The 136,977-nt window shown below is 38.2% G+C and overlaps 2 pseudogenes; both read right to left on the bottom strand.

Moving 5' to 3' along the window:
- Positions 1 to 15,386: 15,386 nt before the first annotated feature.
- Positions 15,387 to 15,865, bottom strand: LOC131924482 (tumor necrosis factor alpha-induced protein 8-like; annotated as a pseudogene).
- A 10,254-nt stretch (positions 15,866 to 26,119) lies between these two features.
- LOC131924566 (sentrin-specific protease 2-like) lies at positions 26,120 to 119,784 on the bottom strand (annotated as a pseudogene).
- Positions 119,785 to 136,977: the final 17,193 nt, after the last annotated feature.

Below are 136,977 nucleotides of genomic sequence, written 5' to 3'. Positions count from 1 at the left end.
GGGTGCTTCTCTCCCAACACACCTAAAAAAGACTTACTTAGCTTGGGTGAGAGTTTCTTCACCATGTTGACATAGATGGAGGGCCCCCTTCATCTTCCCTGGCCCATAAACTATCTCCCGTCCTCAAGACCACATGCAGCTGAGACATAGTTACAAATAACAAGTGGTAGGGAATGGCTGGATACTCAGATGATGGTCTTTTGCCCTTCACACCCCACTATGGGGATATATGTTTAAATGGTCAACAAACCTGGCTGGAAATGATTTTTGCAAGGGGGCATAGCTGAATGTCCCAAGATAGCAGCTGCTTGGCTTAGATGACAGGCCCCAATGGCATTCACTTTTAAAGCCAATATCTGAACTCTGACCCTGGCCTGAGTGTGATTTGAGAACTGATGTGAACTATGCTATCCCTGTGTTTGTAGTCTGGGCAGAATGTGAACGTCCTATACTCTTGAGAACCCATTTCTTCTCTCTGATACTTTCACTTAATCATGAATGGAAAAGGATAGTGATATTTCTTCTTGTGGATAGTCATCAAGTAAATAGGTTATTAGGTGGAACTTCTGAGAATTAAGAGATGCTTAACAGCCTTGAAATATTGCTAAAAGGCATTATTTTAAAATGTCTTTGTGACCTTTCTGGCTAAATTGGAAATGAAAACTAACAAATGAGCACATATTTTTTTATTCAACGGAAGTAGAAAACTCTCATTAACAAGCCAAGGGAATGAGCATCAATGAAAGAACAAAGCAGGGAAAAAATGGAAATGTAGACAAAGACCATGTCAATACTCAAGTTTTATTTCACTGGTTCTGTACACAAAATTTAGATACAGTTTTCTTTGTCTTGGAGGACTTTTTCTTAATTTCTGAGCTGCTTTCTGGGTTCTCTAATTTATAAGTCTTTCAAAATTAATTATCATTGGGAAAGAAATTTAAAGCATTTTGCCCTTCTCATTCTCCTTGGTAGTTTCCCAGATCAGCTAGTAAAAGTGGAAATCTGCAGAATTTGTCATGAGTCACAAATGAAAGTCCACTGGGTGAATGCTAGATGTCTCTTTCCTGATTTCTGGCTTTGAGGAAGGATGCCATCATTCTGTCTTCAAAATTCTCAGGGATTTGACTGAAGAGTTGTATGTGTGTGTATGAGTACACATGTTTATGTGGCACAGCCATGTCTGAATGGAATGGCAGAAGTCATAATGTCAGCACAGCTGCTTGACAAAGATCCAGCAGAGCTGAGCCACATGATGGCTGCCATGCCACCTTTGGTTTTCATCTCCACCTGTTGCATACTTGAGGGATATTGGATTGATGGAAAATTCCTTATGAATCATTTATGTCTTCTCCCAGGAATGCTGCTTCTAAGCTTCCCCAGGACAGTCCTGAACATACTATTTCCCCCTACTTTTAAGGAGATATCCTTCTCTACTTGAAGGTCTTCCTTACTTCTTAGAAGTTGTAACACATAAAGAAGCCACAAGTCTCTTCATGAGGCTATGAGACATTCTTGAAACATTGGTCCCTGTACTTAAACAGGAACAAGATATTTAAAACAAAGTAACTTTAAAAGGTCAACAAGATATGGTGGGCTAGAGGAGTTGACCACTGTTCAGATTATAAGCCTCTGCCCACTTACATTCAGGCAATTATGTGGCATACAACTCTGCCCTACATAGAGACATATTGGTGAGCAAAGTATGGAGTGGAAAGATGATAAAAGTATGAAGTGCCAGGACCTCCCCGTCTTAGAAAAGTTAACTCATGTAGAGCCACTGTAATGTCATACGACCAAGGAACAACAGAATGCCAGGATTAAACATATAGACAAATTCTTTAAAGATATAAATGTGAACATTGATTGTATTATGCCAGAATTTGAATAATAACTGCAGCAGCTTTGGCCTGAGGATTTTTCCTGGGCACTCTGACCACTAAGTGTTAATAATACACTGCTTGAGACATGTCAAAATGCCCAGGGTGGCTTGAAAATTTTGTTTTGGTCTAGTGTCCTTGAAGCAATCAAAGCTACCAGCTTGAGAATAGGCTGTCATATGCCTCTAAATTCTCAAAAATTGGGTTATAGGGTTAATGAGTAAGAGTGATAACTCTGTTTATTAATGATGTCAAAACTTGAGGGAAAATGATTGGAAATGATAACTCTGTTCTGTCTTAGTTTATTAATGATGACTAAAAGATGAGCAAAAGGAAGTGAAACACATGTCCAAAACAAAAACAATATTATCTATGTTTTGGAACATCATTAATTTATCCCTGCTTACTAAATTCTGTATAAATAAAGAAACATTCTGGCTGCTAGTAACAGTCAGGCTGCAAGATTCTCCCTACCACCATGGCCTGGTCACTTCCTTTCCCCTTCCAACTCCTTACCTCCTCTACTGAGACCTGTCCCACTGGGAATGACTCCCATATGCTTCCTCTCTGTCTATCTCTCCTAAAATGAAACTAAGAAGTATCCTGTGTCTGATTCCTCTGTTGCTGCTCTTGCATTCACCCATCTTCAGACCATGCCCTCATCTGGACCTGGACACTGGCATTTATGTATATAATATGTAAAAATATATGCATGTATATATGTGCATGTTCATATGTATCCTTAGGGAACTTTATATAGTTCCTCTCATAATAAAGTTGGGGGCTTCTTGGACACAGCAGCCATGTCATACTTTTAGTTATTAAAAATACATATTTGAAAATGCAGTGGTACAACTAAGCAAATTTAGCAATTATGACAGAAAGCAACTGTGGCTAGATTTGGTGAAGAGAAAAATGAATCACAAGGTGGTTTAGTAGGAGGCATACTGAAACCTAGCAAGGCAGTGTGGGCATGGGTGGCTGCCTCCTCTGGATCCTCCATGTGAGCAGTTGTCTTGGCTTTCCTGGTGAATAGGTAGAAACACTGATAAAACTGAATGACCTCCAGCCCCTGAAGAGGTTTTTAAAGAAACCGGTATGAATAAGTTTCTCTGGAAAATAGAAATTTCTCTGCTTAAGTGCAAGTTGATCAATACAATGGAGTGTATGGGGCCTATTCTTTCTGCAGGTACTGGAAATTTTGATTTATTCTCCCTTGTCATAATCTTATAGAGTACGCAGTTAGAGAAAAAGGAAAGAGGAAGGCACACCAAGAGAAAGTCCAGAAAGTCTCTCCCAAGTGACATAAAATAATCTGAAGTGCTATTTTTGGAATTCCCTCAAATAATTTTCTCTTTTCAACATAATATTTGTATTGATTATTCAAGAATTTCACATAGTACACCCCATCACAGTCTCAGTCTTCTGAGATCCACTCCAACCCTTATGACCCTCCAAAAAGAAGAAGAAGGAGAAGGAGAAGAAGAAAAGAAGAAGGAAGAGGAGAAGAAGAAAAGGAGGAGGAGGAAGAGAAGGAGAAGAAGGAGGAGGAGGAGGAGGAGGAGGAGGAGGAGGAGGAGAAGAAGAAGAAGAAGAGGAAGAAGAAGAAGAAGAAGAAGAAGAAGAAGAAGAAGAAGAAGAAGAAGAAGAAGAAGAAGAAGAAGAAGATACAAAGTCTAATTTTAGTTGCCCATACATTCACTGGAGCATGGTCAAAATTCTGGTGCCAGCCCCTTAAAGAAAACTGAGTCCTCCCCCACCCTTACCTATGCCAGAAGTCATCAACTATGGAGAAGAACTATACTTCAGTATCCCCATCACAATTTTTAAGCATTCTCTTCAATGGATTCATGTCTAGATATTTTTTTGAGGATGGATGTGGGGATCTTGGAGAGGTTGTCACAGAAGTGCTGAGCAATGGTAGGATGTCTGACATTGAGAATGGTTCATTTTCTGGATTGAACCTTCTTAAAGGCCTCAACAGGTAGTTCTGACCATTGTCTGTTGATGTCCATGGTCCATGCTGTGGCGTAGTGTCTTGTTCATGTCTATAGTCTGTACTGCCACTGGAGATCATGCTGAGATTCAGGGTCTGTGCTGAGGCCAGAGGCCATGTGGATGTCTGTGGTTCATGCTATCACCAGAAACCATGTGGAAGTCCATGATCTGTGCTGCTGGTGACTGTATAGGACAAGGAAGCTTCTTTTGTGGTGGTATCAATGACTACAGACTCACGTTGAGAATGAGAGACATGGAAGGTTTCTGTGACAACCCATCAAATAATTTTTATAAAAATACTGCATACCTTTTTTTGTTATCTATAAGTGCATCTGTCGAGAGTTACTCAAGTCCATGCTTGTAATGTTTATCTTTAGCTGAGTTTACCCCTATACTCAACTACTGCAAGAAAAACTGAGTGTTGTAGTTGATTGAGTATACCATATCTTTTTTCAAAAGTCAAGAACATTTATAACATTTCTTCAGAGAATTCTCTGTAAAAGTTAAGGATATCCCATCAATAATAGTCAGTGGAAATCAGGAAAAGGGAACATGAAAATACTACACATTTGTTCAGAAACAGAATGTTTTTCATTCTTGTCTATAAACCTGCCTGGCACTTTAAAGAGTGTCTTACACGTGGAAACGTTTTGCTATTATGTTGAGAAGTTACTCATGAAAGATGGCTTAAAGGTTTGGATATTTTCTGCCAAAGGGATGTACAGACCTTTTACTAAAGCTTTTAAATTTCACAACAAAATATTGATATGGAAAAAAGAAACAAGTGTGGGCTTTTTCAGCAGTTTTATATCTACTTGTGCTTTTTCCTGCTGAAAGTAAGATATGGTAGAAGCCATTTTAGAAGCCATCTCAAGGCGGGGCTACTCAGCATATTTCTCTTTTCAGCCTTGAACAAAGAAATGCAGTCAAGCTTTCATTTTGCTTCTGCCCTAAAGATGTAATTATAGCCCCATGGCCAGTACACACCCTTCAACTGCTTTTCAATCTACACAAAACATAAAATGCCTGCAGTGATACAAACCATACCAGATTGAGGGTAGAAAAATAAATGTATAGCCCAGTAGCAACTCCTCTAAAAGCAGTTATGAGATTTCTGGTGGAAAAAAACTAATTTAGTAAATCTCAGTTTATTTTGAAAATGAAGAAGTTGTAGATGATTTCCAAAATCATTCTTAGCTCTACCACAATGGAATCTATGGATCAAAAGAAAATAATGACAGGCTGTTTGTATGTCTCTTGGTATCTTCTGATATATTATTCTTGCTGGGGATTTGGACACTCAATATTCCTTTCCTTAGTTTTGTTTCCTAAATATTCATTATATTCACTTTAGGACAATTTCTTTGAGAGAGAGAGAGAGAGAGAGAGAGAGAGAGAAGAAGAAGAAGAAGAAGAAGAAGAAGAAGAAGAAGAAGAAGAAGAAGAGGAGGAGGAGGAGGAGGAGGAGGAGGAGGAGGAGGAGAGAGAGAGAGAGAGAGAGAGAGAGAGAGAGAGAGAGAGAGAGAGAGAGAGAGAGAGATATGGCACAGTACATAGTACTCAGGCCAAACAGACTGATTCTGGAGGAGGAGGAGGAGGAGGAGGAGGAGGAGGGAGAGAGAGAGAGAGAGAGAGAAGAAGAAGAAGAGGAGGAGGAGGAGGAGGAGGGAGAGAGAGAGAGAGAGAGAGAGAGAGAGAGAGAGAGAGAGAGAGAGAGAGAGAGAGAGAATATGGCATAGTACATAGTACTCAGGCCAAACAGACTGATTCTGGATGTTCCATCACAAACGTTGATTAGTTCTCCTCACTCTTCACAGAAAAATCAGTCAAACAAACCAACCAGCTGGATGATTTTCTAAGTTGTCTTTTCTCTTTAGTATTTGAAACAAGCAGGTAAATAAGGCATACAGATATTTGCTAGAGGAACATATAATACAGAGAGTGTAGCTCCATGACAGAGAGATAGGAAGTTCCTTTGAGTTGAGCAATGTAGTGAGTCTGAGATTGAAAGTCTGAGGGGATAAGGTTGGAAGGACACTAATACCTACACATACACACAAAGACATATAACATATGCAGCACAATAATACATAGTATGTATATTACATATGATAACATATATTTATGTTTATGTATTTGTAGGAATTTTTGTAAAGGTTCGTGTTTTTTACTCTCTGACAAAGAATGGCTGTGAATCTTATAATTTTAGCTTCTATATCAGTAACAGATTCTTGGGAGCAATGGTGGAGCCCTCCCTATAAAAAGACTTGTTTTTTTTTTTTTTTTTTTTTTTTGTTTTGTTTTGTTTTGTTTTGTTTTTCGAGACAGGGTTTCTCTGTGTAGCTTTGCGCCTTTCCTGGAACTCACTCTGTAGCCCAGGCTGGCCTCGAACTTGCAGAGATCCGCCTGCCTCTGCCTCCCGAGTGCTGAGATTAAAGGAGTGCTCCACCACCGCCTGGCTAAAAAGACTTGTTTTAATACTTACAGAAATCATAATGGCTTGGCCTAGCACTATGAAAGCAGAAGTAGTGAAGTCGCTACACCATCAGCATATGAGTTCTTATGTTTGAATGCGAAACATTTCCCTAAGTTCTTTTGTTTAAACACTTGGTCCCCAGCTGGCACTGTTTGGGAGGTTGCTGAAGCATTAGGATCCAGAGTCTTGCTGGGAAAAATGGGTCTCAGCAGGCAGACTAGGAGACTCTCCTAATCACGCTCTGATTCCTGACTACCAATGCCATGGGACTAGAGGCTCTCATTCACTCCACTATGCCTCCCCACCACGATGGGGTTGATGTCCACAATCTAAAGAGTGGGAAAAACCCAACCTCTCATCAGCTGCTTGTCATATATTTTGTCATAAGGAAAAATAGGGTCCATTTCCTGCTAAATGTCAATTCCTCAAGTACAGAAGAGCACACAAATTGAGTTTCTGTATAATTGTTGCACAAGGGAGGGCCAAAACATGGAACATCATGACAATAGCCTACTCTTTGTGCCCATTTGGATGGTTTCATTTTAATATGGTTCAGTCCATTTCTTTCTTATACAGGTAATAGCATTTTACCAAGTCAGTTGAAATCTATATTATAGAGGAACAGAACTTATAGAATGGACGGACACACACACACACACACACACACACACACACACAGGCACATACATATTTAAGGGGATTTATTAAAATGGCTTACAGGCTATGGTCTAGCTAGCACAACAATTTATGTCTACCAACAGAAGGTCCAAGAATACAGTAGTCATTCAATTCATGAGGCTTGATCTCTCAGGTGGTCTTCATTATATATCTGAATCTTGAAGAAATAGGCTCTAATTCCAGTGAAGGAATGGACTTGCTAGGGAGAGTGAAAGCAAGCAAGTGAAGAACAAACATGTTTCCTTTTTCCATGTCCTTTATAGAGGCTGCCAGCAGAAGGTCGAGCCCAGAATAAAGGTGGATCTCTCAAAAGATCTACATTGGAAGTGGGTCTTTCCACTTCAAATAATTTAATTGAAAAAAAAAAAAAAATCCCTCACCAGTGTGCCCAGCCACTTGAATTTAAGTTAATTCCAGATGCAGTGAAGTTGACAACTAAGAATAACCATCACAGAATCCATAAAATCAGACAACCCCACCCCCTGGAAAATGGAAATGTTTGACATAATAAAGGTGTGGTCAGGCTGATGTATTCGAGCATAAACAGGCAGTCTGAAATGGAAGAGAAAGTCCAGGTAAGTGGCTGATATAAAAAGGGGAAATGCATCCTCTCTGAGATTCAGAGTGAATCTTACCCATTAAATCTTGTATTACACTTTAGTACCCTTATCTACTTTGTGTGTTTTGGGGTACAAGCATATGTGGAGATTATCTCCTTCCACCTGTGAATTCTGGTCATCAAGCTTGGTGCCTGGCCAAACCATCTTCCCAGACCTCATTCTTATATTTTTCCTTCTTTCCTTTTGTTGCTCAAAGAGTATTTTAACTTACTTTTACTTTAGTTGGCAAAGGAAAAATGTTTCTTTTGATATGATTCTCTTTATCATCATAAAGAAAATTATGTGTAACAAATGCTGAGAAACTGAGCCTTAGTGTGTGTTGATATATATATGCATGCATATATATACATACATATATATTCTGTAAGAAAATATGTTTTTGGCAATGTCATGTTCTCTCAACATCAAAAATGGCTATTAATTAGAAAATTTGTATATTAATGAAGGATCAGGATGAACAAATCTCACAATATTGATTTAGGTTCAAGTTTTGTAACAACCATAAAAGTCAAAGAATGGAATAAAATGTCATTTAGTACCTCTTGCAAAAATACTATATTAATTTTGAAGCAATGCATATTTTTGAAGTACATTTAAATCAAATTTTTATTATGCAAATGTAGATACTTTCTAAAATTAATGTGGTCAATTACATCATTAGATGTCAGAAATGCAATTGAAAGGATGGGTTGGAAATAATTCTCTTGAATGTCACATAAATTTTCTTTGCAGCTAATCTCTGAAAAGAGGGAAATTTTTCTCTCTACTCAGGCATAGAATAGAAGCATTAACAATGGAAAGGTCAGCGCATAATGATGCAAGAGAGAAAAGGCCTAAAGTGCCACATTGATGAAATGAGATGGGGGAAGTTATACAGAAATATTAATCAATCAATCTGTAATTTAAGGCCTTAGGAAATGAGCTAAAGTCTTCTTTACTATTTAGTATCAAAGGAATGCTAACAATAAATTCTTTCTGTGAATAGAAAAAAAAACCATTAGATTCACTGTTTTTCTTTCCATTTAAATTCTGTATATTGAAGGTAGTAACTGAAAAACTTGAGTTAATCCAGCAGGTATTGAATAGCTATATTTTTCTCAATATAATTTCCCTGCATTATTTTAGAGCAGTGGTTCTCATCCCTTTTAGAGGAGTTGTATATCAGATATCCTGCATATCAGATATTTATAATTCATAAGAGTAGCAAAATTAGAGTTATGAAGTAGCAACAAAAATTATTTTATTGTTGGGGGTCACCACAACCTGAGAAGCTGTAGTGAAGGGTCACAGTCTTAGGACGTGTGAAAACTACTGGCTTAAAGGTTCAGAGTTGATCACACAAACCTCCACATAAGGAAATTGTGCTCATTAAAATTCATGTCTGGAAATTCATGCTGCAATGGCTATGGAGAAATTGCATTTAAACTTGTGGGTATATGAATTGTACTTTGAAAAAAAAAAAAGAACACATGAATCCATGTCCAAACCAGAAGAAAATATAAGAAAAGTTATCTTTGCTTGACAAAAAACATTTGTAAATAGCATATGTGTTTGCTTTGCAGAGTTCCAAGTGTGGTGGTATTTAGCATGAGCAATGATGTGACTGGAATCAGCAAGTGCTCTTGACCTCATGCATGCTATCTAATTTACTTGTTGCCTGCTCCACTTGCACATCTCATATATGTGGTAAAAAGGCCATTCGCAGCTAGAAGGGAAAGAAAAACTCAAGACACAGAAAAGGTTAAGTTACCATCATATAGGAGATCAGACTTTCAGAAGGATAGTTGGAAGAACATTACTTTCAAGTGCCTTTGAATCTGATTGTATTTACATGAAGGCTTCAAGGGACATAAAGGCAAAAGGAAGAAAGTTACATTGATCTGCTGATTCACTCACTATTCATTTATTCAACTAAGATCCATAAGCATGAAATAAATGACTTTCTCAGGGAGCCACTGATGCATAAGTTATTCCGCCTGTCTTCAGGGAACTCTTATGTGTTGGAAATAAATATGTGAATATTAGGATTGTGGGAAGTCAATGCCAGAGATCTATACCAGGCAAGTTGATAACTTGATGCCCAGAATCATCCAAACTGTGTAAGGGTGTTGTAGGTTTTAGTTAGGTCTTGAAGTGCTGTGGGAGTTCACCAAATAAAGGAAAAGTCTTTTCTGATTCAAGATTCAGCATGTGAAAAATCCCCAGCAGGGACCACTTAAGAGATTTAGAATTTCGCAGAAGGCTGTGGTGAAGTTGATAGATTCTATAAGATTAAAATGTACAGCAGAGCCCTTACATCTAAGGCTCAGTGAACATCACAGCAGAGGGAATGGTAAGATCATAAGAATAAGATGACCAGAAATTCTGCTACATGATAGTGTCCTCTACATGTGATAGGAAAGCTGCACACATGAAATCTTAACAATTTGGTCCCATAAATAGGACCTGCACAATGACAACATCAGTTGACATCCTACATGAATATGAAAAATACCACAGAACACCCCACCACTAGATGAAGAGCTTACAGACAATTAATGGCTGCTAAGAAAGGGGTAATCATATTTCTCTAATTAAAGAAAAAGATGTCCAGAAGTTGTGGGGGAGGCAGGATAGGAACTGGAAGAGGGAAAGAATGTGGGCATGATGTAAATACAGTACTCATGTATGAAATTCTAAAAATAAAATAAAATAAATGTTAAAGATGCACACTAAAAAATAAAAAATCATTAAAGGTTGAAACTAAATAAGCCTCTCCATACGATGCTGAGTCATTGGTGTTCACAGGTAGCCATGTGCCATTGAACATCTCAGAGCAGCATTCAGAGGACGTGCACTCTAAAATACCATGGTTAGCAAAATGGAGGTGTGTAGTTGTTTTGTTTTTCTCTTTGGGGACCCGCCACCCAGCTCCCAAATAAATACACAGAAACTTATTCTTACTTATGAATGCCCATCCTTAGCTTGGCTTATTTCTAGCCAGATTTTTTTTTTAATTTAAATTATCCCATCTATCCTTTGTCTCTGGGCTTTTGCCTTTCTCTATTCTCTATTCATTTCTTTCACTCTTACTCTGTGGCTGGTTGTGTGGCTGGGCGATTGGCTCCTGTTGTCCTCTCTCCTTATATTATCTCACCTCCCTTCTCATTTTATTGTCTCTGCCTGGCAGCCCCGCCTATCCCTCTCCTGCCTAGCTATTGCCATTTAGCTCTTTATTAGACCAATCAGGTATTTTAGACAGGCAAAGTAACACAGCTTTCTTTACAGAGTTAAACAAATGCAACGTAAAAGAATGCAACATGTCTTTGCATTATTGAACAAATATTCCACGGCATCAATGAATGTAACACATCTTAAACTAATATTCCACAACAGAAGCCAGATGGAGAAGGGCAGAAACAAGTCAGGAAATGCTGAGGAGGATCCCAATTCTGAAAGGACATAGTGAAGATCGGTGCCAATTAGAATAAAACAGAAGGGGAAAGGTATATCAGCAACAGAAAGAATAACTCAGAATATAAAGTGAGATAATTACTGCAACCTCTATGCCCATCACTGACTAGGTCAATGAGAGCGTATGCTATGGTATCATGCTGGTACTGCTTTTAGGACCCCATTTCCTCAACTGAAAGAAATAACAGGCAACATACAAAAGAACAACTTCCGGGACTGCCCTGGGCACAGGGTGCTACTTTGCCCAGTGTTATGCTCCTCTTAACTAAGAACAAATTGTATCCAGTGATTTTCAAGACATTACAGAGAAATGTACTCTTCTTGACTAAATCGAGAAAGATTGTGAAGCACAGTTCCAAAGGCAGGTCCAGCTGATAAGCAGTTTAGATTCCAACTGTGAATGTGTCTCAGTTCACCGCCTTCCTCTAGGCAGGCTTGCTGCCCTTACTTCCTCTCCAAAATAGATGCAGAGATTATTAGTCAGCTTCCTGCATATATTCATCTGAATCTCAGATCCTGTTTCCTAGAGACTCTGCCCAAGACAATTTATGGCAGAAGTGGCTGCAAAATTACATTGAGTACTAATGATTGGATCAGCACAGTTTCATTAACACTGAGAGCCCGGCATCATTAATGCAACATCATAGTAATGGGAATATTAAAACTTCTGGTAATAGTGAAGCAGTATAGGGAACAGGTGGAGGAGACCTACTGGAGGTGCAGTAACTTGAACATTCAAGAAGTGGAATAGCAAGACTTTCAAGGATGAAGAGAACTGATAATTGTTATTTTTAGGACTACTAAGTAGGGGATACATATAGCAAAGGAGTTAGGATGATTTATTTCCAGTTCAACTTAAAGTATGAAAAATCCAAGGGTCACTTTAATAGCCTATTAAGAGATTATTGTCTTTGGCAGGCTAAGGATAGGACAAAACTGAGGATTAGGTTTAAAATAAGGGTATGTTGTATAACAACTTCACATTGAAACATTCTGTCCATGAAGGACAATCATTAAGATTCACAATCATTAAGATTCAGGAAGAAAACAACTCAAATCTCAGGAAGTCACTGAAATTTCCCAGGTTTACAAGGCCCTTCTCTCTCTATGAATACAAAGTTAGTTACTATTCCTCTGGAGAAGAGACTCTCTGGCTTAGGGAGCTGCCTAGAAGTTTTGAGGAGAGCTCCAGGGTTCTAGCTTTCACGTGTTCTCACATATTCTGCGTTGGAATTTTGGTGATGCAGCTGGCTTTGAGTTGTCCATGCTCCTGCAAGTAAGTAATTTTTCAATTAGACTCCTGCAAGTGATCAAAATAAGCTCATTGGTTCAGCAAGTTGGACTTTTATGACTTCATTACTTTGATCTGTCAATGGTTTCCTGAGATGAATTAGTGTTTGTTCAGAGATCTACAGCAGGTAGATTGGTAACACATTGGCTATAATATGGATCACTTGAAATAACTTGCTGAACTAATCCAGAGGGGAAAACATTGTATACAATGTGAGTTCATTGAATTTTATTTCCAAATCATGAAAGCTTATCTATAGTGACAAAAAGATGATTGCTCATTTCCTAAGGATAGAGAGGAAGAGGTAGTGGGAGGTTAAAGAGAGAGATTACGAAAAGACACATGAGATTTTTATGGGAAATAAATCTCTGTTATTGTGATAGCTTTACAGTTGTATATAAATGCCCAATTTACGAAATCATATATTGCATACATTCAGCATATAATTCATAGATGATAGGTAGATAGATGATAGATAGATGGTAGATAATAGACAAATAGATATCAGTTACACATAACTAAAACAATGAAAAAAGCTCCTTGTACACACATATACAAAATAACCCTTCTATGTCTTACAGATTTGTGGTCAGATCATACTTATTATCCTCACAGTAGACACCGCACCAATCAAACAGATAAAGTAATACTGTATCACATTTGCCACCAAATCCCTACTCTCTTTACAGAGTTCACAAATTCTTCCCTTTGATCCTTTTTGGACATCATTCCTATGTCTGAGAATGGAGACTTTGGGCCCCTGCCTCTGTCTCTTTTCCAAATAAGTAGGAACTAACTTCCTGTTGCCTGCAAGATGTAGCACTCTCAGGTCCAGCACCACATCTGCCTGCAGATGCCATGCTCCCCATTATGATGATAATGGATCGAACCTCTGAAACTGTAAGCTGCCACCCCAATTACATATTTTAACTTGTAAGAGTTACTATTGCCTCTTTGCAGAAATAGTAACCCTAACTAAGACACTGGCTAAATCCTTGAATGACCAGAATACCATTTCTCCAGGTCTTTAAATTTTGTTTATTTTTGATCAAATCTTTATTGTTTGAAATAGACCACATGTGCGGCACACATACATACTCTACTGAAAGGTTATGTTAGCTGTGTATATGCATGTTTTGTGGAGAATATGCTATGTTAGTATAGGTATGTACACACGTGTATGTGGGGCCTTTGTGTGTGAGTGGGTATGTGCACACAGAGGGTAAAGGTGAACTTTAGATGTCGTTCCTAGATAACTATTTGATTATTTTATTATTATTTGTTTTTGAGGTAGGTTCTCTCATTGAGCCTGAAGCTCATGGATTGGGTCAAGTTGGCTGGTCAGTGAGTTTCAGGGTCCCACCTATCTCTGCACCCTAGTACTGGGGTGACAGGTATATATCATCATGCCTGTCTTTTTATGTAGTTATTGGGATCTGAACATAGGTCTTCATTCCTGTGAGGCAGATTCCTTACCAACAGAGACATCTTACAGTACCTTAACTCGAGTTATTAACTGGTGAAAAATTAACGATAGGCAGGACCAGACATGACATAGAAGCCCTAGGTTTTGGTGCAATTTCTTTTGCTTTCGAGGTAACTTACTAGGCAGGTGGATCCTGAAATCAGATAAACTCTCTGGTATACACTCAATCTATCCTAGTAGACAAAACTAGTTTGTTTCAAATGCATAGACCTTTTTATATGTCCTATTCTTATGCTGGAAGAACTCAGAGCAACAAGCTCTCAACTTACATTTAAAAAAAATGAAAAAAACAGGAAGGCCCTGGTTATTTCAATATCATCAAACAGTATGATTTGCTATGCAGCCCTGGGATGTGTGTTCTAAATTTCTAGATGTTCTGGAACCTATTTATTCACTCTATCAAGTGTTTCTTCTTTAGGCAAAATGAAATATTTGAAAAAAGAAAACACAAATGGTGACACATAACAGGCAACCCCAAATAGATGACATGACCATTGGTTTTCTTTTTTTAAATAAAAAGTAATATCCTTTATTCATCAATCTCTATTAAACATTGAAATGCATCCATCTTTCTTACATTACTTAGCAACAGCCTTCCTATCCTTTCCTCCCTCACTCCCCTAAATTAGTATGATGAGTTCATCTTTAAACTCAAGACTGTTTTCCTTTTTTTTCATGCTACTTATATTTTATTGTTTCAATATCAAAGCTGATCTAGAATTTTTTTCTCCTATGTGTTAAATGGACATTAATACCAGAGACATTTGTCAACACATGTTCAAGATGACATCGCAGGCAGCCCTAAGCAAGTGTTTCAAGGCAATGACATGCCACTACAGTTTTGAGAATCTAATTATCATGATGGTACTAAAAAGCACAACTCAGTTTCAAAAGCACACTCTTACAATAGATGTATTACTCATTTCCACAGTCGTGATTTCAGATACTGGTTTTCTGCTTTCCTGAAGGTTCAATTCCATGGCCTCAGATTTAATTCCTGAATGTCAATGACAATCTGTAACAACAGAATCGAGTGGACCAGGAAGCAGAATTGTTTCAAAAGGATCAATGACACCAAAGAGAGGTCCTTGGCATTTACAGACATAGTAAAAGATAAAAGTGAGCCAAGATACACAGCTTTGTACATATTAGAAATATCCAATGGGCCACCAACACAATTTCCCTAAAACACAAAAAGTCCTAGCTATTGGAGCCATGCTCATCTGTCTTTGTGTCACTCTACATTTAAATTACCAACTGTCTATTTTTCCCACATCCTGACACTCATTAAGATGTTTTCAGCCAGAATTCTTGGCAATATTCTTTTTCTCCTCCCCAACTACAACAAGCCACACAAAAGTACTACCATTGATGTCCAATGGTTGTATCAGGCCAAGCCTTTCTGAATCACATGTGATCTTCAAAAGATTCTCCGTCTTCTCTTCATGAGTCAATAATGCTCTGTCTCCACATAAATCACTGCTGGCCATGTGCTTATATCATGAGTTCATACATTCTCTTCATTCAACCTTTTGTTGATCCCATTGCAAAGTTTCTATAAGTGAGGTTTAAATTTTCCAAAGGGATTATACAAGGCAGCCAAAAAAACCTGCAACAGCTCTTGACGCTCATTCAGCAGCTTGGACAGCAGGTTGTGGTCGAAGGTATATTCCACATGGTGGAAGCTGACCACCATCATGGCAAGCTGGTGAACCTTCTTCTTGAACTTCTCCATCAGCATCACCTTGTCTTGATTGAACTATTGTTCTTGATGACCATCTTGATGAGGTTCTTGATGACCCTCTCTGCCTCCTTCTTGTTTTGGGTGTACTCCTTGGTCACCTTGTAGAGCTCATCCAGCACCTTGCTGCTGCTGGTGTCATCAATCAGGGTGATGATGATGGATTTGAATACCATTTTACCCAGGATATTCTTTTGCACCTGAATGGCTAGGTTTTTGGAATTAAAGACATCTGTGGTCGCCTGAGGAAGGGCATGCAGCACCAGGAGGAGAGGAGAGTGGGGAAGTCCCACAATGCCGGTCTTTGACTGGACTACTCTTGGCTCCAGGACCCTTAACAACCCCCCATTGGTCCTTTTCTAAAGGCTTTCATCTGCTCATTGTAGGGTGTAGCTATAATTTTCCTGGTCCTGTCTGGCCCACAGTCAGGACAAATCTCTCTCACCCGCCAATCCCGCAGCCGCTCAGACCCAACCAAGTAAACACACAGAGACTTATATTATTTACAAACTGTATGGCCGCAGCCAGCTCCTTGCTAAATGTAATTATATCTTAAATTAACCCATTTCTATTAATCTATAAGTTGCCACATGGCTCTTGGCTTACCTGTATCTTAACATCTACTTCTCATCGTGGCGGCTGGCAATATCTCTCTCTTCTGCCTTCCTGTTCCCCCAATTCTCCTCTCTGCTAGTCCCATCTATACTTCCTGCCTGGCTACTGGCCAATCAGTGTTTTATTTATCAATCAATCATAGCAACATATATTTACAGCATACAGGACATCCCACAGCAGTAGGTCGTTCTGTTCTGTCACTCAGAGATTCTTTTACCTAGTTCCTACTCCTCATGAATGGTGTGTAGGCACATATGTGTAATATTTTGACATGATATATAGAGATGATTTTAGACTCTGTATGCAGTGATACCAAAGGCAAGCAAGAAATCAGAGACTAGATGTCAAGTCTAGAATGTGATTGCCAAGTGGTGCCCTTATGTTCAACTCATATTCCTACTGAATGAGTCTTTAAATATTAGATTAAACTATGTTAGATGTCCATATTATCTAAGAGTATGATCTGAAGTCAGTTTGAATTTGAGTCATGACAATGACAATTACCAGGCAACACCTTCAGAAAGTGTCACACAAACCAATTATGTACTCTAAAATGGGATCATGATATACTGTACAAAAAACCTGGTGTCTAAATCATGGTGCTGATTGCTCTTTCTTCTTTGTTCTTACATTACTGTCAAATACAATCTCTGATATTGCTCAAGTTTGTACCACTGTCTACTTTATATATACACACTCAGCAAATACACATATAGAAAGTATATATTTGTATATGGAATTGAAGCATATTTATAATATTTTTAGTGGAAGACAGCTTTGACAGAATTCTGATTCTATTGCCCAATAGCAGTGGTGAGATTTCCGAACCCCTTTGTTTCTGAATTTTTTTTTATCTCTAAAATAATTCTAATGTAAAACATCCAAAAGAGCTTATATGGGAATTAAATGCTGTCTGGCACTCAGTAAAATGATGTAAGTTGTAATTACTAAACTTTGTCATATGGTGATTCTGTAAATGAATAAAATAAAATAAAAACCCAATAACAACACAGTAAAAATTAAAGATGTCAGCAAATAGATGAACCTCTTTCACTTTAACCTAATTTTTGAAACAGATGCTCCAGTCTTAATCTCAACAGGAAACAGATTTCACAGCCCAGGAGCATAATTACAGAAAACACTGACTCCTGTGGTCACAAAGTTATTCTTGGGGTGCACTGAGTAGCTGCCAATTCAGACCTCAATGGGTGATAAGGGCATATGGTGATAAAGGATCAGTCAAGAGTATACCATAATGCTCGATAAATGCTAGCCTCTTTGCAAAATTAAAATAGAGGTCACCATGCTGCTCCATCAATAAGAAGCAACAAAATTCAATGCATAACCTGATAGACACATCTCAATTATTCTACCCTCTTTCTCATTTTTTTTTCTTTCATCTGTGGTACAAAGTTGAGTGTATATTGACTATCTGTCATGTACTAGGGGATGTGCTAGCTAGTGTGGATGAAATAATAACTGACAAAAATAAGTAATAGATAAATAAAGTAAAAACAGACATGTCCTTGGCCTTTGGAACACAAAACCCTGTGGGTCTTGACAGAGCTTGCTGCCATGTTAGTTGTCTTGTGAGCTGAATATTACTAGGACCTCATAGTCAATTACTGTTGTGTTTCATCATTTCTGTGGAAATGTGAACAAATGTCTACTCATCCCAAATAGCAAACCAATAACAGATACCAACCAATAACAGATACCAGTACAGATACCACTGAAGTTCATTTTGGTGAACTCATGAGTATTATTGGGGTTATTTACAGTAATATGGATGAAGGGTTGCTTAAAGGAACAGAAATGACTCAAAGACAGCTGAATCACCAAAAGCTACCCAGCCTGGATGACGTTTCTTAAAAGCTGAGTACTTGTAGCTCACTGCAGAACCTGCAGGCTGCTCCACAAGTTGCTGAGTATCCTCTCCTGGTGGTTCAGTTGGTCTGAGCCTCTTCCAGGCAGCTCAGCTGTTCTTTATTTTCTCTATCCAGCTTTCCTGGTCTCTGTTTCTTTCAGGCTACTTGGCTTTTCTGTAAGCAGATAGCTTGTCTGAAAGTGACTCTGCAGTCTTGACTCCTTATATACTCTTAGGGAGGGAAGGTCCCAGTGAATTTGGTCAGTTTCATGGACTTCCTGAAGGTATTCTGAGTTGTTTACTTCTTGAGCTTAAAGAACTTCCCTGCAAGATGAATTATTTCACTTTCCCTTAGAATATCCTGTTGCTTCACCTACCTATCAATATCCTGTGTCTTAATAAGTTCCCTCCTTAGGGCAGCCTCCATGAAAGCCTCCTGTCTTAAAATGTCATGTTGTTTCACCTCACTTTAAACATCCTGTGTCTTGAGAAGCTTCCTTCTGTGATGAAAGTTTTGATCTTGGAGGAAACTACTATACAAGAGCTCCTCAAAGAGAAATCTGTTCTTAATAACATGGCAACCATTTGTTCTCTGTACATTCAGATCTCTCAGTCTTGTGGCTGGGATATTCTACTCTGCAAAGATAGTGGTGTGATGAAAAAGACAATACCTCCCATCAGTTACATGACCTGTCTTCTGTTAAGGCTTGTATATGAATTACCAATGAAAGTGGGACTTGGGAGTTTACACATGGCAATGTTTCATTTTCTTTTTGTTTCTAGCCATATAGAATTGGCTGTGCAAATAAATCCCATAAAGGCCAATATATTTTTTTCTTAGGAAGAATTGACATTCATTGTTAATTCTGGCTAGGGCACTCAAGTTCCACTTGAAAAATGGTGCACAGCGTTAGGCTTCTTTTGTTTTTCATTTCTTTGTTTAAGAACAATCACTTAAAGTTCATCAATATATATCTAGTGGGATAGAGGGACTGCTATAAATGATTTGAAGTGCTGACTAGGGTAGGAGAAAATCACCAGCTCTTCAGTGCAATCTATTCCTGGATAATTTAGATATGAGTGAGAATTTTAAGAACACTCTGCATCAGTGTAGTGGGAGTCAGGTACAGTCCAGAACACCTCTGTGGTAGGTGAAATCCCCTTGGATGCTTTCCTGAGAAAGAGGCTAGGATACTCTCTGCAGTTACCTTGGGTTAACACTGAATTTGAATTCAAATGAGAGACAAACACTATGGGGAGATACTAGGAATAAAGTATGTAGCTTGCAGAGCATCCCTTGTAGGACTCTGACTTTCAACTTGCTGATCAAACTATGGCCTGCTGGGAATCAGAACACAGTTCCAGCTTGAATGATACCTACATACTTAGTTATATCTTATGCTCTAGCAGGAAGTACTGAGTTATACCACATATAACTTAAATTACAAGGGTTCTTCTGAAGAGGTGTGTGTGTGTGTGTCATCTAAAAGATTTTCTCAAAAGCACACAGAAGCAGAAAAACTGAAATGAATGAGGGAAGAAAATGGCTGAGATGATTTAATTTATTTAAATTTCTGTCTGCCAAATCCCTTTTCTTTCCCAGTTGGTATATATTGATAGATACATAAAGATAGACACCAACATATATGTGCATGTGCACACACACCAGACACACATATGATATATATATGTGTGTACACACGTACACACACATTTTTTTTATATATATATATATATATATATATATATATATATATATATATACACACACACACACACACACACACACACATATATATGGAGATGGCCCATATCTCCAGTTTCAGGGATTCTGATGCCCTTTTTAGGCACCTGCATGCTTATCACATGTGCGCTCACGCGCACACACATACACACACACACACACACATGCATGCACACTCATAAACAGGTTTTTTTTTTTTTTTAGGAAAACTAAAAAAAAAATCTTACACTTATGTAATCACTTAACCAATTTTACAGTGATGAGGCATTTTGAAAAGATATGTGTGTCTGTACTCTCTCTCTCTGTCTACATATAAGCAGTATATACACACTTTAAAAATTCTACTACTATAAATGAACTCAGTGAAGTGGTAACCAGGTGAAAGAAAATATTCAAATATTTCTTTGATGATGGATACAAGCGTTATTCTTGAGTGTCCAGATTCTTCTCTACAAACTAAACCCATTTTTGTCTTTGACTCTTATAGAGACAGTTAGAAATGTACATTGAAATATATGAAAAAGTTATCCCATTAAAATTCCTTTGTAGAGCTCATTTCAACTAGGTTAGGAAGTAAGGAAGATAGTACACTGAAGATTGTGTCCTTTAGCAACTTGACAGCTGGGAAGCAATCTATTATGGTTCCCCACAGGCACTGATGTTCACCTTGAGCAACACAAGGTGGATAATTCCTGAGGACACCAGACTCACTACCCACTGTGTGTCTTCAGAATGTGCCTAATTTTTAAAGTTCCAAGCATAAGTAGTATACAGGCAAAATCATTATCTTGGTAAGCAATTCTTGTAGTTTTCCATAAAACCACATCACATCCATACTTGGGTAATGTTACCTATCTCTCTCTCTCTCTCTCTCTCTCTCTCTCTCTCTCTCTCTCTCTCTTTTCTTAAATAAGTGACTATGTATTCTCTATGGTCTTTTCTGAGTAGGAAATGCTCAGGATGCAGAAATATGCATAATATATTTTATAAAATTTGCTTACCCCAAATACCTTTGGGAAAACATGACATATAGCATTTAAGAGGAATAGCCAATGTTTGTTAATCTCTTTACAAAGTTAAAAATAATACATTAAAGTATAAATAAAATAAAAATCTTGAGGAAAGAACTAGGTAACATTATTAATATTTTCAATGTATGTTGGAAAGGCATCTCCTTAAATAAAGTATGTCATAACCTCACTGAGCCTTGCTCTTCAAAATGTGAGCCATGAGGTTTCAGTGGCCTTGACATCACATAATAATTCACTTTCTAAACAGGTGATCTGCATTTTAATGGGATTCTTGAGGTGAATCATGAGCCCATTAAAGATTCAGTAGTGCTTCCCTAGGGGTCTTTGTAAATATATGTTTCCTATGGGGGCGTACTTATGTCAAAATCAATAACTATTATGGATAGGAACATGTCTTAGCTCTCATTAATATTAAAGTAGATGAAAGCATAAATGACATGTAGGATTCTACTAAGAGTATATGTAGACCAAGATGACCAGACAACTGGAATTATTTGAGCAACTGTAAGAACACTCACAACATGATGTCAAAGCATAGCTGAAATTTGACTAAGAAAAGGGAATAATCAAAAGACAATAAGGACAATGACAAAACTCAATATAAGATTTTGTATTCAGGTGTTGAACCTGTGGTTGCCTTTGAGTGAGAGGTAGAAAGATCAGCATCTTTCAAGTTAGGCACATGATAATAAAATCCTCTCATGAAGGCAGGACAAGTGAATGGTTTTGTCTCCAGGGAAAAGGCAGCGTCAATTTCTTTGCACTTGGAGAATAAAAGCCAGGCAGCTGACCTCGTAACTAGGTGCTTAGAGTAAATCCCATTGGTACCACTGGAACCTACTGGTTACTTCATTCTCAATAACTTTTATTACAAGTATCTATCTGTCTATCTAGCCACCCATCTATCTATCTATCTATCTATCTATCTATCTATCTATCTATCTATCTATCTATCTGTCTATCATCCATCTGTCTACTATCTATCATCTATCTATCTATCTATCTATCTATCTATCTATCTATCTATCTATCTATCTATCATCTATTCTTTATGTGAAGGAGCATGCATACAGAAGCTAGACAACTTGTAGGAGTCAATTCTCTCCTTACATCATGTGGGACTTGGACATGGAACCCAAATTATCAGGTTTTGTGGCCCTCACTGAGACATCTTTTATTCTCAATTGAAACAATTCTGAATTTAAACCAAATCTACCCAAACAGCAGGAAGAGACATGGGGCTTTCTTACACAAGATAGAGAACAGCCATGTAAATCTAACTAAGAGATCAGAAATCAAAAGAAGCTTGAATTTAAATGACCCACATGTCCTATTAACCAGATACCTGGCTGACAAGACAACTGGGGTGCTGGCTACAAACTGACAAGAAACACATTAAGTCATTCTCCTGCAACCCATTGTATAAGGGTGTTTAATGAAAACTTATGATGATATATTACAATTGTAAATATTTAAACATATGCTTTTTAAAAACAAGTTAGTAGAATGATCATATTTCAAAGATTTTAAAACAATTAATACTTGAATAGGAACTGAAATTAGTGTATTGATGGTAGTTGAGACATTAATTGAAAAGTTATGATCCAGGGATATGGAAAAACCTTATTCATAAAATGACTTGCCATGAAAACGTGATTGTGGTAGTTTAAAGGAAATGTCCCCCAAAGGGAGTAGCATGATAAGGTGTGGCCTTGTTGGAGTACGTGTGGTCTTGTTGGAAGAAGTGTGTCACTGTGGAGGTGAGCTTTGAGGTCTCATATATGTTCAAGCCACACCAGTGAGATAGACCACCTCCTGTTGCTTAAAAGTCGAGATGTATGACTCTCAGCTCTAGTACCATGTCTGCCTCCACACCACATGTCCCACCATGTGAACTGTAAGCAAGGCACCTCAATTAAATGTTTTCCTTTATAAGAGTTGCTGTGGTCATGTTGTCTCTTCACAGCAATAGAAACCCTAAATAAGACAATGATGATGGTCATCCAGTGCTTGCTGGCTAACTAGCCTAGCCCACTTGGTGAACTGCAAACCAGTGAGAGATATTCTTTCAAAAGCTTTAAGGTACATGGCACCACAGGAGTGACAGAAAGGTTATATTCTACCCCCCCCACATGTACATACACATGCTCACTTATTTTCCCCTTCAGAAACCCAACCTTTAAAAAAGAATTATGACCCAATTAAATAAACTGGTCAAAACTGAATAGTGGATATACGAAGTTGATGATTGATTAAATTACCCAGAATGAAGCAAGAAGGGAATGCAAAAAAGATGTTAAATAAACAATGAGGGAAAAGCAAGTCTCAACATATATTTAGAGAAGTTTCATCATAAAAGAATACAGAAAATTATTATAAGGCAGTATTCTGAGACTCTAGCTATACATTTCCAAGAATTGATATTTTAAAACTAAGTAGAATTAATACAAACAAGTCAAAAACCAGGTCCATTATGGTGAAATGAACCACAAAAGCCAGCAGTTAAAAAAAATGCAACTAAAGAGAAAAGACAGATACGTTACAGAAGAACGAGAATTAGATTGACAGTACACAAGAGGCCAGAAATTCACGGATATTATGTCTTCAAAAATGTTAACGAAAATACCAGTCAATCAAGAATTGAATGTATGAAGAAAGCATTATAGCGAAAAAGAAAAGGCGAAATGGATGTGTTGAAGACTATGATGGTATTCTGACAGAACTACAAAAGACTAACTTTCAGGAAAAAAGTAAATTGGTCCTGATGGAATAAATGTGTGCAATACCTCTATGGAAAAGAATCAGCGAATGGTACAAGTCAGTAAAGTTTTTAATATTGAAAAGAGCCATTACCATAATCATAATCCAGGTTATTAAAATTGGGTACAAAATAAAATAATGAAAAAAAAATAAGGCAAGACAGGTAGGACTGGTCAGAGGTAAAGTATTTTAGGGATATTTACTTTAGAAGAGGAAACCAGAATCATTTACTATTTTCGAAACCAGGGATCACGACAGTGGGTTAAGAATGCTCACAACACGTGAACCTATAAACTGTAACTGCTCAGTAGAAAGAACAAATAATAAAGAGAGAATAATTAGTCCAAAAGTAACCAAGGTGAAAGAGTAGCATGGTGCTTAGAGAGCAGTAGTCCAGCATGACCAAATCACCCCTAGGAGATCCACATCACATCATGATTTGGACTTTCTAATGGTTCCAAGACAAACTTTCTGATTAAATTCACTTGGATATATATTGTTTATTACAAATATACTAAAGGCTTGGCATGGTAGTGCTTGCCTTTGACTGAGCCCTGGAGAAGCAGATAGACAGATCTCTGTGAGTTCAAGGCCAACACGGTCAGTCTACATAATTCGTTCCAGGCTTGCCAGGACTTATCTATACAGAGTGAGACACTGTATCCAAAGGAAAACCCTAAAAGAAATTGTTTGCAAGGAGTCTGATGGAAGATCCACCTTGACTCCCTTCCCCACCTCTTTCCCTAAACCTGCCCCTTCAAAGCCCACCAAACACAGCTCCTCCCCAAATCTGCCCCTTCAAAGCCTGCCAAACACAGCTCCTCCCTCAGAGAGGCTCAAGAAGACTCTTCTTTGGGTCTCTTATCCTGTCTCCTCTCTGTGGGCCTGGGAATCGCCTGGGAGTGCTTTATCTGTTAAACCTGGGCTTTCCACTTTGGTCTGATTTGGTTTGTTGTGTTGGCAGAGAGGCCTTCACGAGGCCTAAAACTTATCACAAATGTACTTAAAACATGAATAATTGCTTACTTAAAAGAAACTGAGATATGTAAAATGTGTTTCAAACAAGTGCTAATAAAAAGTCATTGGGATACCAAACAAAAAAGAAGGAACTTGTTATAAAAGGAACTTCCCAGGAAAGAATTCTAAACTTTGATGCATGTAACTTCAAAATATAAGATTATACCATACAAAGCATAATTCAGATTTAAAAAAACTCAGCAACTGTAAATTTCATGTAGTTCATTGTATATAGAAACAAAACACTAACAGGATTTTCCCAATGGATGAATGTATACTAATAGACAGTTTAACAAACCACCTTACCTCACTCAAAATGCACTAACTGTGCAAGGCATAGTCTTGAACTTTCTTCCCAAGCAGTTGCAAAACTGGTGTGCTAAATTGATCATGTCATGAACTAAGGAAAAAAAGATTAAATAAACTTTAAGGACTCACATAACAGAGACCACAATTAACTAAAATTAAAAATCAAAGAGAAACGGGCTGGAGAGATGGATCAGTAGTTAAGAGTACTGGCTGATCTTCCAGAGGACTCCGGTTCAATCCCTAGCAACTGCTTGACAGCTCACAACTGTCTGTAACTCTGGTTCCAGGGATTCTGACACCCTCACAGAGACATAGATGCAAGCAAAACACCAGTGCACGTAATTTTTTTTAAATCAAAGAGAAAATAAGAATACCCCCTTTCACCACTTTCCCAAGTAGATTTGAAGAAATGTAAATACCTGTTTCAATTATTTGTGGACCAATGAAAAAATATAGTTGCGATGATCACTGAAGGATTAAAAGTGAAAGTTACACTGAAAAAGAACACACAGCCACTGCCCTGTTTGTTTTGTGAGATGCTGCTTATGTCTCCCTAGATATCATCCCACCTGCCTTGTTAGGAACTCTCAGTCTGAAGCATGCCAGTATAGCAGCCACTGGACACCATGCTTCTTATTCATTTGAGGTGTGTCTAGTGGGAACTGAATTGTGATGCTGCTGTCAATTACTCATTGGGTTTAGCAGGTTTTTATAGAATAAAATACATTTTCATTAACCATATTTTTCTATAACTAGCATACCCAAATGATAGTAGTTTAAAATTTATTATACTTAATAAAATATATTATCAGGATTATTTTCGCTTTTTTTTTTTTTTACTTTTTTTTGTTGTTTAAGTTTTGTGTCTTAACTGAAGAACTAGACACTGAATGCTGTGACAGGATTATAGATATTTTGCAAAGCATGGAACTTGGAAAAAGAAGGCACATGTTTGTTTCAAAACCTGAAGTATTATTAGCACTGAGTCAAAACTGTAACTGCTAGAGAAGGTAAGAAGTTTCCTTCACTTTACAACAGTGTTCATGAGATAGGAACTACTACAATCGGAAGGATCTCCCAAAAGAAAATAGATTTTTGCTTAATCGTGTCTACTGCCCTTGTTACCAGGGAGAACTCGGAGTCACCAGTCCAACGCTTAATTCACAGCATCAAGACTTTCTGTTCTCATGGAAGAGTCTGTTGTCCTCTGGAGTTCCTTCTTCTTCCTTACTGGGGTTTGCTCTTTGTCTTTCTTCCAGTCTGTGCTTTGTTTCAATTTCTGCATTAATTCTCTGATTTTTAAACTGAAAGTAACATTATTCCAAAGGTAGCTGGCTTCATAGCCATTTTTATCTTCCAACTTCTTTACTTCTTTCTTGATTGCAGGTAACTTCTTGGTATCTACAAGGACAATATTTCCCCGTCACATATTTCGCATACACTGTACCATCTCACTCCCCTTTAATTTTGCAAAATTTTATTAGGAGAAAAAAATCTCAATAATTCTGTGTTTCTTGCCTTTATAGGCAAATTTAGTGTAGAAGACAATATTTGTACTATTCTCCATGTTAAAGCAGTTAATACTTGCTTTTCCTCCCAATTCCACCCTGGGAATTGTCAAGGAGATATTTCATGGGCATTGGGAAATGTAAGAATGTCATTCATCTCCAGGCAGTGGTGGTGCACTCCTTTAATCCCAGCAGTCAGGAGGCAGCAGCAGGTGGGTCTGTGCGTTCCAGGCCAGCCTGGTCTACAGAGCAAGTTCCAGTTCCAGGACAACCAGAGCCATTACACATAGAAACCATGTCTCAGAAGAGAGAGAGAGAGAGAGAGAGAGAGAGAGAGAGAGAGAGAGAGAGAGAGAGAGAGAGAGAGAGAGAGAGAGAGAATGTCATTCATCATAGTTTAGGCATGAGGCACAGCCCTATCCTATGTCATGCACCCCATAATATCCCAAAGAATTTTGGTTTAGCCCAGATTTGCAAATGAAGTGTATCTTGGCAAAACACTCAGCATAGAAGGTTGAAATGGCTGGTATGGGAAATCCCAAATGGTTCATTGTTCTTAAATCCCAGGGAACAGGTCCTCCTGAAACTAGCTCTGCATGCTCTCTAGCACTGTGGTGCTTTGAATGAGAATGCCCCCATAGGCTAATATGTGGAATATGTTGAATGTTTGATGCCCATTTGGTGGAATTGTTTGAGAAGGATTGGGAGATGTAGCCTTGTTGGAGGAGATGTGTCACTGGGGTTAAGCCCAAGTCATTTCCATTTCAAGTTAGTTATCTTTCTGTCTTCCAAGTTCTCTCTCTCTCTCTCTCTCTCTCTCTCTCTCTCTCTCTGTCTCTCTGTCTCTCTCTCTCTCTGTCTCTCTCTCTCTCTGTCTCTCTCTCTCTTTCTCTCTCATTTGTGGACCTGGATGCAAGCAATGAGCTACTACTCTAGTACCATCCCTGCCTGCCTAATGCCATGCTCTCTGCTATGATAGCCATGGACTCTAGTCCTCTGGAACTGTAAGTAAGCCCCCAATTAAATGCTTTCTTTTTATAAGTTGGGTTTTTAATGGTGTCTTATCATAGCAATAGAAAAGAAACTAAGATAGAAGTTGATACCAAGGGGTGGGCTATTGCTGTAGCAGACCTGACCATGTGTCTTTTTTTGACGGCATGTGGAAGACTTTGGGACTTTGAACTAGAAAATCAGTTTGATGGTACAAGCAGAGTTAATGGGCCATCCTAGTAAGAGTTGGAAGACCGTGCTGAGAGCTATGTGGACTGTTGAGGTACAAATCAAAAGATGTCAAGGGAAAGAATAGTTAGGAGCCTATCTTGTGATATTTGGGCAAAGATTGTGGCTGTCTTTTGCCTTTAACATAGGTATTTGCCTGCGGCTAAATTTAAAAGTAGTGGACTAATTTCCTCAGTGGAGGAGATTTCAATGTAGCTTAATGTTGATTCTATCCTGTGGTTATTAGTCATGTTATATGGTTATCACTCTTATACAGGTCTATAGAAAAAAAAAAGAACAAGTTAGTAAAAAAGACATGCAAAATGTACAGTCAAAGGAAAAACAATACTACCGTGAACTTTAAGGTTGGAACCAAAGTTTGTGATAAAAGAGATGAGAACATTAAGGAGAGGCTTGATTGGAAATGGAATAAAGGGAGTAGATCAGGGCAAGATCCTGTCAAGTTAAGCTTCTAACTTGCAAAAATGAAATGCCTACAAAATTTCTGCTCCTAAAAAGCAACAACAAACAAATGTTGCTGCAAGTGTTGTGGGGTAGTCTCCACCCTAAGTGGGCAGGCGAACTTGGTAGTGCTGTCCACGTGGTTCTGGCTATCCAGTCATGAAGGAGACAGGAGTAAAGAGATTATGGAATCTTCATGCATGGCTAGGAAAGCCTCTGATGCTAGACATGTGGCAGGGGAGTCACTGACTAGAAGCCCTGAGAGGCAGTTGTGTGAAGCTGTGAAAGTGAAGCCTGGATTGCTTTGGAGACTGCAAGATATTAGAGGTGACAGGTGTTGGATATTTGCAAAGGAGAACAGCAGCCTGGGAGTGGAATGAGCCTAAGAGAGTTAAGTATGTTATGGACAACAAAGTGAGAAGGGTGGAGTTATCTAAGCCTTTTGACATCAGACAGTTTTGAGGTTTGAATTGCTAGAATGTGGTCTTGTTTTGTTCCAGTATTTCTGCATGATGTGCCATTATCCATTTTGGAATGGTAATATATATTCTATGCCATTGTATGTGGGGAATATGTAGTTTGCTCTTTAGTTTCTTTTTCTTTTTCTTTTTAAGAAAATTGCTTAATTATCAGAGGAGACTTTGGACTTTAAGACTGTAACATACTATGGTGACTTTTGAACTTGGACTAAATGTATTTTGCATTATGATATGGCCACAGGTCTATGGGAGCTAAGGAGTAGAATGTGGTAGTTTGAATGAGAAGAGCCTCTAGAGATTCATGTATTTGAACACTTGACTCCCAGTTAGTGGAACAGTTTGGTAAGGATTAGGGGGTTTTTCCTTGCTGGAGGAGATTGGGATAGGCTTCTGGGTTTTCATAGACTCGCTCCATTCTGAGTCATTCTCTCTCTCTTTCTCCTACTTGTGTATCAAGATGTAAGTTCTCAGTTGTCTCTCTTGCCATGCCTTTGCTCCACTATCACAGACTATAACACTGTAAAATTGTAAGCACAAATTAAACACTTTCTTATATATGTTGCGTTGATCATTATGTCTTATTCCAGCAATAGAAGTTACTGGGACACAAGGTTTTTCTGGTTTTGAACAATAGAGAAATTGAGTCATAGTATGCCTTTTGATATTTTTGTCTGGTTCCATTCACTCAATTTTTTTGTTTGTTTGTTTGAGACAGAGTTTCTCTGTTTAGCTTTGTGCCTTTCCTAGAACTCACTCTGTAGCCCAGGTTGGCCTCAAACTCACAGAGATCCACCTGCCTCTACCTCCCAAGTGCTGGGATTAAAGGCATGAACGACCACCACCTGGCCCATTCACTCAATTTTATATTCCTAAAATTCATCCATGTTTTGTGCAGTCATGGTTTGTTCAGTTTTAATGTATGAATATTGCACGTTATTCATTTAACTGTTGAAGCGTATTCATCTTTTAGTTTGAAGCTTTTCTAAGAAGTGATACTTATCCTCATACCTATAAATAAGTTTAGCTCTCTTCTGTCATTGAAAGAAGCTTTTGTTTGCAGCTGATAGAGACCATTACAGAAAACCATAACAGGTTAAGATGCATATTATATTTGTGTGTATGTGTGTATGTGTGTGTTGTCTGTACAATAACAATAATTAAGAAATGGTAATATATTTGTGAGGAAACAAGGCCATAGAAGGAGTTGGTAGGGGATGAAGGGGTGGAACTGATGTAAGTACAACTCATATATGAAACTCTCAAACAGATAAAACTAAATTACAAATGTGCGGACCTTGTGTCATCTTATAAAATATGAACACATTTGATGGAGGCTTTTTCTAGGTGTAGAATTACTAAACACAGAATGAGCAGACATCCAGCTTTAGTAGATACTGCCAAACCATTTCCAAAGTGTTTGTATTAAGTTATGTTCCTACTAACAATGTTTGAAACACACTAGATTTTTAAAGAGCCTGTGCAGGTAATGTATGCATGAAATATACATATACATCATATACATAGTTTGTGTGTGTGTGTGTGTGTGTGTGTGTGTGTGTGTGTGTGTGTGTGTGTGTGTGTGTATTGTGGAGCTTAAAGTCCACATCTTAAGCACCACTCTAGCCAGGAAGGAAAAAGAGCACAGGCTCTGTCTTACATCTTTTCCGTCGTTGGATTCAAAAATATGCTCTAATGAGTTACTGTGCTGATTTTGTGGCTCCTGAGGAAACAGTACTGGGAGCAGAGAATGTGTGCCAATAAACCATTTGAAAATAGCTTTTTGAAACTCTTAGTTTGTTCTCACTGCCTTCTTGCAGCCAATTTAGGCACATAAACCCAAGCACTGTAATCCCGTTGTGACAAAAATAACTGTAAGATTTTGATATGCTTGCTTTCTATAAATGTCATCTAATGCTGATGGTCTTCACACTACACTGGGCTCTGTCACTATACACAGTACTTTTTACTGCATATCTTTTGTTGCCTTATGTTGGAGTCCCTGTCTGTAATGAGAAAAATGCCTTGTAAATAAAAACATGTCTTGTGGATTCTTTAAATAAGACAACCCTGTGAATATAAAGATATTACTAGCATAATAGCCGTATTGATGCTATTTTGACTCCTTTGGAAAATAGCTGGCTATTCTTGATATCATATTCCTTTTGTTAAATATTTAACACTGGAAGCTTTCCCATTTCATGTAAATTAGCATTGCAATCTTATAAACATGTTTCTATTTGTTGAATCCTGGGTCAAAGTAATTATACAACAAAGAATAATGTTTTCATAGCAAACTGCAATGCATGCATGTAAATTTGGGCTCTTACCAAGGAGGCAATGAGTACAATCTCAAATTTCATGCAATGAATCTAAAAGTGTAAAAAAAAAACATAACAGAATTTTCATATTTTAGAAAGCAGCAGTCGAGGAATCTTCCTCTTCTACATTCATTTTAGATATGATATATTAAATTCCATAAAATAAAATTGTATGGGAAAACTCAAGGAGTCTTCTATGTGAAACAAAAGTAAATTTTCACTCTTCAAACTAATTTTAATAGTTTCATTTCATTAAACTCTGAAGATTCACATCTAATTTAATATTCTTAGAATGAAAACCATATCCAGGAGATTATATCATATTATTGGCAATGTCCTCAATCTATCTACCTGGTTCAGAGTTTACTTCTAAGACTCGATATCTAAGTGGCCCTCAGCAATGTACTAAACTTCTCAGAGCCCTAGTTGCCTATTTAGCAAAATGTGATACCTATTTCAAGGGCATGTGAAAATTAAAAGATATTGTTTGTCAAACTCAGTTAATTCAGCGTCTAGGACACAACAAGTTCTCCACAAATGGTGGCCTTTATAAGCTGACTATCAGTAATGCAAACAGAGAGATCACATGCATCCTTACCATTCCTTCTGAAATGGACTGCTGCAAATCTATAGTATCATCTATGGAACCAGGCTGAGGCACTTGAAGTTAATTTTGCCACTTTTAAGATCAGAATGTGTGGAAAACCGTGTGATATCCAGTCTTAGGAAACACTAAAGTAGAAAACTGAAGTGATAACTCTGGGGCCAAATTGTCTAGGTTGAATTATTCTGTTACTTCTTTGTACATGATCTGCAAAAATCATTCAATCTCTCTGGCTTTGGCAATAGCCCTTATCTCTCAGAATGTGTGTGTGTGTGTGTGTGTGTGTGTGTGTGTGTGTGTTTGGTGGTAGTGGTTGTATTTGTCATGATGTTGTCTACAGACTAAGTCAACATGTGGATCATGAGCTACGTAATAATAGTTATTAGGAGTTTGCTATTATAATTATTCCACTGACATTGGATTGGGTATTCTCTAGAAATGTCACTTGCTGACTGTATAGGAGAAAAACAGCAATCTCCGGAGAAATACAGAAGGAATTCACCAACTCAGTGCTGAGTTCCTATTCTCTAGCAAACTTCTTTAAGAGACTGACAATAAAGTGCTAATACATGTTGGACCTTGATATTGCATTTTGCAAATTCTTGTTCTCAGAATTCTTAAAAACACGGATAGTAGTGACATAATGTGTGGGGAAGGCAAGGAAGAAGAAACTACAAGCAGTTTTTTTTATGTTTTTGTAGAAGCTGGGATTTTGAAGTGAGTCACTACATGGACCTTTCAGCCCTGTAAATTGTTATCACAGGTGATAATTAGAGGAGGTATTTGAGAAGCTGCAACTACAATAATAAAGTATTTGGGGCTACCATGGGAAATGCAATCTATATAGCTAGAACAATAACATTTCTGTAAGCTATATTTTTCTGGGAAAAAAATGACAAAATTTTGTTTTTACACATGCAGCTTTGGATATCCACAAACTGCTATTTACTATGATCTACTGCCTATGTACAGCTTTTAGGGAAGGATCTCTACACTCTATGCATGTTCTCTTGAGACTATAGGGTGAAGAGGATATTTCTATATGGGAGTAGACCTTGCTATTGTCACTTACTCTGAGATGATAAAGCTTGAAACAGGAAACGAATCCTTAGTTTGGACTCAAGGAAGAGATGCCTTCACCTTCCTAGGACTGACTTGCCTGGGTCTTATTCCTGGTGAGTCTGTATTTACATTCAGAGATACTTGGGGAGAAAAACATGATCTTTCTTACAGGAAGAAGCAAAGAGACAACCTTTTATGTCCTTATAAACCTTATTTAAAAGTTGGTTTTAAGTTATGTATGTGTGTGAACTTGCATGAGTTTATATGCACCATGAGTGTACAAGAGCCCATGGAGGCCAAAAGAGGGCATTGAATCCCTTAGAACCCATATCACAGGAGGCTGTGGGTGTTAGGAATGAAACTCAGGTTCTCTGCAAGAGCTGAGCCATTTCTTCAGTCCCAATAGCTGACCTTTTTAAAATCTAGCATTTGATGGCCAGCAAGATCCAGATTTCTGAGCTTTTCAGCATACCCTACCCCAAACACACTGAAATGTTTGGTGAGTGAGGAAATTTTAGCTGTGTATCTATGGAATTTTAAGAGTTAAAATATTAGATGAACATTTTACATTTTTCTTTATTTTAACCCCATTTCTTTTTCCAATTATATGTTCACTTTGTATACTTACATTTAGTCCAGTTGAAGGGTGTCAGTTTTTAGAGACAAATGCTCTTCAGGAGAAATCTTCCTGAGTATTAGTCAGGGTTCTCTAGATTAATGGAATTTACAGATCTCTCTCTCTCTCTCTCTCTATATATATATATATATATATATATATGTGTGTGTGTGTGTGTGTGTGTAAATAAATGTGTGAAAGCCGTAGGACAAGTTCACAGAGCTGGTTCTCTCCTCCCACCTTGACATTGGCTCTGGAATGGAACTCAGGTCTTCAGGGTTGTGTAGTAAGCTGTTTGACCACTGAACATTTTGCTGGCCCTGGGTAGGTTTTTTTTTTTTTCTTCCATCAACTTCCTATTTTGTGCTCCTTTCACCCTCAATAAACAAGTAAGCAAACAAAACTCAGACACAGACACAAATGCATGCATTCATGCACTCGTGTTCTTAGCTGTATTCCTCCTGATTTCATGAGATTATTGTACTAAGGAAGAATAAAATACAAGATTTCTCCTTTTATTAATGCACTGGAGTCATAATTTTGGCCGTAAGGTAAAATATCATCTTGCTGATCAGAAAGAAATTTGGTGCCTCATGGAATTGCCTGACATGGGTTTTCCTATCTTTCCAGCTAAAGCTAAAACATTCCTAAATGTTATAAAATTGAAGAAAACAGTAACATGGAGGTGTATACTGAAAACAAGACTCCGTATATTTCACTCTGTGGTGAAAACAGAACTCTAACACCTGATAGAATTAGAGTGAGGGGCATTTGGTTTTCTAGAGAAGTTTGGGTTTTATATGCAGCTAATTAGCATGAAATCTTCAGTGGGTATGACTCATTTTTCAAATACAGCAAGTTTTATCACTTAATATTCGCAAGAGGCTGCTGCAGTATAGAAATAGAGTCTCTAGAGAGCAGCAGGAAAATTAAACCACAAATTGACGCAATGCAGGTTGCTCTGCAGTCAGTACCCTTCAGCATTCAGGATTCTGTGAGCATGGGAGCTTGTACCTTGAACTGCAGGAAATGATGGTCATTCTTGGGAGCAAATAGGTCAGGACTTCAGAGTGCCTCCTCTGAGACTAGCAACATCTTCATTCCAGGAATGTAACATTCCAAGGCTCCAGTCTAGCCTCGGGTCCTGACACCTCTTTCATCTGCAAGTTTCTTCAACAATAACCTTTTTTTTTTTTCACTTCCTTCTGTTTCCTAGCCCCTTTCTCTACAATTAGTGTATCTTTCTGGGGCATCAAACGGCCACTCTGATGCTAAAGCAAACAGACTTAATTAGATTTGATTACTTTTAAAAAATTCTGGAGGATTGGGAAAAGCACTTGGTAAAAGAAACACAAGCTATCGTTAGGACTGAATCTGGAGAATAGAACTGTATATCCACTCACATTTTTTTAAAGGATTCGGTCCCTGAAATACGGCTCAGCAGGTAAAGGGCCTCATTGCCCACCACGTATGAGGACTTGAATTCAAACCCTGGGAACCACATGGTGGAAAAAGAGAACTAACTTCCACAAGTGCTCCTCTGACCTCCACAGCCTCACTTTGTCATACATGACCCCACCCACACAAGATAAATAAAAGAATAATTGCATTTTAAAAAGATTTTTTAGTTTTCCTTTCTGATATATTAGAAACTGCCTTCCTTGGAAATCTGTTTCACACCACCTCCTCTATTCTAGCTTACTTCTCTTTTAGGCCAAAACAGTATATTCGACAATGCTGAGAAAGAGACAGGCTCTAGATTTTGCATTCAGTTACAATTACAAAGTAAATATGTGACTTATTTATGCTTTTTGCCTTGTGAACTCCCAGTGTGTGTCATTTCTTCAGCTATGAGGAGGAAGAGCACTGTGACAGTTCACAACTGAATAGACAAGAAAACGAAGGATGTAAAAGTCTCAAATGCTGGAAATCCTAGCCTGTACTATAAGCCTGAGAGGTTAGTTTTAAAGAACATTGATCATGCATGTGTTGCAAAGTTGGGCCTGAATTTTCCAAATATGAGAAGATGGGGATAAATAGAATTCTCCTCAACAGCAAATTTCTCCATATAAGCTTTGCTAATGAAAAGCAGAATTGTCTTTACTCGTCAAAGGAGTTAGACTGTCCAGTGTGGGTGGCCCATTTACTTCTGTGGCTTCTTCACTGTTCCTTTCACTTCAGCCAGGCTGGTGGTGCTGACGAAGTGTATGCCAGAGAGTTAACTTGTGTTCTGCAGAGTAACAAATCTAACACAGAAACATATACTTTCTTTAAATACTCTTTTGCCTGGCATGCAAGAAGTAAATCTGCCCAGGAATGCTCACTGAAGAGACCACAGCTTTCTAAATTTCAATATATCTTCTTGTCATCTTAAGTCAGCTAGCTCAAATATTCCAGGCTTGAAAGAAATTAGATCTATAGGGAAATCAAGCCTCTAGACCTCAGTGAGATGAAAGATTCAATACTCTGCCTTTCCCCCAACCCCTTAATATTTCTCTGAGACTCAGAAGAAATAGTATTAAAATCACTGCAGTGGTTTGAATTTTCAGTATTATTTATAGTCACCAAAGCAATATAATAAGCTAGAGATTGTATACAAAATAGCAATATTGGTTTTTATTCAGGTTATTGGACAAATAAATACCCACCCTTTGCCTAGATGTTCAAGAATTGTTGAAATATATGTACTTGGGACAGAACACATAGTACTCAGATATAAACTTCACTGTTGATAGAGATGATTTAGGAAAGGTAGGCTTAAAATATGATGACAACAGGGCCCGCATGTATATTACACTCAGAATAAATGACTCATCAAGTCACTGTCAGAACATTCAGCCTTCCACCTCTTCCCCTATCTTCCTCTCCAAGGAATTCCTGGTTTAATAATTCTCACACCTCTGCTGTATCTGAGTGTCTGAAGCTTCTTGAATCTCTAAATTGTGTTGCTTTTTTGGTATGCCTTATAGGTTTTTGATGAAAGCCACATGTCTTAGCCAGTGTTTTATTTCTGTGAAGAGACATTGTGACCACAGCAACTCTTATAAAGGAAAACGTTTAATTTGGGTTGACTTACAGGTTCAGAAGTTTAGTCCGTTATCATCATGGCAGGAAGCATGGCAGCACACAAGCAGACATGTGCTGGGGAAGGAGCCCAGAGTTCTACACCTGGATTGGTAAACAGCAGGAAGAGAGGAAGACACTGGGCCTGGATTGAGCAATTGAAATTTCCAAGCCCACCCCCAGTAGCACACTTCCTTCAACAAGCCACACGGATTCCAACAAGGCCACCTCTCCTAATAGCTCATTCCTTGGTGAACACATTTAAATCTGTGAGCCTTATGGGGGGTATTGTAACTAAAACCACCACACAACATGATGTACTAGATATATTCTGTGGTACAAAGACTTTTCATATTATGACATAAAAGTGTGCAAAGAGAGGTACATTCTACCTCCTGTGATTAGTTCCCAGCCTTTTGTGAAACCGTGTCCCCGGGTGCCAAGCTTCACCAGCACTTCCCAGTTCCACAGACCCTCATAAGGTAGTTCAAGGCATGAATATCTCTTTTCCTTTACAGGAAACGATGTCTATAAGTGGCAGTGGGAAGATGTGTGTATGTTGAGGTGGATATTTCCTTTCCATTGCAGGGATGGCTGGGTAGAGGTGGAAGTGGGTATTCCATGTCCTAGTTAAGTAGACTTTTGTTTTATTAAGCATTTATTTTATTATTACTGATAATTTCATACAGATATATGAAATTACATCATTTCTACCCACATTCTCCTCACTCCAGCTCCTCCTATATACTCTTACTCCCTTTCAATCTCATGAACTCTTCTTTATTATTATGTATATGCGTCTGTGGGATAGATTGATAGATAGATAGATAGATAGATAGATAGATAGATAGATAGATAGATAGATAATAAATACAACATACTGAGTCCATTTAGTTTTTCTGATATATACATCTGTTTAGGGCTATCTATTTGAGATTGACTACATATATCAGGGACCCTATCCCGGGGGAAGACTGATTCTCCCTCTCTCAGGCATTAATTACCAGTAGCTCTTCATCTAGGTATGGCACTTTAGTTCCCCCATCCACCTTGGGATGCCAACTATTATTATCATGTGCTGGTCTTGTTGAATCAAGCATATTTTTAATATTTCATGGATCCAATTCCCCATGCTTATATAGAAGACACTATCTTGTATCACATGTCCTTGCCTCTCTCTGGCTCTTACTATCTTTGAAACCTCTTTTCGATGTTCCTTAGGCCTTGAGTATAGAGGTGGTATTGTAGATGTATCTATTAGAGATGGGTGGGCAAAACTCAGTCAGTCCTTTTGTGCATTTGACCAATTATGGGTTTCTATGATGGTTTCTTTCTGCTGCATAAAGAAGCTTCTTTGATAATGTATGAGAGCTACATATATCTATGGATGTAAGAAAAAATATTTTGAGTATAGTTGGGAATTATGATGGTTTAAGAATATGACAGTAATATGTTCTTCCTAGAGTTTATGACCTCAAGAACACAAATAGTTGGCAAGGTCTACAGTAGAGTTTATGACATCACCAGTACATGTAGTTGGCTAGGTTTACAGTATAGACTCTGTCCCATTGAGTAAAGTCTGAAGTTCACATAGATGACTGTTTACCCCCCAGCAGGTCAGACTATCATAAGCCTGTTTCTCAAAGCAAAACAAAATTTCCTGGAACATTATTTTCCACCCTTGTCCTGCAAGCAAGTTTGTGTGTGTGTGTGTGTGTGTGTGTGTGTGTGTGTGTGTGTGTGTGTGTGTGTTTATTTTATATTTTACTTTATTTCTGCTAATTATTGTCAAAATCTAGGAAAGTTCTTGGATATAAAACTCAAAAGCTATGCCCCACCTCCCACAACTGGGTATCTGGGAATTTTTCTCACTTATTCTCAGAAATTATGAACTATTTTCCCTGATCCAAAACTAGTTCCTGAAGTGGGTTTCCACTAATGGGTTTTTGTTCTGGGAAGTAGTGCTTTTTTTTTAATCTACTTGTTTTTCTTGCCAATTTGGAGGGAGGCAGTTTGCCCTGTGATCTCATTTTTCTGATGAATGCCAGAAGAATTGTTTATTATTCAGTTTGTTTGGGATTTTACTTCTTCTTAGAATGAATTGGCAATGTCTAATATCCTTACATGCCAACTCTGGAACTGAAATTCACTATAGTTTTAATACTTAATGTCCCTGCTTGGATGACTTCAAGAACATCTGGTGTCATTCTAATGCTACTCCGATGGAGATTCAGAGATCTCAAACATGCTTTGGAAGAATTTTATCTAGCTTATATGTGAGGCAAAAAAGAAAAAGCACAATTATCTTCTATCTTTTTCCCCACACATTGAATCACCACAGAGGAAAGACTGGAGTAACTAGATTCACCCTGATGTGTTTGTAGTTAGGGTGGCAAGCAAACGAGGGGCATGTTGGTCTGAGACCCACATTGAAGACAATGTTTTAGTCGAATGGAAAGAAGGGCAGGTGGATTACAAACAAGGAATCTGCCATGTTTCTCAGGCAAGAGATTCTTTTGTCTCATCTTTATGACAGTGAAATTAAAACATGTAAGGAAGGGACTCTCCTTCAAAACCCTGCTTCCAAGACAGTACACATATTAGATACTCCCAGACCAACACGGTGGCTACATTGAACATGAGCTTATCTACTGAGCAGTGTTTAAGAACCATGTGTTGACAATAAGAACTATTGTTTATGGATAAACATTAAATTAGGTTAGTTCCGTGTTGGGAGTGAGACTGATTCCACAATATAAGATGCCATTTAATTTTCCTTTCAATCTTTTGTTCACAGAAGAACTTAATTATGACTTTTCTTATTACTTGGGGTGAATTATGGAAGGAAACACTGCAGGTTAGAAGAGAACAAGGGGCCTTGCTAATAAGAATATAGGCTAAAGATCAGATCCCACTTAGATCATGAAATAACTCAAACTTACCCTATCCATAAAACACAGGCCTCTTCTGGTTAAATGACTCCTATAGGACTCCTATGTTTGCCAAAGGTTTCTTTGGTTGACTATTTAGTCTATTTCAGGGATGGAGCACCAGCATACAAGTTTGATAATCACCCTACAGTACATTGTTCATTTGTCTATTTTATTTTTATTCTGTTTCAAACTTAGGCAGGAAAATGAAATTCACATTATGTATTGCCCTTTCCAACGTCATTAATAATATTCCTAAGTAGAAATATAATACATGATATAGTGGAAATAAATAATTCTGAGGTCTATACAATGAACAGTTATACTTCTTGCTTTCACTTTTAATCTGCTTTCCAAGAATAAACAACTATTTCTGGAATAGTTAAGAAATATTCTATGAATAAACAAGTGTGCACGTGTGTGAATATTCCATGTAAATTGTTTCTTAACTTTGCTCATTTTATTTGTTTATATACAAATAATCCATCAGTATAAGATATGTGTGGTCTATTTCATTTCTTAATTATATAACAAAAAAATCAACTTTTGACTGTACCAGCACATTTAACCAGTGCAGTATCAATTTTAATTCAAATTATCCCTGTTGTTGTGTTGCTGAGCTATTGTTTCACTAACATCCTCTATATACTTTTGTACATCCCTAGAAATGGATATGCCACATTAAAAGGTATATAGGATTGTATAGACTATATATCACTGTCAAACTGCTATCTACAGATTATATATCTATTAGCAGCATTTGATGATGCCAACTTGAACCTTTATCAATAATTCGTCATTTCAACACCTTGGTGTGTAAAAATACTTCCAAGGTGTGTATTTGATAATAGAAATAAATACCACCATGATATAGTATTTTAATTTTTTGACATAAAAATCAATGATACACATCAAAGCACAGTTTCCTTTAAGACTTAATGCAATAAGCGTAATGAAAAAGTTGTGTATGTGTGAAAATATTTGACTGACACTGTCATTCTTCATTGAAATTGGAACATACCTTTGGTTCTTTTAAAAAGCTCACTCTTAGATATCACATATGATTCTTATTTCTAGTTTGAGCAACCCCATTTGCAAAAAGCAGAAGTAACTACAGCGGGTATGTGATCCCATGGTGTCTAATATAAGTGGTCATATTTTGCTGGAAGAAAATGCCAATGAGGCATAGCTAAAGGTCAGGCATTCTAATGAACCAGTCTCTGACTCATGGTTCTACTTTTACTTTTCCCTTTGCCTTTTTGTAGGCTATGCTCTGATTAGCATAAAGATCGTCTAATACCTGTAGCATGTCAAGTTCAAGTGATTCTTTATTGGATGTATTTCTTTGTTCAGAATGAGAAGTAACTGCGTTCGTATAAGCTCCTAGAAAGAGACATGGAAGGTCAGGATGCTGCTCAGTGGAGAGTGATAGAGTCTATCATACATGAAAAACTCCATAAAATTGGGTGTGATGGTACAAGCAGGTGTATCACAAGTTCAAAGTCATCATTAGCTACCTTGTGAGTTTAAGGCTACACAGAAAAGTAGAAAGTGAAGGAAGGGAGGGAGAGAGACAGAGAGAGGGGGGCTTAAGATGTTTAAAAAGGAAGCTTGGGTCTATTCTGCTAGATGCTTTTGAGTTACCATCACTCAAAGAGACAAAGTTTGTTAAAGAAAAGGAAATGAACCCCATGTTTCAGAATTACTATGTAGTAGGTGCTTTCTCAGGCAACTGTACTTTGTCTCTCCTGGTTTACCAGATATGCTTCTGTGCTTCTGACTGTTAGTGACAGCACATGAACATCACTCAAGCAGCCTAAACAGAATTTGTCTCAACTGATGTTTGTCCTGGTCATCAGTCCCTGTTCCAATCATCACCTCTTCTCCTTCGCCATAATGTTGAGTACCATTGGATCTCTGCTATAGCGATTTTCAAAGATTCACTTAAGTCTTCTCATTATATGAAAATCACAAAAATTTGCAAGGTCTCTGTGTGGGGTTTCTTGAAGTGAGATAGAGGTGGATTTTTATTAGAGAGCAGTCTACACACTAATTTTATGTGCCATTTTAGGAGAGCATCTAAACTTTCCATGAGTGGGCATTATTTTTGTCTAGTTTGATATATCAGGGTACAAAATTATTGATAACAACGCTTTGGTAAGAACTTAATGATGAATATTTCTACCACATCATCTTGTCTAAGTGAATTGATGTTGATGGACTCATTGAGAAACTATAAATAAGGTGTCAGCAAGGTATTACTGAATTAGTAAGCAGTGATGATGTTTCATGTGATTTCACTTTCTTCTAATGTAGAGGAAATGGAAGTAGAAAAGAAATCAATTTAAAACTTAACAGATTTATAAAAAGGTATAGTAAATAATAGTGCCCATGTGCCACAACCTAGACTAAGAAGTCAAATATGTCACTATAATTAAAGCCCCACCCCACGCAGTGCAGATCTCCTTAGTAGCTCCATCTCTTTCCTTCATTCTCTTGCAGAGGCAAATTGTGTCTTAAGTTTTGTAGTTATCATTCCTATGTATGTCTCTAGTCTCCAAATACTATACAGTAATGTTGTTGTTCTTTAAAATCTGTATCCTCCTTCTTCATGTTTTGCCCAGCCATTTGGAGCTACCTCTTTATGTTCATACTTGTTCATGTTTTAGATTCACGTGTATAGATCAGTTTGCTGCTTGATTATTAAGCAAGAACTTCTAAAATGTTTTACTGACTTGTTGGTAATAGAAATAATTACTTGATTCTATAATCCAGGAGATGAATTTTACATTTTCTATATTAATTTAATTAAGGGTTATAATAAAAGAGGATATATACTATTATTTGATATTACTGTTAAAACTAGAAGAGTTTTTTACCTTCATAAAGTAATAGCTATTGAGTTGCAAGACTCCATCATGGGTTATTAAACTTTTAGTCTGCTCTTTTCCTATTACATTGCACTGCCTATTTGTCGGAGAACTCCAGAGTTGTCTCACATAATTCATTTTGAAAATCCAGGCTCCAAACTCCTGGCCGTGAGTAAGGCATAGCATAAGACACAGTACCTCATGTAAGGAGGAGCCACCTTTAGTAACACAGTCCCAGGAAAAACACCTACCCATTGCCTCTCATTACAAAGGCAATTACATCTGCTGTTCCTGTACTCTGTGGTGACATTTAGTATCACCCAGTGCACCTGTAGATGCTTTCTATGGGAAAGAAACAACTGCTACATGAATCCACATAACTCTTGCTAAAACCTAGGCCAAATCTCTATCTAATATGACTGAAAAGATGCTGTAGAAAAATATAACAGGGCTTCACAAACCAACTAATGGTCTAATTGTTAAGTAAAATTGCTGTGTCTCACAATAACTCCTATTACAAACTATCCATTAAAGAGCAGCCTCTGCCTCCCTCTTGACTCCTTCATTAGCACAATACTCCCACATTAGTACCCAGTTATAAACAAACCTTATCCAAATTTACATTGCTCTCCAAATTACATACACAGACTGATTACAGTTTTTTTAAAAGAAAAGAAGCTACATGAGCATTAACTAGTCCCTTCCCTTCCCAGTCTGACTGTTTCTGGAGTCAGGCCCTTAGGCATATATGCAACCTGCAGCTTCTTTTAGCTCTATCTAAAGAAACAAGCCTGGAACATGGGTAACACATACTTCTATCTGGAACAGGGGACAGGAGCAACAGAACCTGGAGAAGTGTGTTTCATCTTCTAAATATATATATCTTTATTTCCTTCCTTCTCTTTGTCTTCTTCACTTACCTTAAGTGACTCCGTCTTCTCATGTTTTAGTAGCATGGTTCTTCTCGAGTCCTGATTATCTTTTGACCTCTCCAAGTAGTTCCTTCTACATTCTAGTAAGGTTGCTGCTCAGTCTGCTAGCATCCTTTCAGCTTCAGCTTGAGGGTCTTTTTTTTTTTTTTAAACTCCTACTGACTCTTCACAATCTCTTACAGGATCATCAAGAAAAGGCAGGGTACAGCTAAGAATCTGTGCTCCTGCCTGACCTCAATAGATACACAAATATTCGGTGCACCAGACTATCTTATGTTACCCCAGAACTCTGCATCTTCTCAGAGTACTGGAAAGAACCATCCTGCCTGTGAGTTACTTGACTCTTCAGAAAAAAGAGCTGAGCATTGAATCAAGGCATCTTATATTGAAACCCTAATGGCAAGATCCCTTTATTCCCTCCTGCCTACCTCTTGCCTCCTCTAACAGAGAGCTATGCTTTTACTGCACCTGAAGCTGTTATCATTTGCTGTATTTTCCAATGGCAACACCATTCTCGTTTTCTACCCTCAGAAGCTAAGACAATCATTCTTGCTTACAAAAAAGGAGGCTGATTTTCAAAAATGTAAACAACATCACCATGATTTACTCAAAAAAAATTTCAAGGGCTTTGTCTGCATTCAGTATGTGATCTAAATTTTCAGTCATAGTTTTCCTGGCTCTGCTTTATGTACCCTGTGCCTGTATCTTCCTTTTTTTCACTTAGGATGAGTCTTCTGTCTCCTTTAACTGGATGCAACTATCCTGTCGTTCTTTAGAGGTCTTAGATTCACCAAGCTCATTCCTGCCTTCAGGCCTTTGCTATTTTTACTTGTTTCTGCTGCCTGAAAGGTTCTTTCTGTAGAAATTCTCCAAAAGACTGAGTACTTGCCAATCTTAGTACAAATTTTAGCTGTTTATCTCCTGGTTTTCCATGTCATACATTAAACTCTCCATAAATGTTTGTTGCCTTACTCAGTTAAAAAATGGCCAGCATGTTTAATTTCTCTATATTGGTTTCTCCCTGTTCACTGGTTTCTGGAGGGAAGAAGACAGAATGCAGTCTTCCAAGTGTGGCTTCACAACTCCATCAGAGCCTGTACTCCAGTCATTCTTTCATACTCTTCAGCTGAGTGTCTCCACCCACCTGCATGGCTTTAAGCTTTGGGAGGAGAAGCCTGCCCTCTTTCAAACTGTTTTCTCAACATCTGACTTCCAGTGGCTCTGTCTGAAAGAGACAACACAATGAAGCTTTGATGATGAAGGAACACAGACTTTCCCTTCACTGGGAACTTCTCAGTCATGTTTGCATGCCTTTCAACAAATAGAACATGTGTATTCAAGGGACAGACAAGGACAGTTCTCATGATGTCATCCTTTGCTTTCTGTTATCCTGCTTAAAATTGCCAATCAACACTTTTTTTTTCAACGGATTTTTTTATTCAAGAAAAGTATTGCACTATTTCTATGAGCAAATCACGTTTTTCAGCTGTTCTGAGTACACCACATTTACTAAGACTGGTTTTCCAGAGGTGGAAACCAGTAAGCACAACACAAATGTTTTCCTCTCTCAGCTCATGGTATGTCTATCTTCATTTGTGCATGTATAAGCTTGGAAAGGAGAATCTCTGTAGGTGTTTGTCTCTTCATACCAAGTCTTGGGTCTGAGAATAAAGCTGATCAAAATGGCCATAAACTTTGCATAGTATTTTAGGTACATTACCATTGACATAATAAATTTCCTCACTGCTGTGGGATACTTCTTTTGGTCCAGCCCGAAATAGAATTGGCCTTTTCTTTCCTGTTTCTTTGTCAACAGCTATTTTTGCAAGGTTTTCATTACTTCTTAATTGTTTAAACTTCCTATTTTCATTTTTCTTGTTAAGGACTGATTTTACAAATGAGTTCATTATCTCTACCATTTTAGACTCATCATTAATTTCATGCTCCTCATTTATTAGTGGGCCTATTTCTCTCTGGTATTTGCAGTATTTCTGAAATGCCCTTGTTTTCTTTGAGTCCCTTATGATAGTTTTATTGCATTATTTTTATGCTACTGGTATCTTTCTTATGTTTAATTGATGTATATCTATTTTATTCCAAATAGCAAGTTTTCCCCCACTGGCTTTAATATAAGGTGTTCAAAAGACACCTGTGTTTACCCTTCGTATTTGCACACCTCATTCTTCAAACACACTTTAAATCTGCTCTAGTCTACTTAAAATATCAAGAGAAGCAGCACTGACAGAAAGAATTGAGACAATTCCTCATCTTGTAAATGCATTACTGTACACAATAAATTTCTTAACCCTTAATTAGTGAAGAGATTCATGATAGTTTTATCTGCTAGGCTGATAGCAACTCATTATTCAGCAATGTCCTTGGTCAGGTTACACAGCAAAGCAAGGGAATGGAATTTCTCGTCCTGAACTCAGAGGCATTTGAGATAAAAATGGACATTGTAACTCTAAATAGAAAAGCCCAAGATATGGAAAACCTGGTCTAAGCCATGGATACTTCTGAGCAACATCAAACAAATCTCTGGCATTTTCTTTCTAGTGGAATCACTTCATCTTTATTTTGATTCTTACTTCTCTATGTCTTTGAAATGTGGTCATGGAAGTTGGGAGAGAAAAAGATGTGTTTGTATGTAGAGCAATTTGGCTAAAGATTATATGCTGTAAAATAATAATAAATAAATAACAACTTTGCCTACTGTAATACAACAGGACATTAGATTAGGAAACAGGAGGCTGGGAGTTTTAGTGCAGTTTTTTGTTTCTTTCTCTCTTTTTCTATTATTTCCCCTTTAGAAATTGAGATTTCTTATTTGTAAAATATGGAGGTTGAATTGGGTAATAGTGAAGACTACTGATACCTTTTAAGTGCTCTATGTGATTCTCAAAACCAAGAAGCGACCAAGTCAACAGGAGTTGTTGGACTCCTCTGGCCAATTTAGTGTCTTCCTTGGAACTCTAAATGAGCTTGGTCACTCCATACACTATCCATGTGGTAATTGACAAAGGCAAGGCCTGAAGGACATCTGTGTTTGGTGATATTGTTCAAATATCATTTGCCTATCCCTGGCTAATTTTATTTTCATTCCCATTTCACTTAGCTTTGAACTTTGAGTCTAGGTCCTGAGCCTGAGCTGGTATGCATCTCATCTAGTATCCATGTCATTTTTGGGGTTCTCTGTGACACATGACTTCAGCATTGCCTCAGATGAACTAGCTTCCTTCTTTAACTCACCATTATGTTGTTACGTGGGAAAGAATTGACCATCAAAGCTATAGATCCAAACAAATCACACTCTTAACTGACCTTCTTATCATTTTGAAGGCGCTTCAGAAAACGCTTTCTTACCTACTCTGTCCTTGGGGAAAATCCTAAGTTATAGCTTTGCTATTTGTAAACTGCTAACTCACTTCATGAAAGCTTCTGTGAAAAATCAAATGATTTCTGTGAAATTCCTTTTTAAAATGTCTTATGAGGGGCTGGAGAGATGGCTCAGAGGTTAAGAGCACTGACTGCTCTTCCAGAGGTCCTGAGTTCAATTCCCAGCAACCACATGGTGGCTCACAACCATCTGTAATGAGATCTGGTGCTCTCTTCTGGTCATACATGCTGTATACATAATAAACAAATCTTAAAAATTCGGCCGGGCGGTGGTGGCGCACGCCTTTAATCCCAGCACTCGGGAGGCAGAGCCAGGCGGATCTCTGTGAGTTCAAGGCCAGCCTGGACTACCAAGTGAGTCCCAGGAAAGGCGCAAAGCTATACAGAGAAACCCTGTCTCGAAAAACCAAAAAAAAAAAAAAAAAAAAAGAAAAAAAAATGTCTTATGAATTCCTATAAGTAAATCTCTAAAATAATCACTTCCTTAACACTAAGCCTTGTTCTTCTCATGAATTTGTTGTGATTTGGATATAAAGTCCCCTCCAGAGAATACCTGGGTGTTGAACACTTGGTCGCCCAACTTGGTACTGCTTCTGAGTGGAGAATAAAGGCAAACCTCATCAATGGATTAACCCATTCATAGCTGAATGGTCTTGGAGGGCATGAGGCCTAGGTGGAAGAAGTATATTACAGGGATGTAGCTTTGAAAAGCACAGCTTGTTTACAGGCCCTTCCTACCTGTTGGGAGGTAAGCAGGTCTATCCTATCACCCCCCTTTCGGCCTCTGTCTAAAAGCAATGGAGACTAGGAACTGTGGATTGAACTCTCTGAAAGTAAAGGACGCAATGTCTTCCCTTCCTTGTTTGTCTTGTGTGTTTGTCATGGTAACAAAAATGAATACAATATCCTTGATTATTTGAAATATACCTCACATTTTTCCTACTTAATTGAAATCATTTGTCTGATATTTTTCTACCTAAAAGATCCCACTGATTCCACAAGTCTCAACTCAAAGATGACAGCCTGTATAGAGACCTTCCCTTTCTCACAGCCAGAGAAAGCCATGTTCATACCACTGTCCATTGGAGCTTTGTACGTAGTTTTAGTTATAAGAACCTTATAACACACTTTGCAGATGTCCTGTGTGGCCATATTGGAGCTGCATGGTTTAATTAAACCCTGGAACAACCATAAGATATAAGAAGTTTTATTGTATTTATTGTTTTGGTGAGAAAATAGTGATAAATATGTTGCTGAGAATCAAGGAAGCATCTGGTAATGGTCTGGGGCCAGTGCCTTAGTCCTCACATTCCATCTTAACCTTCCAAAGCATCCTCACAAGGACTTGGCAAAACCCCAGACTAAGTTTTACCCCCACCCACATGATCTTGGTTAAATGGTGGAGGGCTTTCCTGCCCTGCATCTTTCCATGTTCTACCTTTCACTCTACTACACCCAAAGTGTTTGCTTCCTCCTCATGATAAGGACTTTTAATAATAGTCATATTAAAGCCTCTGCTGTCTCTGTTTAGAATTCCTTAAAGTTTGTATTCAATTTTGAGATTTTTTCTTTTATTTCCAATGAAATTTGTCTTTTAATGAAAGCTTTAAATGTTTCTGTACCTTTTGGTATTTCTGCTATCTAGCTAATTTAGCTCAGCTTAGTGCATAGGTATCTTTCTACTCTCCACAATGAGAAAGGAAGTTGTAGAGTCCCCTGGGTTTCTGGTGGAGACAATGCAGCTTTCAGGTTTATAGTAACCTTAAAAAAGAAGCCCTCTTCAACAAGGCTGAGCTATGTGAAGTTTATATGCTAATACAGAATTCTGAAACAAATTCATTATACACAACACAAGCCATAGGAAGTTGAACGATTAAACACTTGTATATACTACTGAGTCAAGGATCTACCTACGTATTAATAGTTTTATTGCCCAAATTTTTAACCACTGAGATATGCCTATATTGAATGCCAAACATCTACAGAGGCAAGGCGGCCTCAGTGCTTCCTTAAGTATTAGGATGTTCCCAAAGACTTGCTTATCAGGCAAGAATTCAACCAAAACAGTGCAGAGTAAATCTTGATCATATAACTAATGCAAACTCAGCTATTTATGTGGAATATATTCTGGGGTGGGGATGAAATACTACATTAATGAACTCAGCAATATATGATATCCAAAAAGTTATATATGTGTACATAATTATATTTGTGTATATACACACAACTACATCATCTTTCAAATTTTTCACATCTATAAGAATTTGTGGTGATCTTTGGTATTCATAATGGTAACTTTACAATTTTATATCATCAAAGACAAGTGGGTTTCTAATTTCCATGACACTAAAGAAGAATCATGCATTTGAGAAATATTTTTAACTAATTAAAACAAAAAGAGCTATCTCTTTCATTGCAGAATTAAAATAATAAGAACGTGCCATTCTTCAAGCATTTCTATTAATTTTTTTTACTGTATTTTAAGATAGGAAGTCTAATCAAGATGATCTGAGAAGTATTTCAACTACCAAAGATTTTAGGTCTCCTTTTCAGTTTTTAGACCGTGACTTCTAGGGAATGTTCTTCAGACAGAAAACCATTAGCTTGTAGAATTTAACACATAATTCTTAGACACTTGCCCCTAAAATCCCATTTCCTTGCCAGACAAAGATGGCGTCCTTTCTACAGCTGTGTGGAAGCACACACGATAGACACACACAGATGTGGAAGTGGTGGAAGGAAGGGGAGCAGGGCCTGGGACGTGAGGAGACAGCCGCTGTCTCGGGACTTCACTGCTCTTCTCACACTTGAGTGATTCAGGCAGAGAGACAGTTTGGGGATATTTTGTTTTAAACTGTATCATCCATTACTTAAATGCACTTTATCTACCAAGATATGGGGGAGTGGGCAAGGATTTACAACATGCCAAAAACATTTCCAGAATCAGAAAAATCTTGATTCTGATTATGGTTTCTTGAAAGGTATTAACATGCTTACACATGTCTGTCCTTTTTTTGCATTCCCCCCAAATTCCCAAATACAGTATGAATATTTTATAGTGATGTTTAGTAATGAGCACTGAATCCAACCTTAAAATGACTCCTCTCTTAATTAGCACATTAGTCACTCAGTAAAAATTGAGAGGGATGAATTATTCAAATATAATTCAGCAGAGACTCGGAGCAAATCTAAGGGATGAAGAAAAAAAGAGAGCAAGGCTGCAGAGTTGCTTTTCTACTCAGAAGGTTAAAGAGGGACCCTGCCAAGCTACGGAGAGTCAGGAGAGTCACTCATTAGCAGAGGGACTTAGGCATCTATGGCTGCCATATCAGTGGTGACCTTGAAGCACTGATAAACACCAACTGCGGAAGGGGAGAAACACGGTGATGAGGTAAAGATTCCTTATCTTCTGCTTTCGTAGCTTCAATTAAGCCACAGTGAATTGTGCTGTGTACAGCTTGAGGAGGACTCTCACGAGGCATTCACCTGCTGCCTGAAATATTTTTGAACTGCAGAGAAATGTTCATGTGGAAGGTGCTTGCCCCAGGATAATTCTCTAATCTAACGTGGAGAAATGATATGATTAGCAGTTGGGACTAGCAAGGAGAAGCTAACGAGAACGCGTGTGCGTGTGTGTGTGTGTGTGTGTGTGTGTGTGTGTGTGTGTGTGTGTGTGAGAGAGAGAGAGAGAGAGAGAGAGAGAGAGAGAGAGAGAGAGAGAGAGAGAGAAAGAGAGATCAGAGCTTTATTTATGAAGCACAAAAACCTGTTAGAGAAAGAGGGACTGGAACAAATAAATAGATAGCAATAAGATAGTAAAATTGGCAATTGGAAACAAAAATTACTTTTAAAGCTGCAAAGTCAAAGCCATGAAAACAAGAAGGAAAGAATGATATCCCCAAGAATTTAGAATTTCTCGTGAAATTCTTCAAAACATAAGTAGTAAACAAAATGTGAATCCTGCATGATAGATTCCAGGTCCCTGGATTTGTGTGAAGACAAGAAATAACAGGGCTGATGGGTCAGTTGCAATGAAAATTAGCCTGGCTCTCAGGGTAATTTGTCTACAGGAGACATCTGCCCTATCTTTCTGTGTAGTTTGGTTGTGTCTGTCCCTTTCCAGTTTTTATTACTTTAGTCAGAGAAAAACACTTGTAGAGAGGAAGCCTGATGGGTTGGACTTTTTCATGCTGAGTGACTAATTTACCTGGGCTCAATAGGAACTAGTTTCACATTAGTCTGGTATTTGCCCTTAGAAAAGATCTCGGCTTTGAGACTCCAGTCCCTTCAGTGGCTGTATGTAGAGGTGGGTTAGTTTATGATAACCTTGACTGCTCATAGAGCGTTGGGATAAATTGAACTCTAGGAGGCATAATCTAACAGTCAAAATCTATATCCCATGCTAAAGCTGACCCAGACTGACTTCTTACCTCACCAATCAATGCTCTTCCATTTACCCAGCAGCCCACTTGGGTCATCAGGCCAAAATTTAACCTCACTCCATCCATAAATAACCGTCATTTGACTCAGATATTCTGTTCTCCTATCAATCATTTGTTTGTAATACCTTGAGCACAGAACAGCCTTGGGTCAAGGCAATCTATTCTTATCTACAAACAACAATGGTAGAGCAAGCAAGGCTTCTAGAGCAGAGACCCTGTCCTTCCATTGGGCCAACATAGGCCTGGGAATGCCCATTCTCAGCTCTAGCCTAAGAGGGATATGGAGAGGGTAGTTTAACTTAGCTACAGTTCTACCACTTTGTTACTGAATTGATCTGATGACAACTTTGCTGTCTTTTTAATGTTTCCTTCTTTCTTTTCTTTTCCTTTATTTCCTTCCTTGCTTGCTATCCTGGAATACACAATACAGGCAAGAATGACCCTGAACTTCTGATTCTCCTGTCTGCACCTCATCCCATCTGCTGCCACCCAGCCAATGTCAGCTAGCAATGTGAGCAGTTGAAGAAGATGAGAACTGGTTACCCTTAGTACAGTGTATGAGGCCAAACAACAGAATGTCAAAAGTATGAATGAAAAACAAGTTTGCTTCACAGCTTCCAGAGCTTGAATTTCCTCACCAGCTGGAGCCACTTCACCAAGAAATATGAACATTTTCACAGAACCACACTACTATATGAACTCTATTGTCACAGTTTTATTAACAACTATATCAAATATATTTTCTGACCTATAAGTACAAATCATCCTGGTGCCTTTCTGTCCATTGACTAAGTCTGATAACTTGAGCAGAATAAAAGCCAGTATTTCTCACTTGATTGTTATATGGCTATAGTTCACTCTAGCTGTGCAGCATGGCTGAACTGATAGAGAAGGGAATATGATTCTGATATTAATTCTTGCTCAAATGAAAATGCTTTGTGTGTCAAGCTCCAGTGGATTCCCTTCTAATTTCCTTTTGCTCTGTTTTACCCAAGCCACATTCTGCTATTGTCATTTGGTATTCTGAATTCCGTAAAGCCTCTTCTGCCCACCTCACCCCTTTGCTGTCTGAGAATGTTGCCTTGAGAGGCTGTGCTAGTTTAGTGGTCCACACGTGTCCCACACGGACTTTATTCTGCCTTCACATTCGATTGTGCAGCTTATGTTAGCTGGAAATAGCTTGTCTTTTAGATTGATTATTTGATTGTTGCTATTGTATTCACTATCTCTGATGTTAGGAAGCACAAGATTTAGGCAGCTCTGGGGAAACAGAACACAGCATAGTATTTTCTTTCTAAGAGAGTAAGATGCAAAAGGATTAACTTAAACATTGCTAAAAGTCAGCATCTAAAATGAGGACTGGTCACTTTGGATGTCAGTGTGGTGGTTTTTCAAAAAAACTGGGAATCAATCTACCACAAGACCCAGCTATACCACTCTTGGGCATATACCCAAAGGATGCTCAATAAGGACAGTTGCTCAACTATGTTCATAGCAGAATTATTCATAATAGCCAGAACCTGGAAACAACCTATGTGTCCTTTAACCAAGGAATGGATAATGAAAATGTGGTACATTTATATAATGGAGTATTACTTAGCTGTTTAAAACAAGGACACCAGGAAATTTGAAGGCAAATGGATGGAACTAGGAAAAAATCATCCTGAGTGAATCAACCCAGACCAAGAAAGACAAACATGGTATGTACTCACTCATAAGTGGATATTAGCTGTAGAATAAAGGATAACTATAAAACAATCCACAGACCCAGAAGGACGAGGTAATAAGGAGGCTTCATGGGGAGGACATCTGAATCTCCCTGGGAAGGGAAATAGAAGACATTTTGTGAGTGGACTGAGGGCAGGTGGGGATGGGAACATGAGTGATCAGATTGTGGAAGGGTTTTTTTTTTGTGGGGGAAGAGGGAGAGAGTACTAAAAAAAAACTACTGGAAAAGGGAGGGCATTTTAGGATCAGGTAAAATCCTGGCGCAACGGAATCTCCCAGGAATCTACAAGGATGACCCCAGCTAAGACTCCTAGCAATAGGGGATATGTCGCCTGAACTGGCCATCTCCTGTGACCAGGCAAGACTTCAAGTGGAGGAAGTAGGAAACCAACCCAGCCATATAACTTTTGACCTACAGTTTGTCCTGCCTGTAGGATGTGCCAGAATTGGTGCCTAGCCCAACTGTCATTAGAGAAGCTTCTTCCAGCAACTGATGGAAACAGATGCAGACCCACAGCCAAACATCAGGCAGAGTTTGGGGAGTCCTGCAGAAGAGGGGAAGAAAGGAGTGTAGGAATGAGAGGGCTCAAGGAAACCACAAGAATCAAGTAATCTGGGCTCATAGGGGATCATAAAGACTGAATTGACAACCAAGGGCCTGCATGGTTACCTACTGACTTAGGTACTCTGTATATATGTTACAGTTGTGTAGCTTGGTCCTCTTGTGAGACTCCTAACAGTGGGAACAGGGGCTGTCACTGACTCTTCTACTGACTTTTGGGAACCTACCCTTCATGCTGGGTCACCTTGCCCATCCTTAATACATGCAGAAGTGCTTAGTCTTACTGCAGCTTGATATGCAATGCTTTGCTGATACTCATGGGAGATCTCCCCTTTCCTTAACAGAAACAGAGGAAGAGTGTATTAGAGGTGTGGGAACAGGAGTGGGGTAGGGGAGGGACTGGGAGGAGAGGAGGGAGGGGAAACTGCAACCGGAATGTAAAATAAATAAATTAAAATAAAAAAAAAATGGAGAGTGGCACTGAAAAAGACCAGAGGGAGACTATGACACTTTGCAAGCTGAAAGGTAGACGCTACCACTCTGCTGTATATGTCCTATTCTGTCCCATCAGCCAGAGGATAAACAGACATAAACCATCAAGGCTACATTCAGGTAAAGCTTTTTTTTTTTAATATAATGAAATCTAAATTTCATATCATATTTGTATGTTATAATACTCCTTTTAAAACTTTTTTTCTAACATTTAAACACTATTTGCAACTCACAGGCAACCCCATATTCTCATCCAGTAAATACATAGGTTAATGAATTCAAACTGAGTGGGGGGTAGAGGGGAGGGGAAGGGGGATGAGATTATGAGGGAACAGGATGATGGAGCTGGGGTTAGGGAAAAACCTGGTGCTCGGAAAATTCCTAGGAATCCACAAGGATGACCTCAGCTTAGACTAGTAGCAATAGTGGAGAGGGTGCCTGAACTGGCCTTCTCCTGTAATCAGATTGGTGATTACCCTAATTGTCAACATAGAGCCTTCATCCAGTAACTGTTGAAAGCAGATGCAGAGATCCACAGTGGAGGACTGGGTTGAGCTGTGGGAGTCCAGTTGAAGAGAGGGAGGAAGGATAATATGTGCAAGGGGGCAGTCAAGATCACGATGGGGAAATCTACAAAGACAACTGAACCAAGCTCGTGGGAACTCAGGAACTCTAGACCAACAGCTGTGGAGCCTGCATGGGATTGAACTAGCCCTTCCACATGTGGGAGACAGTCCTGTAACTTGGTCTGTTAGAGGGACCCCTGGCAGTGGGACCAGGATCTGTCCCTGTGCATGAGCTGGCTTTTTGGAGCCCATTCCCTATTGTGGCATGCTTTGTTGAGCCTTGATGCAGGGAGGGGGAGCCTTGGTACTGCCTCAGCTGAATGTATCAGGCTTTGTTGACTCCCCATAGGATGCCTTATCCTTTTGGAGGAGGGTGCAGGAGGAGGGGTGGGAGGGAGAACTGTGGTTGGTATGTAAAATGAATGAAAAATCTAAAATAAAATAAATAAGCTTTAGAAAAGAAAGTTCTCAAAGAAAGAAATATAAATGGCTAATAAATATTTGAAAAAGTGTTCAACATCCTTACCATCAGGAAAATAGAAATTAAGAATATTAAGAATATATTGAGATTCCATCTCCTTCCAATCAGGATGGCTGTCATCCAGGTAACAAATGCTTGTGAGGATGTGAGCAAAGATTAACACTTACACACTGCTGACTGGAAAGGAAACTAGTGCAGCCACTATGAAAATCACTATGGAAATTGCTTAAAAAAAATAAAAATCTAGAATCAAGAACTACTGTATGATTCAGCTACACTGTTGCTGGGTAAATACCAAGAGAACTTAACTAGTTTGTTTCTGCATTATTCATAGTAGCCAATATACAGAACCAATCTAGATGTCCATCAACAGATAAATGAATAAAAAAGTATGGCATATAGACACAATAGGATTTCATGCAGTGGTATAGGGAAAATGAAATTACATATGCAGAAAATGAATGAGGAAAGAAATTATTTTAAGCAAAATAAGCCACACTAAGGAAGATAGATATTGTGTTCTCCCACATGCAAAATCTGGATTAAATTTGTGTGTGTGTGTGTTTGTGTGTGTGTGTGTGTGTGTGTGTGTGTGTGTGTGTGTGTAGACATGAAGGCTGAAAGCAAAGTATTCGAGGGGAAGAAAGGAAAACAGGAGGTAAAGAGATTAAGAAAGGGTACTGGAATTTAGCAGAATGTATGTTTTATGAAAGCAGAAGGCAGACTATGTCTCGGAGGAAGGAGACCAGGAAGGGGGGTTGCACACTAAGGATATGAGAATAACTAAGAACATACCGTGACATATGTGCATGCTAACCAAATAAAATAAAGTACAGTAAAAGCCAGGAAAAAAACCACACAGACTCTGCCTTAAGCCTGTGGATCATGATTGCTGCTTGGATCTTACTGAAAACAAAAATAATTGCTGTGGGATGGTCTGTATGGCAAATGTGTTGCTGATTAGTCAATAAATAAAACACTGATTGGCCACTGGCTAGGCAGGAAGTGTAGGCGGGACAAGGAGGAGAATAAAGCTGGGAAGTGGAAGGCTGAGTCAGAGAGACACTGCCAGCCGCCATGATGAGAAGATGAGAAACAGCACGTGAAGATGCCGGTAAGCCACGAGCCATGTGGCAAGGTATAGATTAATGGAAATGGATTAATTTAAGCTGTAAGAACAGTTAGCAAAAAGCCTGCCACGGCCATACAGTTTGTAACCAATATAAGTCTCTGTGTTTACTTGGTCGGGTTTTAGCGGCTGTAGGACAGGCAGGTGAGAGAGATTTGTCCTGACTGTGGGCCAGGCAGTAAAACTCCAGCTATAAATAATATATTTTTTTTCTTTTACAACATCTCATCATTGTTAAAAGCTGAAGACTCAAATAACTGTGCTCCATTTTCCTAGCATCTCAGATTGCAGAGGCAGCCAGGTGCTGCTGCGTGTTGAATACTTCATTAAAGGAGTTGCCCTCTTACCCCTGGATGTTTTCACCATTTCCGTCTTCTCTTGGAATTTTCTAATCTTAGAAGAATCTTCATAAGTGTGATACTGCTCTGTTTAATGGGAAGCCTGTTATTTTCAGCTCGGGAAGTTATTTTGTGCTTACATACCATAATTATTTTTTCTTTCCTTTGTTATACATACGTTTTGGTAATTTGCAGCTCCCTGATAGCGGAGCAGTTAGAATTCAGCACTCTCTGTGATGCCTACCTACATGATATTTAATTTCATTGATTTATCATTGATGAATCCCCATTTTATTATTTTTTTCTGACTTGTTGTATTTTATATTTCATTCTAGGAAGTCACCTAAACTTATCTTTTACAGTAGCAATTTCTTATTGCCATAACAATTTAATTGTTTTGTTTATTAATCAACTTTAAAAAACACTGTAATGTACAAGAATGATTATCCACTATATTTTGTGGTTATTGCTTTGAGTTTTGAGAGCGTTCCTCAAGTCAGGAGGTTGCCTGTCCAGTTCTCTTCCAAGGGTCTCTTACTATTGTCTTCATCAGCCTAATTCCAAAACCTGGCTTTTCTTTATAGATCCTCAAAAAATTAACTTATTTCTGGCTCCCTTTGTTTTATTTGGTTATGCTGAGATAAGTTCCTGTTAGGAAGCTCAAGCTAGCCTTGAACCCATGATCTTTGTACCTCAGCATCCCAAGCCTGGGCTCCTTTTGATTCCCTTAATTTTGTTCTCCCTTCACAGCTCTTCTCAGGCTGCATGGCTTCTTTGCATTTGCAAATCTTTCTGTTGTCAGCCTTTGTGGAAAGAAAATAAAGGTTAGTCCTGTGCCTGTTCTAAGCAGGCAAGCACAGATGAGACAGAACAAAGTTGGGGGAAAGCAGCTGATTGGAGGCCTGCACTATCTCATTTGGGAAGAAATACGAGGAAATAAGGAAACTTCAGGACAAAGGGAAACAAGGCTTTGTTTATAAATCTTGGGTGATTCTACATTCTATGTCAATACCCTTTTACGAAAAGCTACACATCCAAGAGTATTTGGATGACAAAAATTGGTCCTGATAGGGGAAAAAATTGCACAGACTTAGGCAGGAAGAAAAGGAGAATGAATCTTGGAAGAGTTGGGGGAGAGGGGGTGAATATGGTCAAATATACTTTATGAATAATTAAAGAACTATTTTTTTGAGATTTTCTTTAATACTTTCATAGAGCTAATTTTGGTATAACATAAAATTTACACAAAATTTGGGGTTTGGGGGAAGGAGATTTTTTAAAACAAAGGAAATGTATTCAATTATTGTAGTGGGTAGCTGCTCCAGCTTTGACCTGGAAGTACTACCCCCACTGAGGCTTCTGGTAACTGTCACACCTACCTGTGGCCTGCCCCTGAGGCGGGGCCGAGACAGGAGCCCTTAAGATGTGAGATCTGAATGTGCTGGTCTCTTGGTTCCTGGTGATGCTGGATGTTGGATGGTAGACTGAGTGGAGTTCTCCAGAGAACACTGCTGGACTGCAGCTCACCTCTCCCGGATCCTGTAACCTATCCCTTTACTTGTTGTAAGTAGAACTCCCAAATAAACTTCCCTTTTAACTATGTGGAATTGCCTTAATACTTCCACCAATAAGTTATTCTATCCATTGTAACAGAATAGCTGTTTCACTTTTCATTTTGATGTTTTTCCTTTTTTGAAAATGTTTTTGTATTTATATTTATGTGTTTGAATGTTTTGTCTTCATGAATGTCTGTGTACCACGGGTGTACCCAGTGTCTGCAGAGGACAGAAAAGGGCATGATATCCTCTGAGACTGAAGATACAGATCATTATGAGCCACTGTGTGGTGTTGGGGTTTGAATCCCAGTCTTTAGCAACAGTAGCCAGTGTTCTTAACTGCTGTACCATCTCTCTAGCTTTTTAATTTTAAATAAAATCTAATTACATCACTTACCCTTTCCCTTTCCTCTTTCAAACATCTCCCATGTTTCCTCCTTCCATCCCTTCCCAAGTGTCCTCCACTCTTTCACAAACTGTCTCTTGTTCCTTTGATTACTATTATGTTGTTTGTGTTTGTGTACACACACACATATATATAATATATATATATATACATTTATATATCTATATCTATCTATCTATCTATCTATCTATCTATCTATCTATCTATGGAATAGAAGGCGATATTACAAGAAGCAGCTCACCAGATATGACCACTCAGACTCAGTGTATAACCAATTGAAAGTCTTTATTCTGTCTGGCTGGGACTACACTCAAGTGTTTGGGAACCCAGGTATAGCCCTCAGTATCCAGAATACTGTTTTTTGTTTGTTTGTTTTTTTAGGTAAAAACCATGTCCTGGCATCTCTCTAGACAGCTGCAGGGACCTTCACAGAGTAAGAAATTTGAAGCAAGCAGTTTTAACAGAAGCTAAGTTAGCTCTAGGACCTCCTGAACTTTGTTCTTAGAATAGAGTTGTGTCATTTTCTATGGGATTCTCCATCAGGTGGATCAGATTCTAGTTAAACCTTGAATGGCCTCAGGAAGAATAAAAAATGGCAAAACTTCTGCCCCATTACAGGCAGAAAGCTTTGTAAGAGTCATAAGACCAGCAAAGTGTTCTGGGAGATTGTGTCTCCTAGAAATGACAGTGAATCTACACACGATACCTCAAAAATATGCATAAAGTAAACATGAGCAAGGACAACATCAGTGGCCGTACTAACTAGGAAAGGGGACACCTTAGGTGGCCCCACCTCTAGACAAATAACTGAAGGCAGCTAGTGACTGTTGAGGATAGGAAAATTATTCTCTCCCAGAGATGAGCCCACTAATTGGTTAGTCAATATAAGTTTTAAGAAAAATTCTGGGACAGTACTACTTATAGGATAGAATCTACAAAATTTCAGTAACTACTGTTTTGGACACAAATATTGACATGGAACCTTATGACCCCAAACAGTCAAAACAATCTTCAGCAATATGAGCAAAGCTGAAGAGATCACTATACTAAATTGAAGATATATAACCAATACATACTAACTCAAACAATACGCGATTGGCATTTAAACAGACATATAAAATTCTGTACTCAGTGTAAAGCCAAGACATAGACCCACGCATCTACAATCAACTGATTTTTGTTAAAGACGCCAAACACATACCTTGGAGAATGGATAGCTTCTTCAGTAAAGGATGCTAATAAAACAGGATGCCTACATGCAGAAATCTGAAACTTGACTCCTACCTTCACACTATATAAAATCTACTTATAGTGGGTCAAGAAGCTGAGAGTGGTGGTACATGCCTTTAATCCCAGCTACTCAGGAGTCTGAGGCAGAAAGGGCTCACATTCAAGACCAAGGTATCTTAGTTAGGGTTTCTGTTGTAGTGAGGAGTCGTGACCAGGGTAACTCTTATAAAGGACAAACATTTAATTGGGGGTAGCTTACATTATCATCATGACAGGACATGGTGGCATTCAGGCAGACATGGTGCTGGCTACATCTTGATTAGAAGGCAATAGGAAATGGACCAAAATCCTGGGCATGGCTTTAGCATGCATAAGACCTCAATGCCTACCTTCACAATGACACTCTTCCTCCAACAAGGCCATACCTACTCCAACAAAGCCACACCTCCCACTAGTGCTATTCCTTATTAGATTATCATGACCAATTACATTCAAACTACCACGATGGGTTTAAACTAAAGTCATAGGGACATTAATTCAGTGGTAGAACCCTTGACTAGCATGTGTGAGACTTAGAGTTTAACTCCTACTACAAAAGAAAAGTACAAAGACCTTAATGTAAGATCTGAAACTTTAAAATTATCAGAGGAAAGCAAGGGAAGCATTTTTTATCTTGATGCAGGCAGTGATTTTCTGGGTAGGATGCCCTTAGCTCAGGAAACAAAAGCAATGAATGACAAGTGACAGCAAGTTGGAAGCTGCTACCCAGCAGAGAAAGCAATAAATGAAGGGAAGAGAAACTAAGAAGAGTAGAGAGCCTCATTTGACACGACACAGGAAAAATGAGAAGACCAAGAACAGGAACTGAAAACGTTATATTTGAAAGAACTGCTAACTTTCTGGATGAACATTCAAACAGTGAAACACAAATGGCCATACATTTTCTTACATGCATGAAAAATGTTCATTTAATTAATAGTATCAGGAGAATGCAAATCAAGATTATAATGAAATACCAGCTAGTATGCTATTTTATTATATTATTTAACTTCTATTAATTAAATATTACTTTCTTCTTTTCTTTCTTTCTTTCTTTCTTTCTTTCTTTCTTTCTTTCTTTCTTTCTTTCTTTCTTTCTTTCTTTCTTTCTTTCTTTCTTTCTTACTTTTTGCATAGTCTTGGCTGTCCTGGAACTCTGAAGACCAGGCTGGCCTAGAAGTCATGGAGATCCACCTGCCTCTGCATCCCCAGTGCTGGGATTAAATGCTTGTGCCACCATGCACTGTTTAAGAATGCTATTTGAAAAAGGAAGAAAAATCTAGCAAATGACTCAGAGAGTAAACAAGCTTACTGCCAAGCTTGACAACCTTAGTCTGATTCTCCAGGACCTATATAGTGGAAGGAGAGACATAACTCCCCCAAATTGACATTTATGTGTGCATCATGACATGCCTATGTGCACATCCAGGTACATACACATGAATGTCGTTTTTAAAAAAGATTTATAGCTAGAAGCTGAAGATGTGGCTCAATAGTTTGCAGCACTTATTGTACTTCTAGGAGAACTGAGTTTGGCTCCTAGCACCCATATGTGGCATCTGACAGTTGACTACAATTCCAGCTCCAGGGAATCCAATCAATGTCTCTGGCCTCTCTCAGTCATCTGCACTCTCAGCCACACACCCACAGGCAAACACACACACACACACACACACACACACACGCACGCACGCACGCGCTCACACGCACACACTCATAAGCATAGACATGCACATAATTCATAATAAAATAAAATGAATTTTAAAATGTAAATGCAAAACTAAATTATCAAAAAAAAAAATAGAAAAAAAGCAACTAGCCAGGTGGTGGTGACACATTCCTTTAATCCCAGTACTTGGAAGGCAGAGGCAGGTAGATCTCTGTGAGTTTGAAGCCAGCCTGATCTACAGAGTGATTTCATTCCAAGACAGCCAGGGCTACACAGAGAAACCCTGTCTCAAAAAACCAATAAACAAGTAAATAAATAAATAAGCAACAATCTGTACAATCTTGTTGGGAATGTAAATTAGTGAGTCTCTTTGGAAAGTAGCATATAAACTTTTATAACTGTATAAAGAGAGCTGATTTACAGATGACTGGATAAACACATTATGATAGACATGTTCAATGGAATATGTTTGGCTAAAAGAATAAAGTCATTATTTGCAGCAAATGAATAAAACAGGAGAATAGCATGTTAAGCAAAATAAACCTGACTCACAAAGAGAAGCATACCTTCTTCCTCATGTGTGGAAGCAGTAAAAGAAAGAGAAATAGAAATTTTACCTTAAAGTAGATTAATGATTACCAGAGCCTGGGGAAGGGTGTTGACGTGGTGAAGGGACAGAAGAGAGGTGGAAGGACTTGACCAGCCCACATGGCATCCACGAAATGGAATGTGATGAATCCCATTAACATTTATAATTAATGTTGTTTTAAAGGGATAAAACTTCACAAGCTAAAGCAACACTTTTGATTCTGCATAACGACCACCTAATACTTATACCAATTGATAAATTTAGTCATGTAACTGTGACCAGGATGATTTAATTTGATTTCCTGGAAGCCTGGCTTACATCCAGAGACAGGAACTCAACACCAAGTGTGAGAACTCCCACTCAGTAACCTGCTACATAGAAGGAAGTGAGTTGTGTTTGTTTAAAGGTGTTATGAAATCTCTACAGAATCCACACTTGTGGTGTTCTCAAACACTGCTGGATAGATTAATGTTTCCTTGTCTTTCAAAGGGTTTTAATTTTCTTGGTGAAATCATATGTACTCCACTGCAAAACCACAGTTGGGTGTTGTCAGAATGCTTGTGGTAGTGGCTCCATGCTGCTCCTCAGATCCCTTCATCATACCCTTGGAGTGCAGTTCCCAGGCCACTTTGAGTCACCTTGAGGCTCACTACTCCTCGGGAATAGTTCTCAGTCTGCATGGATGAGTCCTAGAAGAACACATTGTCTTTCAATGACGTTCATGAACTAAGCAGAACTTGGGAGCAGAAGATAAAGGACAGTTTAAAAACCTCCTTAGCCCCAAACATGACATGAAACTATTTCAAAGCTGAGTGCTCACTGACCTGTTCACTGTGTGAAAAAAAAAAAAGACCTCTAATCTCTCTCCCTCCCTCCGTTCCTCCATCCATCTCTTTTTCCCTCCCTTCTTCTTTATCTCCCTCCCTGTTTCTCTCCTCTATCCCTCTCTCCCCTTCTCTCTCTCATCATACAAAGGAGCCATATCACTTTGGTCTAGTCCTTTAAGATATGTGTTGCTGAATCGAATAGCAGCTTGCAAATCAACCTGTAGCCCATGGAAGAGAAACTGATAAATTAATTCCTCCCCCTCCTCTATTCTTTATATCATCTATGTGACCCTTAATTGTATTTACAGGGTACTATTCAGAATGTGTAATGCAAGCTTAGGAGATGAGGGAGCTTCAAGGCAAATCAGACAAAAAATAGATAACCTTGCAAAGCTTTTGTTTGTGAAGCAATACTGTGCTGGGTTATAAGTCTTACAAGGCAGAAGCACATGAGAATAATAGGGCTTTGTACATCAATTTTGCTTCAGAGTTGCCACCTGGGATTCGCCAGTAAAAATGAAAGCAATAATATCTGAACTTATTTTAACCTTTTAATCAGTGGTGAATTTAAGACGTGTTATGTGAACAACAGAAATCACTGCATTCTGTCCTTTTTTGGAACAGCTCTCAGTAGGACTAGACCTAAATTTGTAAACCACACTTACTGACCTCTAGGGTCAAGGTGTTAGTTTATATGTGTCCATCAAACTATTTTAAATAGAGCCTTGCAGGAAACTGACATAAATCTTTTGCACAACTTATTGCTCACTCTATAAACAGCATATACGTGTCTGCTAAAAACTTCCTTATGTGTACAGGAAAGAAAAGTGTCACTGATCACTAATATCTGTGGTGAATCTGAACAAACTTGTCTACTACAGCTTGATCATATAGCCTTGATTGATATCTGATTGGCGGGTGGCAGAAACTGATTGAAAGGAGTTACAATGTCACTTGACTTTCCTGTAACTGTCTCCTTACCTACAGGAGGAGTTGAGCTATATTATCGCTCAGTTCTCACCTAGCACTTAGAATCAACTGGCACAATTCACAATCAACTTATTTTGTATCTTTTGTAATCTCAAGAATAGGAAAATCCAAACTAATCTTCATATTAGAAAGGTAGGAATTAACCCTCAGATCCTAGACTCTTCCTTAGATTTCAGGGCTTTTACCTAATAAAGTAAATGTTTAGGGACTATATATACGATTTATACTATATATTTTATATAATATATTCTTTCCTCTATGTAGAAATGCTTGTGCTTACCTACTCTCTGCTTCACTCTCTAAATAGACCCCTGAGCTGTTTACTAAATCCTAGTGTGCTATTGAAGGAATTAAGGAATTAAGCAAATTCTTGTATAATTGGAGGCGGGTGTTAAAAAGCAATTGTCCCAGAGGGGTTCCCACTAATTTCAGTTTGGAATAAGATGTAAAGTTCATAAATTTGTTTTTGAGGACAGATTTCTTACAATGTCATTGAGGTATAATTGTTCCAAAATGCAGCTTCCATACTTAAAGTACACTGCCTTTGTGTGCATGACCTCTGTCTACTTTAAAACCATCACCACAGCTTAGTAATCAATATTTCTATCACTCAAAAAAGGTTTATTCCTATGATTGTTTGTAATCAGTCCCCCTCTCAACTGCCTAGACTGTTTCTGCTTTCTTGAACTAAGCTCCTCCATAAGTAGAATGTGCTATAAACAAAACTATGTACCATGTATAACTGAACATAGTTATATAAGAGACATTCTCTGCTGTATATTAAGAGCTTAATTCTCCATATGGCTGAAATTCCATTTCTTAGATACATCACATCTATTTACATAACTACCCATATGCTGATTGATGTCTGAGTGCTTTCTAGTTTGCTAGGGACAGCTATGCAGGTCTTTATGTAGTCATGACCATCCTTTCTTCTTGGATAAACATGGAAAGTAAGAGAGCTGAATCAGATGATGCATACATAGTTAATGATTTAAGAAATTGCTGAATACTTTTCAAAGTGACTGAACTATTTCAAGTTGCTGTCACTGCACATGAAGGATCTACAGGCTATATTATACTGGCTGAATCTGGCTTGCTGTCTGTCTCAGTATCTTTTGTGAGTTAGGAAGGTTTTCCATACATTTTGTTAATCAGGGAAAGTTAAAAAAAATAACGAACTTCTTGAAACTGTCATGTAAGTAATCACTAATAAATTTTACTTCAATATAGTCATATTCACTTACTTATGCATTATCTGTGGCCGTGGTTGAATAGTTGCATCTAAAAATCACATGGCGCCGGGCGGTGGTGGCGCACGCCTTTAATCCCAGCACTCAGGAGGCAGAGCCAGGCAGATCTCTGTGAGTTTGAGGCCAGCCTGGGCTACCAAGTGAGTCCCAGGAAAGGCGCAAAGCTACACAGAGAAACCCTGTCTCAAAAAAACAAAAAAAACCAAACTAAAAAAAAAATCACATGGACACAAAAAGCCCTCCCAGTGGATACCTAGTTACTATATTTTGATTTAAATGTCTTTCCCTAATTGCTGGTATTGACTATAAATATGACTTTTTATCCAAGTGTACATTCACACTTGTGGCCATTTTGTAGTTTGTGTTGTTTTGTAGTTTGTAATTTGGGTTGTTTTGTCTCTTTTAGAACTGTTAAGATCATTTACACATCCCATGTAGGAAAGATATGCATTTATATCAACCATTGGCTTGTAGTTCTGGGAATCAATTCAGGTCTTTATGCATGTTTGACTGCTGAATATGTGCCTGCTGACCTGTGATTCCATTATTTGTGATAGTATGTAATGGTTTGAATGAGAAATGTCCAAAAGAGTATCAGGCATTTGAACACTTGGTCCCCAGATGATGATGCTATTCGGGAGAATTATTAGGTGTTATCTTGATGCCCATTTTGCTTGGTTGATGATTTTAACTGTGAAGAAAAAGAAGTCATAAAATCAGGATGAGAGAGAGAGAGAGAGAGAGAGAGAGAGAGAGAGAGAGAGAGAGAGAGAGAGCGCTTCGTTTAAAAATGTCTCAGTTATACCATATTTTTGCATTCTTCATACAAATTGCAGAATCACCAAGACAATTTCCTAGGATTTTGATTGAGTTAATTGCTTCTGTAGATTAATTTGGAGAGAATTGATATCAATAACAATGTACCATATAACCAGTGAGTATGCCTGTTAAATTCAGTTTTCTGGTCTAGGAATTATTTACTGATTCATTGATACCATATATATATGTGTGTATATGTGTAGCTTAAGTTTTCCTGCCTGGCCCACAGTCAGGACAAATCTCTATCACCTGCCAGTCCCACAGCTACTCAGACCCGACCAAGTAAACACAGAGACTTATATTGCTTACAAACTGTATGGCCATGGCAGGCTTCTTGCTAACTGTTCTTACAGCTTAAATTAATCCATTTCCATTAATCTATACCTTGCCACATGGCTTGTGGCTTACCAGCATCTTCACATGCTGTTTCTCATCGTGGCGGCTGGCAATGTCTCTCTGACTCAGCCTTCCACTTCCCAGCTTTATTCTCCTCCTTGTCCCGCCTACACTTCCTGCCTAGCCAATGGCCAATCAGTGTTTTATTTATTGACTAATTAGCAACACATTTGCCATATAGAACATCCCATGTATATATGTGTGTCTGTGTGTGTCTGTGTGTGTGTGTGTGTGGTTTGTAAATAAAGGAGGGTTTACTTTTTCATGAAATTAATAGGATGTTCATGTTTTCCTTGCCCTGCTTTGCTGATTAGAATTTCCACTATAATACTAAGTAGAGGTAGTAAGAATGAGCTGTCTTCTCTTTAAATATTTTTATGAAAAATTCATACATATAAAAAATAAAATATGATCATATCAGTTCTCCATTTCCTTCCTCTACTTTCATTTTCATTTGTTTAGATCCATTTTCCATTTATTATCACTGACCTTTCTGTTAAATAAGTCCTTTAAGTATTCTTATCAGCAAGTACTGATGGTACACATTTTTCTTTCTTTCTTTCTTTTTTAGCTTTTTCATTTAAAAAAAAAATCATCATGCCATTCCATTCTTTGAAAAAGATTTTTTTTTCCTGGAATATTACTTCTTCATACTCTTGAGTAACAACGTGACACCCCTCTATCTTCTAGGTTACACTATGTCTCCAGATACATTTGCTCTTCTCTCTGTCTTTGCTCTTCTGTACACACTATGTCTTTTGCTCAAACAATTAATATATATAATACACACACACACACACACACACACACACATATATATATATATATATATATATATATATATATTTACAGTTGCTTTAAGCAGTTTGATGATGGGATGTCTCCGTATAGCCTGATTTATATGTCTTCTACTTGGGCTTCATTGAGCTTCAGAGTTTATAGTGTTATAAACTTTGGAAAATTTTCAGCCATTACTTATTTTTATGTCCTCATTTTCTCCTTTTGAGACTCAGTTTTATGTGCAGTAGGCTGCTTTTCCCAACTAATTGTTGCCCTGTTCATTTATTTTTCTCTGTTTCATTTTATAATCTATATAGTTATGATTTGATGATTATTAATATTAAATAATCTGTTTCTCCAAGGCCTAATTTTCTGTCATCATAATCAATGCACTTTTTGTCTCAAGAAGTATAAATCAGGTATTTTATGTATGGAAAGATAGATATTTATAAGTGTGTATGTCATGTATTGTGTCTGCTTGTCCTGTTCACTCTTCTTTATTTTCTGGAGCATTCAAAACTTATTTTTTTCAAATACTTCCACACAAACTCAATGTCTCTGTTATTTGTAGATGTTATTTTCTCTGATTTTATTCTTACCAGAGATCCAAGTTACTCACTTTTTATATGTGTAGTGTGTGTGTGTGTGTGTGTGTGTGTGTGTGTGTGTGTGTGTGTACCTGTACCTGTGTGTTGCTGGATAGTTAACCCAGAACTTCAGGCATTTCAGAAAAGTGCTATATCACAAAGTCAGTCTTTCTAAAAGCTTCAATTGGATCCATTCACTGATTGTTATTGTTTTTGCTATTGTTTCTTTTATTTTGTTTTTAAATACTTTGAGTTTTGTTGTGATATGTAATTCAGTAATTTAAAAACATTTACATCCATTTAATGCTTCTTTTCATGCTCCTTTTCAGCAAAGGATAGGCAGATTTTTGTTTAAGACTACTGGTATCTACTATTGAGACATCACCATCAATCAAGTAGCTTATGTATTAGAGTTCTTTCCACCTACAATCTTTAAAAGAAACTATGGCAATCCCCTGGAATCTCTGTTCATGCCTGCCGTAGCACCACCAGCTTCCTCACAAGCATGTCCTGATGGTACTCAGGGGAAGGTTCCTGACTAGGCATCTACAGACTTTCAGATTATGTTCTCTCGACTCTCACACCTTTTCTATTGGATGCAGTGCTCCATGAATTGTAGCTGGATTTGAATTTGGGATATAAATTTCGGAGTTACCCTTTAACAACTGAAAAAGTCCAATCTTGTTCGTTACGTGGTGTTGTAACACGAAAAGTACCTTCAACCACTCAACCAACCGGTCAGAGTCCTTCCCTTAGGAACCGCTATGTTGCTGGCAGCTTCCAACTTCTGAGAACTACTGTTTCTTACCTTTTGCCTTTTTGCTATTTCACTGTGTTCAAGGAGTCTCTATAGGGAATTATCAGTAAAAATAAACCACAGCTGCTTGACATTTACGCCAGCCACATGTGCTATGTCTAAATCCAACTTATTTGAAACTTTTCTGAGCACATCATCTTTTTTACTGGGACGTTTCTGAAGGAACACCTAAACTTTATTACTTGGAAGGCACATGTGTCTGCATAGAAAACAGGTAACATAAGGATGTAAATAAGACTTCCCCTGAAATACAGTGCACTGGTGCTGGGTGCTTTCTCAGGATAGCTAAGAAGCTACACTAATACAATCCCATCCTTTACCTCTTCAACGTGGCATCCTCTGATGGCTTTGATTTGAGAATTGGTGGCATTGTGCAAAAACACCAGAGGCTTTGTCACTAGGATAGGAGACTCACACACCATTATCGTTTCAATATTTATATTTTATTTGTATTCATAGGCCTTCAATTGAGTGTTAAGTGCTACAGAAGAAACGGTGGAATTTTTATCTTGGCATGTCAGTCACAGCAAGAAAATGCTGAGGCCCCATGACATGTAGCACACATCCTTGGTTTTTATATCTATTCCTTGTAAAATTGCTGGCAAAATGCTTTTTCATCCCAACATTCTTTTTTAGGTTTTAACTGTTTGCTCATTTGAATGAAAAAGTCTTGTCTGCCTCAGAATTTCTTGAGTCTATACTTCATTTCTGGAAGAACATCCATTCATACTGTTGTCAACACACAACACAAGTGGACAGCCTGTGCCAGGCCCCAGGCTTCCTTATTGTTATGTAACTACCCCCAAAACATATATTAATTTTTGCTTTACCAAAAATAGACTGAGTTCCTACACAAAGATAATAAAATGCATATTTCTATATATGACTTGGAAAGCTGGAGTTTGGACAGGAGACCAAACAAGGAAAAGCTGGAAACAATGGTTTTCTCTTTAAGAGGCAGTGCTTACAAATATTTAAGAAATAGGTTATTGAAATTTAGAAAGGGTTGTAAGAAATGTCATCTTTTAATTCATGTGGCATTACCCATCTTTAAGTTATGTGACCTTACCTGTCTTTGAAAGATAATATATTATCTCCCAAAGAAAATCAAAGAATTCTAGATTTTTTATTTTTATTCACAGTCAGAAGAAATTCTAAGTGACCAGAAGCTCGCTCAACTTGCCACTCTTTTAATACTTGAGTTTAAGATTATTAATTTTAACTGATTGGCTACAGAACATAGATAGTTATAAAAATTCAATAGTTCTCATGTAATAAAGTTTTCATGTTCTTTAGCCTTTCTGGTCAACAATGGTGCATCCTTTTTATTGACGCCAGTCAACGCCTTTCTTCTTAGCTTCCTTCTCCACAGGAAACTTATCCTTTTTCTTTTAGCATATGTCCTTTCCTTCTTTGGACGTTTTTGGCTTTCTCAGACTCTCAGACAAAACTTCAATCCTGCTCAAATGGAAATCACTGACTCTTTCATTCATAAAATCATTATGTCTAGGATAAAAATACACACTGCTAATTGGTCTCCCTTTTATATTTGAGGAGTAACTTCAAATAAGCTCTTGGTATTCTCAGACATCTTACTGTGTCCATCTATGATACGATCATTATTTTAAAATAAACTAAGATAATCACTAAGATTACTGCAGTGATTAGGAATGTTTTTCCAAATTTCTCTCTACATTCTTAGCCGACTATGCACATCTTTACCCAGCTTCCTGCTTGCCAGGCATTATGGATCACACAGCCTAGAGTTTGGGCCAGTTATTTACTTTTCTTGCCTATGTGATCACGGCTTTCTAATATACAGCCCTGCTCTGTATCTCCAGTATATATAATTACCTTTTCTCCCTTGAACAAATCATTTCTAATACAATTCAAAAGTATTGAAGTTTATTAGCTTTTTAAAAAATCTTGTTTTAAACCAATGTCTCATTTCTCTAATAAAACTCCCCCCAAAGAACTCTCTCTGTGGGCTGTTTTTTTCTATTATCTTTGTTATTTTTAATCGAACATATATGGGTGAACTCTTGATTTAACATGCTCTCATCAAATTTAACAGTAATGTTCATGTTGTCATTGGTCCATTCTCAGACACAGTCATGTACCACTGTAAGCAGCATTTGTCAGAGTTGATTCGTTTCATCTCTGAGGAATCCATGTCTCATTAGGCTTCATGATGTCACCTTCTGCATGTTTTTCTACTTCACTGGTATTGACTGAAATGTCTCACAAAAGCACCAAGAATTCTGGAGCCGAAGACTCAAACTCTTTTATGATCCACTGATCTGTATACCCTCACCAAAGTTTACATCTCGAGACATTCAGGACTTTTCCTTTAACTCCAGAGTCATATGTCTATGTGTTCAATCCCTGTGTCTGGACATCTTCATAAGCATCTCAGACTTCATTGCTTGTGGTGATATTGTGTTCCCCAAAATATTGTGCACCCTAATAAACATATCTGGGTCAGAGAACAGAACAGCCACTAGATATAGAGGCCAGAAAATGGTGGCACACATGCCTTTAATCCTAGCATTCCAGCATCTGGATCTCTGTGAGTTCAAGACCACACTGGAAATAGCCAGGCATGGTGACTCATGCCTTTAATCCCAGGAAGTAATGGCAGAAAGCAGAAAGGTATATAAGGAGTGAAAACCAGGAGCTGGGCTGGTTAAGCTTTCAGGGTTTGAGCAGTAGTTTAGCTGAGATTCATTCCAGATGAGGACACAGAGGCTTCCAGTCTGAGGAAACAGGATCAGCTGAGGAACTGACCTTCTTTATTATTATTATTAATTAATTTATTTTTCTATAATCACCTTGATACAGTATAAATTCTTATCCTAATAGTGAAATGTTTCATTGAGGCTTGCCCAGTAATTGAATAAACCCAAAACTTACTATAAGCCACAGTCATCCTAGGGTCCTTCCTGCTATATAGCCTCCCTGGTTCTGTGGGTTGCAGTCTGATTGTTCTTTGCTTTATATCTAGAATCCACTTATGAGTGAGCACATACCATGTTTGTCCTTCAGGGTTTGGGTTACCTCACTCAGGATGATATTTTCTAGTTCCATCCATTTGTCTGCAAATTTCAAGCTGTCATTGTTTTTCTCTGCTGAGTAGTACTCCACTGTGTATATGTACCACATTTTCTTAATCCATTCTTCAGTTGACAGGTATCTAGGTTGTTTCCAGGTTCTGGCTATTACCAATAGTGCTGCTATGAACATAGTTGAGCATGTATCTTTGTGGTATGATTGAACTGACCTTCTAAGATTCATTGTAAAATGTAAGCACTTTATCTTCAATCCTCACTTTAGTAAATGGTAAAATTGTTTTTGACTTAGGTGAAAACTTTGAAGTAAATTTTGATTTTACTTTCTCTTTTTTACCCTTGTCCCTCAAATCCTGTTGACTTATTTTCAGTACATACCCACATTCTATACAGTATCAAAACAGCAATAACAGCCTTAGCATGAATCAGCCCCTTTGTTCATTTGGATGAATATAGTCTTGCTCCTCACTTGGTCATTTGTCTTATTATTCATACATATTAAAGTGATAGTTTAAAAGTTTAATTCCAACAATCTTCACTTTCCTCTGCTCAAAGCCCTTTATGACCTGGCCTAACACTCAGAGTAATATCCAGACAATTGCCTCACATTATGTCATAGCTTTCGTTGTTGATTTTGTGACCACCTTCAGAGCTTTTTCAAACATCATCCCTGCAATGAGACCTTAGCTAACAACTTGCTTTAAAACTGTAGACCATCTTCCAAGCTTTGCAAGTATCTTTGCCCCTTAACAATATTTATTGATTCTCTAAAGAGCATATCTTCATTGATGTTTTACCATATATATTTCTTTTTTTAACTATTATCTTTCCTAAGGATGAGCAAATTAATTGAGAATATGGATTTTTCTCTTTCTGTTTCCCCCCCGCCCCACCTTAGAAAGCAGAATAGGCCTTGGTACTTAATGTTTGCTGAGGCATGAAAGAAAGAAGGCTTTTGCCAGGTGGTGGTGGCGCACGCCTTTAATCCCAGCACTCAGGAGGCAGAGACAGGCAAATCTCTGTGAGTTCAAGGCCAGCCTGGGCTACACAGTGAGTTCCAGGACAGGCTCCAAAGCTACACAGAGAAACCCTGTCTCGAAAAAAAAAAAAAAAAAAAGAAAGAAAGAAACAAGGCTTTTTTAGCAACCAAACAATGTATTCAGTCTTCTACAGCACCTTCTCCTAGCTAAAAAATATTGTGAGCAGTATGCAAATTGTTTTTGCTAATATCACTAGATACATATTTCTTAATAACTAAGTGAAAGTCTCTGTACTTTAACACTGATGTTAAAAGAATGATGTGTTTTTACAAAGGATATTAGTTAATGTGTACTTAGGTTTTTCAGTTTCCAGGCTGCCCATAATCTATTATCTGTTGCAGCTTTGGTTCCCAACATCTTCAACTTCCACACACATGCACATGCACCATAAGGATTTCCAGACTTAGGCATACATACTTTTCAAATATGGCTCACAGTCAAGGACCCATTTTATTTGAGGCTTTTTCCGGGTCTCTAATAGCAAAGTGTCCAAGTTTGGACCATGGATAATTTTTTCACCTATAATGTCCTACCATTTCCCATCTATCTTGGAAATTTTTCATTGATCTGTTTGACAGAGGAGCCAATACTGACTAGCTTGTCTTCTCCATGCTTATAGATATCATTGTTCATATTGTCATGCACTGTTGTGGAAGTCTTACTTACTGAAATTGTTAGTGCCCTATGGATCTAATCATCCTCTAAATATCCACTTGATAATAGGTAGTTCTTGCATTTGAATCCTGATCTTTTTTGAACTTACACTTCTAATGCTGAGCAGTGATGGATATGAGCGTATATGCTGTCAGGAATTTCTTTTTAGCTTTTCCAAGTTCACGATATCCAACCACAACTGAGCTACCACTCATTTCCTAGTAGTCACTTGCCCCTGCAGGTTATAATAGCTAGTTTGAATCTTTCTTCTATGTCTTGAGCCTCAGTTCCTGCCAGTTTGCTAGTCACCCTTCAGCATATGCCCATACCTCCTTCAAGAGGAAAATTTAAAAAAAAAAAAAAACTATTAGTATAAAATTCTTATATTCATGATACTAAAGCAGATACTTTGCATTTCATTTATCTCCCTTTCTTCATCTCTGATGGAATCATGTGAAGTGATGCTTTGATGATTGTCTTTCCACCGCTGAACCTCACTCCCTCCCTTCTCTCATCTGTGGCATTTCACCTACAAACCAGGGTGGATTCCTTCTCCTTTATCTTCAACTCTCCAATTACTTCAGGCTTCTTTGCTTCTAAACTAAAGGGTTCGAGTGTTGTCTGAGAATAAACAACCTTGTCTTTTATCACATTGTTCTTTGGCCACTGCCCTCTTGGTCATGCTGGCTTTGTTCATACAGACTTTGCCAGCCAACTGCTGTTCTGGCTATTATTCTCTTACTCCTGATTCCTTACTCTGCTCTTTTCTCACTTCTGCCCTGGGGCCACATCATAATCAAAATTCCAAATCCTAATTTACAATGTGACATGAATTTCTGGTCTTGTGAACTTCATTTCTAGGCACACCTTCCCTAGTCTTCTTCTACCCACCCATGTCTCTTCCCCCAAACATACTGCAATAATTTACTGTAATTCTTGGAAGGAAAGATGACCTTACTTGTAGATGTGTGTCTGTGTGTATGTATGTGTGTGTGTGTGTGTGTGTGTGTGTGTGTGTACATGAGTGCCATGTATATGTACACTCAAAATACATGAACACTTTTTTATTATTTAACCATTACACATTTTAAAAATTAAATTAGTTCTTTGAGAAAGTCATACAGCTATAAAATGTATTCTGATCACTCTCCTCCAGCCCTATTTTATCTTTTCTCACCTTTGTCAATCTCCCTTCTTCCCTAGGAATCTTTTTCCCACATTACTGTCTTTTTGGTTTGTTTTGTGGCTCATTGAATCACTGAATTCATCACACCATCCAAGTGACTGTAGGTTTAGAATTATCCATAGGAGCCTAGTGGACTCACCTCTGGGTACACAGCTAAAAGTAATGACTCCTGCTCTGAGATCCTATCAAAAGCCAGTAGTTTAGTAGTGAGAGGTGGGGCTCAATAAACTGTGGAGACCCACAAAGGTTGTCTAGTGAGATCTGGGCTTGCTTTACCCAGAAGGGCTGCATTAGAGGATTGTTTGACCATGTGCATGGTTACTAGGTGATTGGCTGAGCTGGGGGAGGTCCTTGCTTCACCCTTGGCATTCCTATGAATAGCCCTTTAGAAGAGACAGAAGGGGCTGGTAGATAATGATCCAGATCCTCCCGAGGCTATCCTGTGTTTCTGTTTCCCTCCCCTCTGTCCTTCTATCTAAATATTTCTTACTTCTCCTTCCTCAAGAATACCCTGGGGGGAAAATGTGAGAGCTGGTCTCCCACAATGAACTCCTTTACATATACATCTTCCTGTTGGCAGGGCCAGGCTTATGTAGTCCAGTGTTAGTAACCAAAGGTGCTGGGAGTTTGTGATTGCAATTGCTATTTTTACCCAAAAGATGTGCTCTTCCCAGCCTTTCTCCCTATCTTGTGGCTCTTACATTATTCTTGCTTCCTTTTCTACAATGCTTCTGTAGTTTGAAATGGGATAGTAAGTGTAGTGTTTATGGAAGGCTTCTCAGTCACCATTGATTCTTAACATTTGGCTCAGCCATGTATTTTTCATTCAGCATCACCCACTGCAAGGAAGCTTCTATGATTAAGGCTGACAGTAGTCTTTGTTTATGGATATAAACATAGATATTTCGGCCGATATATTGGCACTTTGTCAGTTTAGCTAATCAGTAGCAGTATCCCCCAAATACAGATGCTTACTATTCCTCTCAGTTAACCAACAAAATGATATAATAAGACATTATTGTTAAAGACACCATACATATTGGTTGCAAAATCAAGCTGAAACTGAGATAGAAACTATGTCATTACTATTTAACTCTCAAAAATCAAGACTGTGCTAGGACACTACTGAATGCAGGGGAAGAAAGGGCATTAATAGTTTTATTCAACTGTGAAACCTATGAATGCCAATACTATCCTAACAGGTAAGATGGGCCCACTTATCCAATAATTAATGGCATGACTATTACAGGGGTAACCAACACCTCTGTGACTGGATTTGAAGTTTGCTCCAAGGGAGAACATTCAAGCCTAATATTTTCACCCTGATCATTAGACAGGTTTTTATTAAAAGAGAGAGAAATGAATGGTGTGGGGCTTAAACTTTCCACATTTGCAAACTTAGAATGACCATGTTAGGCTTTGTGAATCCAATAATAGAAACACAGTTATATAATTGTTGTAAATTACCACATTAAGTTTAACATTTTTTAAATATCTTAACATATTTTAATAATACAGTCAGATTGTAGTTTAACCTACAGGCAAAGTTAATACATAAATATGATATTGGTATTGGCTATAGCATAATTAACATTGTAGCATCCATAAGGGTTAGATCATAACCTCATTCTCCCATGTTTATCAATATTTTGATAATTGTAATCAATATCATTGTTGAAATATTCTTATCAATTTTCTAACACTGTGTTAAGAGAGTTCTCTAAAGCATGGTGGTATAAAAAAGTAACATTTTCCTAATTCATGGTTATGTGTATTGCCCCTATTTGCTCTCCTGGTGTTGTGTGGACAACTCTTGAAGCTGCAGTCCATAGACATGCAAGTTGGTGGGTCCTAGACACCTGGCACATGGTTGTCTGTTGCAGTGACTTGCCTCTATTACTCATTTCCCTGCATCTCTGCAAAATAAATGACATTTCACCATAACAGTTTTTGGGAAACCTTCTGAAAGATTATAAGAGAAAGGAATAGGGAGATGAATAAGTGGTTAAAGCATTTGTTTTTCTTGCAGAGAGCACACGTTCAATTCCTAGGATCCACATGGATGCTCACAACCATCTGAAACTACAGTTCCAGGGGATCTAACACCCTCTTTTGACTTCTACAGTTAGCAGTCATGTACATGTGAACACACGCACATGCAGGCCAAACACTCATAAGCATGAAATGAAAATGAACGTTTTTCAAAGAAGAAAGGAATATACAGACATTCCTTCAGAAATATAGCATCTCATTTGTCACAATCTGTTGATCAAGTTAGTCACAAGACTCTGTGAATCCAGAGAGGGGAAACAGGTCACCCCTGATGTAAGGAATGATACATTACAAAGACACAGGCGAACTGGGATAGCATGAATTTTTGAGTTTTGTCATTCACAAAGAAATGTCCAAATACTTGTATTACATCACACTCCAGATTTACCTTTTGCCCTTCTATCTTCATTAGAACTGCATTTGTATATGCAAATATCGACTTAACATCTCCACATATACATCATAGCAAGCATACTCATTCTGAACCTCTTAAATTTCTTATCTTAAAAGCCTGCCTCATCCAGTATTTTCTGCATTCCAACTAGTAACAAATCTACTTGCAGCGCTCTCTAACAGGCCCAAGCATAGTAAACATAGTTCTAGCAGGTTTTGCCCTTCACCCTTTTCTCTCCCTTGATAAACCGTTAGATTACATTCCTAAAGCTAGCCCCCAAGGTCTATTCCCTTATTTGGCCAATAGCTCATTCCTGAAACTGAACACCAAGGTCCAGCTATCAGAACACCAAGGTCCAACAATCAAAATTCATTATTTGGCAAACACGTCCAGTCAGGACTTACCAGCTCACCCTAACACAGACTTCCCCTTTTTCTCCTTAAAAACCACTCCTGCAAAAACACCTGCTGTCTGTCTTTGTCTAATCAAAACATCCCCTACCCCACAGCTCCAGGCTGGTCCCTCTAGGGTAACAAATCTCCTTTGTTCTGAGAATTTCATGTCTGGGTGTGTTTTGTGTTAACTCCAAGGGACCCCTTTACACTACTTACCTAGTATTCCTGGCAAAATTAGGGGGCCGCCTTCTACTACTGTGGCACTGTAATTGATCATTCCACCTAGGAAGATGTAATGAGAGGTAAAAAAAATTGTTAAAAAGATTCCTTCAATGTTTTTCTCAATTTTTAAAAAGATCTATTCATATTTGTATTGTGTGTGCATCTGTTTTGCCTGCATGTATTTCTGTGCACCGCTTGCATGCCCATTGCACAAGCCACAAGGGAGGATGAGATCCTCTCTGACCAGAGTTCCAGATGGTTTTAAGCTGCAGTGTGGGTAATGGGAATTGAACTCAGGTCCAATGCAGAAGACCAAGCAGTGCTCTTAACCACCGAATCATCTTTTCATCCCAAACATTATTAATTTCAAAAAAATAATTCTTTAGTATTTAAAATCATCTGCATATCCAATGTACTTTCTATCCACGTGTCAATCACATTTTTGACAGCAGTTAAAAACAAATAGACCAAAAAAACCCCAAACCATTTCTTGATGATGTTTGAAGCCATTAAGAAGTACAAAACAATTCAAGAAATCCTGACAAAGGAAAATGATGCTGGAAGCATTCTTCTACAAAGCTATCATTTTAATACAGCACGGTATTGACATAGAACAGATCTGTTGACCAATGGGTAAGAATGAAGAAGACCCCATCAGCATGCATCTACAACTTAGAGCATATACTGGAAAAACAAAAGCCTCTTGGTCATTAGTGGAATGAAATCTGGATCTTCCTACGCAGAAGACTGAACTAGATATCTGTTTTCCACATTGTGTCTGAATGAAAATAAATTGAAGACATACATGTAAGACCAGAAAAATATGAAAATCCTGGGAAGACACAGGACAATTGGGGACATTTCTGGATATTTTGGGATATGAACCTAAATTATTATACAGACAGGGCAAAGAAGACTATATCAAAAGAAATGTCTATCTAGCAAAACAAACAAACAAACAAACAAACAAACAAAAACCATAAGAATAGAGAGGCAAACTCACAGAACAGGAGATCGGGAGGATATATTTACAAAGTACTCATCTGACAAATAAGAGTTTAGTCTTCAGAACATATATGGAACTCAACAACTCAACAGCAAACAAATCAAAATAAGACAAATGCACATAATTTAATTTTTAAATTGGCTAATGACCAAAATAGATGTTACTCAAAAGAATATATAGAGGTAGACAAGCAGTAAACTAAGAAATGCTCAACAGCACTGGCGTAGGGAAATACAAATGAAACACAGAATGACCTACCACATGAGAGTGGCTATTAACAAATCAGCAGTATAAAGAAAGGCTGATGAGTGTTCAGAAAAAGGGACACCCACACACTGCTGGTGGAAATATTAAACTAGTACAGCTATTTTGGCAAAAAGTGTGGAGGTTTCTCAGTAAACTGGAAGTGGAATGACACCTTGATCCATTCATTTCATTTTCCAATTTCATGTGGCAATCCCAATTTCATTTCAGTGAAAGGAAATCGGTATATAATATGCTTGCACATATTACACTACTATTCACAATGCCTATAGTATGGGGATCAATTTAGATTTCTAACAGTGATTGAAGAGGTAAAGAAATATGGTATATAAATGCAATGGAGTATTATTCTGCCACAAAAAGAATGGGATTCCATTCCTCACAGCAACATAAATAGATCTAAAAGATGACAATCTCATATAAAACAAGTAATACAGATGTAGAAAAAAACAGTTTAGTTTCATTTAGATATGGAAAATAAAATCTTTTTAACATAGAAGCTGAGAATAAAGTAGTAGCAACTATGGCTGAAGGAGGGGTTAGCAAAAGAAGCTGAGAGGAAGGAGAGCAGGTCCAGAGCCTCAGGTGGGTTGGAAGAGTAGCTTCTGGTGTTCTATAGCTCACAGGACAATGGTTTAACAATTGTTTGCTTCACACCCCACATGCTAACAGAAGGGATCTCAAAGCTTCCCAGTAGAGACATGTTTGTTTGACCTGATAGAAATCATATTTATCTTGATCTGACCATTACACATTTTGTGCACATATTAGAATGCCATATTTTGACCTATTATATGCAATTATGGTGTGTTAAACAAAACAATCATACTTAAATTGACATCCATTCTGAAGTAAAAATCTTCTTCCATATACTAAGAATTACATAACAGGGAGTTTGAATTGCTGGTACCATGACTGCCTTGTTCTCTGTATATGGCAATACATTTTGAAGGAGATAAATACTGTGTCCACAAGTGCCCAAACTCCGGGTAGCTCAGAGGAGGCTTTGCTAGATGGAGGTTATTTCAATTATGACTTCTTTCTTGTATGTATGGTTTGTTTCAAATGTGTCACAGCTCTTTCTTTTTACCTCCATTCAGAAGAATTTATCAGAAAATTTTGCAAAACCATTTCCTCTAAATATGTGTGATTTATCTCATCACATTTGGCTGTAAAATGGCAGGACTTTGCACATTCCACTGATACAATATATGTATGCAGCTACATACGTGTGTTTAAATAGAGTTACATTACACATGGTGTTAACAATCTGTAGATGAATTCTAAATGGTCTTACTAAATAAAAAAAAAAAACAAAAACAAAAACAAAACACAGAGCCAAATATAGGGGTGAAAGCCTTAGAGAGATCAGGGAAATAGGGAAAGCCACCAACCAAACTTACCTCACCAACTCTGCAGCTTCCAAATGAACTTCTTCCTGAATACTCATGTTTATATGCCTTGTCTGTTCTGTTCTCTCATTGGCTCTCTTATCCCAGCTACATCACTTCCTCTTCCTACACAGCTATGTCACTTTTTGTCTGTTTGTACAGACCTCCAGACCCCTATGGTTGGTACTGGGACTAAAGGCATGTGTTACCATGCTTGGCTCTGCTCCCTTGTGTGGCCTTGAACACACAGAAATCCTGCCTGCTAAGTGATAGGATTAAGGGTGTGTGCTACCACTGTCTGACTTATTTGTTTACTTATAAGAGCTTTCTTTTTCCTCTGATTCTCCAGGCAAGTTTTATTTATCAAAGCACAAATAAAATATCACCACATTTTAACACAAATAAAATATCACCATAACAATCCCCCAAAGAACCATACATTAACATAATCCCCAGTGCCAGGCAAGAGAAACCTTTCTTCAAGTTATTGGCCAGTGTAGTCCAAGGGATTCTCCAAACAATATAGGCTATTGCAACTGTCCTTGGTTGCCTTATAGAATGTGAGGGTAAGATATTATTGATATCTTGAAGATATCACATATTTCAGACACATGACTTAGAAGAATGGAGCTGGAACTCTCCTGGAAGCTGCCTCTTTGAAGACTAGCTTTCATAGTATATGACAGTGCTATGCAAACTGCCAGGGAATAAAAAGAAAGCTCTGAACCTCATTGTAAAGTCTCTAAACACAACAATGACCCAACTTGGAAAGATACAACCACCGGTGATGCAATAATGGCATATTTACCTTGGGAGGAGCCAGAAGCTGGCTAATTTGACTTAAAGCTTACTGAAGACAAGTGTGTCTGGTACTATAAAAATAGTCAACTACCCATGGCTGAGTGTATCCTCATGCCTATAGATAATTGTAGCACTCATGTCTCATCAAAGAAAATTTTTTAATTTATTTTTTGCAACAGATGGAGACACTAGATTGATCACATCTTCTACATGATGGGGAAGCTTACTCCATAAAACCCCAACAGCACAGTCTTCTAAATAAGACCTGTATAGTGAAAAAAATAGTTGACATGCCAACATGGACAAGAAAAATTTCTTGAGGCTCCAGCCTTAGATGAAAAGCTAGAAGAAATTAATGGCTGCTCCGAGGGAAAGAATCATCCTCTCCCAAGTGGCCAGACTTAACACATGTACAGATGAACAACTAAATAGACTTTAACACACTGTGTGCGTGCGTGTTTGTGTGTGTGTGTGTGTGTGTGTATGTGTGTGTGTGTATAAACAATATAGTAGACTAGGACATGAATTTAAGAGCGTCTGGGAACACAAGACAAGTTGGAGGAGGAGGAGAGAGGGGTGGAGGTTATATAAATACAATATAAAACTCAAAAAGTCAAACCTTATAATTAAAAAATTAGAGATAATTCTGGAGGAATGAAATAATCAAATTATTACTAAGTGACTTGTTTTTCTTCCTTATGCCAGTATCATGTTAAAGTCATTTATTTACAATATTCTTGAACTACCAAACCACAAAAAAAAAATCATGAAATGGAAGATAAGCAAAGTGAGGTTAAATATTGAACACTGATCTTAAAGATCAAAGAATTAGTCACTCGTCATGTAGTAATGTATTGGTTTATATTATATACGTACACACAAAATCTTCACATTAAAAGCACTTTGAAGTGAACACTGGCATTCTTTATTTGCATCATTGTCTCTGGTTAATTCCCCTTGTACTAACATTAAGACTACCATAAAGGATCATGAATGTAACAAGATTTTGTGTGAGTTCATATACATCAACTTCTGTAAGTAATGAAAAATTCAATGCGACTCTTTCTTCCAAAAAGTATTAGGCATAAACTTAGTGAGGTTTTCTTGTTTAGTGTAGCTGAAAACGCCATAAACAAGGAAGACATTAAAAATGATAAAGCCATTTCAGATATCTAATTCTGTGATAAAAGCAATGACACTTCACAAACTACTGTGGCCATGGTCAGTTGCTGCTAGTGGTGTGGAAGCACTTTGTGCTTCACCGGCCTGGTGGGCATAGTTGCTTGTGATACTACCTGGTCAGCAGTTGTGTCGGTTCTGAGTGCTTCTCTGAGAACTAGAAATCACAGCTGCTGATCTGAGAGCGGTGTCACACTTGAGTTATCCTACCATCCAGAGACCCAAGGAAGGGCAGTTGTAAATTCATGCCCAGCTTGGGCTACATAGCAAGACCTATTTCTAATCAGGACGAAAATGAGGACAATGCTGCTGCTTGTGAGAGTCTGTCCCACTCTATCATGAGGACAGAGTTCTCTTTCTTCTCACCCCATACCCTACACATCAGTACATACCCTTTGCCTATCTTAAACATAAAGCCAGAAGCTCAGAGTGTTTGATGAGTCCATAGCTTACCTTTGATTTGGGTAATTCTTGGGTCAAGCATAGATTCTTCCAGGAGATTTAACTTCATCTCCCCATACTATCTTTGCTCTTCAACCGCACTGTTCACACAATAGCCAAAATGACACTCTAAGATATTGTCTTTTATTTCTTTGTGGGAAACTCTGCAATATCTCTCCATGACTTGTCCCAGGCTTCCTACCATCTCACCCACTATCCCTCTGAACTTGTCTACTTTCTATTTACTTGCTCTAGCCATAGAAAGCTCTTTGATATTCACAAAGTCTCTATGAAGCTTCTCATCCAAGGGCTTTGCCTCTAGTTGACTTGAGCTTCAAGACACACTGAGAATAGCTTTTTCTCAGATATCCTCATGGAAAATTCCCTGGCATTCTCCAGAATGCAACTACAATTTCATTTCCTCACTGAGGTCTGCCTTCACAGTTCTATCCAATGTTTGTACTTGAAGATATCCAGCCTTCACTACTGTTGTTCACATTCTGCTTTGCTACTGTTCTCTTCTAAGAGTACATGGTGTCTTTGTACTGGGCATACTATTTACAGTATTAAATCTACTTAGCTTGCCGTGCTATGGTCAAAAATAAGTTCAACCAGTCACTCACAAGCCATCTTATTTGCATGAATTGGCTGAGGCTCTTCAGTGACTTGTGTATTCTGAGTACTCCATGCTGAATTGCCTTTGTCCTGACAGAAGAGAATAGCAGCTTCTGCTTGGACATAGCACTTACTATAATCACTAGCATTTCATTATCTAAAACAAATTGTATAACTGAATCAGTGTCGGAAGGGAAGTCTGTTATTTAAGAAAAGGAGGGATGAGGAGCAGCTACTGGTCGATGGTTATTGTCTGTTGTCTGCTAGAATCTTGAGGGCAGGCCACTGTTCGTCTGTTCTTTACCTTGATAAACATTTGGTACCTAGAACAAAGCCTTGCATATAGTAACTGTTAGGTAACTATTGAACAAACACATGAGGAAAAAGTACACTGTCTATCACACAGCTTTACATTTCCATAACCATTTAAAGTTTTTGCCAGTTGCTACAGTTAATGCAAATGATATTTCTCATTTTGAAATGGGAAAAAAGGTTATGATGGCCTTATTTAAAAAAAATTATTGGTTTTGCCTTGGCTTCCAGTTTGAATATAGGAATATTGAAGAGGATAATAAATAACATTCTGATAGCCAGAGAACTGGGGTTGATCACTAATCATGTAGCTTTATAATTTGCTGTGTGGTCTCAGATAACCTTTCCCTCACTAATAGAATACACAGTTGCTACATTGGGACTATTTCATGGCTAGTCTAGGCAAATAGTGTATTTTTCTTTAAATTTCTTTTTCTTAGCACTTTACTAAGCTTATCTTGGGAGAATTTCTCTAAAAAAAAGTTTACTTAGGACATCTCGGAACAAATGCCCCTAATGAAGGGGAAAGGTAAAGAAGGGAGCTGTCTTTTTTAGTTTCTTTTCCTCCAACATGGATGATATGTGGTAAAGATGACATACAAGGAGCTGTGGCAGCCATGGTCTGACCTTGAGATCACAAGCAAAAGGACAAAGGCAAGCTCATGGAGAAAGAACAGTTACAGTGATAGATGGCCCTTTATCACAAATTGAGGTGCTGGCACAATCCTTCAATTGACAATCTATAGAACTTCTAGTGAATGAACAATACTGATTCTCACACAGTGGTACTGCACACTGTTGTGTTTATCCTAAGCTAAATACATCTGAATGGAACAAATCACTTGAAGGGAATCATCATAAAAACAAACAACCAAAAAACAAAAAACCCTCATGATATAATGCTGTTTCAAAATATGAGAAGTAAGATAAGGAATTATAGATAAGAAATTATAGATAAAAAGCATAACCCTGGGATATTGGTAGTGCATTTGATTGCTCAAAATACAAGAACATAATTTGGTTTGACTAAATTCAAGCAGGAACAATATTAGAAAAAAAGCTGATTTTTACTTAAAACTGTTCTAGAGAAGTAATTTGAATGATTTTGTTGTTTGTAAGCCAGATGTTCTAACAATTATAGACACTTAGTTATAAATCAAAGAATTCAATTTTGTCATTTATCACTGCAGTTACTGAAAAACACAAAAATACAAGAGGGCCTGTGAAATGATTTAACATGGGTTTGAGGCTAAATGTAGCTCCGTAATTCCAAAGCCTGTGGAACATAACTTTGGTCACAACTACCAATCGATATGTGACTTTGGATATTATGGGTCACCCGAGAGTGGGCGGGGCACAGGGCTGTTGTAACACAGGGCTGTGGTGGGTTGCAGGAGGATTATGGAACCTGTGGAAGCAGCTTTTCTCCCGCGCAAAGATGAATGAACTGAGGAAGCAAAGGCGTGGCTACGTGTTCTGCGTGAGTATAAATTCAATGACCTGATTATTCTGACTTAAACTGCTACTTGGCTCATAAAGTAAGAAATAAGGGTGGGAAAACCAGTTCTGCCATGGCAGCTCGACTATAAACTTGGACTAAAGTAGTCCCTTTCCTGGGTCCCTATCTTTAGGATGCACTCTTGGCCATTACACTTCCTGACTGGTTAAAGAACAGAACCATGCACTGGTGTTTTGGGAAAGAAGAAAACAAGAATTTCCCTGAAATTTATCAGTGAGACTTAGCCTTCTTATCCTAGAGGCAACCAAGATCTCAGGGAATTTGTGTATGGTCTGCTCAACAAAATTTGTTCTCAAGTCTATCCCTAGAAACAGGTGAAATGAAAGCCTAAGCATTTCCAGATTTCAGCCATGATAGAAGAAAAATGCAGGTATCAATCTTCCTAAACATAGAGAGAATAAGAGACTCTGCTTGCTCTTACCATGCCAGTCCCATGTACTTCCTGCCTGGAATCTTATACTGCCCCTACAGGACCACATCCTCAGAGTCAACTACATGATCTTCTGTTCCAAGTGCAGTAAGAAATTGTGGGGCCTTCATCAGGAACAAGATATTAGTCTCCCCTTCAAGTAGGTCTGTCATTACAACCATTTTGCAGCCTCTCTGCTGGGGCATGCTCCTTAGCTAGCATGGGGGTAGGCAGCCAGCACCCAAGTTCTCCACTAAGAGTCATTTGTTGAATTCTCCTGCTCATAGGCCCCAGCTGTTGCCCTTGCATGTTTGTGAGTCCCTATCCAGATTATGAGCATCTTGGGTCTTTGCTGATGCTACAAACCTGACCTGTGTTCACTCACCCAGTGCTTGGAATTTGGTAGTTACTTACCATTGCATAATTAGTCTTGTCCTTTGTTTCTGATGACAGTAGAGATAAAGATGAATCCTCCTCTTCAGTGACCTGCAGTAAAATCTTGATGGGTACTGTAGAAATAAATGTCTGCCCATGGAATCTTCCAGTTATTTTCCCTGTGCTCAGGTCCACATTTTCCTGGGAATTGTATCCCTAGGGCTTCACAGGCTATAAGGATACACACATATGATACCCCTGATTTGAGAAACACTGTGGAGAGAGAAATTGTTTTCTCCTTTCTGATACTCAACTTAGTTTTTCCCCATTTCTTTCCTGTTATAAGCTGGGTCCTGACATTGTCTAGTCTCTGTGAAATGTCACATTTGGGGAAATAGCTCAACAATCAAAAAGTAATTAAAAGCAATTCCATTCTTTACTGACATTTCTTGAAGAAGGGCCATGAGATTTAATACATAATTCATACCAATGTCTTCACATTCTGCCACTGCCCCCAAACCTTTTCATCCACACTTTATAATCTATTCTCAGCAAATCTTATAAAAGCACATTTTATATGAATCTTTACTACCTCTCTCCTCTTCAATTTTCAATTTTATTTTCCTTAAGTATAGATTAATGGTCCCCTGATTTTTCTCTTTGTAATATCCCTTCACACCATAAGATGTATAGGAATAACTGAGAATTTCTCCAAGAAGCTTACAAGTTGAAACACACACACAAAAATACACACACTGTGTATGCACATATACTCACATACATATACACACATATGCAACATATGCATACACACACACATACACACACACACACACACACACACACAGAGAGAGAGAGAGAGAGAGAGAGAAGTGATACCTAGCAGACTAACAGATAGTTAAAGACAGATTTCATGAGAGAAAAAAAGAAGATTGGAACATCCATAATTAAACATCTTTTAACATCCCCATTTCTCTGAGAATCATTTTTCCTGTGCCTCTATTCACTTCTTTTTCCAGCTAGGAAGAGAATCAATCTTACTGAGCTCACTCAGCACTGTGCTTGGGGCAGAGAGTCTAGACTATTTCTGTTTGTCATGAGAAGGAGCTCAAGGTACTTGGTTTTTAGCTGCACCAAATCTGGTATCATTCATCTGTTAAAGTTATTTTTTAAAGCCTTTAAAAATTCAGTGCAGAACAACAACAACAACAAGAAAAGTAAATTGTCCTTTGATTCTATAATGGCTTTTATTCCCCAGAACTTCAGTGTGCAAATAAAAGAAAGCAAATTACGTTCTGAATTAAACTTTTCTTGCTTCAGCTAGGCTGAGTCACCTTTGACGTTCTTTTTCTTTCTTTCTTTTTTTTTTAAATTTTTTTTTTTTGAGTTCCTGGCTGCACATCTAGAGCTATTTTAAAAGATGTCACATACAAATCTGCAAACCTTAGGATGTTCTACTCCAGGCAAGTAATTTAAAGGAATGAAGCTGAGCTGAATTTATCCCTATATTTTTCTAGGCTTTGGTTTCTCTCCAAATCTATTGGTATCTGTAGTAGCATCCAGAATATTAAGACACAACCATTATTGATGCAGCCCTCTCTTGGCCTCTTGGATGTACCACAGATGGCAAAATATGATTGGAGAGGGGAGATAAATGTATTAAACTTCACCTTGCACATATCCCATGGTAGGAAAAGAAGCACATGCCATATGTATTTTAGTAAATGACTTCAGAATGTTCTTCAGCTTTTTAAGCACTTCAGAATACAAGCACTTCAGAAAGAGTGCTTGGTGGACAGAGATGAACATTTTTCAGCTCTTGTGTTTTCCTATGACAAGATTTGGTTTTCTAGTGAATGCTAGCCGTGGAACTCCTGAGGACAGTGGCTGCCCCACATTTTCTTTCATACAAGGACTTGGAGCAGGGTTCTAGTGAGAAGGCAAATAGAGGCAGAGGGTATGTACAGAAATTGCTCATACTTTCAGAAGACTATTCAGTGCCTAGCAAGGTAATGATGGTGGTCCTCTGCCAGGTAGCAGCTGGCTACAACCCCTTCTCAGCTTCACCTACCTTTTGGCCATGTCTTTGTAAAGCCTGATCTGTGAAAAGTAGTTATTCTTTAAGAATCTTTCTAATGACTCACTGAATGAAACCACAAGGAGACTGGAGACATCTCATTCTCAGAATGGGATGTGAAAAGAAGCATTTGGGCTGTGGCTTATTGATACTGGAGTCTATGAAACTTCTTCCTAAATTCCAGCTCTATGAGTTACTAGCTATGAAATCTTAAAAAGCTAAGTTGCCTCCCTCTTCCTCAGATCCTTCAGTCTAACAATCCCCCATCTGAGCTTCTCTTGCTCCATCCCTTCAAAATTTTTTATGTTAAATAACCCACTTGCCTGAGGCTGTTATGGCACAAGGGAATGTTGGCAAAGTTCAGAAAGTATTTCTTGCTACATTTTAGATGATTAGAAATATATATAGTTGTATATATATTTCTAATCATCTAATATATATATGGTTAGAAATAAAGATTTATTAATATAATCATCAACATCATTATTATACTGCAACTAAATATTCCCCTACATGTAACACTTTTCCATGTATACTATGCATCCATTGACTCAAAAAAAATGAGTCCTTATATTGACCAAGACCTTGTACTGAATTAGGAAGCTGTTTGCAAAATAGAAAGAACTGCATACAAGTTTCTTGTGGTGTCCTGGAAACTATGCACAAAACACCAGAATACGTTGAGGAGGAGGCACTGTCCTCAATGTAGGGAGTAGGTAGGTATCACAGAAGAGAAGGCATGTTTGAAATGATTCTAAAGGATGAACAGAGATCCATCAGTTGAGGATGGGATGAAAGATAGCTGCAAAAACAAAGTATAATAGTGTATTTATGGGAATCCAAGTTTGAAAGTACAATCCATTACTGCTCAGTCCTTAAAAAGTAAAATACTCATTTCAGTAAGGGAAGATTGTCATGGATTGAGGTAGGAGACTAGCACATAAGAATGTGAAGTACACACAGAAATCTTTCAGGGCTAAGGGATGATGTTTACTTATGTGTGTGCATGAAGGAGCCATTGGAAGGCTTGCCAAGAAGTGTCACCAAGGCTGTTGTATCTGAAATATAATTGAGGTATTTTGTGAAGAATTTATTCAGGGGAAATTATAGATAAGATGAAGAAACACTAATCATTTCATGTCAGAGGTGATGCTAATGCAGAGATGGAGGCATGTTTCAGAAACAGGAAGACAGGAGCTTTCTGTTATCTTTATCTTCATACACCAAGAAGTTGTGTTTTTGAGAACCTCCCTTGGCAAACCAAATAATTCTTGATTTTTCCATTGCTCAAACCTGGAGATACCCTGAGCTTTCTAATAGTACTTTTGGTCAGTTAACAAAAATTGTCAATTTCTTCTTTTAAAATTAGGATTTGAAATTAAATTTCACACTTCATCATCACTCCTCCAAACCAGACACCATAATACATTAATTTATTATGAAACAGCATTGTATTTTTGAAAGTCTGTCACAACTGAATATCTTTTAACTTGTATCCAAACAGAACCTCAGGTCACTTTGTTTAACTGCTGCCATGACACTTTTTAATGGAATATTTTCAAGGTGTGTATTTGTCCACATAACCTCGTATAGTGATAGGCTGAATTTAGTAGGCAGTGGTGTGGAGAAAACCCAGAAAAATTATCTTTCAAAGTAGTGTGTCTTTTTAGTGAGTGTGAGTGAATTAGGCAAGCTGCTGATAAAAAATGTCTATAGAATAAAGCATGTTTCTGAAGTTAAGGTGCCAAACATCAGGAATCTTCTACCCCAATCACTGGTCAAGCTATTTTGTAATAGATATATTGGTTGGGAACCAGCAACAGTTGTTTAAATCAAAAACATTAGCATTCATTTCTATCAAAGATCATTAACATAATTTCTTACATGCCTAAATCACCTGCATAAATAGTACACAGCACAGTAGTTATTCCTGTGGGTGAAAATCAAAAGTATTGTGCTGACACACCTATAACGTGCCCTTGGGCAGGTCATCTTCATTCTGCCTCAGTTTTTTATTTTGGAACACAGGACAAACAATAAGAATTGTAACAGTATCTCATGGTGTCATGGGGACAAAATAAATGCATTCATAAAATTATTTGAAGTTTGGCAAGTTTATAAAAATAGTCAAGAAAGAACAATATAAAGTTTTCTAACTGACTACCTACAAATTTCCCTTGCCATGGCAATCAGCTCCTCATGGAAATATCTTTCCTTCATGTTCTTATTTTTCTAGCTTACCTTCAGAGGAATAAAAACGTTTGACCATGCACTAAAATATACTTTAACCACAGGCTATATTCTAGTCACTATGCTCAAGTTGCACTCCTAAAAGCGTAAGAAGATGTGGTCTTTCCTTAGGACACTTAGGGTCTATGGTATAAAAAGTACTTAAACTACTAATTACAATGCATACTGGAAGGCAAGGAGAGCTTGGTGGCCTGTGGACAAGTGCTTGCTAGTTTATAGCATGGCAAACACTTCCTTACATATGTTCACAAAAAGGCTGATTTTAGAACGGTCAACAGTCTCATATGATAGAGGTTTGGTGTCTTTTTCTCCTGAGAATGAGTTCTTGAAACTGAAAGCTATTGCAGTCTTGTTCAAACAGATTACAATCTGCAAGGAAGGTTCTGGTACTCGGTGATTGGTTAAAGATGAAAAGTGATTGCTGTGGGATATCATTCTGTATGCTTTGAATATGTGTTGCTCTGATTGGTTCATAAATAAAATGCTAATTGGCAAGTAACCAGGCAGGAAGTATAGGTGAGATAAGCAGACAAGGAGAATTCTGGGAAAAGGAAGGACAGAGAAAGGAGTCACTAGCCAGAGGAAGCAAGATGACAAGGCAGAACTGAGAAAAGGTACCAAGCCACGTGGCTGAACATAGATAAGAATTATGGGTTAATTTAAGTGTAAGAGCTTGTCAATAATAAGCCTGAGCTAATGGCTATACAGTTCAGAATTAATATTAAGACTCTGTATGTTTATTTGGGTCTGAGTGGCTGCAAGATCAGGCAGGAGAGATTCGTCCCAACCGCAGCGCTGGGGCAGGACTGGAGAAACTTCCAACTACAAGTGATATGTGTCATTTAGACCTTGTGGAAGTTAGCTTTGCTAGATTCTTTCAGACATTGTCACCTCAAATCATTTTGTGCTGATGAAATATATAGATATAGATGCTTTGGCCCTACCCAGATTCAGTTGTGCATATTGGCCACACAGATCAATGAAACATTCTTCCTGTTGGCTCTGTCTGGCACTACAGATATATGCCAGAAGTCAAGCAGTACTGTGAAAACTTTGATCCTTTGCTGTGCTACTATGGTTATCACAAATATTTCTAGTTATTCTTCACTGACACAAATATGGTTTTTGTTATCAGGTCTTCTAACAGCATATTATTATTGTTAGAGGAAAAAATGAAGTGGTAGACACCTATGAAGCATTCTTTCTTACCCAAATTCAGAGTTTAATTGCATTGATTATAAGTATAGAAGATAAACTGATATAATGGGGCTGATTCTGAGCACTGCCCTGGCTTGGGTGATTATTACTGAGCTTATTCAACCATTTTTTTCCATAACCTTCTTTCTCTTGATATCCCATGCCATGCCATTGTGTAGGATTGAAATAATAACTATAACTAAGCTAGGTCTTAGTCAACAAAGGGAACTATGCCCACTGATACATCACTGGGCACAGGACACACATCTGCAGTGGTGGAGAAGACAGCTGAGTCAAAGCCCTGGCTACAAGCTTGGAAAGAATCAACGGAGTGGCACTAAATGATCTGCAAAGTATGATGCAACACCCAAAGCATTTTCCAAAGTGTTCCTTCTGGCAGTCCACCTGTGTGATTTCTCATTCCTACACAAAACATGCAGATTTTCCATGATTTTTAAAAACTTTTTATCCTTTTCTTCTGAGATGTATTACTATTATTTCATATTGTTAACACAGGAGCATCAGTAGTAATGTATCTAAATGAATCCAGACACTGGAAACACTAACAGTAGAGTCTTCTAGGCTATTTCTGCTGTCTACCCTGGAAGGCTTGAGGAAATGGGCCAGGAATTTATTAACTGTGCAAATGGAGAAATTTGGAAGAGGGAGAAGCATGTGGGGAGAGATAAGGAATAGAACAGTCAAACTGGCCACTATTTCAAACAGTTCTTCCACATGTCAGATTTCTGAAGAGGTCCTCGTGTTTATGGTACTGGAATGAGATTTCAGGGTTCCAAATCCCATTCTGGGCACTTCCCAGTAACAAACAATAACAGATAAGTTATTGTATCTGTCTAGATCTCAGCATTCCCTCAACTGTGAACAAGGATGGTTAATATTGATTGTCAATGTAACAAGATCTAGAGTCATTTAGGAGACAGACTCTCAACGTGTGTGAGGGAGTATGTCATTTGGATCAAATGAGGTCAGAAAACTCATCCTAAATATGGGTGGTATCATTCATGCACCAGGGTTCCACACTTAATAAAAGATGCAGCAAACTGAGTACCACATTTATCTCTGCTTCCTAAGCGTGGATGCAATGCAACCAGCAGCCTTATGCACTTGCCACCCTGCCTTCCCCGACATGATTGACTATATCCTTTAAACTGTGAGGCAAAAACCCAAACCCTTCCTTCTTTAAATTGTGTGTGTGTGTGTGTGTGTGTGTGTGTGTGTGTGTGTGTGTGTGTTATGTGGCATGTGTGTGATGTGTACATACATATGTGTGATTGTGTCTGTATATGTATGTATGCTGTGTGTCTATTTGTATGTATGATGTGTGTGCAATAGTGTATCCATGTTCATGTTTATGAGCATGTTTGCCACCACACACACACGTGTGGAAGTCAGAGGATGATCTCAAGTGTAGCACATGCCATCTACCTTGTTTGAGACAGGATCTCTTGTTGTTCACCACCACCGTGTATACCAAGCTTGCTGGATTTCTAGATTCTGTTGCCCACATCATAGTGAGAGCACCAGGATTGCACATATATTCCACTATATCCAGCTGTAAGTAGGGTCTAGAGATCCCAAGCCAGATACTTATCCTTGTGTAGCAAATATTTTACTCAATGAGCCATCTCTGCAGCCCCATTAACTTCTTTTGTCAGGAATCTTCTCACAGCAATATTAAAGGTGAGTTATACAGGGTTATAGTAACACGTTTCTCTGAGTTTTAAATGAAGAGCTTAAATGCTCAGGTATGTGCATGCATGAAGTAGAAAACTGATATGCTTCAATTTTTTAAGCTTTAGCTTTTTATTTCGAAAAGGCCAATAGAGCCAATGTCACAAGTCAACTTGTTTTTTGAACTCTCAGACTTATACATTCACTGAACCACATTTAAGCAAGTCTGAAGTGATTCCCCACTCAGAGGACTTTGATTTGTCTGTTCCTATGGTCCTAGGAAAGGTTGAATTAAAGTCTTTGTAAATATCCAGACAAAGGAGCTTTGAGACTGAGCTGAGGGAGCTGTGGAGGTGAAGACTCAAGCCTCAGGGAGAGCAGGAGAGCTGGGGACAGGACAGGAAAACCAAGCCATGGCCAAGCTGAGCCAATAGTACAGGAGCTCTCAATTTGCTCTCAGCTTCCCCACCCTCTAAACGACTTCCTTGCTGGCGGGGATTCTGTTTCTATTTGTTTCTATTTTGTTTTGTTTTTATTTGTTTCAATCAAAAGGCATTTTCCATGGGAACATATGTCCAGCTAGGAATAGAAAATCGATGGAAAAGCAGGTTTCACTCTGCTGAATTTATCGATTCCATAAAGGAAAGCTGCTCGTATATACATCCAGCCCAGGCAAAGGGCACCGGCACAGACTCGGGCTTGTTCCTTTCCGAGCTGCCTTTCTTGGTCCTTTCAAATCCAGCAGCGCTGAAAAGCGAAAGCAGTGTTCTTTGGCTTCACACAAACTCACAGCCATTTTGATGACAAGAAAGCAGAGCTGCTTCCCAACGTGTCTTTGTTCGAGTGATAGCGGGCCTATTGAAACCTCCTGATGGAGCTCATTGAAAATAATAGGCGCCATTATCTTCCCTGCCAATGCTGCCATGAGACCTTCAAAAGCTCAAATCATGACAGCACATATTGGATGGACAGGAGAAAGGCAGAGCGTGATTATGGGCAATTTCTGGCTCTCCTCCGCACACCTCATTGTATGAGGAGGGGGCATGGGGCTTTGTAATGCACAGAGAAAGGGCACTTTGTAGTGAACACTCTTGGGAATGTTTTTGTACCCTTAGAATTTAAATGATTTGTCTCAAATAATTTGTGAAAGTAAAATATCAATTTCAGAATCTCTTCAGAAACCAGCGTTTGGAAGTGATCGGTTCTTTAATTTAGTATCAGAATACTGATGTATTTGGTAACTGGACAGGGACTGCAGCAAGGAAGAAAGCAGGAAATCTCTATCCCAGAGACTGCTAAGTGCAGCAACAGACAGTGGCCTGGTAGTGTGGGATCGATAGATCAGGTTGCTGGGAGATTGCAAAGGCATTCCTTTCCCCAGGTCAGCACTCTGTCACCTCACATGTCCCCAGAAATCTGATTTTCAGCTCCCCAGAGTCAGTGTGAAGTAGGATAAACCTGGGCAGGGGAAAACATCAGCCCTCAGCCCTCACTCAGCACAGGGAGCATGCCTGTTAGGCAGTGAGAAATTATAGGAGGAAAACTCCCCCTCAAGGGCTCAATGACAGCAAAGCAGGAAGGAAATGGCTCCAGAGAAGGGTCCCATTTCATTAAAAGAAGAGGGGGAAGCGGCTGTTTGCTATTGGGAACTGTTTCTTTTTGTTGAGTGTTATTATCTCTATGTCTTCAAAAATGAAATGTCTTCAAACCACTACCCAAACACACAAAGACATTCCTTTTTTTCATTTGGAACAACTCTGAAGGACATAGTGTGCCATGTACAGCACCCTTGGGGCTTATATTTAATATCAGAACAAGATGGGCTCCCTGTTTGCCTGATGCCAGATTCCAACTTGGGAGAGGTTGGCAGTGGAAATAGCATTTTCCAGCTACTGTGGCAAAATGAGAAGTGGCAAGAAGGACATGAGTCCCTCTAGAAACTGTCCAGGGTTGAAGCCAGGTGATACTGAGGAAGCTGGAAGAACTCCTTGGGACTTACATGTGCATAAAAACAAGCTTCTTCCACCCCATCCTGCTGCTGTATCTTCTATTCTGTGGGGCTCTAAATAAGTTCCTCCATCTAAGTGGCAATGCATGACCAGCCCTGGGTGTGTTGCACACACACACACACACACACACACACACACACACACACAGAGAGACAGAGAGAGACAGAGAGATAGAGAGACAGAGAGACAGAGAGAGACACAGAGAGAGAGACAGGCAGGCAGGAGACAGACAGGCAGACAGAGGGGAGACAGAGAAAGAGATGTGTATATCATGCACAAATTTACCACATCACACTAAAGCAGAGTGCCCTGGATCAGTCAAAGGCAACTCTGAGGTACTATGCTGAATGAAGTCTCAAATCCAAGGAGTCTGTGACCTCCTGTAACCCCTGCCTTTTGAGCACTAATGGTTCTTTTTCTGTCTATGAAGTACCCTTAGTTGACAAAGAAAAAAAAAGTTTCATTCATGGAAAAAATAAGATTGTCATAGACCTTCTCCTATGTATTTACCCCAAATAACCAGGAAAAATGTAATAACAGATACTGAAGGTCATATCCAGACAGACATTTTCATCGGTTCTGAAGGCAAGTCCTAGAGATCATCTGAGACTCTATCTACAGAGTCATCAAGTTGCAGTCACCTTTCCAAGACCAAATGGAACTATCTCCAGATCCCTGTATGCCCTGAAAGTCAGATGCTAACCTTCCCAATTGCCTGCCTTCCTACCCCCCTCTCACCTCTGAAGAAGAATTTACAACTTATCAGTCTCACAGGACTATTGATGCTCCTTGATGTTGCTATGCACATTAATGAGTCTGTAAGCTTCCCCCTTATAAATCTGCCTATCATCAGTTCATTTCTGTAAATTTCAGAGGGCAGAGGGGAATTTCCACTTGTCCCTGCAAAGACAATAACAATCTCTCTCTATTCTTGGCACTTAATGGATACTTTATAGATATTTCTGAATGAAACCATTAAGCAAACATAAAAATCATTAGTCATGAAAGTAAAATGATGAATTTTCTATAATTATATAATTATAACCTCTTCACCTCTTCAAAATGTCTTAAAAGGATTTCAAGCCAAAATCTTGTATTTATTAAATTCAAAAAAATGAATCTTGCTCCCCTCACATTGACCCTGGCCAGCCTCTTTGCTCCTGAATCCCTGTGCTCTTTCAGGGGATACTGTCTTACTAAGCTTTCAAGAGAGACACTTCCTATGCACTCTGCTTACACAAGCCTCTTCTTTTTTGTGCATTTGGTGAGTATTTGATACAAAAAAATGCTGATTTACTTAAAGGTCTTAACAGGTCATAGGGAAAAAGGCACAGAAAAGGCTATGTATTTCTAAACCATTCTGTTTCATAATAATTATTAATGTTCAGTCAGAGAAGAGTCTAAGTGGGTTTGTCACTGTGCTCACTTAAACACAGGTCCCAAGCACTGATCAAGTCTTCTGAATTGGGTATTCTAGAAGTGTCAGCTCTAGGAATCCACATTTTTATGTATTTATTTTGCTGCGGTCATTGTTTTGGTTATATTTCTATTATTATAATTGGTGATGATGAGGGTGGTGGATGTAATTCGCAGTCTTACTTTGTAACCAAAGCTGGCCTTGAAAGAGGATTGGAAAATCCTTTTGACTTAGCCGCTGAATTCTAGGCTTGCAGGCATGGGCCACTGGTGTGAGTAGGAATCTACATTTTTACATCAAACATTCTGAGTGTATTTTGTTCACACTGATGTGTGAAGGCAGCGATTCAAGGCTCTGGACCATGGTAGTACCCATGTTTCTGAGTGGAACCTTACAACTGTAGTTTCTAAGAAAAATGAATAAGGTCTGTATTGCATTTCCAAAGCAGTTCTCCATTCTTGCCCTGTGTTTTCTTCTCATGGTTTTAACACAGTTTGTGGAAAAGGTTTTCTAGCATCACAGATTTTGTTAAGGGAATAGATCAAAAACATGACAAAATACACCAGGAAGGATCCTTCTAGTCTATGGGCATTTCCTGTTCTAGAATAGGTGGTAAATTAAAATCCACTGATACTCAGTAGCACAGTCTGTCAGTAGTACATGTGAAGGATTCAACTTGTTTTGGAAAATAGTTCATAGAATCCACACATGATCATGGCTAAAAACAAAGCCATAGGGAAGATAAGGGGGTGAAGATTAATGTAGCTCAAGGATTAAGCATTCTAGAAATTAAAGTACTATTGAAAAAAAGTGTTATGTTTGGTAAAACTTAACAGTAACCCCCATACTTTGTTTATGAATTAAGCCAACATGAATGGTTTTCCAAATGAAAACTCCACAAGTGCTGTTGCTCAGAATGATAGGCTCTTGGTGATAGTGAGAACAGCAGATTTTATTGTAATTATATTATTGTTGCTTTTTAAATTCTCTATAAACTATCCATTGTCTTGTTGCCTGTGTCTTGGGAAGTAAATCACATTTCATAGCTTCAGTTGCCTAGTAGGTGTTTCATCTCCTTTGATTGACACTATAATATAATTTGCATAATTTTAGACATTAAATTGACTTTTGTCAGTAGGACACTTCTAATAATTGAGCTCCATCTTGGCTCCAGTAGTACTAAGAATGTACAGAAGAGACAAAAATATGGCATTTTTCTTTACTGAAAACAATCTGTTTTTTCATTGTCCCTATTCCATTACATATTAATTGGAGAAAAAAAGTGATCAGTCTAGGATCTTCGCAAATCCAAAAGCATGTGTTTATGGATCCATTTTGCACTTATGGTATTTATTTCATCTGAATGTATGTTAGAGGAAACTGAAGACATAATTTTTTCCTACTTTGTGCATCAAGAAAGTAAGTTTAGTGAATTAGTAAGTGGCACAGTTAGAATCAGAGCTCTGAACTTCTACCTATAGCTTTCATCTTGACTCCAATGATCTCTTTTAGAAGATAACAGTTCTACTTCCCATACTATGTAAAGTCCATCCCCGTCTTCCCCCCAGTATATTAATATTCTCTTTATGGATCTACCTTCTAGAGAAGATGATAGTGTATAATGTGTATTCAATATTTTAAAGGGCTTCTTTATTTTTTCACTACCCTAAGCTCCTTTTATTTTGAGAATACAACCTTCTTCAATTAAGTTTTAAGACTGTACAGTCACAACTGGGGTCAGGACTTCTGGCCAATCCCCTTTCTGGATGAGGTTATAGTTCCTCCACTCCAAATTATATGTTTGCATTTTATGTTTTGGGGTAGCAGTCCACGCCACCAGAATATTTTCTATTTTTCTGTATATTTTACTTTCTTCTGTTATTTTTATTTATTTAGCATTATTATTCTTTTATTTTTAATTTAATTTTTGTGTATTTCATAAATGAATAGTATATTTACATCATTTCTATCCCTCTTTCTTCCCCTTCGAACATCTCCTATGTCCCATTCCCTCTCAAATGCATACCTTCTTCTAATTTTCTATATATAATTATATATATATATCATATACAACATACCACACACTATATATAATGTATGTATATATGATATATGTGCTATATTTTTCTGAGTCCATCAGTCTTTCTCCTGTGAATGTGTTTAGAGCTTTCCACCTGTGACTAGATAACTTATGGGAATATGCCTATGAGAAAACTGAATCTTTTTTTCTCAGCTGTCATTAAGTGCCTGCAAATCAATTGGTACTGTCATCATGCAGGTCTTGTTTAGATGATTGTGTTGTTGAGATTTCACAGGTGCGGGTCCCTGTCATATACAGATGGTACAATCCAACAGCAAACTTCTTTGTCTTTGGGCTCTTATAATCAGTGACAACCCCATCCCACAATGTTTCCTGAGCCTTAGTCATAGGAATTATGTTGCAGATGTATAGATGTATCAATGTGAGTGGGGTAACCCATGGTCAGTTATTAACCATTGGTCAATTTTGACCAATTGTATTTCTATGATGGTCTCTGCTACAAAAAAAAGAAGCTTTGTTGATGAGTAGTAGGCACTATACTTATATGTGGATATAAAATTACATATTTATAACGTGGTTAAATTGTACTGGTGGAGGAAAGTGTAGTAGTAGGCTCTACTCTTGGGTGGCCTCACCACACATGGGTGACTCAATGGACTATAGTACTAAGCATACAATCATTTCTATTGAGCGGGCCATAAATCTTGACTTATTAAACTGTGAGGTCCTTACAAGACTGTCACATTATTAAAGCCCATGATCCTTGTACATAGATGAAAGGAGGAACTGAATAAGTGAATGCATGAATTGAAATATATAATATAATGCACAACTTCAAATCTTGCCGTGGCACATACCAGCTGGCTTACCTAAAGTACATAATTACTTTGACTGTGTGAACTATCCCAAATGGAAATGCAAGATTTAAAATGATTCACTATCTTCACCTTGGGGTTTTTGTGAAAATAAAATACAGCATTCTTCTCAATTCTAGCTAGATAACCGGGTATGTAAATGGCAAAGCTATACATGTTGTATTATTTAAAAATAAATCTGATTATGAGTAACAAATGTAGCGAAAATAAACAGCTACAATTTTTCCCACACAATTCAGCTAAAAACTACTGTTGGTTAGAGTTTCATGATGCCAGGGCCAATGTTTCTTCAATACTGTCTGTTCTTCTGTCATTATCTCAAGTTTTTACAGAAGCTCTAGCTGCCACATTGTGTTCTAATAAAGGGATATGTAGGACAGAGGAGAGAAGACATTGGTCATATTGTCTGCTTGCTTTCATCTGCTAGCCATTTCTCTGAAGTATGCATAGCCCCATGCCCCTTAGGTCTCACTGGACAGAGCTTCATTACATGGCTACTCTGGGTTGAAACAGCTTTCATTATTGGCTAAAGTTATTCTCTAAAGTTAAGCATAATCTACCTCCAACAAAATTTGGACCCCATTAGTCAGGAAAAAACTAACACATTATCATGTCTTTTATGTAAATATCAGAAATGTTATAAAGAACAAATTTTCAAAGGAAAAAAAAAAAACAATACTTGAATATTCCAGGTAGGCATAAGTATACATGTGCTTGTCTGTGTTTGTGTAGTAAGTGCTAATGGTGCTGAGAAGTTTAACCCTTTTGTTCTTTAATTACTAACTGCCTAATCTGGAAAAGGACAGGCATAAAGAAATCTTTGATGTGATGGAGAATCAGGATTTGCATTGCTTCCCTGTAGAAATCTCTGCTTGGGTTCTGCCAAAATGGAGGGATAGCCTTAGTATGTGCAAGATCAATAGATGACGCTCTAATCTGCCACACACACTACTCTTTAACTTTTGATACTAAAAGGAGAACATAGTCCATATCATCAGTGCAGAATGTCTATTGGAATAAAAATCCCAAGAATAGTAATTACAGGGTGCAGTAAAGCAGTACATTCAATCTGCAGTGTTCCTGACTTACGTCTTTTCCCTTCATTATGGGATCAGCCCAATATGCCATGCCTGTCATCTCTGGTGACCCACAAGTTCCATTTACATGAGCATGTGTGGCATACTTAAACAGGATATTCATTCCATCATCTGTTTGACTGTGGTCTCTGTCCCCTCCTCCTCCTCCTCCTCCCCTCCCCTACCTCTTGTTAAACTGCTTTGCTTACTTTCCATTACAGAAGTGACTAGAATATTGTACTCTGACTCTGTTTATTTACTCTTCTGAACCCATCAGTGTTTAAAAAGAAGAATAGTGAGACATCTGTGACCTAGCCAGTGACAGAGGAGTCACGATTTACAACTGCCAAGTTACAAAGTAATTTTATTAATACTAGCCTCAGAAATACAGGAAAAGGTGCCTTTGGGACTTTGTGATCACACAAGTAGAATGGAATACTATGTGAAAAGCCAGCTAACTTGTTTTCTCCCTGTTCTTACATCCCATTGAAGTCCAGTTTATAGTTTATCAAAATGCTTCAGGGTTTAAGACGGCAGTGGGCACTACATATTGACTAAAGCAAAATTCTCCTTTCTAACAATAGTCACAAAAAAGACAAAGGTCATTTGAATTTGAATTAGCTAGAGGACTCTTGGTAATATTTTATATCTAAAATTACAACTATACTCCCTTTTTTTGTCATTTGAACACACCATTTCAGGAGGTTTTATGTTCAACATAGTAATAATTGCCAAGAAATCACACCAATAGAGTGTAGAACAGGGTAAAGGAAAGCGCCTTCTGACTTCAATGCCTTGTTCTTTCCCATTATGTTATGTTGCCTTCATAGTCCACATACAAAGTAGAAGTTTTACTTCATGAAACTTCTATAGATGTCTTTTTAATGCTACATAGGAACTGTTGTTATTTGTCTTGTTTCATTTTCTCTTTACCTCCACAGAATGTTAACATCCTCAAAATTTTAATTTTGTAAAACTCCCACATCATTAGAAAAGTAAACTTTTTGAGTTGAAGAAATTTGCACATGTGTAATATAAGCCTTAAGATTTGAAGTCTGTATTTAGTAGATTTGTTTAGTCCCAAACACTTTCAATCACCAAATTATAAGAAGATTTTTATTATGGAATTTATCTATATATTTGCTATTGTTTGTCTATGAAATATTTTCTCTAGTATAGAATACAATCTTCCCCCAAAAAGATTGTGGTATCTGTGGTAGTCCTTCAATGACCTTGTATTAACTCAGTGGCCTCTCACCCAGAATATCTACTGCAGAAGATGGAGAGTAGAGATGAGATTGGCTTAGTTATTGGACTTCTATGCCTTTGGCTCCAAGTCCTTTTCTTCTCCTGTAGCTATTATAAGTACAATGTTTATTGAGTTATCACATGTCAGGCATTGTGCAGAGTTGCAAATGCCTTAATTCCTTTAATCCTCATGATAGCCCTAGGAAAATAGGCTCAATTATTGTTAGTTTATAGATATGGAAATTGTGGCTTAGTGAGCTATGCAGCTTGCCAAGAAATCACACCAATAGAGTGTTGAACAGGGTAAAGAAAAGAGCCTTCTGACTTCAATGCCTTGTTCTTTCCCATTATGTTATGTTGCCTTCATAGTCCACATACAAAGTAAGACTACTGTTGTCAAGCCTGGTTCTTGCTGAATGAATCCAATCCACTTCCTTTATGACTTCTCCAGGGCTGAACAGAAAAAACGCATTAGCTGATACCTTGAAACATTCAGTGTTACCATTTTAAGTCTTTAAGATTTCCAGTCACTGAAACACTAAGTGGTATGGAGAGACATTGTCCATGATATCAGGATGTCTACACTAGAAGATAAAAATAAGGATCCAGAGTTCTAGCTTTGAATGTGGTGACTGCTGTTTTTGAACTGCTATGTATGTAGTTATTTCAAACATTATTTCATTCTCTTTTTGACATACTTTATTTTTCTGCCTTCTTAAATACAGATTTGGTTTATGTGAAGGTAAATTTTTGTACATCAATCTTGAGGGTATTTGGGAATGAGATTAACATCTAAATCATTGGATTTAGAGTAAAACAACTTCTGTCCATACTCAGTTGGTCTTCCCCATACAGCTTCAGGGCTGAATAGAACCAGTCTTCCTTGCACATAGCCTGTAGACCTCACCTATTCTAGAAATTTCCTGAATCTCCTGATGCATGCCCATACTACAGATTCTGAGATTTCTATATTCCATAATTATAGAAGCCAATTCCTTGTAATAAATACCTTTTTATGTATGCTTACTCTGTTTCTCCGGAGGATCTTGATCAAAACAATCTCTCTGTTGACTGACTCACATTTCCAAAATGTCCACTCTCCCTTAGGAATTCCAAGTCATTGCTGCTACTTTCTAAATATTAATGTCTGAATTCTCTACTTATTATGATTTTCTATTCTACATGGTAGAATGCACAACTGAATATTTACAGCCATTCTTTGTGGGGTCATTGTGTCATTGTATGACCATCAGAGTGTAGTTACACAAGCCAAGGTGACCATAGTCACTGGGAGACACAATCTTACAGTTTCTCCTCCAGTCTGTTATTGACTTAAACATTATTATGTACGGGATGGTTTTATTTAGACATAGTATTTTTCTAGTTTCCATGGTGTTAAAATCACTCTATACTGTTTTATTGCCCCTCCTGTGGAAATTTAACTTTGGTGTAGAAACAGGATAATGGAATTGTGGAAAGAAATTTTGAAATCAGACCCTTATTCCCATCCCAATGTTCTGTGCCCTGGGATACATTGCTGGGGTCCCTCCATCCTTACTGATAAGTTTTCTTATACATTTTCTCTTTGTGGTCCAGATTTTTGCTCAGCACAAAAAGAAATTGCACTTACAACAAACACAAAGGCTAAATCCAACAAGTTTTCACAGTGGTCATGGGATTTTCCTCCATTTTCAGGAACATGGAAATTAAATGAGCTTCAGTTTGAAACTTCTGAGTCCTTGTATTTGCTGCTGGGTCTGGTTCTGAGCGCCCACAGCTAGAGTGCACTCTCAAAGGCTGGCTTGACTGGGGGCATTTTTTTTTAAATGTAGGAACCCTCATTGCATAAACAACTGAATTAATTCAAATTAACCACCATCTACGGCAAAAGTACACAAAACATAAAGAAATCACCTAAAATAATGTGTCTGAACCAGCTGCTAAATTAAGTAATGTATTTGTTTTATTGCACATTTGCATAATAGGGCAAACTAGAAATTCTCTGTACCAGATGTGTTGGTGGCAGGGAGCTCTGATTACTGGCTTCTGTTATTAATCACTGCACAAACCTTAAATGATTTGTTTCCACAGTTTGATCAATTTACATCTCACAATGAACATTTATGCACACAATGTGGAGACAAAGCAGCTGTTTGCACCTTTCACAAGGCCTCAATATATTTATGGAGATTGAAGTGAGTGCTGTTCACCAAGACACAGGGGAGTTTGGCCAAAGACTTGATGACTTTTAAGAAGATCCCATTGTTCCCCAACAAATAGTTAATAAAATATAAACCATTTACCATTCCCAGAACAATTATGTTCTGACCTCTCTTGTTTTGCCTATCTTCTAAAAACAAATGAAAGATACAGTGTATGAAATTCACATTTGAGCCATGGACAGTCCCCCTCCTTTCAAATTGCTTCAGATTTTGAAGAGCTAGAGCATGTCTTAGTCTCACTGAGAGGTGCACTGGATGATTTTACAGCCATCCTCCCTTTTGATTTTACATTTGATATTTCATAATCCTGTATCTGTGATTTCCATCAGCATTTTAAACAGGTGTAATATATCTAAAGATGGCATGCCCGATAAAAAAAAAAAGGAAAGCATAAGCAATATAAATACTGTTTCATTAATTTCCAATTAAAAATGATAAATGCTTTGGCTCCACGAGTAAATGTTTCTCCAATAAGTCATAACACTAGATAATGTGATTTTTTTCATTTGTGAGTATTGTAGTTATTTTGTATGCAAAAAAGTCATAAAGCCCATAAAATAAAGTTACCATTTATTTTAGCCTATCGATTCCAAGAGCTTATTTGCATTATGAGGATTGTATAAAATCATTTCTTACTGCAGTGACTTACCATTTGAGTCCTAATGTTTTTGTTAGGATTTTACACGTGTATGCATATACATTGTATCTGATTAATTCTGATGCCTCGCAAAAGCACAGTAACCAATCACCAGAAAAGAGAAAGCATTAGGGATTGTTATTATTTCTCAGGTTATCTTCATTTTTCTATTTGGCCTTGTGTTTCTTCATTATAGAGAGAGAAGAAAAGAAAGCAGAAATTTGTATGAAATTAAATGCATCATTTTTGAAACTGGTTGAAATTTCTAATAGAGGCTTTGTTTTTAATGCCTAAGATAGAATTAAAATGTGTATATTTTTCCCAGTCTGAGCAAGCTGCAAGCCTGCCTTTCCCCAGCTCATCCTGAGAGCTAATGAAGCGCTACATATTGGTTTCAAATTCAAAGCATATGTAGTCACTGGGGCATTTTTTCTTTATATAGTGTGATTTCAAAAGGCGCCTCAAATATGGTCATCTTAGAAAATGTAATTTGGCCCAGCACTAAAGAACTTTTCTTAGACAACAAAACCGTCACCTATCCGAACACAAAGTGGCTGTGAAGTTCCTTCAACTGTGTGTGAAAAATGTCCAGGAGCTGATGAAAATATATTAAAGGACTGGTGTGTCAAGGCCATGAAGGGCATTGGACAAATTTGGATAAATGTGTTCAGCTTTCACAGAAGCTGAATCAGAAGTGAGTTAGAAGATGATGTAAGAAGATGCTGAGGAGGATATTGCAATGGCAACAACAAGCTTAACTACATTACACATTGAGAGCCATCTCTGAAGTCATTAACACTGTTGCCGGGGGTGCCTGCCAAAGAGCCAGATGTCACTCTGCCACAACTTGGCATCTGATGGTTGTCATTTACAGGAGTGAATCAAGTGAGGACTGCAATTAGGTTTGTGCTGAATGAACCCTTCCTCCTGACTCCATTGTGTTGCTACCCACATGCAGAACAGAATTTTGGACTGATACACCCTTGAGATGCCTAAGAGCTTATGCATTTTATTCTCTGAAGAAAATACTGACCTTACAAATTTGTTTGGTTTGTTTTTAGCACATTGGGCATATTTAAAGATCTTTAAGAATGGCAGACACCTCCCAAGACCCCCTAGAAGCATATGATCTAAGAAAAAAAAAAAAAAGATCCAGATATGTAAACATATATGGCACAAACAGACCCTCCTAGTGCTGTGTGAGGGATATAAGTTTAGAAATGGTGTGTGGGAGTGCAAAGAAGAGCTAGGCTTCCCTTTGGAGACTGGAGACAGGCCACACAGAGGAGGAGATATTAAAGAAGCAAGCATTTGGCATGTGGGTGAAGAAATAAGAGGGTGGGCACCTCCACAGAAGGAATCTCACGGTGACAAATGATTATGTAATCTCCCATGGAAAGGTCTGTTGTGATGCAAGAATGGTGGAGATGTTTTCCATGGCAAGAGCCTAAAGCTGCAAGCATTTTAGGGACATATAAAGCTGAGCAAAGATAAGACAAAGACTGTTTAGGTCTTCATTCTGTACTTTTGAAGAGCAGAAGTGGGAAGTCATGGCAGCGGTCCTGAGCCCAAGACACTACAACACTTGCCATTTACACACTGTTCAAATTAACTTACACATGTAATATTTACCACATTCCTGTGGCAAAATTTATTTTCCTTTTACAAATTATGAAAAGGAGATTTATAGGTGATATACAGCAGGTCTCATCTCACTCATTAGACAACAAAGGGAGTCTCATGAATTTGGCTAGCCTGTCTGACTAGCAAGTCCCCAGGGTTGTCCTGTCTTTACCTCCCCCGTGCTGAGACAAGAGGTGATGCCATGTGGGTGTTGGAGATCTGAACTCAGGTTCTCATGCTTGTAAGATAAGCATTTTACATAGTGAACTGTTTCCCAGCCCCCAATTGCTAAATACTTAAAATGGTGAATATGAATCAACAGTGCCTATCCAACATATCCCATCAAAATAAGGAAAGAATTCTCTGAATGCTGAAATTGTGACATGTAAAAAATTTTGCATTTATCTTCCATCAGAAGGTAGAATTTGCAGAGTTAGAAAGCACAGAACACTGGCAAGCAAACGGTGTGAGTCAGAGAACACACTGTCAAGTCAGCAGGCCTAGCTCTCACCTGGGGGTGTCAAGACCTCATAGGTATCAGCAAGTAGGGAAGGATCATCTGGTCTCAAGATGCATTAATCTCATAGGGATCTTCCCTCAACTGGCTAATTCTAATGTATTTTAAGACTTCTGGGCTATTCTGTTAGTCCCTAGGAACCCACAGTCTTCCAAAACATCCAAGAATCTTCCTTTACCAGTGCCACCAGGTAGCCAACCTAATGTAGAGGAAAGAGAAACCACGTGTACTGCCTTCCACACTAAGGATAATTTCTAACACATGAATAGGCTGAGACCATAGAAGCTGCTAGGCAGACTCAAAGGCAGCCAGGCCCCTTCTCTGAACTCCCATCTGCTGAGCCACAGCTGGCTCCTCTCAGTGAAGAAGCTGTTGGAACTTTCCCAGCATCTGGTTTAGGCAGTGCCAGAGTCAGGGGACAGGGGGAATAGGCTAGCCTCTTTCTCCTGACCTTAAGGATGATCAGACCGCCCACCATGCATGGTGGCTCATGCCTTTAATCCTAGCACTTGGGAGGCAAAAGCAAGAGGATCTCTGTGAGTTTCAGGCCAGTGTGGTCTACAAAGAAAGTTCCAGGAGAGCCAGAGCTACACAGAGAAGCCCTGTCTCAAAGCCCTGCCCCTGAAAAAAGATGATCAGATCTTTCCCAGAGGACTCTGCAGCTACCATCTCATGAGTCATTGTATCTGTCCATGATCCATGACTCTGAAATGGACTGGGTGGTTTTTATTAAAGCCCAGCTTTTACTTGCCTTCCAATGGCTCCCACATTTCATTTTAGGCCTACAGGAAGCTCCATTTGGAACTACCTGCGTTCACAACAATTTGCCCAGCATGTTAGAAATAAACAAAAGAGAGCAGAGATCCTCTGATGGATACATAGTGACTGATAGTTGTAGCAAAAGCTGAGAGGCCGGTTTTTTTCTTTGTGGATTATACCCGGGACAAGTTAGTGATAAGGATGGAGTCAACTAACCTCCTCCTGAGAGTTTTATTGGAGTGATTGACTCTTTAGAGTTAAAACATCTGCACATATTGGGGGAGAGTTAACACAAGCTTCTGTTTTAGTAGCATTCATAAGAGGCAATCTGCTGACCTTCTAGCATCAGAAGACTGATAAAACCACAACCCAGACACCAGTGACATAGGATGCATGGCACTTTACAAGCAGTACCGATAGCAGCAGATGAGGAGAAAACTGGGTTCAGCCCTGCCAGTGTTGTTTCCAAGGCAACCAGGGAACATTAGTCTTAATTTTATCTTGAAGAAAAGAGAAAGATAACTTGAATGTGAACCCTTTACCAGTGGGTCAAAATAATTCTACTTGCAGGGCCTCCAAAAGTATATAGTTTTCTTGCCTCTATTAACTTGTTTTGTGTTATTATAATGGAATATTTGAGTCTAAATAACTTTATAAAGAAAAGAGGTTTGTGTATCTCACAGCTCAGGGTGTTCAAATTTGTACCTCGTGATTGTAGTCTTGATGGCTAAAACAGCACAGACATTCTATGGCAAGACAGAAAGCGAATGTACCTCTTCTAGTGTCTCTCAGTCTTATAAATTTCAGTTACAGGGGTTCTTCTAATGGCATTATGCCATCCTAATCTCCTCCCCAAGGACCTGTCTCTAAACAACACAGTCAAGTTAATTTTTTATTCTTTTGACAGTCCACCTTGAGACAAAACTTCAACAGACAGATACATGAGAGACACTCAAACCACACCAAAACAAAAGCACTATATGTTCAGAATTTTTCTAGTTAAATACCAACATCATATTGGGGATAGGGACAATTTTTACAAGCATGGAACCCCTTTTTGAATAGTTCTGCATAGATCTAGACTTCTAGACTTCCCTGCAGCTGAACATGAGGATTCACCACATTGGCCAAATTTTGAACCTTTGATAACATAGGGGTCTGGACAGCTCTTAATAAAATGAGCATCACCCCAAATTCAATTCTCCAGCAGCTACAATGCCTTGATATTACCGACAGATGGGCTGATTGCCGACAGTAGCAGGAAGCTGTATTAGGAGAGGTGTTAGAATGCTACCATTTGTGGAAACACAGAGCATGCTCAGCATCAACTCTTCTCCAAACCACTATCCATAAACAATGTCTAAATACAAGCACATAATGAAAGCTCAAAAGTGTCATTCCTTGGCAAACTTCTTTTATCCTTTGACACATATTTGAGCCTACAATTGTAGAATTCAGATACTCTCAAAGCTCACAAGACTGTAAACAGGAGGATGATCAGATTGCAAAATTCAAGACTGTTAGCGTCTCCTAAATTCTCAAACCTTGCTCTTCTTTGGTATCAACATTTTGTGCAGTGCCAGAGGAGGCCCAAAAGGGCATTGTACTCTCTGGAACTAGAGTCACAGGTGGTTGTGAACTACATTGTGAGTTCTGGGAACCGAATGTGGATCCTCTGGAAGAGCAGCAAATGCTCTTAACCAATGAACCATCACTCCATCCCGCATGGAGAAGTGAAGCATGTGAGCTGGAGAAGCTTACAGTAGTGGGTGGGATGAGAAGAGCTGTAAAGAGCCATAGGTCACGATACTGGGAAAGCCTGCAGGCCAGCATGCACTTTATTGGACATCAAATATCTAGGCAATTTCTGCTATATATGATGTGATTCATCATATAGATACATACATATATGTATACACACATATACATACATAAAGTACACACTTTTTTGTAGATATCTTCAAAGATCTTTATCTTTGTCCTGCTTTTTACCCAAGATTTGAATTGTATTATCTGTATCATATATCTTTTAAAAAACCTTATTTTTGTTTTGACTGAACAGAACTTTCAGTTATAAGTCTGGGCATTATGCTGTTCAATTTTTGATTCTTGGAACTTTTGATGATCCAAATTGTAAAGCACTAAGGTCACCCTTTCGCTGTTTCTTCTGCCTGACAATGGTGCCTTTTGTGACATGACTAATAAAAGATTTAGTAACATCTTAATAGACTTCTCCAAAATATTTTTGAGACAAATTGTTCCAATAACAAATAGTTTTATGGTAGCAATTCTTAAGTTGCTTTCTCAACTTTCACCACTAATCCTTGTTAAGTCCTATGGACTTAAACAGAACACAGAATTAATCCTTTCCAATCCTTTGCACATTCGAAAATATAATTATTTTTGCTTTTGTCTATTATTCTTTTGTCTAAATATCCATAGTTTTACTAAATATTTCTCACAGTTATTAATACCCATATTAAAATACACATGATTTTTTTCAAATAAGTGAATAAGTTTTGTTATAATGTGAGCCTTTCTTGTTTCAGCTACTCTATTACTAGTATTTAACAGATAATAAAATACTGATAAATAAATTAATGAATAATTAAGTGTAGATACTTTTGCTAATCAGTAAAGCTGTGGAATGACAAAGAAAGAAATTGTAAAATAATATTTATAAACAATATAAAAGAATATTTACTCACTGTGTCAGCAATGTATTGAGTGTCTAAAATGTGCTACAACTACTCATTGTGTAGGGCTGCTGTAAGAGACCAAGTGTAGCTAGAGTTTTCCTGCCTGGCCCACAGTCAGGACAAATCTCTCTCACCCGCCAGTCCCACAGCCCCTCAGACTCAACCAAGTAAACACAGAGACTTATATTGCTTACAAGCTGTATGGCTGTGGCAGGCTTCTTGCTAACTGTTGTTATATCTTAAATTAATCCATTTCTATGAATCTATACCTTGCCACGTGGCTCGTGGCTTACCGGCATCTTCACACGCTGTTTGTCATGGCGGCGGCTGGCAGTGTCTCCTACTCAGCCTTCTACTTCCCAGAATTCTTCTCCTCCTTGTCCCGCCTATACTTCCTCCTGCCTGACTACTGGCCAATCAGTGTTTTATTTACTAACCAATCAGCAACACATTTGCCATACAGAACATCCCACAGCAACCAACTATAGAATAAAGTTGTACTAGCAACAAAAATAAGAAATTAAAACTAAAGATGACATTACTAATAACATACAAAGATAAGAGAAATTTAGCCAAAAATTTAACTAAAGATTTGTAAACTTATAAACTAAAAATTATGAAAATGTTGCTTGAAAATTTAAATGAAAGGATTATATTTGTGAGTTAAGAGGCTCACTAATGCTCATTTTTCTTCCAGTGATCTGTAGATTTGCATATCTACCACAAAAAGATCTCTCTCTCTCTCTCTCTCTAACTTATTCTTACTCTTACACTCTACTTCTTTAAACTAATGAATTGATTCTAAAAAGACTCATAAAACTGTGGCCTCTTAGGTGTTCGGCACACAAGTGGTGCACAGATACATACGCAAGGAAAACACTCAAACACATAAATTAATTTCTTTCCTTAATTTAAAATGTGAAGAGTTAGAGTATCTCAAACAGCTTTGAAGAATTGAAGTTGTGGGGTTAGCTGTAGGAGTTTAAGACTTACATAAAAATATAGCACAAAGGTAGTTGTGATGTCAACATGGAAATGGCTCATGTATAGACGAGTAGGTACAAAAGGATAAAACAGAAATTCTAACAGGACCCACACATATGTGAAGAGCAGCCAAGACTAATTCAGTCGAGTGGGTAGTCTTTTCTAATGAGTTGTGTAATGAATACATTTAATTATAAACAAAGTTTATTCTGAATGGATTATAAACCTAACATCAAACCTAAACGTGGTAACTAGAATTAAGAGGGAAACGACCTTTTTTCAACTTCAGGTGAGACTTATTTGGTGCTTCTATGCCAAAAGCAGGACCCACAGGACAACAAACACAAGTACTAACAAGATAAATTTCATCTGAAACGAAGTATTTTAAAAGATGCTTCTCCAGCCAGATGTGGTGACATATATGTACCAGCACTTTGGAGGCTAAGGCAGATGGATCAGAAGTTCAAAGCCAGCCTTGGCTACAGTGCAAGTTTGAGGCCAACCTGAGGCTACAAGGGACTTTGTCTCAAACAACTAAAATATAATAGTTAGAACAACAATAAAAGTTCAAAAATCCTTCTTGGAGACATAATACAGCTCATGGCCTTGATTGTGATGATTATTTCATAAGACTATATATCAAAGCATCACAATGTACATATTAAATGCATATAGTTTATAGCTCAATTCTAGATTTATTTCACCATGTCCATTGATGTGCTATGTAAATTTGCTGTTTTACTTTATTTTTAAATTGATTGTTGTCTTAGGATTTCTCTTACTGTGAAGAGACTCCACAACAACGGCAACTCTTATAAAGAAAAAACATTTGAGTCTAGCTTACAATTTCAGAGGTTTAGTCCATTGTCATTAAGGTGGAACATAGTGGCATGCAGGCAGACATGCTGTTGGGGAGGAAGCTAAGAGTTCATCATCTTAATCTGCAGGCAGCAGAAAAAGAATGAGCCACATTGGGGGTAACATGAGTATATGAGACCTCAAATCCTAACCCCAAATGACACACTTCCTCCAACAAGGTCACACCTTCTCCAACAGGACCACATTTCCTAATAGTACCACTTCCTCTGGGCCAAGCATTCAAATATATGAGTATCTGTGGGGGTCATTCCTATGTAAACCACCACAATTATATTAATATTAGTTCAAACGTCATCTGACTAATAAGTACAATGGACCAAGATATCTTTGAATCACTGGTGGCTACAGGACAGAGCTTCCTTTGTGGTAAAGTTGTGCAATCTAGGTCCTCTCCACTGCAGAGGGATTTAAGAACTTCAGCTATAGGGATGGACATCAGGGAAGGATGTAATCTTTTATGGACCTTCAGCCTGGTCATTGCATGTGCCATCAGAGCAGGAAAGAAACAGGATTTCTTTTTTTCAAAGAAAATGTGAATCCCTTGAGGTAGGACTATCTCCCAAAGGAAGGTAGTCTAGATGGTAGTACATGAAGGTGTACTGTCTGCTAGCTATGACAACAGAATGTGATGTGGAATCATCTTGATTGGACTCAGACAGCTTTAGAGATTTGTAAAGCACACCTGTGGGATGTCTGTTGTCTGTGAATGTCTTTCCAGAGTGTATTAAGTCACTAATATTTGACCATGAATGGTTTGATCCACCAGTGAATTAAAATTTGAGGGTGTGATGATTTGGCAGGTGATGGTGCTTCCCACCAAATCTGGCTGCCTGAGTTCAATCTCTGGAACTCACATGGGAAAAAGAGAAGACTGATTCTTTCAAGGTGTTCTCCGATGTCCATGCATGAACTATGACATACACACACACACACACACACACACACACACACACACACACAAACACAAACACTTGAGGGGGGAGACAGAGACAGACAGACAGACAGAGATACCAACAAATTTTAATTTTTGAATAGACTATTAGGAGGTGGTAGCAGTGTGTGGAGTAGAACCTGGTGGGAGAGACCTGTCTTTGGGGCTATATTTTCTCCCAGACCCTGCCAGTATTCCCTCTTCCCTGTTTTGCATCTTCCAGGAGGCAGGTCAGCCACCGTGTGGTACCCCTAACTTCCCCATGTTCAGTCAGCTTTATTGTTGCATGTCTCCATCCTTACACAATGGGGCTTGATGACTATCTTTCTTCACAAATGTGTTGCTGCAGTAGCACTCAGGTCTTCAGGGCTACACTGCACTCATGCTTCACTGTATTGTCATGGTAGATTTGTTTTATCCCTCTCATAGCAGGAAATACCAGTCCTGATTTATAAAGCCCGATGTGCAGCATCCCGAGTAGAAATAAGTTACAACCCTGGGAATAACACTTAACTCCCTTAGTCCATCAGTCCAAAGACCATATGAAATAAGAAAGGAGTGCATTGCATTTGGATTATCCTCAGTGACTTCATCTGTTTCTTATAGATTCTTAAAACCTCCTCTTTCAAGTCATAGAAATAACTACTGATTTAAGAGCAGTTCTAAAAAACTTTTAGAGAATCAGTGTTTTGATACACTTAAGTATATAACCTCTTATTTCTTTTATTTTTTCTTTTTATTTTTCTCCTATTTACTAGGTCCCTGAAACACTTAGGAATTTTACTTATTTGCATCGTTTTCACAAATTGTGAGTATGTAAAGCCACTTATGTTGGGTTTTGGACTGTGGTATGCTTTTGAAATATTTTCATTCCTCTTTATTACTGCATTTGTAGCTTTGATAAACCCGACCATCCAGGCCTGCAATTTCACTCCCAGAGGTAGTATTACCTTTAGTCAGTGTGGTCACCAGGGAGTGAACCAGGATAAATGGGATTAAACTGAACCAATAGGCAGTTCAGGTTTAACACTAAGAGAAACATGTCCAGAAAAGATCACTTAAATAGGAATGGTTTCCCTTGAGGATGTTGAGATATCTTCATGTAAGTTTCTGAGCACAGCCTGGAGTTCAACAGGGTCACCATTTCACAGTAGATAACCCAGTTCTGCACCCACTCAGCTTAAGGAAGATTTGAAGTCATTGCCACTTGGGCATGGGGTGTAACATGTCACACACAGAAAATATTTTTGGGGCCTTCTCGCGTAGAATCTCCCATATATATAAGCATTGACGTGAGTCTGGAGAATAAGGCTGAAAAACCAAAATTAAATTAATTATCAAACTTATATTTTTTAAATTTTCTGTTAAGTGTTTGTTTTGAAGGAATGAGTTTAATGTTATTAGTCCATGACTATTTTATGGATCCTACTGAAGTTGTCTGTATATCATTAGAAATTAAGTTCTATAGATAATACTGTTAGTTAGAGTCTGATGAGTTTAACAACAACAACAAAAAAGTCAAATCTTTTCACCCACCCCCAGGAGGCAAAGGCATGCGTGGAAATTTCTATTAGTAATCCGAGAGAGAATCACATATATAAGGAGACATAGCTCTATAGTATTTGTAGAAAGCTAAGAAGTAAGTGGGAAACACAAGTTTATACAGCATTCATGCTCACATACTTCTATTTGTGTGTGTCTGTGTGTATGATAGTGTGTGTGTGTGTGTGTGTGTGTATGCTAATCAGATCAATTGACTGCATCCTAAATTGTGTGGTGGTGTGTGTGTGTGTGTGTGTGTGTGTGTGTGTGTGTGTGTGTGTTTTAATTCATCAATTCTTAACTTAACATCTATTCTATTGACACATTTTTGAGGGCTAATCATGTTAGTTTTAAGTACTGGTTGTGTCACTCTGACATGAACTAATTAACATGTGTAATGGCATTTAAAACTAGTGGAAATCCCTAGCCTTCTCTGAATCAACCTGTAGAATTGAAATGAAATTTATTGGTGGAGGTAGAATTTTCACATATTTTATGCATGTTGATGTCTCTGAAGTCAAGGTTACAAACTGGTTGCCTGTGAGCAGGACTCCATCATACTACCATGGAATTCTGTTGAGAGCTGTTGCTAACAGCTCCTGAGAATATTGAGACATTCTGATATTATCTCTCTGAAAATAGACACTTTAGGGTAGAGGAGAGCTAGAGAGATGGCTTAGTGGTTAAAAGCACTATCTGTTCTCCCAGAGGATCTTGTTTAAATTCCAAGCACCCACATGGTATCTCACAATTGTCTGTGACTATAGTCTTAGGGAACCCACAACCCCTAGGCCTCCATGGACACCAGGCAGGCACATGGCACACAAATTTGCAAGCAAAACACCCATACACATAAAAATAAATTAAATTAAGTTAAAATTAGAGGCTGGACTTACAAATGAACATTTACAAAACCTAAATTACAAAGTAGTATTATAGATGTTGAGCGGATTATACAAAGCACTACCTTGTGTTTTCTGCCACCATCTAATGTTTCTCTTTTTTCAATTACATAATATACTTGCACCAATTTTTGTAACAGTCTCATCTCTCTCACTTTAAATGTTAATTATAACCCTGAAATTGAGCTATGGGCCTGTCTCCTTTCTTTACTGAGAATGGTGGTGTCCTTAGTGAGTTATGCAACTTTCTTCTCCTCTGCTTAAGATCTGGCTCATTTTGTTTTAACTTACATCTATATTCATTCTGCAGTTTTTCTATCAGTTTTGTCATTTTATCTTATCATATCATATTAATTAATGAATTAAATAATTACAAATTGAGTAAATTTTATATATATAAGTTTCATCAGTTTGTGACTAAGAATCAAGGTCTTATTGATAATCAATTCTTAAAGTCATTAATTGATATTCAGAAAGTGTTATTTTTGGTTTTTTTCTGAAGAACCTTAAACTTTATTAAATAAAAACTGCATAAACACAACTGTAAGCTAATGAACAGAAAAGTTAAATACAATTTATTACATGTAAAATGGATTATTGTATAATTAGCAATATCAACCCTAAACCCCCACTTCCACAGTGGGCATGGGATACAGCAATATTAATCTGATGAATTAAGTAAAAAACACAACTTTAAATTCAATCAAACTTTTCAAATAATTCAATATAGCTCTAGTAAAGCTGAGGTTTAGATTCAATGAGACCTGGTAGAAAAATGGATATATACCATTATAGTTATTTCTAATGAACTTCTAAAAACTAAGGCATGTCTCCTTAATTCTGGGGAAGAATGTGTCTTTAAATAAGCATGATGATTTTCTCAACAGCTCTGCATCCTATGCAAATTCGGTAGAGTGTGATGGGTCAGAATAGCATCAGTCTGTGCAATTCATTGTACTTTCTTGTACTATTTTCAAGCTTTAAAAAATACATTTAAAAAATCACCTCCAGCTTCAATTTAACAGATACAACTCCAGCATTAGAGATGCTAGTCAATACCTCCTGCCTCTTCTTGCTGATGTCCCTCCTGATCTTCATCAAGGAATGACGTTGTGATGGGCATTCCTTTCAGGAATGAAGAGTTCAAACAAGGAATAGAGTTGGTAATTACAGAATATTGGAAAAAGACAACTGCCAAGGTTTGCAAATGAGTTAGTGAAAAATAAACAATCATTGGTGGGGGAAAAAGACAAAAAAATAATTCATAAATGAAATCCAACATTAAAACAATTCATAAACTAAATTCAACATTAAAACAGTGTTTTTTGAGCATGTGCTCTTGTGTGGGTTGAATTTAGTTTCTAAGCTTGCAGTAGTTACATGTAACCTATAGACGGCATTGGGCAGGACTTCCCAGGTTAGGACTACATTGAAAAGAGTGGGCTTCATCCATGTCAGGCAGCTCAGTATCTATTTTAAATCTTTTCAACCTATCTTGCTTGAGGTATATATGGAAAAGTACAGAGGTACCATAGCAACCAGGTGGATGTTGTTACAGTGACTGTGCAGGATTTCTCACACCATCCTCTTCCTAAAAATGGGCATGTGTTGCTAAGAAAAGGTTACTGGTTGGTCTCTAGAAATATAATCTGCATATTTACAAGTAAATGTTCCACAGTAACTCCTGTGCAGTTGTTGAGGAATCTCCTTTGATGTCATACTATATCACTTCCACTCCAAAGGGTCTAGCTCAATGTTCCTTCGAGTTTTGCTCTCATTTTGTAAATATTTGAAAATGGCCTCACAAATTATCTGTCCTGTCTGTCCCATTGAATGGAGGTATATGATACTGCATTTTCTTAGGTCGATTACCATCAGGCTCCAATGTATCTTCTGGTGAATAGGCACAAGAATAATTTCTTTTTCAAACAGTTTCATTCCTCAAGTCCATCGTTTAACAGAACTGTATCCACCATGCTTTAGTTTGGGATAAAAGAAAGTGCTGAACACGTGAAGAGCTGGGTAGCCTTTTTTGTTATTTCTGTCAACCAGAAGATTCATGTAAAAATTGATGACCTCATCATTGAGCCATTCACCTTTCTCTAGTGTTAGGATATCTTCTCAAGTAATTTGCAATTTGAATGTATTACTTAGGATTTCCTCCTGGGGTCCTGGATCTAGTGCATTTTTAATTTCCTTTCTCATGTCCTCTGTAACATCAAGGACTTCATCTATTGTAGACGAATTTCTAAATGGTCTTATTAAATAAAAAGTATGGAGCCAAATATAGGGGTGAAAGCCTTAGAGAGATCAGGGAAATAAAAAAATAACTAAATAAATAAAATCCCAGCCAACCTTACCTCATCAACTCTGAAGCTTCCAAATGCCACAACTTACTGTCTACCTATGCCTATTTGCCTTGCTGTTCTGCCCTCTGATTTGCTCTCTCTGCCCAGCTATATCACTTCCTCTTTCTGCTCAGCTTTGTCACTTTCTGTCTGTCTATACAGACCTTCAGACCTCCATGGTTAACTAGTGATGGAAATTAAGGTGTGTGCCACCACACCTGGCTCTGTTTTCAGTGTGGCCTTGAACACACAGAGATCCTGCCTGCCAAGTGATAGGATTAAAGGCATGTGCTAACATTGCATGACTTCTGTGTTGTGGCTGGCTTTTTTCTCTAATCTCTAGGCAAGCTTTATTTATTAAAGCACAAATAAAATATCACCACATTTCAGCACAAAATATCACCACAATACATTCCTCTGTTCTTTTCTTGTTCTGCAACAGGCTTTTTCTCTGCTATAACTACTGGCATCTTGTTGGGGAGTGACCTACTGCTGTCACTATGCAGGAAGACGAGCCTCTGCTCCTAGCAAGTCAGGCTCCAAGTGGTGTCCCCTTCTTTCTTCAAGGTTTACTGCATCTTTCTTCTATGTATCAGAAGATTTCTCTGTATATGTCTTCATTCTTTTGTCTGGTGAGAGACATTCTCTTGTGGCAACAAGAGTAGATTGTTTAGGATCACACTGAATTGTTCTGGATCCATGACTGTAGTTGAAAACTGACTGAAAGACTTTAGGCCTGTGGGCTAAAGACAGATGCCCCAATTTTACAGAGAAACTTTGGATGACGGTCCAGGCTGCCAGCTGTCTCTGTCTACTCTTACAAGACTCTCAAAAGTTGCTTACGTCCTTTTCCCTTTTCTCGGGTAATATTATATCCTTCTGAGGTCTTTGATGTAGCTAAAGACTAGATAGTTATAATTTCCTTAGTTACGATAAAAGATAAGTTAGATATAAAACCTTAGACTCACAAATATAGAATAAATAGGATATCTTCTTTAATTTTGCCAAATAAAAGTAAACTAGATATTATAAATAGACTAAATATTATATCTGTAATTCTTGCTTGATAATTGTTTTGGTATATGTAATTTTACTATGTAAAAGTTAAAACCTTCCTTTTTTAAAAAAAAAAGTACTGTGGATATCACTCTATATAAATAAAATGCTGATTAACCAGTAGCCAGACAAAAAGTATAGGTGGGACAAACAAACAAAAAACTTCTAAAAACAAAAAGACTGAGTCAAAAAACACTACCAGCAGCCACCATGAGTACCAACATGTAAGATACTGATAAGCCACGACCCATGTGACAAGGTATAGATTTATAAAAAACAGTTAATTTAAGATATAAATAACAAAAAGCCTGCCACGGCCATACAGTTTATAAATAATATAAGTCTCTATGTGTTTACTTGGTTGGTTCTGAGCAGCTGCAGGACTGGCAAGTGAGAGAGATTTGTCTTAACTGTGGGAAAGACAGAAAAACAAACAAACAAACAAACAAACAAACCCAGCTACACCATGACTGTGCCTTTCCACACAGCCTTTGACCTTCAAGATACCCACAAGGGTTGTGTGAGCCCTGTGTGGGTCAGAGTTTATATGATCACTGGGTGGAAGGTGCTGCAGTAACCTTTGGTGGTCTTTGGCATATTCCTCTGTAGCTAAAGTTTTCCTGCCTGGCCCACAGTCAGGACAAATCTCTATCACCTGCCAGTCCCACAGCCGCTCAAACCCGACCAAGTAAACACAGAGACTTATATTGGTTACAAACTGTATGGCCGTGGCAGGCTTCTTGCTAACTGTTCTTACAGCTTAAATTAATCCATTTCCATTAATCTATACCTTGCCACATGGCTCGTGGCTTACCGGCATCTTCACATGCTGTTTGTCATCATGGTGGCTGGCAGTGTCTCTCTGACTCAGCCTTCCACTTCCCAGCTTTATTCTCCTCTTTGTCCTGCCTACACTTCCTGCCTAGCCAATGGCCAATCAGTGTTTTATTTATTGACTAACTAGCAACACATTTGCCATACAGAACATCCCACAGCATCCCTCCATGATGCAACAGTGCTGCTTGTGACCCTTGCCACCATCCCCAGACTTTCTCTCAGTTACAGCCTGCTCCTGTGGTCCTTTGGCCCACTCTAGGGGCTTTAGTTGTCTTAAACTTTCTTGCTGGAGTTCCCATAGCTGATCCTTGCCTGGTTGTTGACTTTGAAGCTCTAGGTTTTTCTGTTCCTGAGGTATCCTCTTCTGAGTTTTGATGGGCTTTTCAAACTCCAAATCCATTCCACTCTCATCCTGGCATTTTGGTTTTTGACCTTGTCCCAAAGCTTCAGACTCTATCTCCCTCCCACCTTCATCCTGGTATTTCTGTTTTTGACCTTGTCCAGAAGCTTCAGGCTTCATCTCCATTCCACACTGTTTAGGTTACCATATAGACTTCTTGACTTGCCTTTGCTGGGTGCTGGCTTGCCAGTATGGTATAGCCTTCCTATTTCCAAATGGATGCAAACATCTTCCTGACTCTGGCTGGGTATTTTTGGGATATTGTCACCCTGATATCAAAAGAATTACTTATTCCAGTAAATGTATAATCCACAAATTGGTTCAAGGTTGGAAACCTCTCAGGCCACAGGATGAATAGCTCAGAATAGCTTTTCTTTATAAACAGAGTTAACTTTGGGCATCAGGGTCAGTCAGACTGTAAAGACATTTGAGCTGGCAAAGGGAGCCAATTGGTGAATAATCAAATGTTGGCAGTTCACTGGAGTACTGTGGGAAACCCCATTCTAGGATTTCTTCCTCAGAAGGGTCCCACAAGGGTTCAGTAACTAGCTAAAGACTCAGACTTCGAAACAGGATGGATCCTAGCCACTGTAAGACACCAGGCCCTAACCATGTAGCTAACACATTGGAGGCAAGCCTCACAAGTGATGCCTGACTCAGAGGTTGCCCTATCCACAGCCTTCAAGGTTCCATAGCTGGTTGTGATGTGACCTCTTGAAAGAATGTAAATCAACATTCTTTGGAGGGTGGCTACCCTGCTCACCCCCAGTTGGGCCCAGGAGTTGGAAGACAAGGTTAGAATGTTGCGAACTAATCATACACATCTCATTTCCCTTCTGTAGAGCACAGGGTTAACTAGATCATCTCAGCATGGTCTAGCTTGTCCTGCTTAGTATATTTGTCTTTTGCAAAATTGCCCATCATGGTCAATAATAAAATACAAACTATAATTGCCCTTCAAAACGGCTCCTCAGGGGTTGGGGATTTAGCTCAGTGGTATAGTGCTTGCCTAGCAAGCACAAGGCCCTGGGTTCGGTCCTCAGCTCTGACAAAAAAAAAAAAAATGGCTCCTCAAGATACGCTTACTAAATACAAAGAAAAAAACAGAATTTTATAGTTATAAAACCCAGTAGGTACTGTTGTGTGACAAAACTTTTCATGGGGTAATAAAACACACATGTCTACTCTCCCCAGATAGAGAACCCAGGATAGATCAAAGTATAGATACCATCAAAGTTCAACTTGGTGAACTAATAAGTTTTTTGGGGTTACTTACATTAATATGGGTGAGGGGTTATTTACAGAAGCAGAAATGACTCAAAGACAGGTGCATCATCATAGCCCACCCTCAGCATGAGTGACAGTTCACGCGGGAACCTGGAAACATTGTACACTCTGGAGGTAACTCAATAGGCTGGAGAGTGTCCTTTCCAAGTGACTCGGTTGATCTAAACCTCTTTCAAGCAGCTGGCTGGTTACTGCTTCTTCCAGGCAGCTGGTCTGAGGACGGCTCTTCTGAGAGTCTACCTTGCTGCTCAGCTTCCTTCCATCTGAGAGGGACTCTCAGCTTTTATTTCTTATTCTGGCAAGGAGGGGTCTAGTGAATCTTGTCAGTTTCAGAGACTTTCTGAGCTCTTTTGAGTTGTTTGTCTTCCCACTTAAGGAGCTTCCCATCAGGGTGGAATGTTTTAATCTTGGATGAAATTGTTGCACAACAGGTACCAACACACCAAGGACATTGCCATAAGAGAGTAAATAAAATCTTAGCATTGTCAGTAGGAATCACCAAGAAAAAGATACTGTCTACCTTGGTGACAGTCCTGGCAAGAACACAAAACCTGAACTTATCCCTAGAAAACAGTAGGAAAAATTAAATTGGAGCTGGAGTTCAGATGTGTGGTTTTTCAGTGGATGCAGGGGTCTGAATGCAGTTGCCATCATTATACAACAAATACTTTAATTACTGATTATCTCTGGCCCCTTGAGCAGCTCTTTAATCTACTTTCAAAAGTACAGAGGTTTTTTTCAACAGCATGAGCAAAGAAGTAGAGACACATATTGTTTGTTGTTTACCATTGAAATGTAACCACTTAACAAACCATGTAAGTATATTTATACCAGTGTTTTACTGTAAGGAAAAATGTACTTTTTTTCTGTAAAAGGTTTGACTTTCTTACAATTGTTATTTCCCCAGGTGTCATTTTATTTTTACCAGGCTTTTTTCTTTCCTTTCTAATTACACCTTGGAGATATTTGTTCACAAACAGAAAAAAAGTTCAAATTCCCACACTGGTCTTTACATTGCTGAGTAACCTAATGACTAGGCTCCCTTTGTAATGGTGAATATTAAGTTTAGAGGATAAATTTACTGCACTAGGCTTGTAAAAAAGACAGGTGTTTTTAGCTTGTGTAAGCCATGAGGAATTTGCCTCTACCATGAATATACCCTGTCAGCTGGCCCAAGATGATCTACTTCCTGGTGCAATTGGGTGTAGTAAGCTTTCCAATTGAAACCATCAGCCCTCAGATAACAGCACACAGACTTATTATTAATTATGAAAGCTTGGCCTTAGCTTAGGCTCTTTTCTAACTAGCTCTTATAACTTATTTAACCTGTTTCTATTAATCTATGTTCCATCATGTGGCTTAATTAGATTTCTTCTGTCCTGTATGCCCAACTTGTTCTGCCTCCTGTTGGCATTTCCTGAGCACCCAGATTCATCCCTTTTACTTCTTCTCTCTCTCTGCAGGAAATTCTGCCTATCCTTGCCTGCCTAGCTATTAGCCATTCAGATCTTTATTACACCAATCACAACAATACATCTTCACACAGTGTACAAATACCCCACAACATTTCCCCCTTTTTATTTAAGTAAAAAGGAAAGATTTTAATTCTAACATAATAAAACTATACACAATAAGAAAAATTATCAGATAAGAATTACATTCACAGTTTTCAGTCCATTTGTATTTGGCAAATTTGGAAAAATACTATAATATCTGTCTTTGTGAGTCCAAAGTTTTACACCCAACTTGCATTACCATCCTAAAAATATCTTTTTAGATCTTAAAACATTTTTAAGATAAACAACTTAAGGTTTTATGCTTCTCAAGTTTATAAACTTTACATCTCTTATGTAAATTTCTTTTCTGAATTTGGTAACAAGGAAAACTATAACTATACCTATCTAGTTTTCAATCCCATCAAAGATCAGAAAAGGATGTAATATTACCCGAGTAAACAGAAGTGCAGAGCTAATAACTTTCAAAACTATAGAAATGGAAAAGGTAGCTGGCTGCCTGGACAGTCACTCAAGATTCCTCTACAATGTTGGGCATTCATCTTCAGCCTAAAGGCCTAGAATATCTGACAGAGTTTTCTGTGAAGCAGGAATTTTGAAAGACTATCTTACCTTGTCTTGGCAAATTTCAGCCATCGCTTTCTTTTGTGTCCTTCTCATCCAATTTGAACAGCATACTGTCAGAAGTCAAGGCAAGGGCAGTTTCTTGCCTAATGGCTAATTTCGTCACATTGAAAGCAAACTCCATATAGAAGTTCTTTGATACCCATCATCCTTTTTTGAAATAAATTGATGCTGCCAGGAGCAGACATGTCTCATTGTCATGAAAAGCCTTATATTATTAAAACATCTTAAATGTCATATTCTATAGATCTTGGAAGTGTTTGAAGACCACTTATCTATCTAAAATATATCTCTGTTTGACCTTGAAAACATACCTAACATGACTACATGTCTGATTGTTATAGAAGACTACTAACCTGTATTTCTTAATTATCTTAAATAGTTTGTAATAATAATTTTCAAGGAATAGAAATTTATATTTCATTATTAAATGAACTGCATAGTTACAATACCTTAAACAAGAGTAGAAACATACATACAACATAACAAAAATAACCTTAAAATTGTATCAATATATAAAAATCCATACCAATGTAAAATATTTAAGATTAGTAGTTGCTTTTTTAGTTTAAAAGTATATTCAATAATCTACACTTTTATCCTGTCATTTCTATATTCCCCCTTTTTTCTTTTCAGAATGAGATCTCTGAATCTAATCTCCTTTGCTCAGCATACTCTCTGACAATAACCAACAATTTGCAAACAACCCCCCTAAATAGTGATAAACATCCATAATCCATTAAATGATCAAGAACCACCCACTTGACCTCTTGGGAATGTAGGTGACATGTATTCTAGTTGGCTTCCTGTTCTCTGGGGCAATGACATCTTTAGGGGACCCTGAGAAAACTGGATGGTCCAATCCTAGCATAGCTAGCCAGCTCCCAAATAATGACATGGAGACCTATTAATTATGAAAGCTCAGCCTGAGCTTAGACTTGTCCCACTAGCTCTTATAACTTAAATTAAGCTGCTTCTATTAATCTACATTTTACTTTTATCAATATCTATATGTCCAACTCCCCCTCTGTGTTCCATTGGCATCTCCCTGGCATAATTCAAGTGCCTAGATTCCTCTTCCTCTCTCTCTCTCCAGAAATCCTGCCTGTCTCTCCTGTCTAGCTATTGGCCATTAAGCCATTAAGTTCTTTATTAAATCAATCACAGTGACACATCTTCACACAATGTAAACAAATATTTTGCAACAGTTGGACTAGTCTTAAAAAATTGCTGAAAAATATGTCAGTACTTCAGTTATTCCTACTAGGTAATGGGTCACAAGATTAAACAGATTGACTGTTAAATTCTTCTTTTGTATAAAATGCCTGCTTGCTTGGATGGTGGTGGTACCTGCTGGATGTCTGTTACAAAATCAAGACTTGCCCTAACCCAGACAGAATGTGAGTTAACTTGGCTCCCTAAAATTATAACTTTTTGATTTTTGCCTATATAATCCTTTGGCTAACAATAGCTGAGGCCTTACTTACCTAGAGAACTCTCTCTGGTTTTGTCCTGACCAGTCTCTTTTGAATAAAAAGCCTCTAATTTACTAAAACCAAATTTGAGTCAGACTGGTGAATCTCTGGATGACCCTAGACCCACAAAACCTTTTCTGTAATTACTCTTGCATTTTTATGGTTCAAGCCTTGCTGAACAGTGTTTCTGTCTTTCTAGTTCCTTGACTTATGTTTCCTTGGCTGGCTGTTCTGCTAGCACCTTTATAAGGGTGTTCAACTTCATGGAAAGCACATCCATCATATTTTATTCCCGATTTTCAAACAGATCTTCTGGATATTTTTCCACCCATTATAGATTTTACTATGTCAACAAACTTCTCTTGTAATCCTACTTAGAGAGCCCTTGTTTTTGAGGGCTTTTAAATTTTTTTTTTATTGTTAAGAAATTTTCTATTCATTTTACATACTAACCACAGATCCCCCTCTCCTCCCTCATCCTGCCCCCCCTAGCCTTCCCCCACACCCTACCCCCATTCCCACCTCCTCCAAGGCAAGGCCTCCCATGGGGACTCAGCAGAGCCTGGTATATTCAGATGAGGCTGATCCAAGCCCTTCCCCCATGCACCAAGGCTGTGCAAGGTTTCCCACCATAGGCATTAGGCTCCAAAAAGCCTACTCATACACCAGGGACAGATCCTAATCCCACTGCCTAGGAGCCTGTGGGATGACTCATCACTAACAGGCTTGAGAGCCAACTGGCCCAAACCAGTAAAAAAAAAAGATACTTTCTGAGAGCCAACCTAGGTCTGCCTAAGGACCTTAGCAACAGCAGCTGAGACATGATCTTGAGATGACCTGAACCAATGAGAGGCAGCCATATCACACCATCAGATGCATATTCATCAAACCTTCTCCCAGTGTGGGGTGGAGGATATATAAGGCTTGCCTCTTCCTCAATAAACGGAGCTTGTTGTTTCAACATTCTTCCAGAGTCTGTGTCATTGACTCTGCACCTACTTGGCCCCCTCTCCAAAGGGACCAACAGCACAGGACCTTGCTATAGGGGGCCCCTAAACAGTTCAAGCTAAACAACTGTCTCACCTATCTAGAGGGCCTAGTCCAGTACCATGGGGGCTGCATAGCTATTGGTCCACAGTTCATGCTTTTCCACTAGTTTGTCTGGCTGTCTCTGTATATTTTTCCATCATGATCTTAATGTCCCTTGACCATAGAATCCCTCCTCTCTCTTATCAATTGGACTCCTGAAGGTCGGCTTGGTGCCCACTTGTAGATCTCTGCATCTGCATCAGTTACTGGATGAAGGCTCTATGATGACAGTTAGGGTATTCACTAATCTGATTACCAGAGTAGGCCAGTTCATGTACCCTCTTGACTATTGATAGTAGTCTAAGATGGGGTCATCCTTATGGTCTCTTGTGAAGTTCCCTAGCACCCTGTTTCTCCCTATTCCCATGATGTCTTTATTTATCATGGTATCTCTGTCATTGTTCTACCTTTCTATCCCTGTTCCAGCTTGAACCTCCCATTCCCTTATGTTCTCGTCCCCCATCCCTTGCCCTCCATTACCCCACATCACCCCCAGTTTGCTCATGTATATCTCATCTATTTCTCCTTTCCTGGATAATCTGTGTGTCTCTCTTAGGGTCCTCCTTACTAGCTAGCTTCCCTAGAACTATGGGTTGTAGTCCAGTTATCCTTTTCTTTATGTCTTTATGTCTAGTATCCAATTATGAGTGAGTAGATACCATGTTTGTCTTTCTGAATCTGGGTTACCTCAGGCTGATATTTTCTAGTTCCATCCACTTGTCTCCAAATTCATGATATTATTTTTTTTTACTGCTGAGTAGTACTCCATTGTGAATATGTACCACATTTTCTTTATCCATTCTTTGGTTGAGGGGCATCTAAGTTGTTTCCAGGTTCTGGCTACTGTGAATAATGCTGCTATGAATGTAGCTGAGCATGTGTCCTTGTGATATGATTGAGCATTCCTTGGGTGTATGACCAAGAGTGGAATTGCTGTGTCTTGAAGTAGATTGATTCTCAATTTTCTGAGAAACCTCCATACTGATTTCCAAAGTGGCTGTACAAGTTTGCACTCACACTGACAGTGGAGGAGTGTTCCCCTTGCTCCACATCCTCTCCAACATAAGCTGTCATCAGTTTTTTGACATAGCCATTCTGACAGGTGTAAGATGGTAACTCAGAGTTGTTTTGATTTGCATTTACCTGATTACTAAGGATAGAAAGTGTTATTTGTAAACAAGAATCTTCAGAGTCATATGAGACTCCAGAGAAAACAGGGTTTAATTCTGCTTCCACTGTCCAGGACATGAAAAATTAGGTCTTAGGACCAGAGTTACAATGCAAGCAGCAAGTGCCAAATAACTAGAATAAACCTGAGACTTGACATGGGGGCATTACACTTGTATGGTTTCCTTCTAATGCATTAATGGATGATTATAAATTTTGTATGTTTTATAAAAGTATATAATTCCAACTAATGTTTTTTATATCCCTTTTGATATATTTTCTGCTATCTCAGATGTCCCTGGAGACACTGTGGGGTTTCATGGTATAGAATTAAGGAAAAAATAATGAAGTGAGACAGTTTTAAGTCAGAGAAGCGTAGAGCATAAGTTAGCATTGTGGAACTTTACTTGTTTCTAACAGTTTACCCAGAAGCCAGTTAGCAGCCTAGGATTCCCACCTATATCAAGCAGCATGCACATGGCACTATGAACAATGAAATAAATTTGTTCTTCTCTTAATGACCATAAAACACAGAACATGTCTTTTGGATAAGACAGGTCATGTGCACTCATGAATTTACAGCAGCTGTGCTTGCTTGCACAATGTCAAGCCAGTCAACATTGCAGCGTAGATGGAGAAAAAAATACATAAGCCCCAAGCCTAGCTGAGGAGCTATTGAGAGTTGATGGCTACTAAGAGGAAAAGAGTTGGCTTTATGTAGAAATGTGATCCCTGGTAGATCAGCCATGCTCTGGTAGACAGTCACACATACATGCATTGGGTAGCACCAATTAGACTCAGTGGGCTATAAAATAAGAAAAAGAAGACTTGTATATGTGAGTGTGTTGGGAGAGAATCCAGAGGAGTAAGGTAAATATAATCAAAATACGTTGTGGGATAATCTTTTTACACACTGTGAAGATCTATCACTCTGATTGGTTTATTAAAAATCTGAACGTCCAAGAGCTAGGTAGTATTTCTGGGAAGAGTAAATGCTGAGCAAGCAGGATGGGCAGTACCAAGATGAGGTATTAAAGCCATAAAGCAGAGAGTAAATTAATAGAAATGGGCTAATTTAAGTTATAAAAGCTACTTAGAAACAAGTGTAAGCTAAGGCCGAGCTTTCATTAATATGTCTTCATTGTTGTTGTTGGGTTCATTTGTTTTTGTTTTTGTTTTTTGTTGTTTTTTACTTTTTGGCTCTTTGGGGGCCAGCAACCCAGCTCCCAAATAAATACACACTCGGAGTCTTTTTTTTTCTTATGAATGCCTTATCTTAGCTTGGCTTATTTCTAGCCAGCTTTTCTTAACTTAGATTATTCCATCTAACTTTTGCCTCTAGGCATTTATCTTTATTCTATATGCCTTTCTTTAATTCTTATTCCATGGCTTTCCGTGTAGACCCTCAAGTTCTCTTCCTTCTCTGGCTCCTAGATCTCTCTGTCCTCAGATTTCACCTCCTATTTATTCTGTCTGCCTGCTGGCCCTGCGTATTCATCCTCCTGTTTTGCTATTGGCTGTTCAGCTGTTTATTAGAACAATTAGGCATTTTAGACAGGCTAAGTAACACTGCTTCACAGAGTTAAACAAATGCAGCATAAAAGTATGTGACACATCTTTGCATCATCAAAGAAATGTTCACAGCAGAAACAAATGTAACACATCTTAAAATCATGCTCTACAAACCTCCTTGTCATTTTTTGTGAGTTGGTGGCCTAAAGTAAGGCCCTGCTACAAATGGCATCCAACATAGGAGCATGTATTTCCACATGAGATCTGAAAAAGCTTAAAAAAGATTCCAAACACATAAAATGGAGCCAAAAATGGCTTCCTAGTACCGCAGTCTCTCATACTGGCCAGATACAGAGACACATCTCCCTGCCTCTGCCTGAGCCACCAGTATGTGATAAGCTAAGCTGTGAAGATTGCCTTTCTGTTCTACTTTCTCATTGGCTCTAAACCCAACCACATGATTTCCTCATCACTGCCTGTCTATACAGACCTCCAGGTCTCTATGTTTCATACTGAGATTAAAGGTTTGGGTCACCGCTTGGCTCTGTCCTTGAACACACAGAGGCTCTGCCTGCCATGTGATCGGATTAAGGGCGTGTGCCACCACTGTCGGATTTTTGCTAAATGCCTTGCTTTTAGCTCTGATCCCCAGGCAACTTTATTTATTAACATAAAAATAAAATCACATTTCAGCACAAATAAAATATTACCATATATATAGTCATAAAATAGTTTAAAAATAATACAGTCAAGTCTTTAAAGAAAGAATAAAGAATTATTAAAAACAATAAGCCACTTAAGGATGAAACATGTTACAATACAGGGAGCTTGGACCTTAACTGGTGCTTTGTTAATTTTGAATTTTTTTAATTATTTTATTTTCTGGAGCTGAGGACTGAACCCAGGGCTTTGTGCTAAATCCCCAACCCCTAATTTTGAATTGTTTTTAATGCTAGTAAACAGAGAATAAGAGCTACCTGGAGACATTTTATTCTGGAAGGGACTGCTGAATTAAACCAGCCTATACACTTTAGGGACATCTTGGCTTCAGAATGGAAGTTCAGAATGAAAACATGTGTTGCACTGTGGAAGAGGTTATGCTTTTGTTAGTACAAGAATTGAAAAATGTGGATTCTTTCAAAGGTAATAGATACCAGATTTGACCAGGCGTGACCCATTGAGGATCTTGGCTACAGACATAAGATAGAAAGCCAAGAAAGACTACAGGATAGGTGTCATGTAAGCAGATACCTCTGCATGGGAACAACTCAAAGACAAGGTGAGACATGATAAATCTTGCTGACTGCAGAGTCCTCCTGACTTACTATTACATGCCATCCTTTCATATGACATGGGTAGAAATTTATATTATAGTTTGGTTATATGGTCCAAATGGACTTATAAATTTCACAGATGCTTTTTACCTGCTCAAACATAGAACAAAACAACATCCTTCACTGACTTGTGCACACTACACATTCTATACTTATGTTAATGCAGATATTTATGCTATCTTTGAAAGTTTGTATGTTTTCAGAGAAAGGGGATCAAACAGCAAGGAAAACTGGTGGCCCAGCCTCTTGGAGTGCCTCTGCTGCAGTTTCCTCAGAGTTCTACATCCAGAGCAGCTTCAAGGTTGCTGGCCAAGATGGTCCAGGCTCATAGACTGCTCCAGCCAGAACTATAGATACGTCTGGCACTTTCCCATTGCACAGAGATGGGACAGAAAATGTTATGGCTAATTTTTCCAGGACTTTTTCCATTGTTCTAATTTTCTCTGGGTCTCTCAAAGATGTCATCACCCCCAGACAACAGTAAGCAATCTAGAGAACATGACACCTACATTCTCAAGAGTAGGGTGAGTAGTTTTGGGTTATTAGATGGGTTATCGATGTTTGTCATCACTTAGGGTAGTTGATTACAAATTGTTACTGGTAATGGTCAGGGAGAAAGCTAGACAAAGGAGATTATACAAATGATGGAATAAAAGGATGGATTTTTGACTCTACTTTTAAACAATTACTAGTCTTAAATATTTTGCATTGGTATGGATTTTTGTATATTATTCAAATTTAAGGTTATTTTTGTTATACTGTATACATGTTTCTACTCTTCTTTAAAGTATTATACTTATGCAGCTCATTTTAAAAGGTTATGTGAAGTTTTAGACTTTGAAATATAAGTTAATAGTCACCCATAACAACAAAATTTATAGTCATGTTAGGTATGTTTTCAAGGGCATACAATGATATACTTTAGATAGACAGGTGATCTTCAAACACTTCAAAGATCTACAGAATATGACATTTAAAATATTTGAATAGGACTTTTTATGACATGAGACAGGTCTGCTTCTGGCAGTACCAATTTGCTTAAAAAAATGATGGGCACCAAAGAACCTCCATATAGAGTTTGATTTCATTGTGGCAAAGCTAGCCATTTGGGCAAGACATTGCACTTGTCTCAACTCCTGATAGTATACTGTACATATGGGACAATAGGACACAAAGGAATAAGACTGGCAAACTTTACCAGGACAAGGTGGGACAGTCCTTCAAATTTCTTGCTTCACAGAAAATTTTGTCAGATATTCTAGGCCTGTAGGCCAAAGATGGATGCTCAAATATTACAGAGGAACATTGGGGAGATTGTCCATGCAGCCAGATGTCTCTGCCATTTCTATAGTTTTGAAAGTTGCTTTCTCTGCATTTCCTGCTTACTCAAGTAATATTTTATTTTTCTTGGGTCTCTGATGGGGATTGAAGACTAGATAGTTACAGTTTTACAATTTTCCTTGTTACCAAATGCAGAAAGGAAACTTACATAAGAGATGCAAAGTTTATAAGGTTGAGAAACATAAAGACTTAAGTTGTTTATCTAAAAAGATGTTTTGAGTCCTAAAAAGATATTTTAAGAATGGTAATATGTTATGACAAAAAATGGTTTACATATAAAACTTAGGACAAAGACAGGATAGATAATAGAGTATTTTCTCTAAATTTACCAAATGCAAATGGACTTTGTAAATGTCTTACTTGATAATTGTTTTTTATTGTATATATTGTACTGTGTTAGAGTTAAAACATTTCTTTTTTGTTTAGACAAAAAGGAAGAAATATTGTGGAATAATCTTTTTGTACACTGTAAAGATGTGTCACTCTGATTGGTTTCATAAAAAGCTGAATGGCCAATAGCTAAGCAGGATTTCCAGGAAAAGAGGATGCTGAGAAGAATAAGGTGGAGATGCCAGGATGCAGAGCAAGCAGGATGGGTAGTATGGAGATAAGGTAATAAAGACATAAGGCAGAAAGTAAATTAATAGAAATTGGTTATTTTAAGTTATAAGAATTAGTTAGAAGCAAGCATAAGCTAAGCCCAAGCTTTCAAAATTAATATGTCTCCATGTCATTTATTTTGTGAGCTGAAGGCCCCCCAAATAAAGCCCAACTAGAAAAATACATTATATACATGTATGGAATTCTCAAAGAATAAATTTTAAAATATTTTATTTTTAAAAGCAAGACAGTTCAAATATAAAAAAATAAAATTGGGTCCATGTATTATTGAGAGTCCTTCCTAAACTAAGGGAACTCAAATTTCAAAAACATTAATAAGAGCTCAATAAAAGCACAGATTTTCAGATTTGGTGGATCCACAAGATGTAAAGTATAGGGGAGCCAAACAAATGACAGTGCAGATTATTTACTACTTACACCTGTTATCAGCCTGGTCCTGAAGGAGTGAGAGATATTGAAGCAGTCAACAAGAACTTAGAAAGTTAGAATGTTGTAGGTAAGTGTCCTTGAGAGGAATTGTGTACTATAAGGAAAGCAGACCCCAATAAACACAATTGAATGGAGTTGGTGGTGCATGTCGTGAAACCTTTCTACCCTTCCCTCTTTCCATTGGCTTCTTTTAGTTTTCCTAACTCTATTACAACATATGTGAAGTGTCCCAACAATGACAGAAAATAGTAGGCAAGGATTAAGGCAGAAATCTTGTAAAACAGGGTCTGAACAAGCAGAAAAGATATCGGGCTATATCTAATATAAATATGCATATGGATTTGTATATAGATGCATGGGTATTTATATCTTGTATATACATTTGTTTGTATGGCACAGGCACATCTAAAGATGAAATAATATCTTTCTGTTTTGTGACTCTCTCTCTTTCCTTGTGTGTGTATGTGCTTGTGTGTGTGTGTGTGTGTGTGTGTGTGTGTGTGTGTGTGCTTGTGTGTGTATGTGTGTGTGTGTTCCTATGGGGAGAGGAGAGTGTATTTGGGTATGTATTAATGTGGAGGGCAAGAGGATGGTGATGGCTGCCCTCAATCACTTACTCACCTTGTGTTTGGAGACAGGATGTCTCACTGAACCTGGGGCTGAACAACAAGCTAGATGGGCTGTCCAGTAACTCCAGAGATGTTCCTGCTTTGACCTACCCAATGCTGCTAGGACCAGATTTTATGTTGGTAATGGGAATCTATCTCAGGCCCTCATGCTTATATGGCAAGCACTTTCATTATTAAGCCATTTCCCCAGGCCATAACTGATTTTAATAATTCAATAATATGTAATAAATTAGAAATTTGTTTTTGTACCAAAACTTTTCTTTTAATATAGTGGAAATTTTTAAACAAATCTATTTATTTATTTGATATCCCAGCCACAGTTTCTCCTCCTTCCTCTCCTTCCATTCACTCCTCCTCTCCTTTCCCACCTTTGTTTCTGTTCAGGATATGGCAGGTCTCCCATGAGTATCAACAAAACCTAGCATATCAAGTTTCAGTAAGACTAAGCACCTCCCCATGTATTAAGCCTGGGCAAGGTGACCTAGTATGTTAAGTAGGGTCCCAATGGCTTGTAAAAGAATCAGAGATAGCTCTTATTCCCACTTAATGCAGTGGATTTTTTTATATAATTTTACAGATACACATGGATATTTCTGTAGTTGGAAGTTTTCCTCTGTCTCACCTGGTCTGCAGCCGCTCAGATCCAAGTAAATGTACAGAGGCTTATATTAATAAACACTGCTTGGCCATTAGCTCAGGCTTACAGCTGACTAGCTCTTACACTTAAACTCAGCCTATTTCTGTTCATCTATATGTCATCATGTGTTCTGTGGCTTTACCTGTGTGCCATTACCTGCTGCACCCTGGACAGCAGGCTGGCATCTCCTCACTCAGCCTTCCTATTCCAATAATTCTCCTTGTCTACTTATCCTACCTATACTTCCTGTCTGACTGCATTTTTATAAAATGCCAACCAGCATTTTATTAAACCATTGTACAAATTATCCCACAGCATTTCTCCCTATACAAATAGACTAGATATTATAGCTATAATTCTTGCTTGATAACTGTTTTATTATATGTAATTTTTGTTTTGATAGGAGATAAGGTAGATATGAAACCTTGGACTCACAAATGTAGAATAGATAGGATATCTTCTTTGATTTTGCCAAATACAAATGGACTAGATATTATAACTGTAACCTTTGCTTGATAACTGTTTTGTTATATATAATTTTACTATGTTGAAGTTAAAACCTTCCTTTTAAGTAGAAAGAAAAGGGGAAATGATGGATGATGTTGCTCTGTATGCTGTGAATGTGTTGCTCTGATTGGTTGATAAATAAAATGCTGATTGGCCAGTAGCCAGGCAGGAATTATAGCAGATAGGCAGACAAGGAGAATTCTGGAAAGAGGAAGGCTGAGTCAGGAGTTGCCAGCCAGACACAGAGGAAGCAAGATGTGAAGGCAGAACTGAGAAAAGGTACCAAGCAATGTGGCTAAACATAAATAAGAATTATGGGTTAATTTAAGTGTAAGAGCTAGTCAGTAATAAGCTTGAGCTAATGGCCATACAGTTAGTAAATTATATAAGCTTCTATGTGTTTACTTGGGTCTGAGTGGCTACGGGACCAGTGGGTGAGAGATGTGTCCTGACCGCCAGCCAGGACGCAGGAAAACTTTCAGCTACATATTTCCGTATTTTTTAGATCATTTCAAATGTTTCAGCACTGTATAATAAACATTGTGTTTTTAATTTTCTGTCTATGTGCAGATATGTGCAAGATTCGTGCAGGTAGCTACAGAAAAGTGTTGAATCCCCCCTAAAGCTTGCATTAAAAGTGACTGTGAATGGCCTAATGTAGGTATGGAGAGTGGAACTCAGGCCCTCTGAAAGAGCAGTCCATTCTCTTTACTGCTGGGCCATCTCTCAAACACCTGTGGGTATTTAAACGAAGAAAATGTCAGGACAGCAGAAGTATGAACTTCAAGTTCTCACCCAAGAGTGCTTTCCAAAAAGACAGTGCCAGTTGATACAGCCCATTTACATAACAATGCTTATTTCACTCACATTCTCACCATGTACCACTGAAAAAATATCTTGAAAGACCATCTATGAGTCTACTTCCCACTATTTCTTATCCCTGAATTTTGGTAATCTGAAACTCTGTCCTTGGCAAAGCCCAATGACCTCCCAATTTTGAATGTCAATGGCTATTTATCATTCTTATCATTGGCTGTACAGAATTTGATATTAGTGACCTTGGGCTCTCTTTTGAAAAGTATGTTTTCTTTGGCCCTGTGATACACTCGGTACTCAGCTGAATCCTCCTCTCTGACTCCACTCTTTCTCTGTCTTCCTTTCTAGTTCATCCTCCTTTTGATATCTTTCTCACCTGGCCTTCCAGTCAGACTCAGAATGCTTTAATTTGTGTGCTACCAGCAGAGTCTGGCCAGCCTGCTGTGCCTCTTATCCTTTTGTGGCCTTTTCCATGCTCTTGCACTGTCTTCATTGAGTCGTTATTTTCACTGAAATCAACGGTCTCCCAACTAGTCCCTCTGTTTCTTCCTTAAGCAATGTATGCTGGGGGAGTCTTTTCATCTATAGCATGTCTTCCTGTTTTGTAGCAGATGAAATCCAAGCGTTTGATGGTCACCCTTCTTCCACGACCCTGGAACACACAGTCTACATTTTATTTTATTTTCTAACTGTGAATAATTCATTTCCTAATCCTGGTGATGCAAAATTATACCTTTTACTAAGTTATGACTCAACATACTTCTTGCAGGAATTTCTCTAATCACCTCCATTACACATGACCTCTGTCTTCTAGGTTCTATAATTCAGACTTGTTATTTTTGATATTGTAGCCAGCACAGGAAGCTATAACCTCTACTAGATTACAAAATGATTAAAAACAGAATCATATATTGTTCATCTTGCTCCAAGCACCCAGCATAGAGTTTGAGTGCCTGCAGATGAGTAATAAATATTAATTAAGTAGATGAGCCAGCCTGTGAACAATTCTGAATCTTTGGGCTTAAGAACAGTCAGGAAGTCAGATGTGATGGTACATGCCTGTAGTTCCAACACTGAAGAGGTGGAAGCAGGAGAATTGTGAATTCTAGCTAGATAATAAGATCCTGTTTCAGATCCAATTTCAAGATAGCTCAGAAACAGCTCTCCTCTGGCAACAGCATCTTTCTGGCTCACCCTTGCTCCTCCGTTTTTGTTTATGTATTATTATGTATTGGGTCAAGCACTAAATGCATATTAGAGAAACTTCGTTCAAAGACGCCTCAGGGTTCTGAAAATTGTAAAAAGAAGTATATTTCATTTTCCAAAGTGAAACAACTACCCATATTCTGGCCTCTGAACAATTCCAAAGTTGTTTTGAATGGCACAAAGTAATAGGTACCACTGCCAATTCTGGGGTGGACAGCTAACATCTTTGTCTCCACTGCCTCTGTGATGGTCTCATTTAGAGAGAATATATTTTAGTCTTCCTTTTGCTTCATTGATGTTTCATATGGGGCACCTTAAAATTGTGTAAACGTTATCTTAGCCTCAAAAAAAAGGGAAAGAAAAAAAAACCCTTCTGTCCATCATCATCAATGTCCTAGGGCTGTTTCACCAGAGTCCCAGAGGGAGAAGAGGGCAGTGGTGCAATGTGGGAAAAAAAGAAGACTCTGTTTAGATCTGTGCACATTTTTCCCTTTGCTTGATGTTTTCCCTTTCCCACGTGACTTTACACTAGTTGGCTCACTCATTCATTCATCTCAAATGGAGTGCCCCACTTCCCGGCCACCTGCTTTCACCTTCCAAAGGACAAAGCTGCCCTCACTGATTCTGTGCGATTTTCCTTCAGCTTCTCCCAGACTTCCATACAGTGTGCTACTCTGCAATTTCCCCAGCACCTCCTCTAAGCGTGAAGGAGCTGTCCCAGCCAGGAGTGAACAGTACAGCAGCAGGAGGGAGCACCAATGGGGGACATCTAACATGTTGTAGGAAAAACAGAGCTAAGCCTCAAAACTCTGTAGAGAAACAGAGGTTTTGAAAAAGAGTTCTCCTAGGTAATATAAGCATCTGCTTTCCCAGCTCTCTCTAAAGTGCATGCCATGGGCCAAAAGAGCAATTCCTTCATCTCCTAGAGAAGGAGTCGAGCTTCAGCAGAGACTAAATCCATTTGCTTTCATGTCTCAATGAAAATACTTCGTAGTTTGTAAATGACACATGTAGTAATCACATCCCTTTAAGAATACACAGTGTGTTTTCTACTCTAGGCTTAGACAATTTATTCACAGAGGGGAGATGTTTAATCAGCCTCCCTGCACAAGGATTCATATAAAGATTCTT

The sequence above is a fragment of the Peromyscus eremicus genome, chromosome 14 (assembly GCF_949786415.1).
Source record: "Peromyscus eremicus chromosome 14, PerEre_H2_v1, whole genome shotgun sequence".
Taxonomy (NCBI): domain Eukaryota; kingdom Metazoa; phylum Chordata; class Mammalia; order Rodentia; family Cricetidae; genus Peromyscus; species Peromyscus eremicus.
This window is presented reverse-complemented; position numbering and strand designations above follow the sequence as displayed.